At 36.6% G+C, this 140,553-nt stretch overlaps 1 protein-coding gene across 2 annotated transcripts; it reads left to right on the top strand.

Moving 5' to 3' along the window:
• The first annotated feature begins 69,519 nt into the window (after positions 1-69,519).
• On the top strand, positions 69,520-131,569 carry Tyr (tyrosinase). Of its 2 annotated transcripts, XM_038314239.1 has the most exons (5): positions 69,520-70,338; positions 80,480-80,696; positions 89,371-89,518; positions 126,903-127,084; positions 131,337-131,569. In XM_038314239.1, exons 1-5 carry the CDS (start codon positions 69,520-69,522, stop codon positions 131,567-131,569), a joined length of 1,599 nt encoding a protein of 532 aa, XP_038170167.1. The 2 variants fall into 2 exon arrangements, with proteins under 2 accessions (XP_038170167.1, XP_038170168.1); XM_038314240.1 differs by lacking the exons at positions 89,371-89,518; positions 131,337-131,569 and having other exon boundaries at positions 126,903-126,943.
• The last annotated feature ends 8,984 nt before the right edge of the window (positions 131,570-140,553 follow it).

The following is a 140,553-nucleotide window of genomic DNA, read 5'->3' as shown; positions in this document are numbered from 1 at the left end:
TTTTTAGCTACTAGGTGGGAGATATGTGAAAATTTTGTGCAATGATGCACATTAATAGTTTTCATTGTCTTTCTTGAAGCACTTATTACAACCCAATCTCTGACTTGTATGTATTATTGTTACACCTCTCTTGCAACTGAATGTTTGCAATATAATGGTATACATTCTTCTGATACTCACAGACTTACTTTACTAGTCAATACTCCGCAATGACACCCATGGACACTTAATGAGTACAATGAAAGTTAACAAGAGAAAAGAAAAGATGTTCATGTAGAAAGACAACTAGGACCTAAAGACCGGGAGAGATGGCATCGTGGCATTAGCTTGTCAGGCTAAAGAAGAGGCAGGCTATGTTGGATCGCCTAGTGTTTAATGTGAATTGCCACTAAATGCTACCCTGAAGTTGTGAGTAAATGACAGGCAAAATTCAAGTTTAGGAGCATGCGGCTAGAAGGATATTCTGGCTAACAGATCCAAGCAGTCTCATTAGAAGATTCATAGTAATCTAGGTGGCATAACAGAGGCTCAGTCATGACCGATAACAATAAAAATAGAAAGAAGTAGACACAGTTAGATATAACTTCCAAGAAAACTCCTCTGGGTATGCTGATGAATTAGATATGAGTAGAGATCGAAGAAGGTGGACCTGCTCCTGAAATCCTATCTATGAAATTACCTTATTTTGATACAGTTACTATAGATGAGATAGACAGTTAAGTGAGCAGGTGAGTAGCAGAAGAAAAATAACTATTTTCTTCTGAATAGTTTACATTTGAGACGCTTTTGATGTGTCCAGGAACAGGTGTCAAGTAGAAAATGGATGTGAGACTTTGAAGATAGTTTTAGTTTGAGACGTAAATGCAGAGCAACCAGTATCTAAAATCTGGAATGCATGAAACCATCTGAAGAGCAAATATAAACCTATCATCAAAAGTGGAGCTAAGAAGTGCTCCCCCTAAGATCAGATTTCAGAGGGAAAAAAGCAATGAAAAGAAACAACCTATAGAGTCAGAGACAAAGAGCAAGTGATATCAAGGAACACAGGATGGTCCCAGCACGATATATCCAGAGGCATATCCAAGGTCAGTACTATGTATCCAGAGAATTATCCAGGTCTTCTACATTGCACTAGGAAAAATATCTGGCTTTATTGAAAATGTTTATTATATACATTTTGATAATATTTGATTCAAATAGTTATATCTATGAATGTGTGTACATTGTTGATTGTATCAACAAACTTTATTTAAAATCTAAGACTTTCGTAAAAACTATTTCATTTTGTCTATTTCACAAATATATATTATATATGAGCTTGATAAGTTAAAGACTAGCCAATAACTTCTAAAATGGTAAAGAACAATTGTTTATTTCTGATAACTCTAAAAATATACTTTCTTATCATCTTCTGTTGCCTTATTACCCATTCTTGTAAAAGCTATACTAACAAAGGCCATGAGAATGAGAGGGATCATACAGATACATCTTAAATGTTCTAATGTTGCAAAAACTCTTAGAGTTGCTTTGTAATTTAAAGAGTGAAAAGCCCTCCAGCAAGTGGGGGGATGATGATTCAGTAAAGAGAAGTGATAGATGTGTATAAAGTATTGACTATTACAAGAAAATGCATACACATATGTGATGTGTGTATTGTCTGGATTAGACTTAACTATCACCATTATACAGTATCGAATCATCTGATGGACTTGTAACTGAGGGGTTACCTTGATTAGAATGCCCTATGTCCACGCTTTCAAGGGAATGTCTGATTAATGATTAGCGTGGGAAGGTTAGTTACACTGCGAATGATACTATCATTAGGCAGATGGTCCAGGTAAGTTTGAGAAAACTAGCTAAGTATAAGCCAAGACAATAGTCATAAGGCCTGCTAGCAAGCTGAATTCTTTCATGATTGCTCATTCTAGGTTACTTCCTTGAGTTCTTGCCTTGATTACGTTAATGATAGTGATCTGGAACTGTGAGCCAAATAGATGTTTTACCTCTAAATAGGTCTTGGTCTTGGTTTCCATTACAGCAACAGAAGTGTCGTATCCATTTTATGATGCCAGATGCCTAGAAATTATGGTTAGGATAAGTTACTGGAGCTAGGGGGTGTCTTTGTGGGTAAAAATCTCCTTTCTTTGCAAGCCTAAGGACTTGCAGTCAATCCCTAGTGCTCATAAAAATCTAGGCACAGACTCTCACATGCCTGAAACTTCAGGAGGACAGATACAGGAAGATGTCTGGGATACCAGCTGAGCTCCAGATCCAGTAAGAGATCTTTTCCAAGGGAATGGGAATAGGACACCTGATGACCTTCTCTGGCCTCCATTCTGGGCCCTGCATACATGGTTAGGACCGCTCCCCTGACATAAAGATTTATACTTTAGAAACTTAGAAGAAATGTATTTTAGCTCAAATTATTATAAGGCTGCACAAAAAGATTATCCTTTATGCTTATAAAGTACTAGAAACTAATAGTGGGTAAATTGCCAATAGCCAAGTAGAGAGCATATCACATATATCAATATCACTTATTTGGTCAATAACTAGTTACTGAGTGGCTTACTTTGGACCAAACATTCTGCTATACCCTGAGAGCTCCATTTTGGATAGAGTAAGTTCATTGTCTCGTGGAGCCTCCACTAAACTAACAGAAGGAGGAGTTGTTAGATGATAAACAAGATAAATTGATGAAAGTCTTTATGCTACAGAGTACTGAACCCAAAAGAAGCATAAAAACACAGGACAATAGAGGGAGACATGAAGTAACAAATGTGATAATGTTAAATAATGCTGACAATAATATAAATTTATAATATAATATTCAACTAATATGTAATTAAGCAAAGGATTAGTCAGAAAAAACATTTAGAAAAAGTACATCCCAGATAAGGGTTAAAGCAAATATCAAGTGTCAGAGACAATATTTGGTTTAGTGTCTTGGAGAATACTAAAGAACCAGTGTATGTGCTGTGAACTGAGAGAGATGCAGAGGCCAGTCTGTGAGGTTCTGTGATCATGTTAAGCCTGTTTAGACTTGAAAAATGCCATGATTTTAACACTGTATGGAAATGTTTTTCTAAAATGGTTCTCAACAAAGAAGGGTTACAGTCTGCCTTACATTTGATCAAGAGAAAGACCACAAAGGTGGGGGGAACAAGGAAGAATCTATGGAACACAATCAGATGGTAGTGGCTGGGTGGTAGATACAGCATCTACAGAGACGAGGCCACAGGAGAGATTCTGTGTGTATTTGGAAGGTAAAATGAAAGAGTTTGCTGTCAGATGACTTAAGATAAGAAGGCAAGGTTTCAGGGAGAATGAGGGAGCTGAGGATTTCAGCCTGGGCACCTGCAGCCTAGTTTCCTCATTGAGTTGGATGAGCACAGCCAGCACATTTGGTGGATACAAAAGAGGCTGTGTTTCATATACTTACTCAAATTCATGAACATAAAGAAGCAGATAAAGAAGCTGGATATACAAGGCTAAGTTTCTCCAGAGAGGTCTTATTTGTTGATAAAAATTTGGGAGGCATCAGCGTAAGGATGTCCTTTTTTTGTAAACCAAGAATCTGGATGAAATTACCTAGGAAGCAGAAAAGCAAAAATGTAGTTACACAAGCTGCATTCCAAGGGATTCCAAAGGTCCAAATATCTAGAGAAGAAGACAAACTAGAAAGGAGGCTGAACAGTATTAGGATCAGAAACCTTCTCACTTCAAGCTTGTGTTTTTGGTGTGGAGAGTTATATAGCACAATACATCGTACTGGAAAGAAAGAAAAAAACATGCATGATAGCAGAGACTAATTTCTAAATTTCCAATTATATTGGTATGGTTAGAATAGTTTAAGGTTGAAGATTACAAAGCCCTCCTAAATTACTGCTGGAGTCTCTTTGGTGACTTGAACTCCCACCCACCCAACCTCGGCCACCTGCTCCTCCTTAGGAGTTGACTAATCAAGTTAAATTTGTTCTTGTCTACTTTCTTCCAATGGCTTTGTTCATATGGGTTGTGTCCTTATATTTGATTTGTTACAATGACATTCTTCACAGAGTTGAGAGTATAGGCTTAGAATCCAGGAGAATCAGGTGTGAATCTTGGAATTATGCTTTGTTGGCTGTGACCTTTGGGCCAGCTGGTGTTGCTGAGACTTACACACTTATTAACAATGGCATAAGATATTTCCCCATATCCATGTGTTCTAAGAAAGATCAAATGAAATATTTCAAAATACTTCCTTTCCAAAATCTAAGATCTCTTGCTTCTTTGTGCTTCCAATGGCCTCTGAGCACAGGTGGAAGACTTTTTTCCCAAACTTTTTTTCTCCCCAGCCACTTTTCATGCTTTTCTTATATTATTTAATCCTAATATAATGTGGTAGCTTCTTATACAGCTTTGCAGTTACAACAGATTTAAAAACTATAAAGGGATGGATATGTGCTACCCTGAGCATAATTCGATACAATTCTTGCATAGAATTAAATGTTTGATAAATCCTAAATGTGTAAAATATATTTGACTACCTGGCCGAGATTCCATGATAACCTCTCCTCCTTACTGAGAAGTATATCACAGTCACCACTTCTGCCCTGTAGGCTTAGCCATCACAAGACCTCAAAACTGAGAATCAGCCTGGAGAAATGAGCAGAGAGCCTTGAATATTCCCCTCATGTTTTCAACAAATTAAGTAAGACGGTATCCTATAACTAGAGAGTGTCCTGCATATGATTCCACACTATTGAGACCCATGGATATTAAATAATAAATACTAGCCTGGGATCAGAGTGTAACAAAAATTTAACTTTGATCATTTTATACAGTTTATTCCTTATAATGTTCCAAGTAAACAACATTAATTATATATGTTAATATACTATTGGTATTAAGTCCTTTCCCTGATATATTTTGTTCTGTGTTATACAGTGTATTTAAAATGTCTTGCTATAATAGGTCTTTTGATGATGGTGACAAAGTTTATAATAATATAAATACACATATGGGGCAGGGTATGTTGTTCAGTGGTATAACTCTTGCCTGACATGAAAATCTCCTATCTAATGGGAAACACTGACAAAAAATATTTACATAGAGAGAGATCTTCCCAGGTGGAAGGCACCTTGCTTAGTTTTCTGACTTTTAAATATTATTCAGTTGTAGAATAACCGACATTGTAAATAACAGGCAGACATTTTTGTTATGGTAGATCTGATGCTCAGCGGTATATAGTTCTTTGTCCATGCCTTGAGAGCATGTTAGTAGCAGAGTCCTGGTTTACATTTAGAACATCTGTTTCTTTGAGTGTGTAGAGCTGGGAGTTGTATGTGTGAATGCGTGTATGGGAGCGGTATCCCCATAAATACCTTTGTGGAAGCCAGAGGCTGAAAACAGACTGTCTTCCTCAATCTCTCTTCTTCATGTACTTTTATTGGGGGAGGAAAAAGGGTCCCTCCCTGAACTTGGGGATGAATCATGATTTCTGAGAGACCGACTGGATAGTGAGTCCCTGGGATCTCCTTGTCCCTGATCACCAGTGCTGGAGTGACAGAATGACATGTAGGAATCACTACACTAGGCTTTTGCTGTTAGTTCTAGAGATCCAGTCTCAGCACATAATTCACTGTCTGTATGTTTTAAATAATCAAAGAGTTATCAACAAATAAATCATAAAATAGTAACTGATGATCCTCATTTCATACAAACTAAAACACATCATCTCAAACCAAGATGATGATGATGATGATGATGATGATGGTGGTGGTGGTGGTGGTGGTGGTGGTGTGTGTGTGTGTGTGTGTGTGTGTGTGTTTGTGTGTGTGTTTGTGTGTGTGTGTGTTGTAGCTTCTGGTCTGTAAGGGTAGTAACTTGATGATAAACAAAGGTCCTTGCTATGGATAATGGGAAGGTATTACCTCATCCAATGACCAAAATGATTTTAAAACAGTGTAGGCCTAAATTCTAATAAATTTGGAGATCTTTATCATTCAAAATGGATATGGATAGTTTCATTTATACGGTGTGTTTGTTCAACATGGCAATATCAGAAGCAATCAAGTGCTTTAATCCACCTTTACATTTGTGAATTCATTGTCCATCATAGAAAGCATAGACACATATTTAATATGTAAACATGCAATTTGTCTCAAGTAACTATGCAGTCTTATATCCTATATGAATATAGAAAAGGAGAAATTGGTGGGTAGAACTTGCTATAAATGGCAAATGGCAATGTAATCAGACTCGTAGCTCACATTGTCTTTTATTTCAACAATCTTCTCACTGCCCAACCATCTTTCTGGCACAGATGTCTCTTATATAACTTAATCCTCACAAAAGCAAATCACATAGCTCAGGATGTCAACGCTAACAAGATTCCTTCTGCACGAGCCATAGCCTCATCACAATCAGGGTGTCAATATTGCATGTGCTCTGTTTGCCTTCGATACATTTTTTTTAAAGAAACACTGCATACGTAGATAAGAAGTACTCGAAGTATAGATATTGAGACCCATGCAATGTGGAAAAGCTCTGCTGTCATCCATATCTGAAGCAATACATCTGTGACCTTGTAAACAAGAGAGAACAGCATCCTCTTGTTTACTGAAGACAAAGAATGGGCCAGTTTTATCTCCCACAGCCATAAATGGCACTACAAAAAGATGAAATCTGCATGTTTATGCATAAGCTAAAAAGTGTTAGCCATAGACGGGAACTCACTAAATCATTGCAAATCATTTAAACAAGTGGTTTAGGAGTCCACGAAGACCTGAAACAGCCTTTTGCAACAAAGCAATAAAAATATTAATAACACAGTCCACCATTTCTAACTGGTCTCAATTTTATTATCAAGCAGCAATTTTAAGCTTTAACCATTTCATTGTTCCCAGACGCTTTCTAAATATTTATGGCATATCTCTAAGGACTGTAAAGAAATATTGTTTCTGCTAAAACAAAACCCAATCAAAGGATGCTTAGAAAAATACTTTGCATTTTTATAATTTGATCTATATTTATTTACTAATTGCTAATATTTATTGCTTATATGGAAACATTCTATTTCATTTACGCCTTGCAAAATCTCTAGAAGGTATTATGATTACTAGCTACATTAATACATTTTGGTGTGGAAATTTATAGGCAAAATGTTCTTCAGGTTTCATACCTATGAAAAATAATAGTCAGAAAACAAACACAACTGACTCTGGGCCCATGCTTTTTACAATGAAGTAGCAGTGCCCTGTGAAGGACCTCTTTGTTTGATTGGTTTAGAGTTCACATGTTGACAGCACACCATTCTAGAGGTTGAGCTGTCCATTAAATGTTTGCCTTAATCCAGCCATTAAAAACTACCATTAACAAATCAAATTAGGTAATTTTGCTTACCTGAATCCTTTATATCACATGTCTTAACCACCATGCTACTGTCACTTGTGAATATTGTCGCAGCAGGATAATGTCTTAGCCATTGGAGGATATTTATACAGTATCACTGTTATCTCTGCTACTGAAGGCCAAAGGGACTGGTAACACAATATTTTATTTGTGAAGCCAGATATCTTCCTAGACATCTCTCGAATGCCCTTGGTGGGTGAGAATCGCTTCCAGTTGAAAAACAGAATCACGAGAAAGTCCTCAAAATAATGGTCCACATCAAGTAACAAAAAGTGAAGCTAAGGACAAGACATCAGGATTCTCTCTCTGAAACTGCAATGATATCAAAGGAGTTACCACAGTGTGCCTTTCTCACTTTGATGTGTACCTCTATATGATCTTGTTTGCCAAGGCTTGTATTTCCATTGTAGAAACACAATCTCATCTGAGATACTGTGAGGTCTTCTTTTACATTCCCTACGCAATGATTGTGAGATCCACAGATATACAATAAAGAATGTGAGAATAGCCTAGGATACATTTGCAATTTCAGGGTCTGCTGCATCCTATTTGTAGAATTCAAAATAACGTGAGCAGAATAGTAAATGCTGTTTATATAGTATTTTACAATATGTTCATTTGAAAATCATATTTAACTGATTTTTAAAAAAAGAATCTGTAATAATGTATTATATACTAACCCCTAAAGAATTAAGTTACATTAAGACATATTGGTCTATAACTTGTTTTGATTTTTATCAACTAAAATGATGGGTATTTTATAGTCATGTTGCCCACTAGTGCCATTGCAATTATAATATTTTTATACTTTTTTGAAAAAAAAACTTAGCCTCAAAAGTTTAATATCTGTTGACCTACACCCCAATGCTACTGCGACAAGTAACCATTAAAGAAATCTTCTAGAACTGACATTTTATAATGACAGCAAATCATGTCTACTTAAAATATGTCTTTTTGCTTCTGCATCTTCATTTTTCACTTTCTTGAACAGTTTGGCTAAAAAAAGAAGATATATTGAAACTGCAATTATGTACCATTTTGATTTCTGATTATCTCCTAAAATTTCCATGTCTAATTTTAAATATTCTTGAATGTTTGAGAAAAAATATTTGCACACTCCCTATGGAAGAGAGAATGTGGTGCTGACTCAGATTAGTAGAATGGAAAAAGAAACCTACATCTATATATCCCAGTTAAAAGATAACTTATGTCAAAAGCTAGAACTTGGGAGTCAAACATCTGTTGGGTTTTTATCCATCTGCTTTGTCATGGTCTGAGCAGTGAAATATCAACATTAACTAGGACCCTCTCTTTATCATATGTGGTTTTTCTCAAAGAAAATAAAATAATAAAATCCACCGTCAAGAAAATTAGTAACATGAGAATGCAAACCGAATTTTATATCCAAATCCTGAAGTCAATAGACAGGCATAATTTATACATTTGCATACTCTGGACACATATCAGGCAAGTTACTTGATTTTAACAACATATTTCTCATACTCAGTTAGCAATATAAATCACCATTTAAACTTCCCCCAAAATTACAATAAGGAAACTTGTGGTATCATTTATAAATATATAGAGAGACATTATATATGTGTGTATATGTTTGTGTGGATATATGTATATACATGTATATGTGTATATATTTATACATGTTTATACTCACACCTATATACGTGTATAAACAAATACCCAATTTTTCTCATATATATATATATATATATATATATATATATATATATATATATATATATGAAGCCTATATTAAACATATATGATTTAATTCTGTTTCAAAATTCAGTTAGGTACTCAAAAAAAGATAAGATCCACATTCAAGCAGTCTGTTGAAGAATCTTCATTACCAAATACACTGCAAACCTCAACACACTGGGAACCATCATGAAAGGTTCCTCCAAAATAGATGACCTGCAGACTCATTTTATGACAAAAGGGTTTATTTCATAATATCTCTCCCCCCTCACATGAAAGTCTGTATGTATTGTTGGGGTTGGTTTTGTCTTTGTACCCCTTTTCATATTCTGACATTGAAAGATAAACCAGTTTTCAAACAACACAATAAACAAAAACAGTATTTTGTATAACTTATTTGATGATGAACTAATATAACAATTTAATACTTGATATGATGCCTAATGTGCTCAACAATATTATTTAACCTGGCAAGCATTAGTCTACAACCATAACTTTTAATTGGAAGGTCTATAGACAAACACATAAATGTATTTACATATTGTGTTGTGTCTGTGGTCTATGGGTGTAAATTTAAAACAATATTATTAAGCATTAAAACGTATTCATTTCTCTTCTGCATTAGTTGAAAGCAATGAAAACAAGCCTATGATATGTCATTTTATTTAAAATACTTTTATTTGAATGAGACATGGGAATACTAAGAAGGTACTATTTGATTATAAAGAGTTGGAATTCAAAATTAAATGTCCCTTTTCTTGGGTCGTGTGAATATGAAAATAGAAACAACAATTTCATGTCTTATAATCTCAATTACTAACAGAAACACAGATGCCCTAGGATGGGGATTAATATTTCCAAACACATAATTCCAAATCAAGGAATCTTTTGCTTCTATGTAATGCAGTGTCAGGATCCCAAGATCCCAAGCAAATCTACTTTACCTTAGCAAGCCACATATACTGACCCTACATATATACATATATGTGTATGTGTGTGTATGTGTGTGTGTATCAAGAGTCCTCATTTTTTTTCATAAAGTTGGATTAAGTTGAATGTATTTAAGTAATATAAACAGAAATTACATAAAATAAAAGTCAAAGTCCATGTGGCTAATCCAATAGCAAAAATATATAAAGGAGTATGTCTCATTTTTCCATGAATTTAGCAAACCTTGGATAAAACATGCATACATATTTTACTCAAAATAATACAATTAAGTACATTTTTACAATTTATTTAATGTCATCATTTTAATTTGTAGTGCTGTCTTCTTTTTATTAAGCATTTGACTTTTCTTTTGCTTTTGTTACAAGTCTTCACGTAACTTGCTACTAAACTAAGGATGACTTTGAACTCTTATCCTGCCACTTCCACCTCTCAAATACTGGTCTTATATTTATGCATCACCACTCCCCAGCTTTAATTTAGTTTATAACTGCAGACCAGTTTCCACCATGCTCAAAAAGAGAAAATAGTAACATACCCATAAAAATGGTCCAATGCATTCTGAATAAAATAAGAATCACGAAAGACTTTTACTCACAAATGTAAAGATGTGTAGGAAATTCAACTAATCTAACAGGAAAACATGACAAAGTAACTCAGGAAGAAAAGAAAGCATGTCATTACTCAGTATCCCAAAATTGTCGATAATCTTTAGGTGTGAACATATATCTATGGCTAAATTTTTCAGGGTACCCTGTTTATCTTTCCAGATAGCCATATGTGTACTAAGAAATGATGGTAGAGGTCCATGAATTACTTTTGATAATAAGTGAAGATTTTAGCAAGTACATGGACTATTCAAATGCCATCCTTCTCCAAATAATCTCACAAGGGTCTATAATGAATAATCATTGAAAGTTTTTTTTCTCTCTTTTTAAAAAAAAATGTGTTTCCTCTCTTTTGAACATATAACACACAGAATAAACATTGCTATGCAATATTACAATGCCCTAGGGGGTTCAGTTAAATACATCGATTTCACATTTACTCATGAAATGTAAAGACCCAGGAAAAGCTATTTTCTAAGCAGTGGTTGCTCAGCATGTGTTCAGAGCAGCCTTTGGAGTGAGTCCGGACCTGTCCAAGGTGCTGAAAGCGTTTCTAGGAAAATGCTGCAGACTTGCTGGCATGCATGTCATTAACCTAGTGAGTTTGAGACCCAATGATTCTAGTTCTCAACCAGTGAACCTTCAAAATGGAAACTTGAATACACAAATGACAACAGTATCCACAATGACAATTAATATGTAATTACATGGAAGTAACAGAGAAATTAAAGGAGAAAATTACCTGCACTCTGTAAGGCAAGAGCACCAAACCATACACAAGAAAGATGACACACCTAAGCCCTCTGATAATCACAATAAAGAGTCAAATAACTGAGAGCAAATCCTCAACTGAGAAAGGAGATGAACTTGGAGCTAGGCATTCTCTTGAGGCTGTTCTAGACAGACAACCTGCTGCTAGCACTAGATGATTATTAGCCCACTCCTTAAGCAATTCAAACAATAAAATACAAGGTTGGGAATAGGAAAGGAAAGGAGAAAGGTGAATTCACCTTTCCACTGACCAATACCAATTTCTTATGAAGATATAAATTGGTGCCCAGCACTCCTGACTTGCCTAGATACTCAGCTGGTTCAGGTGAAGCAATGCCAGGGTTCTGACTAATAAACACAAACATCTGTGATCCCCTCCTTAAAGTCTGTTTTCCAACTTCATGTGCTCTAGAGAGAAATGAGAACAACCACAAACTGCAAAAACTAGGTGGAGAACCCTCCAGCCTGACAGTCACTTCCCACTGAGAAGTGTGGGTCAGATTAAGAACACCCGGCTAGCTTTTGCCTTGGTAGGACTGTCCTGGTTTGTTGTCACTAAGTCCCTGTAGTCTGCATTCCCTCCTCTGCACACTGATCTGCTGCCCTGGCATAGCTTTGTGTCTGGAAGGAAAGAGAAGCTCCATCCAATGAGTGACATTCAGAGAGGGGCAATGAAGCCCAAAATGTGATTTCAGCACCTCCCGCCGTTCCCCTCTTCCTGCCTCAAGCAAAGCGGCTTCTGGGAAAGACTTCGGTCTATTCATAAGTGTTTCTCCTTCCTTCCTTTTTCTACCTTTGCTTTCTCAGTTTTCAGTCCTCCAATGGCTTGGTTAAGTCAGTCTGCATTCTAAATCATTTTCCTGTTGTCTCATAGCTCAGTCATAGAGATCCAAAGGCATGCATAATCCCTACTTCAGCCCATGCATCTCTCCCCAGCATTACCCTCCTGCTCGCGCCTTTTCCACCAACAGGTTTAATTAATGATAGCCTCCCATAAAAGAAGCAGTTGTGAACCTCCTCAGCTCCGGTCACCCTCCCTCCACCTGCATCCCCTCCTCCAAAACACACTGAGCAGCTCAGCATCTTAAATCCTTCTCAGGTCTGGGGATACCTGGGCACACAGACATAGCAAGCTTACCCCCTGTTGGCCCCGGCCCCGCAGCAGGCAGTGAGATGCTGTCTAGCTAGCCCACCGGAGTAAAGTTGGGCAGCTGGGATCACCGGGGTTGAGCCAGGTTTCTCAGTCCCGGGCTTTCCCCCATCCCAAGATGATCTCAAGCTCATCCCCTGTGCTCAGAGTGCTCAGAACAGCCGAGCTGAGGGCGGTGTGTGCAGCAATCTTCCCCTCTACCAAGAAAGGGGGGAAGGGGAGCAGGGGAGAGAGCGGAGGAGGGAGGGGTGGTAGTTAGTATTTATAGAGAAAAGACTTCTCTGCGCAACTTTTTGGTGCCACCAAGTGGCACAGTGAGTTCCTTTAGGAACACAGACTACTGGGCAGATCAGGGTGGGTAGTCTAGTTCCAGGGCCAGATACTCACACTGGTGGGAGAGCAGGGGAGAGCAGATTGTGAATACTCACCATCGTAGGATTTACAATGCAAATCCATGAATTCTAAGATTTAATCTCTATTCAGGGAGAAGGGATGGACAGGTCTTTTTCAGTCAAGTGAAAGAGGCATCAAGACAGTGTAGGTGCCAGCTGGCCCCTGCGAGTATAGACATGCATGTCCCAGGACAAAGTTCTCTTCTCTCTTTCCTCTCTGCCTCCTCTGCTTATATTACAGAGCATTCCTATCACATCACCATGCCCTCTTTTGACACACCAAATAACCAACCTTGAAATCAGGGTGTCATTTTCTTGTCATAATCCATTCAAGGTAACTTCTCAAACGCTCCGTAAAAATTAAAACTTTGTAGCTTGCCATGAAAATATATTTTTCAAGTCCTACTTAACAGCACAACAAAATACACAAAAACTCCCCCCCAAAAAAGGTATGACAAAGTTCTGTGCATCCTAACCTACCCAAACAGCTCTCAGAACTCCAGAATGTTCACATGGTGACTGAATTTTTGGCTGGCCTCACCCTTTCCCACCGACCTTTCAGCATGCATCCTCCCAACAACCATCAGAATTTTTCAACCGGTTTATGATACTTTGGGATAAAACACCTTCACAATCCTTTTGTCTGTGTGTCCTGACTGTGCTTCCTTCCCCCTTTTCCTATGCAATTCTCCAATCCTATACAAACACACACTATTCCCTGAGACGTCAGTGTCCCACCTGCCGTGATACTCTCTACAGTTTCCGGATGGACAGAAGGAGTGTCCAGTGCTTGGTGGACTTGTTCAAGGTCACGTATTTCCCTAGACAATGGCCTCAAGGCTTCCGTGTGAACTAAATGAACATTGATACTAAATCTGACAGCCAGAACTAGTCTTGCTATACCACCCCACATAGCTCATTCAGTCTATTCAACTCCCTTCTCTTTTCTCTCGGTCTCCATGGTCTCTGTCATCATCCCTTTTGAAAGTTCTACCAGAAAATTAAGGATTAAAAAATATTTATGTCTTCCTTGCACTGCTAGAAATACATAAACTTGGTTTTTAGGGTCCAGATGTGCTGATGTACCTCCTAAATGGGTCGATGATTCTAGAAAACCTATCATTCTTGGTACTGTAGTCATGTAAGTGTCATTTTAGAATTGTAATAGTGGTATTCAAAACCACCCATAATCTCCTTTCTTCCCTCGTTTTGGGGTTGCAGCATCAGCAAGTGCTCTTATTAGTCTCCAAAACATCTAATATGCTTAGCGATCTAAAGTCCCCTTCCCTCGCTAAATGCATGCTTTATCATTGCACATGCACCAGCATGAGACGGGGGAGGGGGGGCTTCATTTGGCTCTTTTTTTTCCCCCTGCCTCTGATTATTTTAGTTATTTTTCTATGGAAACAAGCCCACTGAAATCCTTCAGTTACGCAAATGAAAACAAAAAGATGTTCTGAAACCTCCCATTCAGCTATACCACAGAAGCTCAGGCTTCTTACTCTAAATTCATGTCTAATTTTCAGGGCGCATGTCCTTGCAGGGTGACTTTCCTAAACTTACAGGACCTCCTAGCGTCCCTGGCTCCACCTGTCCTCCACCTGGCCACTACTTGCCCTCCTGGGTCCCTTTAGTCCAAGCTCCCGCCCCTTGCTTGCTCACTCTCCATCCCTGTGCTGGGGGAGGGGCTCCGGCGGCATCCTACATCCCCGGTAACTCTACAGCTGAGAGAAAGAAAAACAGCGCTGTTCTTACCAGGTGCGCGCCCTGAGCCTTGTTCCCCTGGCCAGCCGCTCCTTACAAGCTCCTTGCGCTTTCGTAGCGGCCTTGGCTGCTGCTAAAGCGCTAGTGGCTGCGATCGAAGCAGTAGTGGCAGCCAGCAGAACGGCCTGCGGGCCCTCGGCGGTGGGCGCTCGCTCTCTCGCGCCAGCGCCTGGAGCACGTGCTGCGCCCAGGCAGACGCAGCTGGAAGCGCAGCGCTGGACTGGCTCCTACTCCTGCAGAGTGCGGCTCGGGGCCGCTGGCTCGCTTGGGCTCAGTGAATGAGCACTGCTCCTACAGCCTCGTGGGCTCAGGGTTCAGGCCAGGGTAGCCCTGGACTTCCTCTCTAGCTCATTCCCACCCAGAGATGGAGAAGCAGAGCTGTACTGGGAGGCGTGGGTGGTGGCATGTCACTCAGAGAAAAGATGGGGGAGCAGGTAGATAATCAAAATCTCTCTGAAGATAGCACTGACGGAAACTCCTGACAGTGAATGGGAGAAGGGGTGTCATTATTGCTGGAAGGCAGAGGGAGGGAGGGAGGGAGGGAGGGAGGGAGGGAGGGAGGGAGGAGGGAGGGAGGGAGGGAGGGAGGGAGGGAACCAGAGACAGAGAGACAGAGAGATAAAGAGACAGAGGAAAAACAGAGATACAGAAAGAGAGAGGCACAGAGAGTAAGTCAGGGAACCCTAAGATGATTCAGAAAACCTGAGTGGTCAGAAAGACCATTGTATTTAATAGTTTTGCTCATTAGCAATGTCATTTTGCATTTGTCGGCACATCTTAAAAATGATTCTTTGTCCATCCATTAAAAACTCTTCCTCTTTGGCACTTACTTAAATGTCTTTCCTTCTCCTCAAATGGCTTGACTTCCCTTGCCCTGCTACCCTTAGTCTTTCTAGGACCATCAAAAATTCTGAGGGTATCTTTATATTTTAAAAAGAAATTGCTATAAACAAATGACTTAAACAAATGAATAATGCCATTATTAATAATACTATTATTGCCTGGATAAATCGGGGGAGCCAGGTACTTTTTGAATTTTTATTTAAAAAAAATCCTACCTTTTCTCATTTTACGTACCAATCCCAGTTCCCACTGCCGCCCCTCCTCCAGTGCCATCCACTCCTCAGAAAGGGTAAGGCTTTCCATGGGGAGCCAAAAAAGTCAGGCGCCTTGCCTTGAAGAAGGACCAAGGCCCTCTCTAGTATATCTAGGCTGAGCAAGGTATCCCCACCAAGAGAATGGGTTCCAAAAAGCCAATACAAGCAGTAGGGATAAATCCTGAGCCAGGGTACTTTCTGTAGCTGAGTTAACTATTAAAAGAGAATAACAATGAAGTCAAGGACAACATTGATTAGTAACTACTAGTACTTGGTGGACCCTAGCAAACAGGCAGATGATTTTTTGATCACTTCTATTATACAACACTAGGAATAGGAAGTGTCCATCTGCCACGCTGTGTTAAGCATTACAATGGACCATTTCTCTGCACTGCAGAGATATTAGCACACACATGTGTATCAGGACCAAGTAACAACAGAGAATTAGAAACAGACTAGATGTGCAGCGACGGCTCCATGGACAATAAAAATGTACATGCACATAATGAACTTTTGTTCTGCTGTAAATAAAACTAAATTTATGAAATGTACAGGAAAGAAATGATGGGCCTCAAGTGTACAATACTAAGTTAGGTAGTGTAAATCCAGGAATACAAAATCAGTATGTTCTCTTTGTGAAGATCCTACCCTGCAATGTGCACTTGTATAAGTGATTTTAAAAGTAGGTAAAGCCTTTTAAAAATCAACAACAATAACCTAAAAAGCTTGAAAGAAAACCTAAAGAAGGTAAAAGAGGTGTTAAGGGAAGGAGAGGGCAAAGGCACACAAGTGCCATCAAAATGGTAAGAGGAAGAAAAGTCAAAAGAGGAGATGAAGAGCATAATCTACTAAAAGATACTTTGAGAATGGCATAGCAATGTCTACTTGTGTGTTACTTTTAAAAGTTAAAATGTCGAGTTTGAAAGAATTATTCATTTGTCTGTGCCTAAAGACAATTTGAGGTTTTAGGTACGAGACATGGATTTGTTTTCTCTTGGTCTAGAATGTGAAATGACTCATGAGACTCTCGGGACAGGCCGAGTCCATTCAGTCTGTGCTTTAACGTAGACCCTGCTGTGGAGATGACTGTGGAACTTAAACAGACCAATGGCTCCTCAAGAAAGGATCACACAAAGATCATAACCATAGCCATGCTGTCTTTGTCTAGGACAACGTAAAACAGACCTTGTGAATTGCATGCAAATACCTCAAAATTCTTATTAGATATAGGAGGTTTGCAAATACCTACATGTACTTAATTCTCTACTACACCCATGGCTACTGGAGAAGACGGCGTCCCCAAGTCAGAAAAGAAGCCACCTATACGTGTCATATGTGGCTTTCTATGCTCTAAGAGCTAACATGCAAATAAATTCTAGTGTTCATCAACAGAAATATGTTCAGAGGAGAAGGGGGACACCATTAGTTAATCTTAAATTGTGTTTTGATATTTAAAACTATAGCTTCCTTTCAGCTTTTACACTGTCTCTTTTTTTCTCATGAATGCTGTTTACGTGATATTACTATATTGACCATTTGCTCTCTTCAATTCATTGTTAAAAAAAAACCTTACTTCCTTGGTTTTAATTCTGTTTATTATCTCTAAAAATCTCAGTGCCCTGGTGTACTTGAATCAAAATTATTTCCCCCTTTTGATTGTTAACTCAGTCTAAAATATTGACTATTTTAATTGTTATCATAATTGATTATTGTTCATTTTTCCTATGTACTAAAATGCAACCTTCTTAAGGAGGGAATTTTTGTTTAACGCATTCCAAAGTTCTAGGAAATAAAAGAGAGTCAATTATTATTTCAATTATTTACATGAATAATTAAAAACTATACTGTATATGTATCCAAATTGGCAAATCTGGTAATAAAATCTAAATATATTTCAGAAAACCTGGAAGATGACTGTTTATAGTCACTTTCCCAACGTAGACATACCAACATCTGTTGACAGAGATTTCTGTCCCACCCAGTCCTATAGCAGTTCAGCTCCCCCAAAACACACAGAGATCTACATTAATCATAAATTGACAGGCTTTTCTTATTGACCAATTTTACATCTTAAATTAGCCCATAATTCTTGTCTGTGTTAGCCACATGGCTTGGTACCTTTTATTGGCCAAGCGTCTCATCTTGCATCCTCTGCTTCCGGGTGAAGACTGTAGACTCAGCCTTTCCTTTTCCCAGAATTTTTCTGCTCTGGTCACCCTGCCTCTACTTCCTGCCTGGCTATTGGCCAATCAGCATTTTATTAAAATACCAGTGACAGGGTACAGACCATTGTCCCACAGCAAACATCTGGTATCATATCTCTCAGCTACCAAAGAAGCTGCAATCATGCTGAATATTTTGCAACTCTATTGCTGTTGACCCATTGAATAATAAATAAATGACTTTCCAAAACACCTTCTGACATGTTTTTCATCAAATTTATAATTGGCATCTTCATAGAGGATTTTTACAGCAGAACTAGAAAAATTTTCACATTAAGTCATCATCCTTAGGATTTCAACACAAAATCAAGCACAACGTGGAATTTTTTTCCTTTTTTTTTTTTTTTTTTTTTTTTTTTTTGGTTTTTCGAGACAGGGTTTCTCTGTAGCTTTTTTAGAGCCTGTCCTGGAACTAGCTCTTGTGACCAGGCTGGCCTCGAACTCACAGAGATCTGCCTGCCTCTGCCTCCCAAGTGCTGGGATTAAAGGCGTGCGCCACCACCGCCCGGCTCACAACGTGGAATTTTAACTCAAAGAAAATGCTATTTATAGGTCGAGGTCATTTATTGCTTTCTCTATAAAGGAAAAACAGAGCATGGTTTTCTAAATTTCTAATTTTATCCCAAATACTGAGTAAACAATGAGAAAATAATATTAGTATTTTAACACATGGAAATCACTGCTGCTTTAGTCTGTGTTTTCTGGAATAAAGCCCTGTTCTAACATCACTCTTGACACACATAACAAATACAGCAATGATTCTCCTCACTCTATGATCCTTGGTCACTATTAGCTCTATTAAGCTGAGAGAATGAACTCCCAGATGAATATCTCACGACAATTGTTTTCAGAGGCCCCTCCCTAATGGTGGGGGAGAGCATCCCTCTGCATATCTGAGTACTAGACCAGATTGCTTATCATATATCTATCTATCTGTCTGTCTGTCTGTCTGTCTGTCTGTCTGTCTGTCTGCCTGCCTGTCTGCCTGTCTGTCTGTCTGTCTTCTACAGTCCTACCTAGTTTTCCCTCTCTCTTCTCCTCTCATTCCCTCCCCCTGCCTACCCTTCATCGGACTAAATTCAATCAATGCCTGCTCTCTTTCTATTTAGAAAGAGGCAGACCTCCCATGGGTATCAGCAAAACATAGCATACCAAGTTGTAGTAAGACTAAGCATCTCTGTTTTTATTAAGGCTGGGCAAGGCATTCTATTTTGAGAAATAGTTTCCCAAGAGCCAGCCAAAGCACTGGAGACAGCCCCTGCTCCCACTGCTGGGAGTTCAACAATCAGACCAAGCTACACAACTGTCACAAGTATAGAGAGGTCCTAAATTGGTCACATGCAGGCTCCCTGGTTGCTGGTTCTTATGCTATTAGTTACTTGTTTCTGTTGGAATTCATGTGAAATCCTTGACCCATTTGGGTCCTATTTGCCTTCCTCACTCTCTTTAACAGAATTCCTCAAGCTCAGAATAATGTTTGGCTGTGGGTCAGTTTTTGCTTTCATGAGTTTCTGGATGAAAGTTCTTTGATGACAATTGGGGTGGTTACCAATCTGATCACACAAGAGGGCCAGGTCAGGCTATGTATCCATTATTGTTAGGAGTCTTAACTGTGTCATCCTTGTAGATTCATGGAAGTTTCCTAAGTATCAGGTTTCTACCTAACCCTGAAATGTGCCTTCTCCAGACCTCTCTTTGAATGGTCTTCACCTCCATCTACCCCCTAACCTGATTGCTCAAGTTTCAATTCCTACTCATCCCTAGTCTACCTAGGACATCTCTTCTATTTCTCATTCCTAGGGAGATCCATGCATTCATTTCCTTGGACCTCCTTGTTACCTTACGTCTCGGGGTCTCTGCATTGTAGCAGGTTAACCTTTACTTTACAGTTAATTCCCACAATTAAGTGCATATATACCATGCTTTTCTTTATGGCTCTGAGTTACCTCACTCAAGATGTGTTTTTTTTCCAGTTCCATCCATTTGCTTTCAAATTTTGTGCTGTCGTTTTTAATGCCTGAGTAATACTCTCTTGTGTAGATGTACCAAGTTTTCTTTATGCATTCTTCGGTTGAGGAGTATATAGGTTGTTTTCAGGTCCTGGCTATTAAGAATAAAGATGCTATAAATATAGTTGAGCAAGTGTCCTTGTGGTATGATTGAGCATCCTTTGGGTATATGCCCAAGATTGGTACAGCTGGGTCTTGAGGTGGATTGATTCCCAATTTTCTGAAAAATCACCATATTGATTTCCTAAGTGGCTGTATAAGTTTGAACTCCCATCAGCAATAGAAAAATGTTTTCTTTGTTCCACATCCCCTTCAACATAATCTGCCAATTGTGGTTTTGATTATAGCCATTATGATAAGAGTAAGATTTTTGTTTCTTTGTTTGTTACGTTGTTTTCTCTTTTTGCTTTTGATTTGTGATTTACTTACACCTAAAGATGTTCAACATTTCCTTAGGTATTTCCCTGCCATTTGAAATTCTTTTATTGAAAATTCTCTGTTTAGGTTTGTACTCTGTTTTTTTTTAATTGGATTATTTCTTTGGTTTTTCTTTGATGACGTGTGTGTGTGTGTGTGTGTGTGTGTGTGTGTGTGTGTGTGTGTGTTTGAGATCAGCCCTCTGTTTGAAGTGGGTTTAGTAAAGACCTTTCCCAATTCTGGAAGCTGCTGTTTTGTCCTTTTGACAGAGTGCTTGACCTAGGAAAGCTTTTTAGTTTCATGAAGTTCCTTTTTTTTTTTTTTTTTGTCAATCTTCATCTGTATTCCTGGTGTTCTACTCAGGAAGTGGTTTTCTGTGCCAATGTATTCAAGGCTAGTTACTACTTTCTTTTCTATCCTTTATAGTAGAACTGCCTTGGATCCACTTGGAAACAAGGATTATGCAGGATTATAGATATGTATCTATTTGCATTCTTCTACCTGTTGACATTCTGTTATGCCAGCTCCTGTAATAGAAGGGTCACTTGTTGGTTCCCGGCTGCCTGGCTAGCTTAGACCCAAAATAATCACACAGAAGCTGTATTACTTAAATCACTGCTTGGCCCATTAGCGCTAGATTCTCATTGTTAACTCTTATATTAATTTAACCCATTTCTATTAATATGTATATCGCCACCCATGTGGCAGTGGTTTACCAGCTAAATTTTTGGCATTTCTGACTCTGGCAGCTCCATGGTATCTCCCTCTCTCCCTTCCTACTCCCAGCATTACATTTAATTTTCCCCACCTATCTTTGTTCCCCTATAGATCTGTTATAGGCCCAAAGCAGTTCCTTTATTCATTAACTAATAAAAGCAACACATAGAACAAAAGGACCTCCCACACAAAGCATCATTTGTTGAAGATGCTTTCTTTTTTCCATTGTACAATTTTGCCTTCTTTGTCAAAAAAATGGGTATGTGGATTTATGTCTGGGTCTTTGATTCAATTCCATTGATACTTCTGTCAATTTTTATGCCAATACCATGCTGTTTTTATTACTATAGTTCTGTAGTATAACTTGAAATCAAGATAATGCTACCTCCTGAAATCCTTTTGTTGTGCAGGATTGTGTTAGTTTTTCTGTATTTTTTTTCTGTTTAAATATGAAGTTGAGTATGGCTCTTTTAAAATCTGTAAAAAATTATGTTGAAATTTTGGTGGGGAGTGCAATAAATCTGTATATTTTTGTTAAGACTGCCATATTTACTATATTGATCTTACTAGTTCATGAACATGAAAGATCTTTCCATTTTCTCATATCTTCTCCAATTTTTTTCTTCAAAGACTTAGTTTCTTATAATACAGTAGACAGCCTTTAGAAAAGTCATTCTTGAATTCTTGATGATAATACTTGGAAAAAGTCCTGAATACTTAATCTCAACTGCTTGTCTATAACCAGGAAAATAAAAAAATAAAAACCTAATTTGAGGATTATGCATGACCTTTCTTTGCAAACTAAAAGTGTTAAGTTCTCAGCAAATCATAGTTTTCCCTCATATTCCTTCATAATTTGATGCTATTGTTCCAATATAACACTGTGTAGGCACAAATTTGGACAGTGTTGTATTATTAAGATCATAAAATAACTAAAGCAAATTCCTTTTGAATTGTGTTTATATATTTCAAGAAATTTCTTGTTTTGTTTCTCTAAAGCACTCCTCTATTGAAGATGCTGCTAAAGAAAATAGTAAGGGGTAAAAGAAAATTATATAACTCCTCCGTGTTATTTGGTAATGGCAATGTAAGAGCAATGAGTCTGAACATTGAAGTGCCTAAGATGCCAAAAGGGAGGATCTCTTTTTTAACCATTTGGGAATCTGAAAGTCAAATGTACCAATAACTTCCTGATTTTTAGATATACAGTCTGGTTTTTATTTTCTATGTAACTTCCAGTTTGTATTTATAATCATGTAAATAGATCTTCAAACATAAATAAAAATTATATACATATACTCACTTAGCTAGTTAATGATTTCAAGCAATCTATTTTAATGTTATTGTCTTCATCTTAGATCTCAATGTATTGCGATATTCTCTTATTTTTAAGGAGCGTTTTAAGAATTAAAAGGCAAGAGTATTTTCTTCCATTTCTTTTTATTCCTCCAAAAGTACCATTATAATTTTATTTCTCTCCCAAAGAAAATAGTGATTAGCAGCAGCAAAAAGAGGGAGAATAAAATTCTTTAGAGGAGGGAGACGGGGAGAGAGAATGGGAGGAGAGGCAGGTAAAGAAATAATGACAGAAATGAGGAAGGAGAGAAACATGGGAAAATAGCATAGCATCAAATTTTGCCCAGCTCATCACTTTTAGAACTGTGCAATCTATACTACATTTAATAATTTAGTTTTAGAAATTCAAGGGTTAAAAATCTATGTCAACATTTAAATGTAAGCCTCATATTCTTAGCTCAAGACCTCTCTTCTGCTTTCTTCCCATTTCATGGCCTCATGTCTGGTTTCCATAGTGACTGTTTTCATGAGTCTTTTAAATAATATAAAAACTGACTTTTTTCTCATCTATTTCAAAACCCTGAAATTAGAAATTTACTTCCATTTCTTCAGCATCCCAAGGAATACTGCCTACAACTTAATTACATTTAAGTCAGACAACAAAATCATATTTCTCAATATAGGCATAGAAGGAGAACAATGAGAAGTTTTGAACATTAATAAACTGTTTTTATTTTGGTAGAAGTGCAGATAGGTAAATGATTAACCAGAAAAATATGATAGCTTTGTCTTGATTCCTCTGATGGAATGGGTAACAGTATGTTTTATCTTCCATGAGCTCTGAGACCTGTAAACCTAAGAACAGAAATATTATGGGCCCAGAAGCTGTGCTGCATGAGGGTTAACTTGATAAACCTTTAATAGATTCTAATTTTTATTCAAAATCATCTCAATATCACTCTCCACTAAATAATAGGATAAATGTGATCATTAATATTGCCCACAAAACTTGACAAGATTTAAAGATTTATGTTTTTAATTTTTGTATAAACTGGATCCCTTAATTTTGTCAGATCCACCACTATCCATTCAAATTTTTACCGACTTCTTTTGTTTGTAATTTTACCTCACATTTACAAAAACCCTATTTCAGTTGGAAGCACTCAGTATGTGCATAACATGAGACATTGAGAGTCTTTCTTATTTAACATGGTTACCTGTTTCTCATTCACATAGAGGTCCTTTCTTACCCTGAAACGCATCTTAGACATACTATTTTAAAGTTATGTAAGTTTCTGTAATCATAGGTTTTCATACTACATGGTTATTTGTTGGCATGAGGATTTGATACTGTTTCTATGAGAACATGGCAGACTTAATTTCTATGAATGCCTTTTTTTAACTTATATTGTCAGTTGTTAGAGAAGCCGTTGATGGCTGAGCCAGTCTAAATGCCTATTTTCTAATTAATTCATTGTCACATTGCCACCACTGCTTAGGACAGTTCTATCACAATAGCAGAATGATACATCTTTACTGAATAAGTATGGGGATTGATACCCTTTCCTTTTCTTTGATGTATCTTTTAAAAAAAATGTAAGACCTATTAAGAATTACATTTTAAAATACATAATTATATATATATATGTATGAGTATATATATGACAATAACACAAATACTTATGTAAATATGTACACATAAATATTGGTATAAAAGCATAAATCTTGCTAAATATATAGTAATTGATAATAGAATGAGCGAGTTTATTTTTTACTCATTGCTATTGACGAAAATATTTCCTCATTAAAAACATGATTTCAGTCAGTAAAGTTTCTGCTGAACAAGCATGAGGATCCCAAGCACCTACATTACAGACTGTGAAGCCCTGTAGTACACATTTGTAATTCTAGGACTGAGGAAGCAGAGACACGAGCCTGGGTGGGGTTTGCTTGATGGTCAAGACAGCTGAAGATTCCTGAATCAGTGAGCTCCATGTTCATTGAAAAACCCTGTTTCAAAGAGGAAATGTGGAAAGTGATTAAGAGAGCTATTTGTACATGCATGTACAGCCATAGTTGTGTGCGTGCACAAACACACACACACACACACGCACACACGCACTATGAAAAACAATTCGAAGATAGAATTATAAAGTTTTCTGGCTACAGTATATCCTTACAGCAAGATTTTCAGACAAAATCCAAGAATCCTTGCTAAATTTCAGTCACGTTTCTTTATACAAATATTCCTAATACTGCCAAAGATCTAACTGGGTACTGTGTGTTTTTATTTAAACCATCTTTTTAACAGGTGCTAGGTTCTAGAAAGCTTACAGTCTTTTGGAGACATGACGTAGAAAACAGCGACTGCTGATGGAAAGAGTGAGCCAAATTCCAGCAAGCATTGCCATGAGAGGACACGTGATGAGTACATCAGCAACTTCTTCAAGATCAGACTATCACACTGAGGTGAATTTGGAAATTATGGGAAAGGTCATACTTATGCACTAGGATTATAACTAGAAAACAGGAATGGGAGTCACTAAGGGAAACCATCACAAAATCCCTTCAGGTATTTGGAGAAATCACTTTAGAGAATATTATGGGTCCCACCAAAGCTAAACAATCAGCACTTCTCAGATTCAAAGGTCTCTGTTTAAATAAATATTAATAAATTATATTTAATGTTATGAATATTGTACCATATGTTTTTAAAATAAGGGCAACCTTAGCCCTTAGAAATATTTCAGAGCCTGGAGATATTGTTATTATTACAACTTGTAAAATTTACACACACATGGATATGGTTAAACATCCCAGAATGTCAATCCACAAAGAAAAAACAGTGTTTCTTCAAAGATCACTAATGTTGTATTGTTCTGGTTTTAGACACTTAATGGTATTCTAGATTTTATATGTTGGTGGATTAATCTGTTCACATCATGCAGTTAGTTACTCACAGCATCTATTATAGATTTTTAATACAATGAGTCCATCTCTTTTCTAGTTGCTTTGGGTCAAAGTGTTTTCTTTTAATATTTTCATTAATTCATTGATAAACATTATGATGGGCATGGTTGACCAGTAAGCTAGAATTAACCAGACAAGCTCAATACAACAGATCTAGTTTAATCATTGGAAAACAGGGAAAACTCACACGACCGGGGTCTGGCAAATACCACACGCAGCGAAGAGAGGCAAAACAAGAGGAGAGCACCTGGATTCCCAGGTCTTTCTTCCCTGGCCCCAGGTGGCCACATCCTAGCCAAATGTGATTGAGCTTCCCCATCAACATTACTATTGTTTTTCGTAGGGGTTCAATTTGTTACTTAGCTTCTCTAGGGTCATGGACGATAGGATCATTATCCTTTGAGTTACAGATAGTATCCACTTATGAGTGACTACATGCCATGTTTCTCTTTCTCAGTTACCTCACTCAGGATGTTTTTGCCTAATCCCATCCATTTACATGCAAATTTCAAGATTCACCTGGAAAAGGGAAGTAGATGAGATCTCCTGACAAAATAGGATGCATGAGGGTGGGGGAGGAAGGGAAGACAGAAGGGGAAGAGGAGGGGAGAAGAGGAGGAAGGAGGTGAACTCCAGGGAACAAGATAGTTGAGATGGAGGAAGGAAGGACAGAGATGATAGCAAGATAAAAAGAGATATTTTGATTGAGGGAGCCATTATGGGGTTAGGAAGAAATCTGACACTAGAAAAATTCCCAGGTATCCACAATGAGGACCCCAGCTAAGACTTTAAACAGAGGAGAGGGTTCCCGAACTGGCCTTGCCCTATAGTCAGATTGATGAATACCTTAAATGTGACCATAGAACCTTCTCCAGGAACTGATTGAAACAGAGATAGAGACCCGCAGTGGAGCAATGGACCAAGCTTCCAAAGTCCAGTTGAAGAGTGGGAGGAGTGAGACTATGAGCAAAAAGGGCAAGACCATGATTGCCACACCCACTGAAACAGTGTTCCTGAGCTAATGGAAGCTCACCAACTCCAAACAGACAGTGAAGAAATCAGCAGAGGACCAAACTAGACCCTCGGAATGTGGGGGACAGTTATGTTGCTGAGGCAGACTGCTGGGACACTGGCAGTGGCACCAGGATTTATCCCTACTGTGTATATTAGCTTTTTGGGAACCTGTTCTCTTTGGATGGATACCTAGCTCAGCCTAGATATAGTAGGGAGGGAGAGCCTTGAAGCTTCCCTAAAGCAATGTGCTCCCCTCTGAGGAGTGGATGGGTGTGGGATATGGGGAAAGGTGGAGGGAATGGGAGGGGAGAGGAAGTATTGGTATTGGTATGTAAAATGAAAAAAAGATTGTTTTCTTTTAAAAAAATAAATTAAATTAAAAAATTACAATGGATTTTGATCATAGTCACTCACGGTCAGCTCATCCTGGATGAATTCCCCATCCTTACCCACCCACGTTATGATCTCATCTCTTCCTGAAGCTTTTATAGTATTTCTGGAGATTATTTTGATCTGCTATGTTTGATAATATTTTGTATGGGCTATTGAATTATAGAGACTTCTTCCATTAATATTATAAATTGTATTTTGTAATGATTTATTATATTTTCAACATTTCCTTGATGTTGTTTTGAATATTTTACTTGTAATGTTTCCATTATATTAATAGACTACACTTAACTAAGCACTTTAATCTGTTATGAAAATCATATAATAACTTTTTATATACTGATAAAACAAGTGTTACATATGCTTTCTCATTTTAGACATTTTAAGAGTCTGTTCAATTATATTAATTACATTTAAATTTTCCTGCTATACAATTTTTTTTATTCTATTACATACATTTGAATGGAATCTTTGAAGTTACCCATAGTTGTCTTTATTTCATTGTCTTCTTTGGAGTTTCTTTCTCTTCAGTGTTCATTATTTCTTTTCTTCTTATTAAACTTGGCTGTTCACTAAAAAATTTTAATGAAAAATTTCTGGGTATAGTTGGTAATTTAAACAAGTAAGTCAAAAAGTATCACTAATGAAAAATATTATGTCATTTAAACAGTGATGTCTTATTTTCATGTCTGTTTTACATTAGTCTTATTATTAATTTTTTAAAATGTTCCCACAGAGCTTCTAGGATCACTATGTTACACATCAGTCAAGATTGCTAGATGTTATGTATATGGCTCCAAAACACCCAATCATATTTGGAAGGTGGTAATCAAAGGAATCTATCATTTGTTTATGAAAATGGCTATCAGTTTATATAGTTAACTATCTGAGAATTAACTTAGCTCAATTTTGGTGAATTCTAATAAGAACATAAACCCATTTTCAGGGTTTATGTTTTCAAGGTTTCTATATATTTAATAGAAAACAAAGCAAGTATACACTATTAAATAGCTTACTTTAAAAGTTCTTTGTAGATTCTAAGAAACTTCTATTTCTTACATTGTGTTCCTTTCAAGTTCCTACGTCTGAAGAGCAATATAAATTTTAAAGGCATCTAATGCTCTAAGCACTTGGCGATCAGTACTGTAATTAGGAAGTAGTCACCCCAAGCCATTGCACACGTGAACTCCCAGTGACTGTGCCTGCATGTACCAGACCTACACAGTCGAAATCCCACAACAAATCATACTGATTGATTTCCATTTGAGAAGGTTTTGGCAACTGATGGCTTCTGGGAGAGAGAAACTATGCTATCTTCAAGGAATGGTAAGTGCCACAGGCAGTGGATGGGTGCAATAAACTGTTTTCCAGACACAGCAGGGCAGTAGCACATGTGGAATTTAAAAAGGTTGTTATGACATGCATGAGAATTTTGCAAGTTCAGGTTAAACACAACACCCAGCATGGGGAGGGGAGATGCATGAATTTCCACCTATAACTGAGAAGGTGTGGGGAGCTGATAGCTTCTGGGAGAAAAAGTCAGTTTTCTTCAGTAGTGTTTTTTTTTTTTCTTAGTAACTCAACCAATTAAAGGCCACCCATTCAACAATACGTGGACAGCACAAATTATACTCAACTGAATTAAAGATAAAAGAAAAGAACATAAACTTAAGTGTGTGGGAGTCTGGGAGAATTTGGAGAAAGAAGGTGAATATGATCAAAAATCAAATAATCGTCCAAAGAACTAGTAAAAAAATGAAGGACAAAGAGAAAGAGTAAAACGACATACTGGAACTTAAATTGATCTTAGGCAGTCATAAATTGGCATTCTGACATCCTAACTGTACCTTACTTCAAGCAATAACATAAGGCACAATAATTGAAAAGCGGCATTTCAGTGATGACAAATATATAGGCCAAGAAAATTTAATAGAACACCCAGAACTAAAGAGCACAATTATTGTCAACTGTTCTTTGAAACAAGAGTACTTGGTTACACAATCAAAAACTGATGATTCCTATGGAGGTGGTTCAAGAAAACCTGCAATACAGATTAGGAAAACTGAAGGTGGTCTCTTCTCTCACACAGTTTATAAAAGTTCCTACAAAATATATTAGAGATATAAACATAATGATTGAAAGCCTAAAACTCAGAAGAAAAGCTTTATTCTTTGAGTTGGAAGGACTTGGTTGGAAACTTAAGGAATACGCAAAAAGAGAAGACATTGATTACATAAAACTTTAGAACTCTCACAGAGAAAAAATTAGGTCCCATAAACTACATTGTGTACAGGGAAATATGTGCAAAGCAATGGTTTACTATTCATATCATGTGAAGAGATTCTACCCCTCAGCATCAGGAAAAAAATAACAAACACTTGATAGAACATGAAAACAGTCCTTCAATAGAACCTATGTAAATAATTTATATACTGACCCTCAAATAAAAAACAGTTATCACAATCACTAGCCATAGAATAGGACTTGATAGATAAATGGGTAAGTTTATGAAAGTTTCAGTGTTTATATTTATAAATAAGTACACAATTCAGTGGCAAAGAATTCAGTATTTAAGAAGACACATTTGTGGTTTTTAAGTGTGAGTATAAACATTTTGAAAATTAAAATATAAACATTGCGTCAAAATACTACAAATCCTTAGATATAAATCAACAAAATATGTAGAAGGTTTATAAACTGACAAACACTAAAAGGATGCTATAAGAAATGAATGACCGCTTAAGTTGATTAATACATATAGTTTATTCATCAATTAGATGTATGCTGAACATTAGCATAGCTTCCACAAATACAGTATGAATTGCCTATGCTGGAAGACTGTATTGTTGAGTCTGATAATAGGGAATACTACCGTCCTGTCACAGCAGCTTACTCATATTCACCTGTTTAATAATCATGCTACTATCATTTAAGTACTTAAGACTCATTTTCCATCAAACACCCCACTTATTTATACACTGAAAACACCTCATTTGAAGATGTGCTATAGATTAATCATAACGTTTGCTAATTACAGGTTTATCATCATGGAAAAACCTAAGGGGGTAGGAAGACCATAAATAGTGAAATTAGAACTCCTTCAGTCTGAATCATAGTTTCCCCCTTCTATCAGGGTAGCTTCAGAGTAAGAAGGTATGTGATCATACTTCCCTATCTGCTGAATAACAACATTAATAATTATTTCTGGGGAGGGCTTTTGGAATAGTATCTTGCATATAGTTATAATAAATAATATTTTAGAAACCTTTTTTAGCTCTTAACACCAGTATTTCTTTTTAACACATTTTTAAATATTATGTTGATTTTGTACTCAATTTATTTGTATTGTAAGTTAATTACATTATAAAATTGTGCTGTCATGAGTAAAAAATGAAATTTAAACTTACAAGAAGATAAAAGATAAGGATTAATTAATAAGAATCCAAATCTTTTACCCTCACTATTAATTATAGCAATGTACATCCAAAATATTTGTAAATGTCTAGAAACATTTAATGTAAAAGATATGTAGCCTTGCCAGGTTGCATATGACCCCTTGTTGCTTCCATAACCAGAGAGTGAGGGTCCAACAGAGATTGTGTCTCCATCAGGCTATACGCAGTGGGTCTTTATAAAACCAACTAACCTCCACCACAGCAATAAACCATGAGATTGCTGCCCATTAAAGATTCTTAGGTTGTAATAGAAAAAGCATAAAGAGAAAACATACTATTAATTTTACAATGTCTATACATTACCTTACACATATACTGTAATTCTTATATTGTAAAATAAATTCTGATAGTCAACATCTTTATGAGCCATGATATCAATTACACTAGTTTTTGTGATGATTTAGAAAAAAATTAAACATCTAGCAATGCAGAAATTACTCAGAATACTTCAAGATGTTGTTTCGTAGAGAGCTATTGTTTCTTTACCAAAGAAAGTTTATGTATACCAGTATTTCTAAAACACAACACTTTGTCTTCTACTATCAGAATCACCTGCTGTGCACTACAACCTGATCTTTGGAAATGAGATTCAGGAAAGTAACATTCAGACAAGCACTGAAATTGTGTGTGTGCAGGTACTCAGACATTTGCAAGCTCTGCCTCCCGAGTAAGCTTCCGTAAACCATTAAAAAGATAATCACACCCAGTATGAAAGATGATGAAAATAACTTTTTTAAAAAATAGAATAAGTGTAAAGATTCCCAGCTCAAGTCATTTAAAATGGACTACTGAAAGATAAGTACTTTCCCATTGCATTTTGTGACTTCTCTGGTCGAGAACATGCCCATCATGCAAGGGACCACCAAGCTGGTCTTGACTGTGTGACTAGACCACTGTCCATTAACTTTTGCCTTAGCTTTCAATGTCACATTCTCTACCAGAACATGGTTTCTGAATCAGCAGCTATACCTTGCTGTATGATCTATCCTCCTGTCACTATTACTCATGCCGTCACACCTAGAGAGGATAGACCAGTCTGCTGCTGGAAGGGTTAAGTGCAGTGATAGCCTACAACCAGAAGAGGGTAGCAGAGGGTTGTTGAGTAAGAGCTGGTGTTGTCATAGATCTTACCCTAAAGAGACTGTATTCAAAGTACCACTATGGTCAGTCAAGAGAATAAGGACACTTATATAATAAATCACCAGACGAAGAAGGACAAAGCTTAAAAGTAACAGAACAATTTAGGGTAGCGGATGCTATGGAAGAAATGAGGAGCTGGCAGCATGATAGACAGGTCAAGAGCCTTAACCTGAGAAGCAGTCTTAGCTACATTCAGAACTTTGATTTCCTGTCAAATGAACTAAATCCCTACATATATATTACTACCTCAATTGCTATTTCCTTACTGATCTTGCCTGCTAGATTCTACCCAGGGAGTAATAGAATGATCCCCAAGTATACCGTGGGATCTCAGCATTCAAAGCTTCCTTCATAGTGCATACTTAATCATCATGAGCCCCTGCGTAAGCTTGTGTCTAGGAAGTATGAAAGCTGCATTCTCATGGTAATCCTTTATTTGAGACACCATGAAGGTGAAGCCAAAACTACCTATGCAGTTAATCTCTGAAGATCCTGCTACAGCACAGTACCCATAAACAAAACCCATAACTTTTGTTGTTTGATTTCTTCAAATCGTTAAATCATAATTTTTATGTTATTTGTATTTAACCAAGGCAGCAGTAGGACACATTTTATTTCCACCTTCTTTGCTACAGACCCCAGACAGCACACATCCTTTGTCACGGCTTAGCAGGAAGCCATCCTACTGAACCCTTTGGGCAGTCTCCTGACAGTGATATTAAAGAGATGAACTTGAAAATGCATGCAGTAAAGGCAACCAGCATGATCTTTAAATCATCACCCTCCGTGACCCTCAGTCCAACACAAGCCAAAGGTCAGAGCTGTCCCCCCCCCCCGCGCCTTGGCCAATATTCAGCCACCTGTCAACGGCAGTAGACTTGCCAGCAGCTTTCCCTAGACAGGAACTAACAGAAGTTCTGGGCAAAAAGCCAGACATTCATCCAGAGTCTTAGAGCCAAGGGTATGAAAATGGAAAAAGAAAAAGCACTTGAGATTTTTCCTCCCAACAATAATGTAAAATCCAACAAAAAATATTTTTCAAGTTTTTGCTCTGCTCTATTCTTCATCACAGATGTGATAAGCAATAATTATTGTTCTTTTATTATATTATTATTACTTTAGAGATCTTGTCATGAAATGAATGCTCCTCATTACTGCTCAAGTTATTTCTGTGTAACTCATGTTAAGTGGTTTATATTTTACAGTGCATATTACTTTAGATTTTCTGATTGTACAGGTTAATAGGAATTATCTCTTGGAATAGAGGAGGACATGAAGTCAGGATAGGAGCATATACATTTTTTCTATAAATTCAGTTTTATTGAACAAACGTCTTGCCCCTATAGTATCATTCGGTTTTCCTGAATTATAATGAGGACTAGACTAAAATACAGGATTTCATAGTATAGCCTCTGTCTTACTTCAGTTCTTGACAGTTCTCGACAGTAACTTGACCACAGGAAGATGAAACAAGTCTAGCTATTCATCAGCAAATAAATAGATAATGGAAGTTCAGTCTACATACACAGCGGAATTCACCTAGCTGTTAGAAAAATGAAAATAGAAGTTTACTGAAAATGAATAGAACTAGAAAATATGATTAACAGAGGTGACCTAAACACAAAAAGACAAAGGTTTGCATGTTTTCTCAAGGATCATATATATATATATATATATATGAGATATATGATCATATATATATATATATATGATTGAGTCGGGTAGCTATTAAAATAAAATTATGCTAGAACAATCATTTATTAAAATTGAAAAGTTAATATGAGGAAATCAACTTTTCCCACAAATTCAGTCCTATTGGAGCGAGCAACAAGCAAGCAAATTTAACAGTCGCTGACATATGAAAATGAACAATGAGACTTGGATATATTGGATATCTTTTTCTCATAACCATTGGAAAATAGAATCAGATTAGAAGGGTGTATCTTACACAGGAGCTTGTGACATTTAAATTATTCTGATTCATGCATTAGATAACCTGAAAAAAATAGGATTTGTAGCAAAAAAAAGAACTACTCTTGGCTCTGAGCTATTCATTAATTTAATTAAGGTCAGTTTCAGCACATGGTTAACTCAACTTGCAAGGAGTATGATAATATAGATGCAAATTAAGATGCCTCTTCATTTTTACCATTTAAAAATACTCAAAGAAAGATGTTCCTATGAATTCATCTTGCACTTTTCAGGCTTTCTTCATCACACCCAAGAAATTAATGTGTTGTCAAGAAAATACAAAGGAGATGTTCGTTTCAGACTTGTAGAGACTTCAACTTCCCAGGATAAATTTCTGTAATACGTTTTTTTGAGTATTTCAATTTCTCATTTTTATCTTGAAAGTTGGATAAAAATCCACATGTGAAAGAGCAGAGAAGTTTGGGTAGTAAAGATATTCAGAAATGTTTGTTTCAAAAAGCGTGTTCCAGTGTTGTAGTCTGATTAAGGGGGAAGAAGTATCGGGATTAAAGAAGAACATCAAAAAGACACAAACGATGTGAATCCCATCTAGGAGAAATTTACTCTTCAAAGGAAAAGCTGAGAAACAGAAAACTCCCAGTGATAACACTAGGAGGTAATAGTTATTGGTGAATGAGTTCTTTCCACTTAGAGGCTCTGTGGAATGAAGCTGCTATCCACTGTTGCATTTAATACTCAAAACATTTTTACAAAGTACATATTTGCTTCCATTATGGATGAGAAAAGACAGTTAAGCACAGGCTTAGAGACACGGGAATTGAAAGATATGGCCTTGCCCGTAGAGTCCACTAAAATTGTTGATTTGTTTTCATCTCCCCTATAAAATCTGAAAAAAAAAATCACATCTCTGCGTTATTATTTTTTAAAACAAACATTCAGTGTCATCCTGTGGTCAAAGTCTTTGGGCTTTCAGGTGCCTAAATATCTTCATCATTCTAAAAAAGACTGCTGGGTGGTTAAGATGAAGTTACAAGTCATTCTGAACACACGTACTGAAAATCTATTACACAAGGTCTTAAAGTACCTGAACTACAGCGTTCGCATGACAAGCAGCGCAGCGATGCTGCTGTGGGGACCAGTTCTCTGTTTCCACAATCATGTGGGTATTGATCTCAGGTTCAGATAGGTATCTGCAATTATCAATATAGTAAGAAAGCATTGGAAGAGGCGTATCAACCAGTTTCTCACAGTTCTGTAGCTACAATAATAATACAATCTATAACTGTGTCCATAACACTTAAGAAGAATTTGAGTGTGTTTCATGTTCTCTCTTTGCTAGTTTGTATTATTTTTCATAGTGACTTATTCTGGATCCTCCTGCCTCCTCTTTCTTCAGCAAATTCAATCGGCATGTGCCACCACAATCAACCATAATGACTTACTCTTAAGTCACACATAATGTTATGTGGAAAATTTCAGTATCTTAATTTTATAGATAGTAAATATTGAAACAAAAAAAGCTAATATTTTTTGCTCTTATTCAAGACCCTAAATTATTTTTTAAGTTATATTCCAATTCTATACTTGGTTCTGAAGATGGCGCCTATCATTTATGCTATGCTGATTCCTTTTTTGTGACTATTTATTTATTTATTAAAAATTTCCACCTCCTCCCATCCTCCCATTTCCCTCCCACTCCCCCCACTGCCCTTCCCCCTCCCTCTCCAGTCCTAAGAGAAGTCAGGGTACCATGCCCTGTGGGAAGTCCAAGACCCTCCCCCCTCCATCCAGGTCTAAGAAGGTGAGCATCCAAACAGACTAGGATCCCAGTAAGCCAGTACATGCAGTAGAATCAAAATCTAGTGTCATTATTATTAGCTTCTCAGTCAGCCCCCATTGTTGCTATGCTGATTCTACCAGTGAATGAATGAATGGACAGGTACGTGTGGATGCTACCTTTAAAACATGTTTCAGTTGTATCATCAAAATTGCCGCAATTCATCACCATTCTGAATTCCCCTTTCCCTATAAGGGAAACATAATTGCTGTATTAAAAAATCATGCAGCATATCTTCTAATGAGTTACAATGCCTCAGCCCTTTAGCAAAGACTGTACAATGGAAACCATGTCCAGGATGCTAGTGTTTTCTAGTTTTCCATAAGAACTGCCATCTCCCCCTTTAACTGTTCTCAGCTGAGACATGACGGCAGTGAGAAGCTCAACCAGCACGCCACACATCATTTTACTGGATGTGTGGAATACTAGTTGTTAATTTGGGCTACAAAACAACCTCAAAGTTTATTAGCTTAAGTCAGTTTGTGAGTGAATTAACTCGAAACGAGACAGAAAGCGAAGAATGAATACAAATTGTTCAAAGGACAATAGTAACAAGAGATGCTCAACACAAACCCTATCAGGTATAGTGAGTATAAACAATGTGAACATCGAATAAAATAAAAAAATATAAGGACTCATGTATTCAATTCCTTCTGGATTCTAGAATCAGGGGGTTGGAGAGAGAGCTCTGCAGTTAACAGCACTTGTTATTCTTCCATGGGGCTGGAATTCTCTTCCTGGCCCATAAGTCATGTAGCTCATAATCACTGGAAATGACTGTTACAGGGGATCTCTTCTGACATCCTCAGGCATACACACACACACACACACACACACACACACACATAAGCTATATCCTCATAAAGACACATATGGCTACCCACAATTAAAAATAAATACTTTTTTTCATTTATAATCAGGAAAAGAGAATTCATTATTCCTATGCCAAGTCATATTGCATGTAAATTGATAATCATCTATCTAAGTCATAACAAGTACTCTGATGAGGGATAAACATAGCAATCAAAAGAGAAAAGAACATTAATTACTTGTGTTTACAGGATGGGCACATTTCTTTGACACACACCCTATCAGGCATCACACAGCAGGGTGGCAGAGAAGTCATCTACGAGACCGTGGAAGTTAAAATCAAACCCATATATTAGCAAACATAAGCCAAGCATACCTAATGTTCAACATTCCTATAACATCTGTATTTTTTTCTGCTAGTTTTTAAGTCACTAAAATAATAAAACAATTTTAAAGGTCTACTACTTGAATCCTCTTGTCTCGATTTCCACCACGCTCTGACACCCAGTTGTGAAACCGTTGAGTGCAGTATCAAGATAAATGACAGCACTTGAGGTGGAACGACTGACAACACAGACATGCTATTTTAGAACTGGACATGCTCCTGGATAATTAAAGTGTCACTAAAGTCAGGAAGATTTATAAGCGTGTGTAATGAAATTATTGATCGGATAACTTTTGGGTTTCTATGTAAATAGTATCTTCAAATGACATGTGTTTGCCATAGAGGAGCAATTTTATGCTAACATGTACACCTTGCCAATCTTTCAGACTTTAGTTGATTGATAAATCTTCAGAACAAAAAGGAAAAACACTGTAAGAGATGCTGTTAGTAAAGCAAGGAATTGTAATCCTGACATCCTTGTTTTATTCTCAAAACTTTTTCTATTATTTCCTTTCGAGTAAAGCTTATATATTTAATGTTTTCTTCATTCTACCTTCTAAATAGGCATATTTAGCCTTCAGTCAAATGAACTGTCAACATAATATAATTGTAGTCTGATAAATACATTCATCACATAGCCAAAACACCTCTCGCAATTCAGTAATAAAGAGATGCATTATCTCCCACTTGAAGAAGCCTTTCTCCTTTTCTTAACTCCATCGTTGCCATTTTCATCTGCGTAGTACACAGCCTTTAAAACTTTACATTTAATCACTTTAATTTTGATTTTTAAGCACAATAATTCCTGAACATTTTTTCGTGAAAGAACGTCACACCTTTTACTTGTTCCAATCTATTCCCATTCTTTAAATCCCATTATGCTCCATTGTATTACCAACTTTCATAAGCTACAGTTCTAATGGAGACCTCGTTTTCTTTCTTAAGCAATATTTACCAATATTTATACTTCATGTATTGTTGTTAAGTAATTTTTGCTAAATTATAGGGAAGGTATGTGGGAAGAGCTCACAGAAGGAAAGGGAGGAGTAAGTGATATTATTCTATTTCCATTAAAATATATTTAGTTTTAAAAAAAACTGTGCATTGGAATTCATGTGAGGTTAGAGTGGAAATATATATATATATATATATATATATATATATATATATATATATATTTCCTTAAGGCCTTATTAAAAACCTTGTTGTTGTCTCCCTTCCATCCCAGCTCTTCTTCCTCCATTCACTTATGGCCCTTTTTATACTTTCCTGATTTCTTTAGTTACTCTGTGTTTTATACTAATATGAGAATTTGGAAATAGAAGTTGCGGATGAGCAAAAACATGAGCAACATCTCGGGGTCTATATTTCATCACTTCGCATGTAATATTTTCTAGTTTCATCCATTTGACTGCAAGGTGCATGTTTTCCTTTTCTAGACGCCTGTGTAGTATTGAATTCTCCATACTGGTTTCCAGAGTAACTACTCCGGTTTGCATTCTGATAAACAGTGAATGAGGGTCCCTCTTTCTCCATATCCTCTCCAGTATTTGTTGTTGGCTGTTTTGTGAGCTTTGTCATTCTGACTGGGGTGTTTTATTTTGCCTTATCCTAATTGTTAAGGATGATAAACACTTTTCAGGTATTACTTAATCATTTTTAACTCTCTATGCTTTGACTTTTAGCCCATTTATTTAATTGGGTCATTGTTTTCTTGTCTATTTGTTTCATGAGTTCTTTATATATTCTATGTATTGGTCCTCCGTCAAATGTAGAGCTGGCCAACAGTCGCTCCCCACCTATAGGTTTCTTCTTCACCTCATTGCTTGCTTAGAAGTACAATAGCTTTTTACACACACTCTACTCAGCAATAGATAGAAGCATCTCTAAAACAGATTACAGCCTGGCATATAAAGCAAACTCAACAAATACAAAACATTTGAAATTATTCCATGTATCCTATCTTCAAATTCAATAAAAGCTAAAGTTGACAGCAAACTGAAATATAGTAACTGTCCTACACGATGGATAGTCAACAACTCACCACTGAAATCAAGAATAAAATGAATATGATCCCCAAACTTAATAAAATGAAAATACAATAAAGTAAAAAAAAATATTGGGACACATTTAAAGCAGTTTAAAAAGATGTCTAAAAATTAGAATGGTCCCAAAATCATAACAAACGAAAACAAGCCCAAAAGATGCCAAGTCATCAAAAAGCATAAATTAGTGAATTAGAAACAAAGAAATCAGTTCACAGAATCAATGAATCAGCTGTTTTGCTGAGATAATAAAAATATCAATATATCATTGACCTAACTAGGTGAAGTATGAATGATATGATCCAAGTTAACAGAATCATGAATGAACAGGGGACATTATAACAGACAATAAAGAAACACAGAATAAGGAAATGTAAAAATCTGTAATTTGCTAGGCTGGGTAATCTAAAAGAAGTGGACAAAATTCTTGATTCACCTAAACCATCAAAGGTAAATCAAAAAGAGATCAACAAGCTAAACAGATATATAACAAAGGAAGAAATCAAAACATTAACAAACAGATTTCAAATTTTAAAATTTTAGGATCAGGCAGGTTCATAACAATTTTGCAATATGTTTAAAGCACTACAAACAATCCTTAAATTCTTTTTTAAAAAAACCCAGAATGATCATTCCCAAATTTATTCTATAAAGCCAGTATTACCCTAACATGCAAACCAATAAACACACACACACACATGTGCATGTGTATGCACAAACCCTTACACACAAATATTTCTGATGAACATAGGTGAAAAAATCCTCAATAAAATGCTAACAAACCAAATACAAGCAGATATCAAGATCATCCACCACAATCAACTTGGCTTTATCCCAGAAGTCCAGGGTTGGTTCAACACATATAAGTGATAATATAACAAACCATATAAATAGTCTTAGTGACAAAAATCACATTATCACAACAGCAGATGTATAAAAAGCCTTTGACAAAATCCAACATGCTTTCATAATAAAAACCCTACAGAGAATATAACTGTAGGTAACATACCTTAACATAAAAGAGACTACATAGGGCAAAACCGCAGCCAACATTATCCTAAATAGATTAAATACTTGAAGCAATTCCATTAAAATCAAGGATGAGATAAAGCTGCTCTCTATCCCTACTCCTTTTTAGGATAGATTTAGAAGCACTAACTGGAGCAAAAACACAAAAGAAGGAAGTGAAAGGTATACAAGTGGAAAAACACAAAGCCAATTTATCCCTTTTTGCAGATGGTGTGATATTGAACTTAAGAGAGAGCAAAAGTTTTAGTAGAAAAATTCTGGAAACAATCAACAATTTCAGCAATGAGGTAAGATAAAAATCAACTTCAAAAAATATCAGTAGTCTTTCTATATTCTAACAACAAACACATTGGGAAAGAGATCATGGGCATACTTTCATTTACAATAGCAACAAAGCCAATAAAATATTTTGAAATGAACAGAATAAAGGAGGTGAACGAGCTCTACAATGAAAGCCTCAAATACCTGAAGAAAGAGATTGACAGATACACTAGAAATGGAAAGGCATTAGTGTCCATGGATCAGTTAAATTAATACAGTGAAAATTACCACCCTGTCAAATCCAATTTACAGATCCAATGAAGTTCCAACCAAAATATCCACAACATTCTTCACAAAACTAAAGGGGGGGAATTCTAAAATCCATGTTGAACCAGACATAGCTCCAAATAGCCAAAGAAATCCTGAGCAAAAAGAATACTAGGAGCCGGGCGGTGGTGGCGCACGCCTTTAATCCCAGCACTCGGGAGGCAGAGGCAGGCGGATCTCTGAGTTCAAGGCCAGCCTGGTCTACAAGAGCTAGTTCCAGGACAGGCTCTAGAAACTACAGGGAAACCCTGTCTCAAAAAACCCAAAAAAAGAAAAGAAAAAAAAAAAAAAAGAATACTAGGATAGCTTTTTCAGACTTCAAGACATATTATAAAATTATAGTAATAAAAACAGTGTGGTAATGGTATCACAAAAGCCATGCAGACCAATGGAATAAAATAGAAGACCCAAACATGAGTACTCATAACAGCTTTTTGATAAGGGAGGAACAGCATCTTCAACAAATGGTTTGGAAAAACTAAATTTCCACATGCAGAATAATAAAATCAAACCCTGCACAAAAATTAAATCCAAGTGGATTAAAGACCTCAGTTTTAATACTAAAACCCTAAAACTACCACAAACACAGACAGAACCCTACAAGGGGAGGAAAGGATCTTCTGAATATGACTTTCTTTGCACAGAAGTTAAGATAAAAAATGACCTGAACATCGTAAGACAATTTATGAAAAAGAGGCCATATATTTGAAGTGAGGAGTGGTATATGGAAGAATTTGGAGAGAAGAAAATGAAGGGAGAAATGTAGTTATATTGTAATCACATAAATATAAGCAAATAAATAGAATTATTTCAAGATAAAAATATTTATTGGTAGACACACTTATATAAAATTAGGGCATGAACATGACTTGATAAATTAAGTAGACTTAATTTCAGTGCTATAATAAGATGGACCAATGTAAATAAATTCTCAACATCTCACACCCACAAAAACTGCTCTATGAGCATTAATGATCTCTCAAAACCAATCAGTTTTGTACAGTAAACCATGTTGTTGTTTTTTTTTGTTATATCCAAATAATATTTTTATTTCTAAAAAACAAGTTTGGATTCAGCCAGGAGTTTAATAATTAATATTTTAATTAATACATTGAAATGTTTATTTAAAAATCCATTTCCTCTCATTTCTTTTTTTTCTCATTTTTTTTATTAAAGATTTCCATCTCCTCCCCTCCTCCTCCCCCTTCCCTCCCCTCCCTTCCACCCATACCCCCACTCCCTCCCTCTCCAGGCCAAAGAGCCATCAGGGTTCCCTTCACTATGTTAAGTCCAAGGTCCTCCCAACTCCCCCTAAGTCCAGGAAGGTGAGCAACCAAACTGACAAGGCTCACAGTGAGCCCGTCCATGCTGAAGAGTCCAAGCCCATCGCCGTTGTCCTTGGTTTCTCAGTCCTCCTCCACCGTCAGCCACATTCAGAGAGTCCGGTTTGGTCGCCTGTTCCATCAGTCCCATTCCAACTGGACTTGGTGGTCTCCCGTTAGTTCTGTCCCACCGTCTCAGTGGGTGAACGCACCCCTCACGGTCCTGACTTCCTTGCTCATGATCTCCCTCCTTTTTTTTTTTTTTTTTTTTTTTTTTTTAAATCTGTGCACTTACCCAGGCAAAAGGATATTAAAATCTATCACATAAAGCCAATTAGTAGAGGTAGAAATACAGGCAACATGCTATTATGGTAACAACCATTAATTACACTCAAGAATATTTCTGTAACAACCAAATGGAAAATCAGATATTTCAGCAATTCAAGTATTACTGAGCAAAGAGCATCTCTACAGTATTCACTGTTGATATTCAGTTTTCTAACTTAAAACAGCCATACGTAGACATTTTGTTTTGTTTTTCAAGAAAGGGTTTCTCTGTGTAGCTTTAGAGCCTGTCCTAAGCTTGCTCTGTAGACCAGCTGGCCTTGAATTCTCAGATGTCTGCCTGCTTCTGCCTCCCGAGTGCTGGGATTAAAGCTGTGTACCATCCCTGCCTGGCAACATATAGACATTAAAAATGATTTATTTATATATATATTTTTGTTTTTTCCATATGCATATATGTATACCACAACATTTTCCGGTGCCCGTAGAGCTCAGAAGATGCATCAGATCCCCCAGGAAACAGAGTTATGGATGGTGGAGAGGGACCGGATTTCACATACTCTACAAGAGAAACAGACACTCCTAACCACTGAGCGTTCTCTCTAGCACTGAAATACACTTTTTTTTAAAATGACTGAACCAGGGTGACTAAATTCATTTTCAGAAGTCATGTCAGAGGAAATAAGTGTTCTTTATGACACCTTCTGCTGTGTCTGACAATAAAACTAGATCATATCCCTTGATTGTTTCCTCTACTCCACACCATTTCCAACTTTTTCTGTTGTCTGTTTTCTTTTGTTCTCTTATTTTCATAAATTGACCATTCTTCTAGACAACAAGTCTGTGTGAAAGAGAAATGCCCTGGTCTCTCTTTTACCAAACATGCCTCTGTTCTTTCCTGTCGGCTTGTTCTGTTCCCATTTCAGGTTGCTACAGTGAAACAGGTCCATCAGTCATTACATTTATCTCTGCTTTTCTCAGTATACAACATGATGATATTCCTCAGGTGCGCTCTAAGTTCCATCTTTAATTATTTACAGAAAGACCTACTTTACATGTCAATCCCACCTACGTTCTACTCTGCATAATTTCTTATGTGAAAGGAATTATGCTACTGGAAAATGACATATTAGAGTTAAAATATAAGGACTGCAGCAGCTTATATATCTCAGGTATGATAGGAAAACCATCGTGAAAGCTAGCGATAATATAGTGCGTAAGATTCAGATCCAAGGGGCTTTAGAAAAAAAACACACAAAAAATTAACTTAACCTATAATCAATACTGTATAACAATAGAATAATAATACAATTGCTTATATAATACCATTTTCTAAACATTGTGAGGTTTTATACATCTAATCTAACTAAACTATTGAACATAACCCAAGTATGAAAATTCAGGTTCAGAGGTGTTAAGCACAATTCTGCTCTGCAAAGGAGAGTTGTTGACAGTATTTTAAATGATTCTGCTGTGCGAGCACTGTTGGTCCTCTACCCCTGCCTCTGTAATGAGTGCAGATATTAAACTCAAATGACCTTAAGGATTATCTAGTTCAGTGTCTTTGACTTAACATAATCAGGAGCTGGAGTAGAGAGAGCCACACTGAACTGCCCAGGCCATGCAGAATTGGAGAGCAGCTTGATTAAGACTTTAGACTTATTCTGTACCATTGCTCCATACTTCATTGACAGACACTCTCTTCCTGGTTTTTCCCCTTCAGATTATCGAATAAAACGTATTTTTATTACAATCACTCTTCTCTTCTTTTCCCACATTTTAGACAGAATTGTTTTCTGCTATAGAGATTAAGATAGTTTGCATTCCTTAATGCTTATTTGGTCATTGCAAGCAATTATCTTCATCCTATCAGATTTTGAGATTAAGCTGCCAGTAGTGACCTTACTAAAGTTCACAATTCTAATAAGCTTCGCAACGAATTGTTGAGAAGGCCTTCCTGAAGTGGTAGAGGGAAAAGATTGTGGACTCAGAGGCCAACATCACAAATCTCATGTTTTCCAGTCCTTGGTTTATTGGTCAAACGATTCAGTTTTCAAAATGCATTGGTTAATGGAGGCACTAACATCAACTGTGCCAAGTGTTATGCTTATTAAACTCTATCATGAGGCTTAGTTATAAGATGTTGTGGTAAGTGCAAAAATATTTTTTATTGTTTTTTATTTTCATTTAACATTTCAACCACAGTTCTTCCTCTCACCCCTCCTCTCGCCCCTCTTGCCTCCCCCTAGCCCACTCCCACTTCCACTCCTGACAAAATCAAGGTCTCCTATGGAGAGTCAGCAAAGCCTGGCACATTAAGCTGAGCAGGACCAGACCCCTTACCCTTAAATTAAGGCTGAGCATGGCATCCCACCACAAGGAATGAGAAAAAAACACAATTTTTCCTTTTTTCTTTAATGCCACTAATCTACAGAAAGACGAAGTAGTTATTTAAGTGGATAATAACATTTAAAACCTTGGTTGCTCATAATAATTAGCACAGATGTTGTTAAAAGTTTGATTGATTTTACTTGAAAGGTTGCTGCCTTAAAGACATTTATCTTCTGGTGGTATAATATATTCACTATATACCATTAGAATAATCAATGAAAAATACCCAAAATATGAAAATAACACAAAGACCCTATTTCCATGCCAAGCTCAGAAACTAATACTCAGATCCCATAATTCGTATAGTGTTTATAAAATAAAGACACATATAGTCAGAAACAAATGTATGGTGAATAAGTGTGACAAATTAGAAAATCAAAGTTCAAAATTAACTTGTTTTCTACATGAATATGCCTGTATTTGACTACTGATTATAACTTTGTTCAAAAACTACATAAGGTTGAACCTTTTATTAAAGAATATGTTATGTTTGTATATATATGAAATATTGGGCACATACTTATTTCAAAAATAAATACATATTTGCAGATATGCTTACTATTTGCACCTAAAAAACTTTAGTAAACAAGGTTATAGAATATGGTTTCTGCAGTCATTAATGGGGTTTCAGGCTAATAAAGTTTCATTAAATAAGTTAAAGAGGATCTAAGGAATTCTTATTTTACATAAGTCATTATGAAGAAAAGATATGTATTTACTGTAAACATGATTAATGATGTAATTTGCATATTTTCTCTGAAAGGGGATTAAATTCCTTCACACAGAATTTTCTCCTGGCTAAAAAGATACTTGTACATACCCAGGGAGAACGGGTCTTCTTTCTCTCTCCATAATCCCATAAATGTCCCCGTCTTTTCATTCTGCTTCAGTTTTCGCCAAATGAGGCTTTCATCCTTCAGTATTAGCTATTGTTGAAGTTCCATGTTCTAACGGGCGTTCATGCATTACATGTTAAAGTTCTCTAAACTGAAGATATTTTGGGATAGCGTTCAGCAACACATCTTCAATGGTGTAAGTGGCATCACATACTTTGGAGGTAATTAACGCTTGTGTAAACAGACCTAAGGTCTGCTCAACACTGGGGGACTCACACTTGACACACTTGACAATATAAACCTAGCCAGCTGCCCATGGCTAGGGAGGTCATGGACTCTAAAGGAGAAACTACTTCTATAGTTCTCTTAAATCAAGGCAATTTTTAACTGTTCTAAACACTTATCATTTTATACCCTCAGATAAATGGAGATTTCACCTCCTTCCTCAAAGAAGCATCTGCTTTTAGCAGATGGTGGTAACTACAGAGATCCACAATTGACCCGAACGCAGAGAATAAGTGATCAGTTGGTGTCTGCTTAGCTACTCAGAACATCTCCTTGCAACCACTATACTTGACTACTTGGAACAGGATACAGGAAGCGGTATCAGGAAGACTGGAAACGTCAGAGGACATAAGCATGTATATTTATGCAAAAGTAATAAAGAAGAGATTCTGAATCTGAATTGGAATATATTCATATATGAAAAAAACGAAAATCTCAAAAAAATGTATTTGCCTTTGGAAAGAAAGAAAATGACTATTTTTCAAGAGAAAGAGAATTCCTGGACATTAGCCAAATTTGCTTCTTAGCTTAGAAACATATTTTTTTATTTTTCTTTTCACTGACTGGATAAACGTATATAAATGGTCTTTGAATACTTACAGTCATTTTGAATCCCTAACATAGGTATAGTTTTAAATATGTTTTCTATGTAGCTCTGGGAAAGCCACTTTTTGAAATCACAAAATTACAGTTCAGCCAACATTTATAGTGTTAACTGTTTTTCTTGGTAGAAACCCTTGAATTCTTCTCCATCTTGGGTCATATAAGGAAAGATGAATCTGATATTCTAGAGAAAACTGTAAAGGTAACCATTTTTGATGATTTTAGTTGTTAATTAATACTGCTTGCATACTGCATACCTTGGTAAGGTAAGCCCAGTATTTTTATATGATAGATGCCAAGAAGCTGCATAAAGAAATATAGCAGTTCTGGAGAGCAAATTCTTTCAGCCTGATCTGAATTTTAATAAAGCTTTTCTGATTCCGTGGTGTGAATTCAGCCAGGATGAGGAATGCTGGCAAGCAGGAAGAAGGTCAAGGTCATCCAAGGTCTTGCAAGAGATACTAACTTGGAAGCATCTGGGCAGGTGATCAAGCACTTCCAGGGCTGAGTCATAATTATAAGGAAGAACACTGAGGGAAAACAATGTGGAAAAGACCTAAAACTTTCTATTCCTTCATTTACCTTGGGCTTGATGGGGTGTTCTGGAGAAGTTTCTCAGCACATTTGGGCAAATAAAGACAGTAATCCTGGAAACCAAAGAAATGGAGATATCTGGACACCTTCCAATTAATCACATACGAGAAAAAAAACTGCAGATTGTTAGCTCAGATTGCCCTTACCACCGAACTTAGGCCATTTACTTTGTGTTGCTGTTGTTGTTTTCAATCCCATAGCCCAAGAAGTTCCTGCCCGACTAGAAGATCTGTAAGTAGGGGATAATAAGAAGAGTCAACAGACTTACCCAATTCATTGCAAAACGAACTTCTGGCTCAGGTGGGAAACAAAGCTATTTCTTTCAATGAGAAAGGAAGACCAGAGATAGATTAAATTTTCTAGATCTCTTACCTGAAGGCAGACTGGACCCTCTGGACTGAATAATAGAATGTAGCTGTATCCTTGAAGAAAAGAATTTACAGGATGGTCCATTTCTCTCAAGCTAGCCATGTGAGGGAAGGATGACGTAGTGAGAAGGATTCCACGGAGAAATGCCTGTGTGGATTCAGTCTGGTTGTTTCAAGTGGAACTGTGTCTACTCAAAATTAACACGCCAAACTTCTAAAGGCTCCGTTCTTCACAATGTGATGATGGTCTTAGGTTTGACAACACAGGATGTGAGTTTTTCAGGACTTAACATTATCACAGAGGGAATTAGTTAAAATGAGATCATTTGAGCGAACTTTAATAGAAAATACTTGTGATTTTTGCAGAAAGGAGAAGGTTTACTAACAAGCACATGGATGAGAAAATTGCATGCGATTACAAAGACAGTGTTTGTAAACCTTAAACAAATCTGTCTTTATGGCATTCAGATAGAATCAAGCTGCCCGCCTCTTGATTTTAGACTTTTCATATTTAGTGCTATGTAGGAAAAATTTCTATAGTTGTTATTTGGTGTTTTACCACGAGATTCTTAGAAAAACAATACTATGACTTGAATGAGTTGCCTATCTATACATAAAAGAAGATATGAATTGATAAATATTATACATAATAAAATGTATAAATAATATATAAAATTACATTACAAATAATTAGTGTATTTATAGATGTTAAGCTAAATTCCTAGTTTAATGGGAGGGAATGTGAATTCATAAGGCAATCATTAATCAAAGACATTTCAAACATGGTTTTAGTGTTATTGTTAACATCTGTCCAATAATCCTTCTTTCTGTTTTTATGGGTAGAAACCAATTCTTCAACACTTAGCTGTGAACAGTGGGATAAGCATTTGCTGAAGTCTGGCCTATCTATTATTCCATGCACCTAACACCTCTGATTCATGGCCATGAAATAGGTTCAAAGAATAGGCTTCCAGCACCTTCCAAGAACTTCTCTCTCTTTAATTTGATTTTATTTATTTGAGCCATGGTCTCACTATGCTTCAAAGGGCAGTCATAAACTCTTAGGACAAATTGGGCTTCTGCCTCATCCACCCACACAGCTGGGACTGCAGGCTTATTTGACACAAGGCTTGATAAATTTATTTTAAATTATGTTTCTGCAACTTATAACCACTTTCAAATAAACTTAACAAATGCACTCAAAGTTTTTATTAAAATGAATAATCCCAATAATTGAAAGTGAAAATATAAATTCTATATATATATGAATTATAGATCTATATAATCTATAGATTTAAGTAAATATGTAGACTATAATACTAGATATTTATATTGAAATATCTGGTTTTACTAAATTAAAAAACTGAATGGCTCATTCATGGTTGTACAAATACAAAAGGAAATATTAAAACCCAAATCTTTTCAATGACAAAATATCAAGTTAACAGATTGCTGCAGCTGAGAAAAGCAACAAATCATCTATCAGGTGTCCTAAGCTAATGCTTAGCTTCTCCTGGTAACATCTCTGATAAAATAGTATATTAATGAATTATATTTACTACAGCATAAGGTTTACCATTATAATATGTCAAAAATGGTATTTAATTATAAAATTAGAAAATTTCATTCCAAGGTGTAATGTGTCAATAAAGTAACTGATCTGGTTCTTATCTGGATTATAAATATGTATAGAGATGGACATTAAAGGTACCTCATATTCTTAATTGGAAGCTGGCAAAAATAATAAATATCAACAGTAGTAATGGTAGTAATGCACACATTAAAATTTTTATTTATTAGAATCATTTAGAAATCCTGAATTACGATACTCCAGGTTGCTGCATTTAGATATAAGAAGATATACTTTGGCCGGGAGGTGGTAGTGCACGCCTTTAATCCCAGCACTTGGAAGGCAGAGGCAGGCAGATCTCTGAGTTCGAGGCCAGCCTGGTCTACAAGAGCTAGTTCCAGGACAGGCTCTAGAAACTACAGGGAAACGCTGTCTCGAAAAACCAAAAAAAAAAAAAAAAAAAAAAAAAAAGATATACTTTGTTGCCTAATATTTTTAAAAAATAGTCAGAATCCTGATTCTTATTTTTTTTTCGCATTTTTCTGAAATTTTTTAATTCCATTTTTTTCTGCTGAGTAATACTCTAGTGTACATATATATGTACTAAATTTTCATTATTCATTTGTTCAATGAGCAACCAGACTTATGTCAATTCTTTACTATAATTAATAAATAGCCATAAACACGGGGTATAAATATCTATGGTAGGGTGTGGAGCTCTCTGGACATATGCACAGAGTGAAATACATAGGTCATATAGCAGTTCTACTTCTTTTTAAAGGACGATCAGAATGATTTCTTTTTGTTCCTTCTCATTTTTTTTATTAAAAATTTCCATCTTCTCCCCTCCTCCCCCTTCCCTCCCCTCCCTTCCATCCATACCCCCACTCCTCCCCTCTCCAAGACAAAGAGCCATCAGGGTTCCCTTCACTATGTTAAGTCCAAGATCCTCCCAGCTCCCCCTAAGTCCAGGAAGGTGAGCAACCAATCCTGATTCTTATCTTACAAAGAAGAGTGTGAGAGGTACATGTGGACTATCGTCCTCCACTCTCCATCCAGAATGTGACTACCCATGTGGGGAGATAATGTCTAAAGCACCACTGTCTCAATAGGTTAACTGCTTTTTCAAGAATTGTGTGAACTTCTTAGGCTGTCTTTTTCTAATTTTTATATCATATAACTCTAAAGTAATTCTCAACTGTCGGTCGTGACCCCTTTGGGGGTCACATATCAGATATCAAATATCTTGTATATCAGAAGATATTTACATTACAATTCATAACAGTAGCAAAATTGCAACTTTGAAGTAGCAATGAAGTAACTTTGTGGTTTTGGAGTCAGCAGAACGTGAGGAATTGTACTAAATGATTGCAGCATTAGGAAGGTTGAGAACCACTGTTTTAAAAGGAGTTATGTTATGACTCCTAAAAGTGTGAGTTTTGCTCATGTAAACATTTCCATATCTCTTGTGTAGTATTATAAGCCTTCTGTTTTTATAAAGTTAAGTAAAATCTGTGTGGTTTTCTTAAATCAAATTTAGGCCCATTTGCTCTTTGCCTGGTGATGGTTTATTGCACCATTACCAAAAGCAAGTTGAGGAGGAAAGAGTTTCCTTTGCTTACACTTTCACATCACCATTTTTACCAAACAGAATTAGAGCAGAAACTCAAGCAGGGAAGGATCCCAGAGGCAGAGGTTGATGAAAAGTCCATTAAGGGGTACTGTTTACTGGTTTGCTCCTTATGGCTTGCTCAGCCTGCCTTTCTACAGAACCTAGGATGGCACCACCTAGAGTGAACTGAAACCTCCCACATTATTATGGAGGCATTTTCTCAATTGAGGTTTCCTCCTTGCAAAGATTTTGTGGCATGTTGAAATAAAACAACATACACTTTGTAACCAAGGTAAAGAACCATTGATATGGTGAAGTCATACATTCCGTTGTATGATGTGAATATTTTTAAAAACATAATACTAGTTCCTAAATGAATTATCTTGCCATTTTTTGTTACCAAGTTCCTTCAACAGTGGATTATAGTTATCATTTCATATATCTCTTACCTTGTCAGTTAATTACCAATACATCTTAATTATTTCATGCTTTTGTTAATGTAAATGTGAATGTGTCTTTTCTTTTCTCTTCATTTTCTTTCTTTTAAGCGGTGGTACTAAACTCAAGACGTCACCAATAGCAACAAACAACCTAGATGCCCCTCGACTGAAGAACGGATAAGGAAAATGTGGTACATTTGCACAATTGAGTATTATTCAATATAAAAAATAATGACCTCATCAAACTTGCAGGCAAGATGATGGAGATTGAAAAAAAATCATTCTTAGGCAAACCAGACACAGACTGACGAACATGGTATGTACTCACTCTTAAATGGAATTTAGGAATAAAATTTAGGATAACCAACCTACAATCCATAGCCCCAGAGAGGCTAACAAGGAGGGCCCAAAGAGTGATGTTGGATTTCCCTGGGAAGGGGAAATAGGAGAGATCTCCTGGATAACTTGGGGGCAGGGATGGGGAACTGAGGGATAGGAACCTGAGCTAGCAGGTTGGGCAAGCTGGGTGTTGTAAGAGAGTTGGGAATGGGATGGAGGAGGAGAAATGAAAGAGATATATGGTGGGGGGGCATTTTGAGGATAAAGAGAAACTGGTACCAAAGAAACCACCATGAATCTACAAAGATGACCCCAGCTAAGATTCTTAGCAATAGTGGAGAGGGTACCTAAACTGGACATTTACTGCAATCAAATTGATGACTACAGTAATTGTCATAAGAGTTACTCTATTCAGTTTATCAGAAACAGATGCAGAGATGCACAGCCAAGCACAGAGTTCCAGGAGTTTTAAGGGAGAAAGGGAGGAGGACCCAGGGGGGGGGGGGTCATGACAGGGAGCCCACAGAGACAGCTGACCTGAGCTCTTGAGAGCTTATGGACTCTGAACCAACATCAGGGAGCCTTCATAGTACCTACCTTGGCTGTCTGCATGTGATGTGTGGTTTTGTCTGTTTGTATGGCTCTTAGCAGTGAGATGGGGACATGTCCCTGAAGCATAACCAGCTTTTGGGAACCTGTTCTCTGTGCTTGACTATCTCACTCAGCCCTGATGCTCAGGAGAAACGGGGTTCTGCCTGGACTTCATGAGCTTTGTTTTGTCGAAGCCCATGTGAGGCCCCATCTGAATGGAGATGGAGGAAGAGTGGATGCAGATGGAGTCGATGGGAGGCAGGGTGGGAAGACAGGGATGAAAGGAGGGAAGGAGACAGGAGGAGAGGGGGCAGGGAGAGGACACTGCGGTTGGTATGTAGAATGAATGAAAAATATTATGTAAATAAAATTTAAAAAAGAAAAGCAATTCATTTTATAATACTAAAACTAAATAAATTCAGTATTTGTTTTTTGTTTTATTTTTTATTATTAAAAATTTCTGCCTCTTCCCCACCTCCCATTTCCCTCTCCCTCCCTCCACTCCCCTCCCCCTCCCTCTCCAGTCCAAGGAGCAGTCAGGGTTCTCTATAGTAAGAATCATAAAAGCTAATCAACTACACAAAGTAACCCAATCTCCAAAAACAAAAACAAAAAAAAATCTAATCATGTTTCAGAATTTTTAAAGACTACAGGAAGTTTTTTGAAGATAAATAATCAAATAATCTGTTGCAGAAAAGATGGATAAAATCTGATGGAAGCTCAATTGATTTATGTTAGACTTTTCTGCAATGCTTTCCTCTCCTGTGAAAACATGCTAAGGGCAGAGAGAAAAGAATCCCCGTCACTCTCTTCAAGAATAACTTTGACACCTCTGAAGTCTTTAAAGCTTCTCATAACTGATGATAAAAATGTGGGAAGGTGAGTTACATACATCAGGAAAACAGGCTGGGACTCCTTGTGTGCTCATAGCTTACTGTATCTCAATTATCTTGTTACAACACTCTTGCTCATATTCCCCTGAGGGTGGCAAATAAATTGTTTTTAAATTATTTTACCTGTTGAGAAAAATCTGCATCGAAAGTCTAAGTGCTAACACAGAATGTGATTAAGTTAGAATTTCAGAGGAACAAGAATATGACACTAGGTTCTTAGTAATGGGCAGTAAAATCTTAATGAATTCTTTTAACTGAATAAGCAGTTTTCCTTCAGATTGGCTAAAAGGTTGATCAGCACTAAGGTGGGTGAATATGTGATAGCTAGATGATAAAAATGGATGATAAAACTAGATAGATACATAAGATAAATGATAAAAAAATCAAATTTGACACATGAGATTATTTTACAAAATAATGGTAAAAATATCAACTCCTCATAATAGTGACTCTATTGAAAGTGCAAACTACTGTAGTTTTTTTTTTTTTAACTTTTGGGGGCCTGCCACCCAGCTCCCAAATAAATACAAGGAGACTTATTCTTACTTATGAATGCCTGGCCTTAGCTTGGCTTGTTTCTGGCCAGCAGAAAGCACTCTTATCTGCTGAGATACATTTCTAAGTGGCCTACCCACTTTAAAGTATTTTTTATGCTTTAATTTTTTTATTTTAAAAATGAGTAGAGGTGTTTGTCAAATTTAAATAAAGAGACATATTTTCTTCTACTAACTGTTAGGATGACCTCTGGAGTTACATTATTTTGAGCATTATTGTCATTAGTTGTACCTGTCTTCAATCCGTTAATGTCCTATGTGAGAAGCTAATAATCTGAGATACTCAGAACGTATTGTAAAGAGAATGAGGAAGAGTTACCTGTCTTCAATCTGTTAATGTCCTATGTGAGAAGCTAATAATCTGAGATACTCAGAACGTATTGTAAAGAGAATGAGGAAGAGTTACCTGTCTTCAATCCGTTAATGTCCTATGTGAGAAGCTAATAATCTGAGATACTCAGAATGTATTGTAAAGAGAATGAGGAAGAGTTACCTGTCTTCAATCCGTTAATGTCCTATGTGAGAAGCTAATAATCTGAGATACTCAGAATGTATTGTAAAGAGAATGAGGAAGAGTATATCTGTCAATGTCACAAGTTCATATTTATGGAAGTTAATGCTCATTGTAATTTTAATCTGTTTTAACTCCTTGATACACAGTCCTGGATCTCAGATAAACAAATATCTACCCTGTATTAGTATAGCATTCGTGTTAATAGTTAAATAATGCTCCTCTGCATGCATATAGCATATTTTATCTGCTCATAATCTTGTTGATTGAGCTTGTGGTTAAGTTCACCCTTAAGTTTCATGAATAATGATGTTATAACCATTATACAAATATTTCCACATGAACATGTTTTACTTTCAGTTAAATATATATACATATTTAAATATATATATATATGTAGAAGTGGAGTATCTGATAGCTATAGTAAACATGTTTAATGAAAATATTTTAGCAAAACTTGACACAGTATGTTCTATTCTTCATGATTCTAGTCATGCATGGTAAATAGTATGGAAATGTATAACAATCAAAGTATGACTATACATGAGGAAGATGCCTGCTTTTGAAGGTGGTAGAAATATTAGCTGTGTAAACAAATTCACGCACATGGAAAACTAATGAATAGAGATTGTATGAGAATTTGCATATGTGAATCAGATCTCTATGAAACTATTAAAAGAAATGAGAAAACACATTATCATCTCTTGTAGTCTAAAATATATAAAATAAGCAAACCTCAAGGGATCATTTGTCATTTTTACAATCAATCACCTTTGCTTAGTCCTTTTATTTGCTCTAACAGTTTCCTTGATTCTCCGGGCTGGGATTAATAGGGCAGCTCCATGATTGGGACTTTCTCTGCTCCTTTTCTTTGCACTGAAATTATAGATTACATGGCTGTCTTCACATTATATTGTTATCCCTTTGGGAGCAAATGTAATATAGCATTCATAATTATATTCATAGGGCCAAGCTGAGTCTGGAACATAGTAAATAAATAAAATCAATATGTCAAATGGAAAACAATTGCACCAAGACAGTTAAATAATTTAAATAAGGGGACAAGAAGGATATTTAATTTAAAAATATCAGTCCTATGAAATGACACCTTAAGATTGCTTTTGCTTGAAGTAGCACTAGCCTAACTTCAAAACACACACAGTCTCTTAAATTTATCATAAATATAATTGTAAAGACATGGATCACACAAATTGTGCACCATTTTCTAAAGCAGACACCAACATTTTTAAAAAGTCAAAGATACCCACTATAGATATCATACGAGTCACAGAAATGGTTAAAAATAAGTAGGAGTGAAGAAGCACCTGAGCAGATTTATGATCATAAATTACATTTTGACCTGAATGTCAGTGCATATTAAAGTAGTTACGGTGATGACTTCTCTCTTTCCATTACTCCGAATTGTCCTTAGAGGTACACCATTTTTGCAAAATAGGAAAATGGACTCTGTGAGTAGCCATATCTTTGTGGCTGTTAGAGATGAAAGATTCTCCTTCCGTGATTAAACCCAAATACGAAAGTTTACAAAATGATATTGCAAATCTAAGGAAACATGAAAAGAATTGTCAGTGCTTATTTATGGGCGTCTTCCAAGTGTAGCTGGGTCAGTGTTTGGACAATCCTTCAGATACACTAGCATATCAGAACTTAAGAATTGGACGGGCTCACTGTGAGCCTTGTCAGTTTGGTTGCTCACCTTCCTGGACTTAGGGGGAGCTGGGAGGACCTTGGACTTAACATAGTAAAGGGAACCCTGATGGCTCTTTGTCTTGGAGAGGGGTGGAGTGGAGGTATGGGTGGAAGGGAGGGGAGGGGAGGGGGAGGAGATGGAAATCTTTAATAAAAAAAGAAAAAAAAACAATATAAAAAATTAATAAATAAAAAAAGAATTATATTCAATTTAAAAAGTAGATCATGTCTACTAAATTTAATACAGAAGATAAACCAAGAGAACATTAAATGAAGGCTTCACAATAGTCCTACTGTGTTAATAATGCTATCATTCCTTATTTTTGTTTTTTTTTTAATTAAGCTTAATTATATAACCTCCCCTGTACTTGTCTTCCTCCAACTCCTCTCATTTACTCTCCTCCCCTGCTGTTCCATAAAGGAAAAAATAATTAACGAAACAGAAAATAGGGACTGAAGAAAGGGGTTAGCTGTGGGGGCACTTGTTACTCCTGCAGAGGCTTCAGCATGCACTCTATCACCCATATGGCAGTTCCTAACTGTCTGCAGCTCCAGTTCTGGGGTACCTATTGCCTTCTTCTTGCTTCTTCAATTGTTGCACACATATGGTATACACAGAGACAGTCGGACCAGTGCCCACGTAAATACAATTTAAAAAGAGACAAAATGTCACTTACTTTATTCATATCTGGAAAACCGAATCACAATGGCAACAGACATTTTCTTTCAGACTTTGTTGGCAGAACAAGCCATAACTACTTCTGCCTGGGCCACTGGATGTCATTGAACCCGAGTTCACACTCACCATCCTTTCTTTGCTTTTTCTCTTTCCTATTACAAACTATACCCAACATTCAGTGGTTTTATTCATACTTGAATTTGAATATCTGGAACACTTACTGGGAAATGTGGAAAGCAGGAAGGATATCTAGGAAACTCTAGCTTCAATCATGGGAGATCTGAAGGGGTTGTTTCATTTTTAACTCCAATGTTTACTAGGGATGCTTAGATTTCTTGAAGAGGATATTTTGCTCCCTAAAGGAAAAAGAAAGAAAGCAGGGGAGGACAAAGGACGAAGGGAAGAGGGGAGGAAGGAAGGGAGGGAGGAAAGGAAGGGAGAGAGGAAAGGAGGGACGAAAGAAAAAAAAGGAAGGAAAGAAGGAAGGAAGGAAGGAAGGAAGGAAGGAAGGAAGGAAGGAAGGAAGGAAGGAAGGAAGAAAGAAAGGAAGGAAAGAAGGAAGGAAGGAAGAAAATCTGCTAGAAAGCCAGAAACTAAGTTTGAGCTGAAGCTTGGGATTTGGGGCTCATCTTGTTATATGAAGAACTTTCTATAACCTCTCTGATGAGTTATAATATTCACACCCTCAACTTTACTTTGTGTCACTCAATGCATGAACTCAAAGAATGGGTTCCTGTGCTTCTGGAGTCAGAATCTAAAATCAAATCCTGTCTTGATGAGACATTCAAGTTTTTTCAGTTTTTTTTCCAAACTGACTTTTAGAGCTCTTTCCTTTCAATTCCTTTCCTCATTTCTGAGCTATTAAAATATATGTGGTTCTGAGTGATGTATTCCTGCCTTAGATTCAGTGTGGTCTCCACTGTTGCTGGGACTACCCATCTCTGTGCCCTCTGCCAGATCCATAGAGTCTCAGCCTGTGGGATTAGGTCAACTGTATTTAGGATGCATCTTTCTTTGTGTAGGCAGATGCATCTCCAGAGGTCTGTTTCCATGGCGATTCTCACAACCATTAAAGTGAAATAGATGATTAACTATCACAATTCTATAATTGCTGATAATATTTAAAGGCATCACATTAAATCATAACATTCTACCTTTGATCCCTAACATCTAGTTTTTCTCTAATTATGAAAAATTCAATCAGCCCATCTCTAAAGGGTCTTAAATTTTTAACCGTCTCAGCACTGTTCAAAGCCAAAGTTCAAAGTCTCTCCAGAACCCCAAGTCTCATGACTGTAAGCACTTATAAAATCAAAACATGTTTTAAAATCCCATTACCTGGTGACAAAAATAAATATTCCTACCCTAAATTGAGAAATGGGAAATATGAAGAAATAATGCAACCAATGCAAGACTAAAACCCAGCAGAGCCAAGTCCTGCAACTCCATATCTTGCACACTGGATGCATGTTCCATCATATGTGATACTAAGGACTTGGGTCCCCTGGTTGTCTCATCTCTGATATTTGTAGGACCTGCAATCTCTCTTGTGGTCTAGCTCCACTCTATGCATGCAACACTCCTTTGTGAAATTTCTATGACTCCAGCATCCCCAATATCTGATGGGGTTCTTTACAACTAAGATTCACTTTCACACATTTAGAAATTCTGATATTGCTACACATTCCTTGGTTCCTTCAGCTCTCTAGAAGCTTGATGTCAGACTCAACTTCAATCTTGAATCATTAACTTATGAAAACCAATTCCAAATGAATGATGCTGCCAAGTTCTGCTGTCATTTGGTCCTGTGGGACCAAAGCTGACGTAGTCTCTATTTTTCTAGGCATTATTGAAAACACTATTTTGAAGAGAAATCTGTCCTTTCACGTTTTCAGCGATAACCAAGGATTGAAAACAGACCAAATATCCTTTGGCAGATGACTCAATAAACACAATGTTACACATATGTTTAGGGAATATTAAAAAAAAACCTTTGAAAGAAATTTTTCCATTTGTTACAGAAGAGGTCCCAGAAAACTGTATCATTTTTGTTTTCTTTTATTTCTTTACAATAAGCTAGACAGTTTAGCTTTTTTATTGAAAATCTTGAACAGTAAACATTCTCGCTTTCTTCACAAAATGTTTTTGTTTAATTTTATTCTTCAAGTGTGAAGCTCTAAGTTATGACAGGATGCTCTGATTGTAGTTTGGACATACCCTTGTGTTGTCTATAAATGTGTTTTCTGAGGAGCACCCCCCTCTTTTCTATATAGTTCTATTTTAAGGTTAATATTTTCCCTTGAATACCTTGTTTTATCATAATAGTTTTAAATTTTCATTTCTATTTATTTTATTTTGAGTTCATGTGTTTCTTAAATTGAGAACATAGGCTGTTTCAAATTCTGAAAACTTTAGTCATTTATCCAGTAACTTTATGTGCTTGTGAATTTGTTCCTTCTGTCTTAAATCTTTCCCTGTAGGGTATCCTTAACACATTTAGATTCAGAAGAGGGGTTCCTGTTAGACTAATTTTTTTTTTACTAAATATAGGACAAATACTCACTGTCCATGTAAGATGAACTCTCAGTTATTATTGGTGTGTTTATTAATGTCAATCAAATCGAAAAACTACTAAAATAGCTTTACACTTTCTATTATTTCCTAGAATCCAGAAAAAGATGTCTACCTTTTTCTTTCCTTCCTACTTTCTTTACTTGACATAAATCAACTAAATGTTTTAAGCTGTAGTTTTAGGATCTAAATATATTTTCAACAATGTATTTATCATGTGTTCCTAATTTTAGTCTTTTTCATGGTTAGTAATGCTAATATTTATTTTATAAAACTTCAAGTAGAATACATTTCATGTCTTCTTTTTAGAAATATCTGTCCTAATCCTTTCATTACTTTTTCAAGTTATATACCCTCTTTTGTTCACATGAACTATTCAAGTGTTTCGTTTTTATTATCTCTTCAAACATAGTTTATCAACACTTCCTCCCTTTTTGTAGGAAGTCTCATTATTTCTTTTGTTGTAAAGAAATTAGTTTGACATTTCATTACCTCACTGCTGATATGTATCAAAATAAGTTTATTCAGTATGTTGATGAGACATCTGTACTTCGGTGTTATTATTCACAATACCCAAGATGTAAATGAATCCATTATTCATAAATAAGTAAGTGGTTAAAGGAAAGTTTGATTTATATACACACAAGGAAATTCTATTCAGCCATTAAAATAAGGAAATAAATGTTGCTCACTGGAGTTGAATGGTGATATGTTGAGGATATTTTAGTCAAAAAATATTTTAGTTATACTGGAAAAATAAATTCAAAAAGTGCTGTTGCACAACATTCTGATTACTTTCTGTATATTATATTTTTAGAAAGAGTGCTGAAAGAGTGGACATAAAGTTTGATTGACTTTTGATTTGTGTCTATTTTTAGAAATTGTGTATATGTGTACCATGGAATATGATCATTTCTACCCATCATTTGCTGACTTCAACTCCCTTGATGTTTCTCCAACACATCAACTTCCCAAACCCATGTCTGTTTGGAGAAAATATCCTAGCTTGTCCAGTTAGTGCTATCCATTGTGCATGGATAAAGGGTTATTCATTCAAGCATGGGAATTCTATTAATAACAATATTCTCAATAGATAATAATCTTCCCCCTACCCTATACCCATAAACTATCTACTACCATTAGAGTCTCAGTGAAGGATATAGCCTGGAAATCCTTTCCATAATTTATGCTAGTAATTTGGCTGACCTGATCTTATATAGATCTTCTGCACATAATCATAGCCAGTGTGAATTTATGATTACCGTAACCACCTTGTGTCCAGGAGACAACATCTCATAGCATTTCATTCCATCCTTCAGGTGTTAGTTATTTGATTCTTGCTGTAACGAAAATAGCACGAACGGAAGTAATTTAGAATTTTTTTTTCTTTTAGCTTATAGTGACAGAAAGATAGAGTCTATACTAGTATGGAAACCATGACGAGAAGTGACAGACACAGGAAGCTGGCTGATTACATTGCCATCCATGAACACAGGTTGTAGTAAAAGAACAAGAAGCAGAAATATTTTGTTTTGTGCTGTGACAAAGTTTGCCTGAAGATCAAAGTACAGAGCCAGCCACACTAGTTAGCCATAGAGGCCAAGTAGGAAATAAAATAAAATAAAATAAATAAAGGGAATGAACTATGTCTCCATGAAGCACCAGTATTTCCGTTAGCATAAATCTCAACATGTAGATCTGATGATAAAACAGAGGTGTTTTGGTCCACTAGTGAATGTTCACTTGGGCCCTTCAATTACTATTACATACAACTTTACACTTTATGAACTTCATTTATTTTTAAAATTCAAGATTAGAAAAAATACTTAGTTGAGGTTATTTTTTTAAAAAAAATTAATCACATTATATAACAAGCAACATTTGTGTCCAGGGTCATTTCTTAGATCCCCCAAAGTCTCTCCATCCTTTCCAGAACTGTTTTAGATCCCTTGATCTTGGCTGTCAATAAAGGCATTAATAGACTCCTTCATCCTCTGACTTGAGTTTGACTTTATTAACAACAAGAAGATTAGGGGCACAAGGAGAGTGATGTCAAAGGTCCCCAGCTTCCTCTTGGACACATGGGCTGAAAGTTGCTCACATCCTTCTCTAAGGTCATGGCTCCCGGCAGCTGACTCGGTGAAGACAGTGCTGCCTGTGTTCCAGCAGTTGTTCTCTGACTATTCCTTCCATGCACCACATTATCCTCTGTCTTTTTCCTTAAACTCCACCCCCAGCATTGTAAATAGCGTCTTTCTTAAACTCCGTTCAAAGAATCAGCTTGAGTGTGTCAGCTGTTTCCTCCTAGGGTCCTAGCTGATACCACAATATTAACAATATCTATCTAATAAACTGTCCTGAAATTGAGCCCCCACCATTTTTAGTCTCTAGACTGTGAACAAAGCCGGGATGTACTGGGTTTTTTTCCCCTGTCATCCTCTGCTGTCGTACTCACTGCTCAGTAAAATAAAAATACAAGTCAAGCATTTCTTTAATCTACTGAATGAAGGAAGAATGCGTATTATTCTGACTCCTTAAAAGTAGATGGTGATTCATATTTTTTCTTAGGCCTTGAGCACAATAATTCAGGATGGGTAGTATGAATGACTGTTTGCAGTAAGGATGTGAATTTGTTCAAAGAAAAAATATAATATGAATAAATAGATTGTTTCAGGGAAAATTGAACTTGTGAGCAAGACTTCAAGGTAAGTATCATTTGAAATCAGCTTAGAATAAACATGGTGAGCTAAGATTCTCAGGAAGTTAGGCAGTTATTGCTTGGAGAATGTGTTCAAAAACCCATGTTTGGGCATCTGTATACAGTGAGTACTTAGAAAAAAAGTGAATCAAGTAAGAAGCATTGTATAGATGTATTCCGGCAAACATTTTATTCTAAAACCTACCAACGTATAGCATTTTTGGATTATCTCTTTGAAGAAGAATTGTTTTATCATCACTGAGAGTCATATCTTCTTGTTCATATAAGAGGTTTTTATTATTGAAGTTTGTAATATTATCTGACGTTGGATATTATAATCTCTCCTCCAACTTAGACATCATTGAGTACCATGAAGCAAGAGGAACCATTAGGGAACGATGTTGTATTTTCAATGGCCAATCAGAAATCACAGATCACGATGAATGTTTACGTTGGTAAAGAGATAAGAATAGCGAGGCCTGTGAGATGGCTCTACAGCTAGAAGTTCTAGCTATCAAACTTGATGGCTTAAGTTCAGGCCCTGGTATTCTTATAGGAAAAGAAAAGAGTTCTGCAAGTTGTCCTCTGACCTCTGTATACACGTGCAGTGATTTGTACATGTACATGTGTGCATACACACATTTTCATGCAAAATAAATTAAAAAATGCAATGTAATAAAAAAAAATCTTTTCGAAAGCAACGATGAAGAGAATGTGTGGGAACTATGGGATTGACTTGGCCTAGTTACCTGGAGAGGCATGCATCTCAAGTTGTTCAGATTAGACCCCCATGGCTCCTGGGGCATGGTGTGCCTTCCAGTTCCTGAGAGACTAATGCACTCTCTCAGGCAGTGAAGCATTCAGGCTGTTTTGCCTCTCTCTGTATAATCCCTTAGGAGTCAAGGAAGCATGAAGGCTTGACAGGACAATTGGTCTTAAATATTCATCTTATGTACCTACCCTACAGGACTTGCAAACTTCACTGAATCCTGGCAACTGCAACTCTATTGATCCTGGCAATTATCATTATAGGTTATAATCTGTTTCTGATAAAGGCATAAAAATGACGGATTGTTCTCAATAAAAATGGCACAGCCTCAATTATTCTGTGGCCCTTCCAACCTGCTCTAACTTTTTTTTTCCTCCAGGACATATCAAGGGACTCTGTCGGGTAAATCAGCATAGGCACCTACAAGAATGAAGTTTATGAAGGTATTTTATTTTCTTAAGCTATGAAAATATAACATCGTTTTAAAAAATAATCCGCAGAAGTGGACAAGGCAAGAATAATCACTGCCTATTTACAGATGTGGAAAGTTACAATATCACTAGTTATTTCCTGAAAGTCACACACAGCAGAATAGTGCCAAACCAATCCGAACTAATAATCTAAGAGCTATCAAGGCAACTTTTCTGAACGGTTGTGGCATATGCCATCAGCACTCAGGAGGCAGAGTCAGGCTGATCTCTGTGAGTTTCAGGCCAGCATATCTACAAAGTGAGCTCCAGGAGAGCCAGGGCTACAAGGAGAAGCCCTGTCTGGAGAACAAAGAAATAAACAAAATCTCAATCAGAACAGTCATGTTTTATTATAGGTCCATTTTTTGAAGGCAGCCTGCCTGTTCCCCCATTCTCTCTTCTTCTCGCTCTCTTTCTTACCTTTTTCTCCTACTCCCTCCCTTCTTTTTTCCATCCTCCCTGCCTGCCTTTCTTTCTTTCTCCCTTCTTTTCTTTGCCTAGAATTTATTGAGGACAAAAATCTAGCAAAATCCAACTCTAGAAGAGATCCTGGTCAGGTAGGAAAGGAGAACATTGGTTTTCACTTTGACTGCATGAGCCCACTGACAGCATGTTTTGGGCCCCTGTAGAAGGTTTTCCAGGAGAAGATAATGACTTCAAAACAGAAAAAAAAAAAAATCCAGGCCTCTCTTACTTTAGAAAATCATCCAATAATTTTACAATATAATGAATGAAACTCAATTATACTGCTTTTAACATTCTGTTATGCCCTTGTTGGAAATAAAATTTTGATGAACATTCCAATTAAAGTTTTAGATAAAAGGTAGATAAAAAGGTTTTCACAGTCCCCTTTTTTTAAGTAGAAAAAAGAAATGGAGAGACCTGAAAGAGTTAAAGAGGCCCTCCCAAATGTCTTTTCTTCAAATAATAATAATCATCATCTGCAAACAATTAGTATGGGATATCATGCTTTCAGCTCAAACAAGAGGATTGTTATATTGCTAACCAATAATAACGCTGAAAATTACATACCATCTCTCTTAGGATCTACACAATTTACTGATATTGAGTGAAATCTTTCTTTCTGCTAGCTTTTATGGACTAGAAAATTCAATATAGGATGCTATTAGAAAAGGCATTGGTGGTGTTACACAGATAACAACCTGCCAGGCAAAATATGGTCCTGGTACAACAGTGGCACAACTGATACAGGGAAAATCAAGTTCTTTCTGCTTGGCTTGAGACCCGTCCGCAAGTGATAGAAGGAATTTGTGCTTTTTACTGTGAACGCAGTTAAAAACTTGTGACTGAGGAGGAGCTGGACCTTACGGGGAATCTACTACTCTTGGTCTGTTAAATGCAGCATAAATCTGTCTTTTAAATACTTAGGTTTATGCCCAAAAACGCATGCTACTCTCATTCTCAGAGAACCCTGAAATTGTCAAAATAATCAATAAAATATTTTACAATTTTTTTATACTCCAAATATTTTGTGGTATAAATATTAATGTGTATTTATTATCTAAGTTTCTCATAAGATGTTTTGGTGACTTGTTGCAGCCATCCTCCAGTTCTATACCTCTGTACTTTGTCCTAGATAGTTCCTCTATGGTATCTTAGATTACAACTTTTGTTCTTGTATGTGATTTTATTTTTTGGTACTGCTATTGGAATTTATAATATCGATGTAACTAGAATGTTTGCCTTAAGCAGGTAAGACAATCTGTGTGCATGTGGTAGTATCAACTATGCTATCAAGAATTGGATTCACAGAAAATTAATGATCTGTGCTTTCTGGATAATGTATAGATAGTTCAACTAAGACATACATAATATAATTCATTTGGCATTGTGGTGACCACATTGTTCTAATCCTCCAATAGCCTATGAAAGTAAAATTTTATTACTTAAAATTTATAACATAACTGAGATATTTCATAATAGACTACCTTCAAACTGAAGCAAGAGGTGGTGAATATTCATTTTTTTCTAGATATTAATTCAGAACATAATAAACTACTAAAAGATGGTCTTCAAAACCATTATGAAAACATTTTGTACAAGGCCAAGTATGAAACAGAAGGATGACTGCCATGAAGTACAATTGGAAAATAAAACTATCATCACTGAGAAAGATAACATAATAAAAATGAAATATCTAGCTATTTGTAGTTACACGGGAAGATACGACCTTCCCAACTTACTATTAAGTTGTTCTTAAACTTTACCATCCAGTGTCTTGAAAAGAGTGAGATATAATATGTACCATACAGGATTACTTTGAGCATTGAAATTTTAAAATTTTTTAAAATTTTGTACAGCCTTGCCCAAAGAAGTTATCAATCTTCTCAACAGCATTGTATAAAATGATTGCTGATTAAAATCCAGGCAAATACTAGTCCATTTCCTCTCCTGTGTAGGCTTCTGTGAGGGAACATCTATGACCTGCTCTCACTGCCTGTCTGTTTCTGCCTTTCTTTCTCTGATGTGGGATTCCCGTATATATGCTGTGAATACCATTGGTTAATATAAAGGAATGGCTTTGGACATATAGCAGAGCTATGGAGGAACAGAGCTAGGTGGGGAAAACTAAACTGAATGCTGGGAGAATCATTGGTTGTTAAAGAAACTGTCTTGGGTCTGGGAAGGGAATAGCGGTAGCCAGAGAAAAGTAAACTGAATGCTGGGGTAAAGCAGGATGAGTAGGAGAAGCCATGGAGCCACTGCCAGAGACAGACACGCTGAAACTTTGCTGGGAGGCCACAACCTCGTGGTGATGCACAGATTAATGGAGATGGGTTACATTAAGATGTAAAAGTTAGCCAATAAGAAGATAGAGCTTATGGGCCATGCAGTGATTTAAATAATATAGTTTCTATGAGATTATTTTGGGACTGAGAAGCCAGAAACCAATAAGCGGCCTCCTTCAACATGTCTCTGTGTCTCTTGTCCCTGCCTCGGGAGTGGTTTTCACTCTGTCCTCAATGCCTGTAATAAGTCTTTTTTCTTTTTTCTTTTTTTTTTTTTTTTTTTGGTTTTTCGAGACAAGGTTTCTCTGCAGCTTTTTTAGAGCCTGTCCTGGAACTAGCTCTTGTAGACCAGGCTGACCTCGAACTCACAGAGATCCGCCTGCCTCTGCCTCCCGAGTGCTGGGATTAAAGGCGTGCGCCACCACCGCCCGGCCAATAAGTCTTTTTTTATAAGATCTGTTGTGTGTTGTGATTTTTGTGCGGTCCTTGGCTCCAGTCGGCCAAGGTACTCTTTCTGTGTCAAAACCATAACAAACATCCCACAGCCTGGAGATCAGCACAGGTCTTCCTGCAGCATGTCATTGAATATTATTGGGTGAATAGAAATCACGCAAGTGAATAAGGAAGAATTCATTTTGAGAAGGAGAAAGAAAGTGAGCTTATCCTTGAGTTCTGAGAAAGCATGACATGTCAGTGCAATTGCAAAATCTTCTCTCCCAGGAAGCAATGTTTTAATTGGAGACAGAGCTAGAAAGATTGCTGGGCAGAGAAGGGACCAATTATAGTATTTAAGTATATATAATAAAATACTTATCATATAGCATTGTGCACAGAAAAGGGCTTTTCAGTAATGAGAATTCAGTAATGATAAACATCAGAAGCACCCAGTTTCAATCACTAATAAAACACTGAAGTAATTAGATGTATGTCAGAACTTATATAGAGTTTCTGGCATGTATTGGGTCATTTAAAGAGATGAAGAACCTCATGTCAGAATGAGCATACTCGGTTTGTGATAAGTAGAACTGTTTTTTTTTAAAAAATCCTAATTATATTTTTACTCTCTTCCCCATTTTTTATACCTAAAAATTAATAACTAGGAAATCTTAACCAAAAATTTAGAATGTTTGACCAGAACATCAAATTCAGGGCTAGTTACTTCATATTTTGCCACCTGAAATCTATGTTTTCAGAATTGTAGGAGTTCAATACTTCGGGACTATTTTGTGTGACTAAACCACAACTATCACTGAGAATCACAGAGAATAAATCATTATTAACTTTCCCCTTTTTCTGTAACTATGCATACAAGTACTCACAACTGTAGCAAACATCAATACACGTTCCAGTAACTGCTAGATGGCTCAGCAGGCACAGGTCCTCGCTGCCAGTCCTGAAGACTTTAATCCCCAAATCCCCAGGAGCCAAACCATGACTCTCACAAGTTTTCTTCTGATTACCACTGAGCATTTGGAACTCATTGGTTCATGAACACACACACACACACACACACACACACACACACACAGAGAGAGAGAGAGAGAGAGAGAGAGAGAGAGAGAGAGAGAGAGAGAGAGAGAGAAACTATTTGTAATGAAAAAATACATATCATACCCAATAAAAATTCACTTCAATGTAAAAAACACATGGAATAATCAATAAATCTGAGACAGTGATAAAATAAGACATTCATTTTTGAAATCCTTAGCAATATAATGTCTATAAAAAGTAATTCTTGAAACTTATAAAACATAAAATTTTGCTAGAAAATTATATGTTAGAATAGTCTGACATCACTTCAAGTCAAGGATCTATTTTAAAAACAAAAAGGAAAACCAAAACCTACAGTACTTGCATTCTGTGAATGAGTACTGTCTTACTTTTGTTTCCTGTTGTGACTATAAGAAAATACTGTACAAAAGCGACTTATAGAGGAACAGTTTATTCCGGCTCATAGTTCAAGACTACAGCCCATTGTGGTGGCAAGTCAAGGCAGTAAGAGATTGAAGCAACTACCCCACCTCTACAATTGGAACATATAGAGAAAGGAAAGAAGGAAAGAAGGAAGGAAGGAAGGAAGGAAGGAAGGAAGGAAGGAAGGAAGGAAGGAAGGAAGGAAGGAATGCATACTCATGCTCAGGTTGCTGTCTCTAGTTTCTCTAGAATCCCATGTCTAGGGAATGGTCCCATCCACAATTAAGATGGGATTACATTCAAACTGCGTCAACCCTTTTGCATGTTTATGTGTATGCCTTACATTTGATCTCTATTGTTTTGTGAGTGCAAGGTACCTTAACAGTCCATAGAATTTCTGAGAGTGTTATGCCACTTTTACTTGAAGCTTCATTTCAAGAACCCCTTCTATAAAAGTTTATTCTCCTGTTAGTCTACTCTTACTTCTATGAATCATCAGGTGCCTCTTGAAATAGATTTTCTCCCAGAAAAGTTTTATCAACTCTATAGTAGTAGATCCACCTACATTTTTCCTTATAGAAATTCTTTTGTAGAAACGTCAAAAGGTTATTTAATTCAGAAAAATGTTTAAATATACATAGCTATAAATATTAAAATTAAATCACAATTTTTAAAAACAGACAGTCTTGACTGTTATAAAAACTATCCTATTATACTTGCTGTAACATTTCTATTCCCTACTCACCTAATGCCCAAGAGATGATCAGTGAAATTCTTGCAGTGTATTTAATATGTTATCAGTTATAGCTAATGTAATATCATATTAAGTCTATTATACTAAATATCTTAGGATATTCAATAGTCAACCAGAATTGATAGGGCATTATCAAATTCTGTAACTTGAAGATACCTACAGAATGTACATCTAGAGACAAGGCAAAACTTGCATAAATGGATTCTGATACAGAGAAACCAGTACTAGTGGTAGGATTATCACATGAATTAGAGGAGACAGTAGGCTACATTGAATAAGAGCAAAAAAGAACTGTTAATTTAAGGGACTCAAACCCTCCGAAGGAAATAAAGACTGCAAACTACATTTTACTCAGTCTTCTAAGCATGGTTTACAAACTTTGCAATAGACTTGGGAAAGCACTGTCGAATCCTTAGAAGGAATGGTAGGGACTTTCTAAGCAATTTTGTTGAGATGCCTGATAGGGGAACAAGTGAAAGAAAGAGTTGTTAATTAAATTAAACAGAAAAGGCTGATTTCTACCTGCAACTAGATGGAAAAAAAAATAGCCACATGTGGCTACAAGTAATACATAACAAAAGCTCCCCAAGGTAAAAGAGTCCTGTGCTAATCTCTTTTCAGCTCTATGAGAAGAAGCACAAAAAAGAACTAAGGACCCTGAATGAAATCATGTGGAGCTTACAGATTCCAGCAAGAGACAGAGTCTCCATGGAAACTTCCCTTCCCTGCACCCACACATGCTCCCCGGACCTGCAAAGGCTGCCTTGAATCTGAAGAGAATACTGTGAAGTAGTCAACACTTTTTAAATACTGAGGCAAAGATGTAGAGCAGACTGACATTCTAGCATCGTCAGGAAAGTGATGGTTTTCTCTAGAGCTCCTTCGTTCCAAGGTTTAGACAAAAGAGTTTCCTCAAACCTTGAATTCTTTCCCCTGCTCATAAATTCAGAGAACCACCCAGATTTTAGTGTGAGGCACATCCGGAAGGGATTCTTAAAGGGACATGTATTACTTGGCCATTCTCATTCTTCTTCCGCTCCTGTAACAGTGCCCACCGTTTAGTTCAAAACATGCAGCAACTCAACTATTAACTTCCAGAGTTTCTGGGTGAGATGATAGAATGGAGAGAGAGAGACAGAGAGAGACACACAGAGAGAGACAGACAGAGAGACACAGAGAGAGAGACAGAGAGAGACAGAGACAGAGACAGAGAGACAGAGACAGAGAGACAGAGACAGAGAGAGAGAGAGAGAGAGAGAGAGAGAGAGAGAGAGAGAGAGAGAGAGAGTTTGTGTGGCCTTTTTGAGCTAGAAAACTTCCCACACTGAAGCAATTTATCAAAGTCGCAAAGTAAGCTACCTTTGTAATAGTCAAAAAATGAATCAAAAATCAATAAGGAAAAGTGAGAGGCAACTGTTTTAGTCTGATAATTTTTATCAAATAATGAACTCAGCAGGAATCAGATATAAGCATTAATTTATGAGTTCTGAAGAAACTCTCTTGACAAAGTAAGTTCTATGAATGTTACACACTTACAGTCCCTGAAAACAACAGCCTTCTGTTCGGATGTTTCTTGATTTTTTTTCACAGGAGATAATCTCGTCTTGATATAATTGCCATTTGTAAATTTGAATCATTGTTAGTTTTGTTTCAATTAACAAAATATCTTCCTTAGACATCAGTCTACCTCATAGTAGGCTGTGTGCAAACTCCAAGGGAAAGCTAGTCATGTGCTTTCCAGAAGATAAAAGCTTAGGGTAAAGGCTGAGAGTATTTGATGTAGGAAGGGGGAGTGGTTATATAGGTCTTAGCCAAGACATGTGATAGGCACTGTAGGGGGTTGTTGCTGTAAAAAGAAGTCTGTGACTCTCGTTAACCCATTTAAGCAGATCCCGTACCATCTTAAGGGAAACATGTTCCTGGCTGTTTTGTTTTGGCTTTTCTGGAGTTTCCAGATCTCTTCCGGCCACTTCCCTCGAGCTTGTGCCTCCTCAAGGAACTTGATGGCAAAAGAATGCTGTCCACCATGGACTGGTGATGGGAGTCCCTGTGGTCAGCTTTCAGGCAGAGGTTCCTGCCAGGACGTCATTCTGTCCAATGCACCATCTGGACCTCAATTCCCCTTCAAAGGGGTGGATGACCGTGAGTCCTGGCCCTCTGTCTTTTTTAATAGAACCTGTCAGTGCTCTGACAACTTCATGGGATTCAACTGCGGAAACTGTAAGTTTGGGTTGGGGGGCCCAAATTGCACAGAGAAGCGACTCTTAATCAGAAGAAACATCTATGATTTGAGTGTCCCAGAGAAGAATAAGTTCCTTGCTTACTTAACTTTAGCAAAGCATACTATCAGCCCAGTCTATGTCATCCCCACAGGCACCTATGAACAAATGAACAATGGCTCAACACCCATGTTTAGTGATATCAACATCTATGACCTCTTTGTATGGATGCATTACTATGTGTCAAGAGACACCCTGCTAGGAGGATCTGAAGTCTGGAGGGACATTGATTTTGCCCACGAAGCACCAGGTTTTCTGCCTTGGCACAGACTTTTCTTGCTACGGTGGGAACGAGAAATACAGGAGCTAACAGGGGATGAAAACTTCACCATTCCATACTGGGATTGGCGAGATGCAGAAAACTGTGACATTTGCACTGATGAGTTCTTGGGAGGTCGCCACCCTGAAAATCCTAATCTACTCAGCCCAGCATCGTTCTTCTCCTCCTGGCAGGTAAGATGCACTTTACATGCAGAGGCAGAGAGGAGTAGTACTTCAGCAGCCACATCTTCATGCAAGTCTCTGTGCACATCCCTGCAGATATCTCAGTGTAGAAAAGCCTAACTAGGAGATTCTCATGCTTCTTGACTTTTTCTTGAGAACACTTCAAAATCACAACTAATGTTTATTCACCTAATATCTAATAGCTTAATTAGGTTTCTAATCTTTCATAAACAAAGACTTTTTGGTTCACCACTGTGTTGCTTATACCTAGGGTGGTATCTGGCATAAACAGTAGCTCAGAGTTATTTAGGAATGTATTATCTTAGTCCATGCTTCTGAATAATAAAAATTACATTACCAATAAAATCATAGGCTATATTACTTAAAAATAAAAATTCCTGTCTCTAACCCAGACCAATTAATTAGCATCTTCAAAGGAGAGTGCTGGAATACTTCACCAAGTATCAACGATGACCTTAATTACATGAATGCTTCATAAACACTAATTGAACACAAAATCTTCATTTGTTTTAGCTTAAAAATAAACTAAAATCTGTTGAATGAGTATTTAGAATATGTGAATCACTGTTCAAAGTATTTATATAAAATAACTGATTCATGTGCATTTAATGTCAACATATCCCCATTTTAAAGCCATAAGAAATGCATAATTTGTTAAAATTACATGACAGCCCTGTTGGTAAACAGCAAAGATGGTATTTGTTAATGGCTAAAATGATTGTCTGACTAAGCCCTTTATTTGTAGGGACAAGACTGGCCTTTTGAAAGGAATTGGCTCTGCTAAACTTTTTCATTAGGATGAAGAAAAAAAATGGCTTTTTCCCTAATTTACAAGTGATAGAAACAGAATTAAGGAATTGCTATTTTAAGATTAGAGTCCCATTTCTCTTATTATTTTTCTTTATTCTGCATGAGAGGCAAAAAATAAAAAAAAAATAAAGAAATGTTCAAATGTTTTTCCTTTAAATAAACACACGTGTGAGAGATTCTTTTCTGTCTTACCTTCTAAAATTTCCTAATGCGACTATTCTAAGGACCAATTCAAACACGATGAAAAGAACAACACACAGGGCTGCCCCACACTTGAGAAATTCTGAAATTCAAATTCACTTGATTCCTCGTGCTCATACACTTCCAATATGGAGCCTCTTAAAATGCCACTGAAAACTACAGCTGCCAATTCCTGGTGTAGGTGCTGTCAACTGTTTACTAAACCTAGTAAGTATTTTATGTAGAGGAGTTTTGCTGGAAAATTACATTGCTGTTCATTTTCAGCTATTCTACCTTACTCGACAACTTCAATCCCCTTACCTATCTCTCTACTCCTCTGGCTATTGCCCTAAATTATATCAGTCTTGGATGTGGGGTTCACCTTGCTATACAATACTTTGATTTGTTTCATAGCTTTACTTGATGCCGTAAGGCTGAAGGATCATCTAAACTATCAAAAGTTATAATATATATATACTTTGTCCAGTAAGAAGGTATACATTAATATTTAATTACATGGAGTCTACTTCCAGATGATACCCAGATTTAATGTTCCTAGTCATGTTTTGAGTATTGAATTCATCTTATGATTATGGTCAACTGTATAACTTAAAAAAAAACAAATGAAATAAAATAAAATTTAAAACCACAGTAGATTTATCTGGCTTAGTAAGCCATGAACTATAATTGCTATAACTGTAGGCTAAAATTGCCTACAAATTTGAACTGCAATTATACTGCTGTGGAGGAGAAGGGTTTGTTTACATAGCATTAGCAAAGTAAAAGGAAAAAGCACGGAGGAAAAACAAGCGAAGTTTGAAAAAAGTAGAATTAGTGAAACAAAACAACAAAATCCTTTGCAAGCTAACAACATTTTCAAAAATGAGACTGCGTGGTGGTGTCCACTTTTAATCCCAGCAATCCAGAGTCAGACGCAGGTGAAGCTCTGAGTTCGAGGACAGCCTGGTCTACAAAGTGAGTGTCAGGACACCTAATCTGTGCCCTGTCCAGGGATAAATGGTTGCAGACAAGACAGATAAAATAATTCATGTTGTCTACTTTCTTTATTCATACAATCATCTATTTTGTTAAAGCACTTCAAATATGAATATTTTTCTCTCATTGCCCCTTTCCATTAGGAGAGGGTTAGAAGGTTTGGGAGGAGGGATATGGTCAAAACATATTTGCCTTAGTGGAAATGTCCTTTTGAAACCCTCTTCAGTTAATATGCTCCGAAGAAGAATGAAAATTACTTCAAAACTAAACTGAAGGTTTAAACAGAAGGTAAAAAAAATAGGATAAATAGGATTTTTTTAAAAATCAAAGCAAATCAGGATTGTTTGAGTCTGGAAAAATGGAAAAAGTAATGGTTATTCTCTTAGACAACTGAGTTCAATTCCCAGCACCAGTATGGCAGGTTACAACCATCTGTAACTCCATTTACAGGGCTCTGACATCCTTTTCTGGTTTCCCTAAGCACCATGACCAAACATGATACACAGACATACATGCAGATAAGACACCTTTTGACATAAATTGTAAAAAAATTAAGTATTTATATTATTTTAATCCTATAACTGTCAGTATTATAACCATCTCAATTTTTGTGATTGCTCTGTAGTTACTTAAGTATCAGTGATCTATCTACTTGCTGGAAACATAGAATCAAGTGGTCTATTATAAAGCTCCAGTGTGCATTTTTTGTGTATATGGGGAAGAGGTCCTACACTGTAGCCTTAGGCTTCCCTGGTACTCACTTTACAGCTAGGATGGCCTCTAAAGCATAGCAATCCTCCTGCCTCAGCCTCCCAAGGGTACTTGTACTTTGAAACCTCTTTGTGTGGCTCCAATTTGCAGCTAGCACCAAGATTCACGGATTTAATTAATATGGAGATTGTTTAGTTATCTCTTTGCTTTCCTTTATGAAAACACAGTTTCTGTAATGAGCACACCATTAATTTGAATGCTTTTGTCTAAATTAAACATTTAAATTAAAAACTAGGCTGTTTTGTGGTAGATGAGATCAAATAGCTTCCATGTTAAAGTGAGCTCATTAATAGCTTCCAAATTAACTAGGCCGATAGCCCATCTCGTATGGGTTTCTACACATTGCTTGACTTAAGATATGCTTTTACTTTACAAAAGGAAATGTTAGAGATTTGATAGCATTTATCCATTCCAAACTGAGAGGTCTTTTGTGGTATTTCATGGGGTGCTCACATTTCTAATGATAGGCCTGAAACAGTAGAAGGATTTGCATACAGAAAACACCCTAGAACAGAACCCCAAAGGCTATGTCTCCCATTTCTTTGAAAATAAACTGTTTTGACTTATGCTTAAAGCAGGTCTATAAACATACTAATTTATGGATGTATAATTTGAGAGGTGGTGACTTTTTCTATCTTAAGTTCTCTTCCAATTGAAGCAGGCTTGATTCCTAGCACCCATAAGATTGTAGCTCCAATCTCAGCCCCAAGGGATCTGACATCTATTTCTGCCTGCTATGAGCACCAAGAACACACATGATCCATGGACATGCATTAAGGAAAACACTCATACACATATAATGTAAAAAAATTAATTCATGTAATGCAAACACTGAGGAAGATAGACACTTTGATTTATGTCTGATAGAACTGATTTCCTTCCCTTTGTTCCACAATTTGTGCAGATTTATCTTACAACTTCTGTAATATTTCAGAACTTGTGAATGTTTTTCAAACCTATCTTTGTCTATCACTGTCAGATTCCCCAAGGCAGCAGCGATTCATAAATAAATTTATAACCATATATAGGGGCCATGACATACAGACAGAATGTGCTCCATAAATACATACTGAATTGAACAAAAATGAAAATCAGAGAAATTTAAATCTTGTCCTAGATGAATTTCTGAGATGTCAGCCCATATTTTGCAGCCCAGAATTCTCAATGTGAAAGACACAAAGAAGCCAACAGACAGCACTTAGTTAATAACTAGGTTAGATGCATTTTGTGCAGTGTTTACTGGTCTATATGAGTGTGAATGTATGTGTGCATGTGTGTGTGTAAATGAGTACATGAAAATATATGGTATAGATCATAATACATCTAAGCATTATTTGAGATGAAACGATTCCCTGACAAGCTTTCTTTGACAGGAGACAGTACAAAAAAAAAAAAAATTAAGGTTAATTTTCTTAGAAATAAGGTTTAATGTGCAATTAGTCTTTTCCTAGCTTGTTACTTATTTTTGTTTTATTATTCTCAAAAATATTTTCAAGTAGAAACATGAATGTTTTCCTTAAAATAGTCCGTATATTTTTTTAGTAAAAGGAAGGTACTCAGTGACATTTATGTACAAAATACCCGTGCTAAACACAATTAGATATAATGTTATGTAAACAAGAGAAGTTAAGCTTAACAGAAAAGGTGTGTCAAAGAGAGCTATCTCTGAGGATCACAATGGAGAGGGACACAGTTCCTAGGATGGATAGGAGCAAACAGCAGCCAGAGAATTCACTCCTCAGGTGGAAAGTATATCACATGGAAGCCACAGGGGGATGAAAAACAAAGTCACTTTTCAGCAGAAAGTCATGGGTTTAGGTAACCATGACAACAGCTCCGGGAAATCACAGCTTCTCTTTTTTTCTTTCTGAAAGATTTCGTGGAATGTCATATGGTTTAGTGTTTTATTTTCTTTCTTTTTTTTTTTTCAGGAAAAAACTTAAATAACGTAATAAAATCTTTGTTCCTGAAGGCTTTTAAGAACTGGTAGTTTATTGCTACTTCTTAAAGAGAACACGATCACTTTTCACCTTCCATACGATTACACCAGTTCCTTTTGTTTCCCTTTCTTTACTTCTTTAGACTTGGATATTTGAATATGCTCCCCCTAGCCTATGTAGACCTCATATGTGCTTGGAGGGAGAAAGAACCAAACCAGAATTCCAAGGCTCAGTCCAAATTCTGCCATTCGCCAAACTCTACTATACAAGCCATTTAGAATGCACTACTTCGATGTTTCCCAACAAGAAAAAGAAGTGTTATCATCGTACATGCGTGTTTTCTATGTCAACGAGACAACTGAACGGATGAGAAAGCAATGGACCACACTATGAAAGCCATTGTCCTTGGACACACAGAAACATAAAGTTGTAGACTTCTCTAGCTTACCCACCAGACCCCCAGGAAGTTACTTAGAGATTTTAGTGACAATTTCGTTCCTGAAAGATAGGCTAGCTGAATAGGTTACTATAAAACAATTTAGAGTCACGAGTCCATGTAAAATGACTTGTTAAGTCTTTGCCATTTTGTTTTTCATTTTAATGTGTGGGAAATCCTGTGTTTTAAGTGATGCAACAGGATCAGTTATCATCATAATGAATGTTCATATACCTAGTGATAAGCACAACTTAGTTATCGAAGTAATGGCTTTATATTAAAAGTAATTGTAATTTTGGGTACTATTAGGGGTGAAACATTTTGGGGGTAGATCCTAGGGACTTATATATGCTAGGCAAGTTCCCTAGAACTGAGCTACAAGCCAGCCATAATTATTGGATCCCATACACAGGTGCCAGAGAATGTGGCATCATGAGCTTTAAGTATTTTGGACTACTTGATCCTGAATAAAGAGTCATTGCACTCTCCATTTAAAAATGAAAAGTCCTGACAGAGAGTTTGGGTCACCTGCCTGAGGCCCTGGGGTCAATAGAATCAATATTAGACCCTATATTTCTGAATACAGTTTCCAGGACAGGCAATGACAATATTAACAAATTCTCACCATTGCCCTGCCTCTGAAACAAACATAAACAATTTGGAGCTAAGTTTTCTGCGTTATTTCTGTAGCCAGGGTTTCTTTCCTCGGCATTATTAATGCCTCCATCACCTAAGCACTTAGTCACAGGGCAGTTGGCATTTCAGCAAAAATAGTTCCATTTAACCAAGTCTGCTGTAGGAGTCTTTTCTGCAATAAGACCTTTTGGAAGTATCTTGAGGATTTATTAGTCAAAGAGAACTGAAAATGATTTCCTCTGTGTCTCTGCAATGGTGTCTAGTCAATCCACACTGTAAAGACTTCCAAACTGTTACATTCAGGTCAGAACTTAAACTACTTTTATGAAACTATTCATGACTCATTTATGTGAAAAATAAATGAAATAGATAAAGCTTTAGAATCAGCAATGCTGTATTTACAGATTTTCAAATATTTTGTTAGTAAAGAAATAGATATTTTAAGGATGAGGCTTAAGTCTAAACAGAAAATTCATTTATGTTTCTTACATTCCTTACCCTTACAGCTTCAAGATAATTTTATGCAGTTTTAGCACACTTAACACTATCTGTGGCTTCTGTCATATAGAGTTTCAAAATTCCGGATTTTGAATTTTTTTGGATTGGGATTTCTAGGCTGCATAAGCAATCTGATTTGAATGGATATCTACAACTATTTCCCTTCTTTGTCAGATCCTATTTAGCCAGTAATTAGTAATCATTTTTACTAAGTTTTTTTTTTCTTGGTCCTGAAGAACACGTAGGCTCTTGGACCCATGTGAACATGTCTCTATTTAGTCATAGGTAAAAATGTGGAGTGCAAAGAAACACGAGCAGAGCGCAGAGCAGAGGAGGCAGTGTGGTCTCAGCAGCAGGATCACAGGGGATGAAAAGACCTGTTTTGGAGGGAGAATGGAAAATAATGTTTGACAGAGTCAATGTAAAAGAAAATGGAGGGCAACATACAAAATGAAATCCAATGCTTCCTGGCTTGAGCTGCAGGCTGCTTGGTGTGAAAGTACAGAGAAATGAATTTGATATAAATAAAATACTTGCGACTTATGAACACTATGATTAAATTTGAAGTCATAAACAGTGGCATACACTCGGAATATGAGAATTTTCATTAATGTAATTGGGAGGTAGGTCATGAAACTCACCCATACATACGGCCAAAAAAATGTAACTGCAGTGATGTTGCCTGGCTTTAATCCCAGCACATGGGAGGCTGTTGGAGGCAGATCTCTGTGAGTTCGAGGCCAGCCTGGTCTACAGAGTGAGTTCCAGGACAGCCTCGAATGTTACACAGAGAAACCCTGTTGCAAAAGTCCCAAAAATAAATAAATAAAAATAACAAATATAAATAGAAAGAATATATGGAACTGAGTTCTACATCAAGAACAGGTTTATAGCGTTATAGAGGGGGCTCATTTAAGTTCTTACTTCCAATAGATTAGCATGTTGGCTTCCTAATAGGAAACTCTCTTAACTTCTGATTGATGTGGGAAGAGTCAGACTATGCTGGATACTGCCATCTTTGGGTGAATGGGCCGGGACTGTAGAGGAAGCATAAGTGAGCGAGTCACACCAGTCAAGGGAAGCAAGCCAGGAATCAGCACTCCTCCATTGTCTCTGCTACATTTCCTGCCTTCAGGTTTCAACTACAGCCTTTTCCTACGACAGACTTCATCCTGTGATTCAAGTAAACCCTTTTCTATCTAAGATGGTTCTGGTCAGTTTTGATCACAGCAAAAAATGCAAACTAGAACAATGAGCTGTGTACAATGCTCAAAAATCCATTGCAGTGCACAATGCTCAGAAATAGACCTAAGTTTTGAGGATTAATCAACTTGCAATTTTTGTCTTGAAATCTGAATAACTTCTGCTGTTTTGTGTTTCACAGTAAAGCCATAGTGTCAGAAAGCATACCATAGGAGCTCAATATGATTTTACTCTTGCACTATCCCATTTTTTTTTTTTTTGGAAAATATCCTTACCTATCTGGGATGTTGGAAGTCTCTCACTATGCTGTAGCACTAGCCCCATTTAGTCCCCAGTCTTTGGGAACTACTGACAGGAATGGCAAGAACCAACTACCACTGTCTTTCAGGATGAGTAGAGTTTCAGCAGCTGAAGCTCCCAGGACATGTGGGTAAAAGTTGGAGCAGCTGTGTTTCAGGGCTGGTGGAATGAAAGCTAAATGGGTAGATTAGTCAACACTTGTTAATTCTCACCAACAATACTCCATGAACTCAGTGTGTCCTCCACATTGATTTGCTGAAACTAGAAACCCCAATGTAACTGACAGTATTTTCAGATAGGACTTTCAAGAAAGCATTAGAGTGACGTGAAGGAAGAGCTTAGACCATCATTTTAAGCATTGATCTTTATTGTGTCTGGCATTTGATAGTCTAATTTGTGTCCAGAAAGTTCCCAACTATACCTTGATCTATCAACAGTTTAATTCATAAAAAGAAGCCAAATTTCTTTCTTTGACCTTGGGTGGCTTGTCAGTACTGTCTCTGCCTCCCTGAAGTATTCCAAAGTAACCTGCTAGTGCAGTCTTCCTTCTTTTTTCTTCATTTCTTCCCACTAAGTACAATAATTAATCTTTTAAAAATAATTTGTGTGTATCGGTGTGAAGGTGTCAGATCCCCTGGAACTGGAGTTACAGACAATAATGAGCTGCGATGTGGGTGCTGGGAATTGAACCTGGCTCTTCTGGAAAAGCAGACAGTGCTCTTAACCACTGAACTTTCTCTCCAGTCAAAAATAATTAATCTAATAAGGGTTCCTGTGCTCAAATAAACAAGTTTCATCTCACAGAGCTGCATCTTGATTGCCAAAATCATATGCAAACTAGATGAAGACCAGGAGCTCTGTTGTTTATTTTGACACAGATGTGCTATAAAAATCATTGGCTGTTGAACTTCTCTGCATGAGTTACAAATGTATAAAGAAGCCAGGCGGTGGTGGCGCACGCCTTTAATCCCAGCACTCAGGAGGCAGAGACAGGCGGATCTCTGAGTTCGAGGCCAGCCTGGTCTACAAGAGCTAGTTCCAGGACAGGCTCTAGAAACTACAGGAAAACCCTGTCTCGAAAAAACAAAAATAAACAAACAAACAAACAAAACAAAACAAAACAAAAAAACCAAATGTATAAAGAAGGAACGGTGAACTGGCTTGGTGAGTTAAGGACCCATTTGATATCATATAACCAGGACCTCTTAAATCCTAAGTAGGAGTATCAGCTTCCTGTTAGCATTGATTGCTTGAAAAATGGAAATGGGAAATTACCAGAGAAATCTTCCTAGCCAAACTAGACAAATGAATGAGCACTGTTCCAGGGAGACCATGCCTTAATGTACGTCATAGTGAATGACTGAGGAAGACACTCAACATCAACCTCTGGCCTCTACAGGCATGCACAAACATGTTTGTACATGTGTACCTGCACACACACACACACATACCTACACATGTGCAAGCACACGCATGTGTGCGTGCCACATATGCATATGCACACACAAATGCACGTAAATGAGCAAGTAGCAGCTCTGAGTACACTAAAGATGGAGCTGAAGCGCTTGGTTTGTGATGGAAACACTCTCTTTTTATCTTGAAATTGTCCACACTCCTCTGTCTTCAGTTTCTTTATTAATATGGGAAGCATTGCCACATGACCTAAATGAAATAGTTCATGCAGCATGGAACCTTAACACTTCTCCTCTAAAACTGTGAAGAATTATGATTCTTTTAAAAATAATTAGCTGCTAGAGAGGAAAATAGGAACTTGGAAAACAGCTAAGCATTGAAAGTTCCCATGAGTAAGACTATGTTTTATATATATATATGTATATATCAAGCCAGACATTAAAAATGGATGTTATGACTAAAACAAAAACTGGGAATAGAATGATCACCAGTACTTGGTATTACGATTTTTGATAAATATTTCTGTTGGGTATTTGTTATTGGTCATGTGATGGGATTTTGACTCTACATGGAGCAATAGCTGCCTTTCCTGTCATAATGAGACTTAGAACCTCACATGCTGATTAATATATGGTAGAGGGTTTTCCAAGTCAATTGCATCTCAAATATTCATATAAAGTACTCTATTGGATCACAATTTAGTGCAGAAGACTTAGGAAACCAAAGCCACTGTGTTATATGCTTCAAGTAGTTACTACTAGACATAGGGCTACAACTTCCCTGTCTTTGGCCTTCCTTTGGTTGTCCTGCCAGCTCTACTGCATCCTTTGACAGTATCACTTAATTGTCAGGAAGCGGACTGAAAATAGTGATGAGTAATAGCAACATTTCTTCCTGCTCTACTTGACTCCGAGATAAGTCATTTAACATGAAGTGTCTTTCACAGATCATCTGTAGCCGACCAGAAGAGTATAACAGCCAACAGGTTCTATGTGACGGGACACCTGAGGGACCACTGATGCGCAATCCTGGAAACCATGACCAAGCCAAAACCCCGAGGCTTCCATCTTCAGCAGATGTGGAATTTTGTCTGAGTTTGACCCAGTATGAAACTGGCACCATGGATAGAAATGCCAATTTCAGCTTTAGAAATACACTGGAAGGTAATATCCTTGTTTTCACTAATTGTGTGTTTTCTCCTTGCTTACCATCTATTTCCAGAGAATCTCGGGTCAAATATATTTAGAATTTATAATTCTATCAGTTGTATAGTGCTATGCTTTGCATATACTCACAATGACAGTGAACCTAGCCAGATCAGAACATCATAACATATTCCAGCAGTTTAGTGATACAAAAGCAAGGTGTGTATTCTCCTCACCACGTGAAAAAGTGGGGATAACAAGCAGTTTTCCATAAAATAAACAGCTCTTATTTCAAATTAACAAAAAGCAAAAGAGGTAGATTCTCTGAAGCCAGAAGTTAGTGACCGTGACCTGAGAACATGGAATCAGGTTCCACCAATACTCTTTCCTAACATGGTAAGAGTTCTATGAAGCTTTATAGTAATAGAACAAGGAAAATCACTGGACAAGACACTTTGCAAATACATCAGGAAAAACATCAATTAAGCAATATACAGAAGAGCAGAGATATCCAATCTATAGACACCAGAAGGTATCGGATTCTATTCTTAGACGTTTTTTGGTCAAAAGTGGGAGTCTGCATTTCACAAACCTTTTACCCAATGATCATAAAGATGTTAGGTTACATACAGAAGAAAACAAAGATGGTTGTTAGTTATTAAAAACATCCCAAGATAGTTTGATTCTGAATTTGCAATATTCCAACTTGTTTTGTCAACCAGACTTTGCAATCCCATAGTCTTTCCAGAAATTCTCATTCATAGAGACAGTAGTGGATAGAGGGACAGTGTTTCAATTAAGGTATGTTAATACAAAGCAAAATCATTCCATTATTAAAGCTGTTTGTACTGTGGAATTAGAGACACGGCCCTACGGAAAGCCAGTGTTTTCTCAAGATCTAAATGTGCTTCTTCCTCTCTGATTTAGCCATACCTAGAGACTAGGTTATTTGAAGCAATTTTGTTTGTTAATTGTAATAAAGACACGATTCATGTCAATTCGAGTCTGTCTCCTTACATCCCAACACCTGCACTTCACCAGAAGTAGTTCCTCATATCCTTTAACACTCTCTAATTCAGCATGTCTCTCCACCTGTTCAGATCTCCCTTTCAGTACCGGTTCATTCTTGTGCAATCAGAACAGATCCTTTGATATGTCCATACATTCACTACAGTTAATATTGAGGAGACAATCCTAGCAACAAACTAATTTTAAAGGGCAACAAAAATGAATGAACTCAAGTCACAGATTCTAAACATGAGCAAATACAGGGGCTACCTTCTAACAAAGCTCTCAGAAATTACCCCCAGATACCGCACAAAAGTCCTTTGCAATTTACCGAGTGGGCAATCTTCATCTCCTCCATAAAGAGAATCTTATCAACCTTTCTCCTTGCCTTTAGTGTGCTGTGTTCACCTTAACTTCTTGTGATCTACTTTATGGATTGAGTTTACCGTCTGTTTTGAAAGGTCAGCAAAATAGCAAGACTGACGAAGACAAGAGAACGAGGGACCATTTGGCACTGTAGACCTTTACTTGGGGGAAAAGCTACAGAGAGGGCTCCCTTTTCTTCTTTCATTCCAAACTATAATCCTAAAGCCTTACACCCATAAGTAATGCAAGAAAGGAAGTCACATCTTAAAGGTGACTGCTGTTAAAGATTACGATCCTTCTCTTACAGCAATAAAATTATGCTCTAAAAAGAACAATTATTATGTGAAAGAACATCCTGTCACCACTTTGTGTGATGTTGCTTCAAATTTTATGAATGTCTCCTGTAGATTACATCATTATTCTCAGGTTTGGCAATGTTAAATAATGAGGCTACCCTTGTTCACCTGGTGAGTTGGCAGCCCCAAACCTGCATCTAGTTTGTTTAAGGACAATGTACAGAAAGCAAGAACATTGCACTCCGATGACCCATAGGGTTCAAAGTTGTGGCAAAGGGTGGGCAATATTGTTGTGCATACAATATCAGCAGAGACAGTGGTTTGGAAGGAACCTCTCGAGGGTTCCAGGTTCTTGAATCCCTTTTAGAGAATCAGGGAATGAACAGGAGCAGAGTGGTTAGGAGCAGAAACACAGCAGTTGTGTTTTTCTTGATTTGTTTGTTTGTTTTTAGAGAAAAGCTTCCTCTAAAGGAAGAGAGCCTAAGCAAAGCAAAGTCTTGGAAGCTCAGCATCATTGCTACACAATGACTCACATGGGCTCTCTGGGCTACTTGAATAGCATTCACTTTGTTGCAAAATGCTTTATTTGTTATACATTGGCCTTGGGCAAAGGTGCCCAGCCTTGTTCTTGACCAACAGCCTTTTCTCCCATGCTAATTCTGCAACCTTTGGAAAGGGACTTCCAGATCTCACTGGCTACCCTAATCTTTTGTCTTGAATACAGTCAATGGAAATATATGCAGTCATAAGAAAAGCAAAGTCATGACATTTACAAGGAAATGGATGAAATTGGAAATCATTAACTAAAATAAGTCAGATTCATAAAGACATCAAAAATGATGTCATTTTTTCCTCACACACAGAGCATAAGTTTAAAATTATATATTTATGTATATTTGCAAATGCATATATATGTATATAAATATAGTTGTAGATATGCATGTGTGGGTCATGAATCTGGAAAATGAATTATGATGGAAAGACAGAGATATTAAGAGAACTATAAATAAGATAAATGGAGCACATGCAATAGACAAATACTGCTGTTAACAGAGGAAACAAAGGAAGCATCTAGAAGTGTGTAGTGTCGGATCAGAAGAAAGGAGAGGAAAGTACTTATGATACATATGTCTAAAGAGTCCATAATGAGACCATTATTGTGTATGTTCACTTAAAAATTTTATTTAAAAAGGTGAATGGTATAAATGTAGTTTTTTTTTTAAATGTTAGAAGGCAATTCCTCATGCCATGGCACCTCATAGCCTGTGGGCAGAAATGAAGGTATACAGTTTGGCACTTACTGTCTAATAGGACAGCATGTTTCCCCTGACTTTGCCGGGATTAACAAAAGTTCTACAAATGCTAACATTCGTGACCTTGCAAAACAAACAGACTCTGCCCTTAATGAAACTTGAGAACTTCGCGTTCTTTGGCAAAACTCTTAACCATCAGTAATAATATTTTTAAATGTTATATTATATTATTTATTGGACATAGTGTAGGCACAGAAGTGGAGCAAAGGCATTTCATTTTGTTAAAGCCTGAGCGAAAGAAAAGTGCTGCAGGTTGGGTCGGGTGTCACAGATATTCACAACTGGTCAAAATACAGAGACTATGTGACTATAAGATGTCCAGTCCTATTGGTTCATCTACAGTGCTACTCCTCCTCAGACTCAAGGAATATCACGAAAGAGACAGCAGGTTATATCTAGTGGATCCGAACACTTGCAGCTAGAGAGTGTCTTCTAGACATGGCGGGGATGTTATACCCAAGATATCTCAACAGTATGTTCACCTTAACAACAACCTCCTCCATAATGAAGAACTCACTTGTCCCAGCTAGGCAAATAAGCAAAATTTCTCAAGTCTTTACTCATAGTAGAGAATCCATAGAAAATCAATTGGTCCTGAGGGGAGATTCATTTTTCTCTAGGGATGAGATTACTAATTTGTTGTCCAATCCTATGTAGTGATACCTTAACACAGACACACGCGCGCACACACACACACACACACACACACATTTGGGAAACACTGATTGGATTCAGGAGATGGTGTATGTGTGTATAAAAATATGTATAAAAGAGGTCATGTATTCAAGAGTAAAGCGTGGGCAGAGGATGGAAAATTTATAAATAATAGTAGTCACATATGAAATTCTCAAAAAACTAAATTTAAATTAGAAAGGTTTCTTATTCATGACTTTACTGTAGAGACGCAATTCAGAGTTCTCAGGATTTAAAGCAGTGAATAGCAGCAAAGGGTTGGCTCCAGGCGTTGCTCTACCTCATGATCTCAAACACAGGGCTACCAAGCTCCAGTGCTATTATCTTAGTGAATGAAATTAGCTTCTAGCCACTCAGGCTGGGGTTATTCAGTTCACTGCCTGATCCGAGCTTCCTGCAGACTGAAGATTCGGCATCTCATTAACATCTAAGGTTTCTTTACCCTGCAACTGCCTTCCAAGGTGCTACCTCACTCTGGTATTGTTGTAGGTCAAATCCAGGTCTTTGATTTGTGTTTTCTCCCTGTTCTAAGGTCTCTAGATAACTTGGTTTAAAACATTATATTCCCTCTTAGGATAATAGCTGGTCACTGTTATTTAAGCCATATAGAGAGATAAAATGAGATTCCCCTCTGTAATTGACTTGTCCACCAGATGAATCACCATTTCACACACCAACTTGTCCTCTGACCTCTACGAGGGCACCAATACTCACACAACATACATACATATACACACATATAATAATTTATAAAAGGATATTCTAATAAAAATTATGATAACTAATTCCTTTTATGGTGTTATGATCATATCTTCTTTGAGAAAAAATGGAAGTTGGATTACCTTAAAAATATCTAAAGACTTACTTAAAATTTTTCTATCTGTATTTTATTTTATATATCTGCTATGAATTATATTCATTATGACTCCTTTAGAAGTATCTAGCCAGGCTGGTAGTGACACACCCCTTTAATCCTAGTACTCAGGAGGCAGAGGAAGGTAGATCTCAGTGAGTTCACGGACAGCCTGGTCTACAAAGCAAGTTCCAGGACAGGGTCCAAAGCTACTCTAATAAACCCTGTCTCAAAAAACAAAACAATGGACCTATTCATTAAATACAATCTTCCAAAATCATTGTGTCATTTTGAAATTACAGTGTTCATAATTTTCTGCTAAGTCTCTTATGTTTAAGAATAATTTATCTCCTCACATGAACTAAGATGAATTTGCTGTCTTGTTTTCTTTCTGATTTCTATTTTCAAATTACATTTAAAATATTAATATAATTCAAATATTAATTTCAGGTTAAATTAAACCAGTTAAGTTAAATATGCTTTGCTCTAGTGAAAATCTTGTCACCTGTGTTTTCGCACATCAAAACTTAAGAGGGATAAGAAAGTATATCCAATGTCACCTATGTCCCCACATCTTTGAAAGAAAGGTGTCTGGTTAAACAAGAAAATATACATGAAAATGCCTTTACATTACCTGCCATATAGTAGCTAACTCATTTTCAAGAAAATATGGAGAGGCTACTTCTATGAAAATACTTTACAGCATTCGTTGGCACATCGAAATTTTAAAGGTAAAATTATTGTTGGGTCTTTTTTTAAATGTCAAAATAGAGAAGATAAAAAGTTTATGTGAAGAAAATAATGTGATTAGAGGTAAATATTTTGAAGCATAGTTTAGGTTTGGAGAACAAAGAACAGTTTAGTCAAAATCAGTAAATTTCAACCCCGGTTGCACATTAGAATCACTTAGGGGCTTTTAAGACTCTAAGTGACTGAATTCAATTCTAAAACAATTACATCCAAATCTCCAGGTACCAGAGATAAACATCGATATCTAAAACAAACAAATAAGCCAAACCTCTCCAGAGGAGAATTGGGGGAGAAATAAAAGAGAAAAGGAGTTGGATTGGCAAATTGAAGCTGCCTGATGTCATTCATCTAAAGCAGTCCCTAAATTTCCCATAGGAACGACAAATGAACTTAAAGATGTAACTCTCAATATGTTGAGCTATTGTTGCTGTCCTTTGTAAAGAATTTGGAACCATTTTGGCATATAGGGTTGCTACCATGTTCCCTACCGGGTTGTGGGATGTTCCCTGTCCGTGGGGAATCTGACAATGAGCAAATGAAAAGCCATTCTAACATTCTGTGCATTCCTTAATGCAGCTGACTTTGAAAGTGACAAGGGCACAAACTCATTTGAAGAACACAGCACAAAGAGATTTCTGAGTTGATCCAGCAAGTTCACACGTAGCCTCACAGGTTTTAGGAGATTAGCTTTATATTCTCAGTCTCTGTTGTACATTTATCTTTTCAATACAGAAGCATTTGAGACTCTGATTTTTATTATGAGAAGTCACAATAAATTATTTGATCTCACTTTCGGGGCTTTCGCTTCTGATGTATTTGGAGAAACCCAACCTGCTATGTGGAAAAGATCACAGGTCTGGAAGTCAATCACGGTCATGTTTCATTTGTTCGTTATTCAAATTCTAGCTCGACTTTGCTTGTGTTATATGAATTTACAAACTGCTGTTTTCTCATTAGTAAAATGGAGACACCAATAATATTGTCCACTTTGCAAGGAATCCCTTTGCTCACATGAGAATATGTACAAGAATGATATTTGAATTTGGCTTTATGGAAGTAATGTAATTTTTTTCTTTTAGAAAAGAGCAAAACCCAAGAAGTAAAATTGACAGAGGAATAATTTCTCTTTTGTAAAGATAATTTCAGTAGTTCTAATCTATATAGCCTACATCTCCAAATGAACTGTGAAGTAAAAGAGAAAATAATATATTTTTCATATTAGTATCATTTCGATCTCTAATTGTCCCACATTAGAAATCTTTAAAGTCCCCTTGTAGGTAACTATCTTACTGCCAACCTCTGTCGGCCACACACAGAAAAGGCATGTTTTTGTTAGCAGATTCAGCAACGAGCACACATTTATCAACTAAACCAGACGGCAGAGCAGGAAGTTATTACTCAGGATGCTTCTGCTGCTACCAGATCGATGCTAGGTGCTTTCACACCAGCCATCAGAATTAGTTTTTACATCCTAAGAAATATGTTTAGCTTTCCCCTATTATATCAATGGCAAAAGTGAGGCAGAAAATTTACCTAAATTGATGAACGCTGTATTTCTTTCTAGTAAATAACCTACTGCATCAGTGTTTTTATTTTTTTTTTATTTTTTATTTTTTGGTTTTTTGAGACAGGGTTTCCCTGTAGTTTCTAGAGCCTGTCCTGGAACTAGCTCTTGTAGACCAGGCTGGTCTCGAACTCACAGAGATCCGCCTGCCTCTGCCTCCCGAGTACTGGGATTAAAGGCGAGCACCACCACTGCCCTGCTTGCATCGGTGTTCTTAAACAAGGCTATGCAGTACACCAGGTTCTCAGAAGAATACAAAGCATAGGCAGTTTGGAGAGAAACTATTTTTCCATCCTTATCTACTATAATTTTCTAAAACACGCATAACTGAGAGGTTAGAAGAACTCCTGACCCTACTGCACCCTCAAAATCATCTTGTATAATTATTTTTAGAAAAAAATCATCTTGTTTCTACTTTTCATACAGCATTTTTCAGAGGTCGTAACATTATCTATGATGTCAAAAATGAAAAATATTACAATAATTAGTGCCAATGTTGCCGAAGTATGAAATGTTAATGATTAAGCCATAGAAAAGTGTATTGATGTGGGAGGGTTTTCTGTTTTAATAAAGGAACGGCCTTGGCCAGCCCTTAGGTGGGTGGAGTAGACAGAACAGGAAGAAGGAAGTGAGGTAGATGGCTCAGTCAGATGCCATGCCTCTCCTAAGTTAGTCAGACCTCCGTGCCTCTCCTCAGAGAGATGCCAGATGCCATGAAGCCAGCCACCAGGTCAGGCATGCTGAATCTTTCCTGGTAAGACACCACTTTGTGGTGTTACACAGATTATTCGATATGGGTTAGTCAAGATGTGAGTAAGAGGCTGGAACTAATGAGCCAGGCAGTGTTTAAATGAATACAGTTTGTGTGTTGTTATTTCGGGTTTTAAGCTAGCCGTGCAGAAGCCAGACGGCCAGGAGCAGGGCGGCAGGAATGCAGCCCATCTGCTCCTCACTACAGTGTATTAGGTTAATTTACTTTTATCTTACTTTTAATTGAGAAATAAAATTGTTTTTATTTATGGTACATGATATTATGATGCTGGTATACACCTTACAGAATGACTAAATCAAGCTAAGCATCACATATGCTACCTTATATACTTACTTTTCTTCAGTGTAAATGGTTGCTTTATATTTTCTTACCAGTTTCCAAGTGTACCATGACTGTGATGAACTGTTACATACATTTTATTTGATTAGTATATCCCTAAACGTCACCAACCTAAAAAATGGAGTGTAGGGTTTTGTATGTTCTAACAGTGACCTTACAGAAAGATGAGGACTTGATTTTGTTTTTGAGAATGAGTTCTAATTAGCTGTGAAATGAATATTCTACAAAAATAAAAACATTATGACCTGATGTCCCTAGGACAGTTACAGATTAATGGAAATAAGGTTGATGACAAATTTCATGCTTCTTCTGGAACCAGGATCCAAAATTAAAGTATTTATTAGAACCAGAGGGCAAGAAGTTACAAAGACACTGTAAGGACTCCTCTCGGGCTTGTTTCACATTTAAATGAGAGTGAATGGGGATGATTACAAAGGGTTCCTAGCACACTGTAGTAGTAGTCAAAGGGCTTAACAGAGAGGCATCAGGAGAGATTCTGCAATGACTCGGCCTAACTCACCAATTAATTCACCACACCGTGTACCCTTCCTGATACTTTTCAGCTCTACAAAGATCTCAATGGATATTCAGAATGAAACATCAAATGAGTTTACTTACTGTTTTTTGTTTTTGTTTAATTAGGCTTTCCTCTATAGTTACAGATGAGGTGAGATAATCACTTAGATTTTTCAGTCATTTAGGTAAACTAATTTTAATAATTATCTTTTTCATCAACAGGATTTGCCAATCCACTCACGGGGATAGCAGACTCCTCTCAAAGCAGCATGCACAATGCTTTGCATATCTATATGAACGGAACAATGTCCCAAGTCCAGGGATCAGCCAATGATCCCATTTTTCTTCTTCATCATGCTTTTGTGGACAGGTTGGTTGACATTTCTTCACAAATTATGTGCTCACTGGATTTAAATGGACTATCAGTGTGACTATCATATAAATTTTAGTTATCTTACCAAACATTTATAAATTATGTTGGTAAAGTCTGTTACCTTGAGAGACCCTAAGCAAAGGCTAAAGTGCAAATCTTTATGGAAGCAATATGTAGTGAAGAGAAATCAGTAAGTGGGAAGGCATGATAAGGAAGGAGAAAAATTCAAGTTAGGCTACAGTATCAGTTCAGGTGTCAATTCAGACGTATCTGGAACAGTGTAGGCTGCTTTTTATTTAATATGAGATTAGGACTAGGGAATAGATTCAGAATCTAATATTAAAGAGTCAATAACTACAGGTTGACTTGAGAAAGGGAATGTCAAACTCCCAACTGCTATCATGATTCCTTAGGCTATGTAGCTCCAGTGCTGAGGATTTGAAAGCTTGCAAATGTTTGAGGTCAAGAATAAAATCGTGAATGTAGGCAATCAACCGAGTACAGAGGGAAAAATAATGACAGTTTTCTGATTAAAGGGAAAGGCCCTTTCGGGCTCCCTCTCCACGATTGCTAGGAGTCTTAGCTGGGGTCAGTCTTGTGGATTCCTGGGAATTTTTCTAACACCAGGTTTCTCCTCATAGAGTGGGGAACCCTGATGGCTCCTTGGCCTTGAGAGGGAGGGAGGGGAGGTATGGGTGGAGGGGAGGGGAGGGAAGGGGGAGGAGGAGGGGAGGGAGGGGGGAGGAGGAGGGAAGGAGATGGAAATTTTTAAATATATATAAAAAAAAAAAGGGTACCAAGTATGCCTGGTGGTGCCCAGACAGACATGCAACAAAACATTCATACATAAAATAAATGAATCTTTGCATCAAAAAAAAAAAAATGGGGAACTGGAGTTGGTATGTAAAATAAAAAGTGATTTTTTAAATAAAAAAAATGAAAAGAAGAGAATGACAGTTTTCATGGGCGAGATAAAGACATGTAATTGTTTCACAGGAAATTGCATGGTTTGGAACTCATTTGGCTCATTACTATTTTTAAAACAAACAGGTACGTGGGTGTGAGAAGACTTGGGTAAAGTGTTAGTCATTGGGACCTTAGAGAAGCAGCTGTCATCTCTCCTGATATCTAACATTTCAGGATTTTAACAGAAACAGCAATGTGTTGGGAATGGTTGCTACCAGCATGGATCACTGGGTGTAAAACATTTTTTCCTTTTTTATTATATTTTATTGAGCTCTACATTTTTTAATAGTTAGAATTCCTCAATGAATATCATTGGGTGCTTAGAGAAATCATGGAGGTATTCTGTTTTCCTTTTCTTATCTCTAAATGTGGTCTTTAGGAGAAGTCATGAAGAAGTTGAGGTTATAATAGGCACATAAGCCATTAAACAAACTAAGCAGATATGTGTGAATAGTAGGCAGTAAGACAAGACCCAGCTGACTTGCTGATATAGAGCCTTTGGGGTATGTACATAATAGAAATAATATAATAATATCATTTTAGTTATATTGCTATGTGGTAGAAATAAACTTAACAATACTCTAAAATAGTGAGTTATAATATTCTTATTCCCCAGCAATTTGAATAATCATTCTTCAACAAGTGCATTACTTTAAAAAGTTTTAATATTTTAAATGATAACAAGAATAGTACTATAAAGGAACAGCGTATGTTATTTAGGTGTAGAATCTTGCAAACTTATCTACTATTACTAGCTGACAATTCTTGGGTAACAATATTTTAGAAGATCTCATTATTTTTATGTTTTCATTCAATGTTATTCAAGAAATAATTAGGACGAGTTGGGCACCCACTATATGTTATTCATAACTGAGGTTGTTAGTAAGCATAGAGTGATGGACTGTACCAATATCTAGAAGTCAAGGGATACTACTCTTAATTTCTCTGGGTAACTTATCAAATTATTTTAAGTCCAGTGATTCTTTTCTTCATTTTTCTTTTCTTTTCTCTTGTTTAAATATTTTTCATTTTACCGATTAACCATTTTTTTATTTGTAGGGCAGTTTTTTTTTGTGTGTCTTGACCTTTTATATTGAAAACAATTTTTTAATGTGGTTTTATCTTGACCTTTTTTAAGGGCAGAAACAATTACCCTACCCATCACTTGAGTGTTATAAATGTCCTTGTATAACCAGATAAAGACATTTAAATTTTTATTTTTATGGGGGTGTAAAACTTTTTGACAAAAATAATAAGACAAGGATCATATGTAATTTGTGCTGTTAAATCAGCATATTGTCCTTTATTAGTTAATTTGTTAAGGTTATGTTGGGGGAAACCCGTCTCGGCATTTTTTTGTGTTGTCTTTTTGTAATTTTTTTGTATTTTACCTTTTTATAACAAATAATCTTTTTTTGAAAGACAAGCCCTGTAAAGCTGTATCTAGTCATTGGGTATAAGGTTGAGTTTTGTAAAGGATTTTAAAAAAGCTATAGTGAAAGGAGCATGAGGTCCATAGTTTATAACTGTTTTTTTTAACTGTTTAATATCCTTAAAGGCCAGGGGGTTATGTTGTTTGACCCTCTGTTTTTGTGGATCAATAATTTTTATAACAGGATAAATCTGTCTCTCTCTATTTAGATTATTTAATCTGTTTTGGATCTCTTGGATTTTTGTCTCTAAGTCTATAGGGGTGGAAGCATTGGTATAAGGATTTGAAGTGTCAAGAAATGTATTTTGTGGCGGAGGTCTTATGGAGACATCTCTATTTGTTTTTTTTTTTAACCTTTTTATCAGTGTAATCTCCTTTTTTAAAATTTTTTTTGTTTTATATCTCTTTTAATACTCTTAACTTTTTGTTTTTCAAAACTCTTAATAGAACTCATAGATTTTTTTTTTGAATCTCCTCAAGGGTTTTGTTTAAATTTTTTAATTGTTCTTTTACTTTAACATCATCATTGAGAAGAGCATCTCTGACTAAGCGCCATAGCGAAAATATTGTTATGGGGAATTTTTTTGGCCCTCGATCTTTTAGAGCATTTTGAAGGTCAGCCTTTACCTGCTCCCAATCAGTAATATTAAAACCCCCTGCATGTAGAAACCAGGGACTAAACTCTAAAACCATCTTAACGATCTCTTGTGTTGTCTCAACTTTAATACCGGTGCCTTGTTTCTCCAAAACAGAATTATTTGCACCCATAACCAATACACCTTCATCATTCAATTTTTTACCTGTTGGCCAGACTTCCGAGGGCGACCTCTCAGGAATCCCTACTTCCCGATCTCGCAGATGGGTCTCCGACTGTAGTTGATGATCCCGGCGGGGCCTCCAATTGTAACACCCGATTTTGTGTTACCCCCTCGGTACAGTTTGTGTGCCATTGTACCTTACGCGAGTCGGACAAGGGCCTGGAGATTGAAAGAACACACAAAGAGACCTGGGTCATTCGAAAGGAGATCAGCCGAATGCCGTTTATTTAGCCTTGGGGAAAATCTTATATACCCCACTCCTGCCCAAGGAATTCCACCCAGGCAGGTGGGAAATTACCATATCTAACTGCTGCACAAGGACTCCCACCTAGGCAGGTGGGAAATTACCATACCAACAATAGAGTCAACAATGCCCTACAACAAATCACCAGGCGGGGCAGAGGGAGCACAGGAACAAAGAGGATGCTTAGTCGTCTGACCAAAAACCGTCCTCAAGGTGAGCCCCAGAAACAAGGGCAGACCCGGGCCCTACAATCAAATTATTTTAAGTCCAGTGATTCTTTTCTTCATTTTTCTTTTCTTTTCTCTTGTTTAAATATTTTTCATTTTACATACCAACCACAGTTCCTCCTCCTTCCCCTTCTCTCGCCACCTCCTCTGCCATCCCTGGTCCCTATCCACTCCTCAGAGCTGGTAAGGCCTCCCTTGGGGAGTCATCTGTAGACCTTAATTTATTGTATTTTAATCATCTATACTAGTTTATTTAAACAGATCGTCAATTTTTACTTTAAGTCTCATTTGATCAATCTCGACCTGGTTGTTTTTTCTATACTCAGCATACACCAAGTATTTGTGGCTGAGGGAATAAAGAAGGATTATAGTGCACAACTAAAATATGCTAATTAAGAACATGGGTAGGAGAACTGGCTTAATATATTTCCTATTGTCCTTCTAAAAAGTAAACTGTAGCGAGCTCTTGCATGCTACTGGGAAATTTAGTGAACACTAAAATAATGTTAATGTATTTATAATTGATGCACTTTACAGTGTTATTTACATTATAAAAAGAAGAAGGCTACTTGGTATTCAAGTACTTCAACTGCATATGTGTCTTATATATATTATTCTACTTATTAATAAATAAAAAGAAAACATGAATAAATGTTAATGGGCTATCCCTGGCATTTAGATTAGATACAAACGTGTTAGTTTTTCAATTTGTTAATATTTAGAAATGGATAAATATACTTCTTTAATAATACCAATGATAGAGTCAGTTCTGAAAACTCGAATGGAAGGAAATGGGCATTATTTTTCCTACAACTCTCAAAATATAATAGAAATATTTGTTTTCTTCTTACCAGTGTTTGTAGCATGATTTCTGGGGATACATATTGATTTTGAAGCCTACACTCCATAGATTGGTTTAATGAAGACTTCTGTTTGACAGTTAATCTCAAGGTGCTGAATGCATATTCCTGGCATATATCACATGATGTCTGTCCAGCCTCAGCTTCTGAAATACCCTCCCAACTTAGCAAAATGTGTCATAGTGACAGCTTTATATGCAAATGTTCCCATTAAATTCCTCTACAGGCTACTCTTCAAATTTCCCTTTGGAAATTTTTGACTGTGTTAAGGCTTAGAATCCATGTCTCATTTTGATGTAATTTAGTTTGTTATCAATGTTTCCATTTTCAACCTTTGAGAAAATGATGCCTTTCTCAGGAAACAATGGATTGTTGGTGAGTAGCACAGACTGTAGATAAACGACTGGAAGCAGAATGGAGCTTCACGAAGACATTGTTTGCTTATCACGTAACAACTCAAGACTTTAGATGTTCAAAAGCAAGTACACTTCTTCACACATATAGTACTAAAGTCTGTACATTTAGTACTATAATAATCCAATCTGTACTTTCAGCAAACATAAGTAACATTTATAATCCATAAATGACATAATGAACTTTAACAAGCAGGAATCACCATGCATTTCACATCTCCACCTGGTTCTGCCCAGTCTATAGAATGTAAATTGAGTAAATTTATAGTAACATTTGGCTTCTGTGGTAATTGTGACTTAACATGCAAGGACAATTGGCAATGAAATTGAAAATATTATGAAAGTGTCCCTTCATTGATAGTACTAACACTGTGTTGATCACAAAGCAAATTTTTACTATTATTCAATATATTTATGACTGGAGACTCCTTGAGACATTCCTTTGACTTTGGTTGGTAGCATTTGGGAGTAAAAATGCTCAGCCCACAGCTACCTCAACACGTAAAAGAAAGTTCATATTATCTCCAGTTATTATAAAGTCCACTAAAATATAAAGAGCATAAGTAACAATTATAAGAAATTAACTATATACCCAGTTCTTTGTTTGTCTTGTAAATTGACTCATTTAATACTTACAGATCCTGCCATCACACCAGTTAATTGCCATGTCAGTACATTTTATATAAATAGTACGATTATGGAGAGTTTAATCCCCTGCTACTAATATCCTTCATAAAATACTTAATAAAAGGTGTTTGTCTTTATAGACAAAGAAAAGATACTCTTCTCCCAATGGGAAAGCTAGAACTATATCACAACGGTTGTTTTTAACAGAAGTCAAGGAATGTGGTTGCTACAGAGTGACACCTTCCAAGTAGCATGAATTACAACACTGGCAGTCTAAAGCCAGATTGACCAAGATGGGGGTCTGTTGCCAGTTAGAGTTACAAGTTCACAAGACATTTTAACTGCTTATTACACCCTAGACTGATGTTATTAGACACAACAGTGAGACTGTGTGAATAGACACCTTCTTCCAAATAATGTGTCTCAACTTTATAAATTGCAACACAGTATACGAAGACTATCTCTCATATGGAATAAGAAGGCTCTTTATAAATTGCTACGTATTCTCTATTTACTATTTTCTTAGTGCTCTCTAGTATTGATAACATTATTGCCTTTTGAGTGTAGGACAATCCTACAGGAACTAATACATTTTAGGAATAACGAACCTGCCTCCATCATCAACTACAGATTAATTTTCTCTTCCACAGAAGTTTTTTGGCTCTGTTTGCCAGCCAGGCTCTCCTTCTACTGTACTCATCAAGTGTCCCTGGGCTAGTTTGCTAAGAAGGCTACACCAAACCATATGCCCTCAAATCAGATGCTGTACCAAATCAGCAGCATAGTAATCCAAGCAGACTGGTGGCAGCAAGGCAGGTCCCTGGGACTTCAGGAATGAACAACACATTGCTTCCCAACTGGTGACTGGAGGCTGAAGCTTACTCAGAAAGGCAAAAAGACAGGGTTATGGAAGGAGGTAATCTCAGAAATCAGAAATATCTTCAACTCTGCTCTTGCCATCAGATGGATGTCAGAGGAGAACCTGTCTCTGACAGGTTTGTTTCTCTTCTTATTATTGGACCATAACCAGGTTTAAAATGCTTCCTTGTTTTCTCCTCTGTATTAGAATTAATTTCCTATAATAAATTGCCATTGTGCCACTATAATCAAATTTGACCATATTCCCACAGCTCCTTATTCTGTTAGATTTAGCTCCTAAAACTGTTTGTCTTTGTTAGATTGATTCATGCCTGTCTTTCCCACTATATCTTGAGCTCTCTGCTGACAAAGTCTATATATTGATCACCTCTGGAATCTAACAACATCCATTACACACAGAAACCACCCACTAGGACTTCCTAAAGTGCCGTGTAATTGATAATCTTGAGGCAGGCAGCCACTATGGGTTATCAATAACATTTGTTGTGGGATAAAATATATCATCCAGGGACATTGACTTGTACTCTATCTTGTGATACATAAATCAGTTGCTCTGACTAGTAACCTGAAACATGTCCTATAATGAAGAAAATCTCTCAACGATTTGTAGGATCGATATGCTTTGAAGGAGGGGTATTATAATATTATTAACCTAAATATTTAATTGAGAGCAGTGGATAGAAAATTAGGTCTTCGTCATTATCATTGAACTGTTAAATCTGAAGAGATTCTTAAGATCATGATCCAAAATTTTCAGGGCACAGTCAGAATAATCCCCTCACAGACAGGTTGGTGCTAAGTGGGGAGGAATGCAAACTATTAGTTCTCAGAGACAGTAAAGAGTATTTAACATGACAACAGGATATTTAACCAAGGCAAGCTGTGGGAAAATCTTATCTTCCTTACTTAGAGACTTAAGATCAGAAGTAAATTTGAAAGCAAATGCTTGGTAATATTTGGCACATATACAATGCTTAAAATCTTCTAAACAATTTAAAATACCCAGATACTTAGTATGAGCAGACATTTATATTAACATAGCTCAAAGAATAAATGCTTACAACCAATGTCAAGAATTCTCCTGAGGATTTCTGTCCTTGGCTTATACACAGCCATCTTTCCTGTATCCTCATGTCCTCCCTGTGTGCATCTGTGTCCGGTATCTGTTTCTTCTATAGATACTGGTCATATCTGATTGCAGATCCACTAACAATTTATTTAACTTAATAGACAATTTCTGAGTCTGTCTTTATATCAAGTCACACCATGAGGTTCTGCGGAGTCATGTTTCAATATATTGATTTGGGGTTGGGAGCCCATTTAACCTTTTAAGATGTTGTAAGGACAAAAATTGAACTCTAGCTGAAGGTAGATCAAATAGAAATAGCAAATGCAATTGGAGAGAATATTTTAATAATGTGGTAGGAAGACAAAGGAGAAAAATAATTTTTAGAGTAGATTTTTAGTTTAATAATAAATGTCAAGTCAATGAGGTAATGATTTATAGGAATTTTGCCAAAGGAATGGTAGAAAAATATTAGAAGTGAAGAACAATGATCTGCTTTAAAAATTGAGTTATGAAAGGTTAAATGGTTTCTATTTGAAAGCTATATTTAAAGTGAAAATTTTCCATTTTGCTCTTAAATGATAAATTAAGCAAATAACAACTAGTAAAGTACAAAATATGCATAGGAAATGTTAATTTCCACTTTATTTCTGATTTTTTTAACTTCAAGAATTTATATTACTAATATAATTGTGATTCCTTGAGTGTTTCTGTTAGTAGGATGCATAATACAAATGTTATTCCCATCCCTAGCATCAAGACAAGACACATTTGTAGAGTACAAACTGTCACATAATCTAGAATAATAAGGAGAGTACAGGTCTGTTGGATGTAGGAAAAGACAGAGTGGAATGCCAGTCAAATAGCTTTCTTTAACATCTTTATCCATCAGAGAAAGATGTACATATTGATCAAAAGAACAAGGTTTGTTTAAATGTCATTCTTCTCACAAGAACAAGAAGCAGTAAAACTCTCTTCATCTTTGAGAGAAGAGAGGCAAGAAATAGATCAAAATTCAAATATCATATTTACCTTAACAAACCAGGAGTAAAATGTTTCGCGGAAGGGGAATCACACAGAAGCTTTTATTCACAGCGATCCCTCTTCTGTGAAATCTCCAGAAAGAAGGGTATCAAAGCCCTTGCTCACACCACTGAACTGTACCTATCCTTGACTGACTGTTGGGATATAAGTCTCTGTAACTTACTAGCTAGGATTTTGACATAAATGAAGGACTTGGGCTCACAGTTAGGACTGAAATTCCTTCATAAGTCTGAGGTTCCTGGAAATCTGCAATAAGTGAATGAAAGTACTGTTATAACAAAATCCAATAAATTAATGAAGCGGTATGTTTCCCAGACATGGTAGATGACTCATACCATGAAGAGCCTGAAACCTTGGACTTGCACCTCATGTAATTTTGTGGCTAGTAATTAAACATTGAACTCAAAAACTAAGTAAAAACAAACCTCTGATACTGAAACAAAGGAAGTTCAAGAAACAGATATGTTTGCATTAGTGGGAGTTGGGGCACTGAGGAACTGCTAAAAGAAAAGTAGAAGAGTATCAGGTACAAGAACCACGCAAGGAATTCAAAACACATTAAGAAGGGCAGCACTTTAGACCTCTCCCTTTGTTTCTCATTTATTATTGTGCCAACATTGCAATATTAATTTTAGATAATAAAATAGTGAGACTTGAATGAGTGAATACTTAGCTTCAAAACCCATACATGATTAAGTGATTAAGAGGATGATTTAATCAGAGTCCTCTGACCACCAATTCAGGGTTCTTTCTTCAGTCTAGCATGGCTATTTTGTTCCTCATGTGGCAAAGGAATCAATAATGCTAACTCCAATGTAAGCATGGTTTCATTTCGGTGGTCTCTTTTAGAATTTCAATGAAATACAATTGAAATGATAAAAGATTATTTGTTGGCAATAGAGCTAAGCTAGAAATTGATAGCATCATTACTACCAAGAATATAGTCTAAGAGACACATATATGGATCTAATCTACATTGGAAATGAAAAAGACAAGATCTCCTGAGCAAACTGGGAGCATGGGGACCATGGGAGAGGGTTGGAGGGGAGGGACGAAGAAGGGAGGAGAGCAGAGAAAAATGGATAGCTCAATAAAATAAAATAAGATAAAATTCCCTAAACATTTCTATTTCTATTTACTTTCTAGTGACAGACCTTTTCTTCTATTCTTCACTCTTTTTCCTTTCTCCCTCCATTCTTCCCTCCATTCCTCTCTCCTACCATCCCTCCCTTCCTTTACAGCTGCATTTCTATTTATTCCAATGTAGTATTTGTAAACTTGTATGTAAGCATTATATGCAGATAGCAAAGTCTGTCGAATTGAAATATGTTTCTTTTCTGTTTTATAAATATAAACTTTATTGATTTTATTGAGCTCTACATTTTTCTCCCCTCCCCTCTCTTCCTGTCCCCGCCCCTTCAACCCTCTCCTATGGTCCCCATGCTCCCAAATTACTCAGGAGATCTTATCTTTTTCTACTTCCCATGTAAATTAGATCCATGTATGTCTCTCTAAAGGTCCTGATTGTTGTCTAGGTTCTCTGGAATTGTGATTTGTAGGATGGTTTTCTTTGCTTTATATCTAAAAACCACTTATGAGTGAGTACATATAATATTTGTCTTTCTGGGTCTGGGTTACATCACTGAACATAAAGCCAGTTACACTGAACCTCATAGAACAGAAAGTGGAAAGTACACTGCAATACATTCAACCAGGAGACCACTTTCTAAGTATAACCCCAGTAGCACAGACACTGAGAGAAACAATTAATAAATGGGACTTCCTGAAACTGAAAAGCTTCTATAAAACAAAGGACACAGTCGACAAGAGAAAACAGCAGCCTACAGAATGGGGAAAGGCTTTCACCAACCCCACATCAAAGAGAAGTCAGATCTTTGAAATATAGTTTCTTAAGGACCATGTTCATTCTCTGTTTTATAGTATTTATTTGATTGTTAGGTTTTTTTTGCATAATTTATTTCCTCTTTATGCTGAGTCCTACCACACATTTGGTATTAACGTATATAGTCTACACAAAATGGATGTGCTTGTTCCTATTCCATTTGCAGGAAGCATTCATATTCAACTGCTGATATCCCTCTTAAATATATGAACGAATTTATCAGTAAGACAAAATAAGAATTTTCCTTGTAGGATGTCTTTCAAAGATAAATTCAGTTCTTTGAATAAATATAATGTTATTCAACTCCTTCCTCTTGAGTAAATTTAGTAGTTTGCTATTTTGGTGGAATTCCCCACTTTCCTCAGGTAATCAAACCGTGGCCAAAGATAATTCAAAATTTGTTTTTTAAATGTTTGGTGTATATGTGTTCTGTAGTGCTGAAAGACCCCTGGAGTGGGAGGCTCTCACTCAAGTCTCAGGATAACACGACCCCCCAGGAACTCACGAGAGACAGTCCTTGCTGCAATCATACAAGGTTTACTGACAGGATAGGATCAAGTGCATTGGGGCCGAAACTCATTTTCCACGTAGGGGTAGAGAGTTCGACCCCCAGTAGCTGGGAGAAGGGGTATTTAAGGGAAGAAACCATAACCCAATAACCCAAAGAAGGTAGGGAGGGCATCATTTGAAAATTGCGAAAATACTAGTGATAATCACAAGGGGGTAACTCCTTGTTTCTCAAGATTATAATCTAATTTTATAGTAAGCTAGTTCCTGGAACAGAGTCACTGAACCAGTTAACCTAGATTTTTGGTTCTTTTCTCCTTGCTAGATTTTTTTGGCTCCATACTTTCTGCTACAGGGGTCTAGATTTATCTGGGTCTTTCAGTGACACCACACCACAGCCATTTTTTTTTTTTTTCTCATGGTTTATTTTTTTTTATATTTAAAAATTTCCATCTCCTTCCCTCCTCCTCCCCCCTCCCTCCCCTCCTTCTCCCCTTTCTCTCCCCTCCTTCTCCCCCTTCCCTCCCCTCCCCTCCACCCATACCTCCCCTCCCTCCCTCTCAAGGCCAAGGAGCCATCAGGGTTCCCCACTCTATGCTAAGACCAAGGTCCTCCCAACTCCCCCCAGGTCCAGGACACTTCCTGCTCTTCCTGCAGGGGTTATTCTCCCCGGATACTGCCTCTCTCTTCCTGTCCCTTCCCAGCTTGCACCCAGAATCCTCCCCCCCTCCCCCTGCCTCATCCTCCCGTCTTTGGGGCCACAAAATCCCACAGCTCAGCCTGTTTGGGCTCTGGGGACCTGGAATTGAGTGCAGCCAGGCCGGTGGGAGGTCCCCTCCTTCATTTGACTGCCCACAGCCATTTTTGATAGTATAATTTCTGCTCTGTTACGTCTTTATAGCCCAGCTAAGCAGTGTTTATCAGTACATTGCTTTTTATTATAAGATACAGCTTTAGGGTTGATTGATTTTATCTGTTTTATTTTATTTTTATTTTTTTTGTCTTCAATTTCAGTACTTTTATATTTTGTTTCTTTGTCTTCACATTTAATTTTTATTTTCCTATGTTTGTCCTATAATAAAGATTAAACCTACTGACTTCAGTCCTTTGTCCTAATAAAATTGTTCCAATAGTATAAATTTATTTCTAAGCACTGTTTGAGCTTCAAACCATAAATTTTATTTTTCTGTATTCTGCATTCAAAATATTTGTGAGTGTCTTTTTATTTCTTCTTCACTAATGGATTATCTTTAAGTGTCTTGTCTCATTTATAAATGCTTAATATTTCTTGGAGTTTTATGTTGCTACTTTCCAGTATGATTCTATTGCTGATAAGTAACATACTGTCTTTATTTTAATTCTTATTTATTTTGAAATCCATATAATGACTTCTTGTATTTAATATTTCCTTTGAATATAAAAGTCCAATTGTTCTACTGTCATTTGTTGCAATTAACTCAATACTGATTTTCTAGTCATGTGTGACTGTGTCAACTTTCCCAGTTTTTATAGAAAAGGGTATTGACATGGACCTTTGGATAGTTATTGTCAATGCATTTACTTTTCTTATGGCTGAGTTATGTTATGTGTTGTCAAGTCCTGCTAGATTTAGACATCTTTCCACAATTAGATCTTCTAGACAAGTGATTTTTTGTTTGTTTGTTCTGTGTGTGTGCGTGTGTGTGTGTGTGTGTGTTTCTTATTATTTCTGGTACAAAGCAGCATTAGTATTATTTTATTCAAACTTGTTCTCTTTAGAGTCTTGCCTATTTGGGTCAATCTTATTTTCTTACTTTCAAGTGGATCTATCTATTCAGGTTCCCTGAGCGCCAAAAGAGGTAGAATTTGATGCAGATATCTATTTAGAGTAGAGTTCACCAAGGGCTGTTTCTCTGTGTAGTAACTGATCATGGTTAATAAAATATTTTCTAACAGTTTTCTCTCTCCTACATTCAGCCTAGTCCTTTTATTGATCCTTTATTTTTTCTTTTTATCCATCTTCTTCTCTACTGTGGTCATAATGTACCTTTCTTTATTTCCTGCCTTCCTTTTTCGCCTCCCTTCTTCTTTCTTTTCTCTTCCTCCTTTTATACTTCCTCCTTTCCTCTTCTTAATTCTTCTTTCTCCCATTCCCCTTCTTTATTTTTCCACATATCTTTTAATTCCAACAATAAAATAATAAATGAGGTTTAAATTTTAACCATATGAAATCTTCTATTTCTGTGATTCCTTCCTTTGGTGTAGTGTATTTTCTAGTATCCTTATTAAGCATATTATTCATCTCTGATATTTCTTCCACTAGTTTTTCAGATAATTCATTTTATAATTTCTATATGTAAAAATTTCCCTCTGATCATATAATTTTTCTATGCCTTTCATCCTTATATTTGTTTATTGAAAATAATTTAATAGAACCTATCCCAGAAGATCAAAATTTCAGCTTTCTCTGTCTTTGATTTTCAGGAGTCTTTTTTGTTCGTTTGTTTGTTTTTAATATCTTAACAAGGTAGTATGTGTGTGTGTGTGTGTGTGTGTGTGTGTGTGTGTGTGTGTGACTGTGTGCATATGTGTGTGTGGAGTTTTTTACAAGTAATGTATGACGAATAGACATATTATATATATATGTACATATAATAAGAATCAATATTTACATAAATAACATTTATTGACAGAAACAAGAACACAGGTCTTCCTATGATAAGACTATATTAAGACATTACTGTACAACATTTAATTAATCTTCTTACTCAGTTTTGTATTCTATAGAATCTATGGTTACCTCTGATGAATCACAGATTTTAAACCCATCCAATTATGAACTATCATTAGATTTATTGAACTTAAGATATGGATTTCTTGAGTATTATAATATCTTTGCTATAGTCTAGACTTTAAGCAGGTCATACATAATAAAGAACCTCCTAACTCTGCCCTTCCCATGTTTGTACTGCTATTTCAGAAGCCAAGGTGGTTTCCTATTTAGTGTTGTTATTTTAACTTTCGTATTGCTCTTGTGCATCTCAGCTTCAGAAGTTAGGAGCACTTCTGCATCTTTTCCAGTGGTACCAATCTGTGACTTTGTACAATGATTAGAAAGCTAATGGTCTTCCAATTCTTCTCATACAGGACACAGAAAGTGTTTTTGCTGCCAAGCTTGAGAGCATGTTCTGCATATTCTCTATCAAAGGAAAGGTTTAGCTTTTCGTGAATGTAGGATTCTAGAATTGAACAAGGGTGTTGCTGGGGCCAGCGTAAGGTGCTTTAACCTCATCTCACTTTAACATGGAGCCAGTGAATAAAGTTCTAAGCTTCTTTCAAAGACTCAGCTGTCCCTTGCTGGGTACAAGGCAGGGAGCCTTCTCACATTTCCTAGTAACTTATTTCTTTGCTTTATATCACAGAAAGACCCATAATAAAAGGCAGTTTTATACCTACCCATCAGAAGTTGCTGATTAACATCTGTGTCTACACTGTCAAGAGCATATCAGCTTCTGCAGAAACTCCTGATGCTTCTTGAGATAAGGACAGGCCAGCACACCTACCTAATGCTTCTCAGTCTTTCTCATGGGCAACCAAAAATTGTTTGCAGGAAAGTACCAGTAAATGGTTACATGCTTTCCTGGGATTGCTTTCTTAGGAATCTAACTACTCCATAGCTCCTCACTTTATATGTTTGTTGAGATTTAACCCATTCACTTGTAAAATATGTTCTCTCCTTATTCAGCTCACTGTTTTGTAGTCACATTTGTGAGAGTTATGTGTGTAGCTTTAACATAATCATACAGCACAATCAGATAGCAAACACCCTGAATCTTTGATCCTTTGGCCCTTACAATTTTCCTACCTTTTCTTCTGTAATCAACCCTGAGGACAGAAACAATTGGCTTTCTCAACTGTATCGACAGGGTGGGGGCAGACCAGGAGGCATCAACTCTACACAAAGAACTACAGGCAAGTAATGAATGATGAGGGCAGGAGAAATTGCCCTAGGAACGAGCACACAAATCGTTTATCCAATACCAAAAGCTCAGTCCTGAAAAGATACATACAAATAACATTATATAGATTGAACAGGTTATATTTACTTATTTAGAAATGTGTGTGGGTGCCAGTGTGTGAATGTGCATATATGTGGATATTTAATAACAGTTAATAAAAAAAGAAGCTATGAATTTAAAAGCGGGCAAGGAGTCATATATAGAAGGGTTTGGAGGTGAGAAAGGGAAGGAAAAATAATGTAATTATAATCTCAAAGATAAAAGAGATAATTTTGAAAAGTGATGTTGATTTAATAAGGCCATTTCCAGAGACTCTGTGTACCACAACACAATTTCACATTACTAAGTTATATGAAGACTATAAAAGTTTTTTCTTCCTGCTTAGTTATTCAGTGTATTTTCCCAGACACACTTTAGCTTGAGATAGCTAATGCATTCTACTCAATATTTGTCTCATTTTCATGATTTTTTCATTTTATTTGTTTATTTTTCCTTCAGTGTCCATTTCAAAGCAGTTTTCCATCCCACCCCTCCTGTTGTCCCCTCTTCATTCTCCCTCCGCAGTCCTCTCCCCATTCACAACTTATTCCAACCAGTAAGCGCTCTCATGGGGAGTCACAAAGTCTGACTCATTAAGTCGGAGCAGGACCAAGCCCCTCTCCCCTGCATCCTCCTGAATGTTTTATTTTTATAGTAAGATACAAAAGAATAGGCGATCTAATGCTAGAGCGTCACATATTCCTTGCTATATAGATAAGCTTGAAAAGCAACATGTGGTAGCCGGGCGGTGGTGGCGCACGCCTTTAATCCCAGCACTCGGGAGGCAGAGGCAGGCGGATCTCTGTGAGTTCGAGGCCAGCCTGGTCTACAAGAGCTAGTTCCAGGACAGGCTCTAAAAAAGCTGCAGAGAAACCCTGTCTCGAAAAACCAAAACACAAAAAAGAAAAAAAAAAAGAAAAGCAACATGCACAATATTCATACAGAGTGATGCTGAAGTAGCATGTATGGAAGTCAGGGTATCAGTATTTCAGTATTTTAATGAATTTGACAATAAATTCATGTCCACACTGGGTGAGCCTAGAACGAGGAACATATACACAGCCATAAATCAAAACATGAATTAATTCTGGGAATGCAAATAGTCATTGATTTATAGCATGCTTTGAATTCATTCTCCACACAACTTGCATTTTTCCCTTGGAAATTTACTAATATTTTGATGATACAAATCAGTGATGCCCTATCGTAAAGAACGTTTAAATGGAACTACTAGCATCTTGCCTAGTTAGTCTCCGTATCTTTATTGATATTGGCACTTTGTGAAGTTTTTCTCTGAGGGGTAAAAAAGTGTCATGCAGACAGATTTCCTAAAACTATAATCTTAGCCACCCATTTGACCCTGAATACCGGATATCATACCAATTCAACTGCTCTTGGGTGTCATTTAGAGATAGAATTAGGAGTCTGTGTATCTCCTGACTCAGCCTGAAAGGCAGCTGGGATAACAGTTAGGAATAATTTTTACTCAAAAGAGCAATATTTATATATTGAAAACTGTAGAAATATTGTTGAAGTAAATTTAGTGAATCTCTAGAATGAACAAATATTGCTTGCTCATGAATTGTTAAGACACTTGCTGTTAAGGTGACAAAATTCTCCCAAATCATTTGTTTCTCTTCCTTCCTATCTCTCTTAAATGAGAGGGAGTGAGCGAGTCTTTAGTCACATCACTGACTATTGGTGTTCTTAATGTTTAAAAGACTTTCTTGAATAATGGTTTCTTAATTTTTAAGTATGCCATTAGACAATGGCCAAAGTTAAGTGATAGTTCTATTCAATAATTTTTTTCAGTTATATATACTTTTCCCTGCAGACCAACATATCCATAATCTTACTTTTACTATGTCCAGAAACAGAAGTCAAGGACAGTTGATTTCAATTATTAAACTATCAAGAACATAATAATGTATACATAAATACAACTGCTCTCTTTATGATTGGTTGCTCATTTGTATGGCAAGTTCTTGGAAACTGTGATGAACCTAGGGTACATATTTATCATCTCCTACGTAAATGACAACATTATTTCAAATCCCAATGTTCTGTGATATATGTAAAATATATTATAAATGTAAGAATTCTACTTCTGAAGAAAATTGCCTTTTGATAGTGTCATTTTTTCATTGATTTCAGAAAAATGGATGTGTTTCTCCCCGATTAAATGATACTAATGTGTAGACAGAAGTATACCAATGTGTTAAATGCATGTTTGCTTGTTTTCAAGTTTCATTCATCCAATATCAGTTTTGAGCTCAGACCCATTATATACCTAATCCACTGAGATATTCTTATATCATCACTGAAAGTGATGAGTTGGACTTTTATTAACATAACACCTCGTAAAAAGAAGCCAAGAAGCTATAAAACTAGAGGAAAATGATAATAAAGGAAAAATACTATTTCTGAATGACAGGCTACATAAGCATCTAGAACAAAGATTTCAGCCAGGAAGATCATGCCTGTTGGGAGCAGTGAGACCCCAGATCCTGAATTTCTTGTAATCCCCTGATCTGAGTGCCTACAGCTGTTCTGAGCACGAGACCTTCAGGAGTTCCTGATGGCAGGAGAGTGGTTTCTGGTGGGTTTGGCAGGGGCGTGGCTATCTCTATATAATCTGCCCCTGAACACAATAAAGGGGACATTCTTGGGGAGTTCAAGGATGACCCGTGTCTCTGTCTCTCTATCTGTATGTATCTGTGTATTTTAACTTCCTGCCCCTTGCTCGGATCTCGCGAACTGGGTGCCAGCGCACCGAACGCAGACTCGGGCGCGCGGTGCGCGGCAATGCCTATAACCACTGAAGACAATTTGTCTGGTGTATTCAAGGAGGGATCTGCAAATAACTATCATGTTTTTATTATTAAACATTTTCCTCGCCTAGCTCCTAGATTGTAGGCTGAATATTTCTTCATATTCCTTTTTCCTTATCACTACTTATTTGTGCACTTTAAGCTTCATAAATTTCACTACAAACCACTTAAGCAACTTGGGACATTTGTAGAGATTTCACAGTTCCCTTTGGCCTATGGCTCTGCCTCTTGTCCAGATGATCCAGGTTGAGCTTCTGGGCGCTTTACCCTCGGTGATTCATTATTGTTTTCACCAGCGTCCACTTCTGTAAAGATCATTCTTTGGGACGGAAATCCTTCCTTGTTGTGATTCCCTTCCCATACTGGACATTCAAACAGAGTCACAGGTTTTCCCTTTGCTCAATATGTCAGTTTGCCTTTTTCAGACTCCTGATGAGGTGACACACAGATCAACAGCCTTTCTAAGGAATGACTTTATTTTTAAATAACCCCAATTAGAAGAGAAGATTAACCGAGTAGGAAGAGGAAGACACTTGGATATATATAGATGCAGATCCCAACTACAGGAAAATAATAGTGACAGGCAAAGAGATACAGAGAGCAAAACAAAAAGAAGAATCCGTTTCCCAGCCTTTTGTCTGTGCCTTCTTAAGTTCTGTTTTCCAGTAGTAAGGACTGTTTGTTGTGATCTAAATGTTAGGCTGTCGGCCCCAGATGAATTCACTTTTTGAAGGATGCTTTCCATTATCCTCACTCATTAAGCTAGACTAAACACGCTCTTCTTGTCATTTAAACTCCAATGATATCAGTAATATTACTGTATTTATTATGTGTGGATTTGTGCTCCATATGCTTCTGTAATTATAAACTATAAATATGCTGAAGTGTGCATAGAACATTTGCTGTTAGTTGGAAAGAAACATTTCAGTTCACAGTCAATTTTCTCTTTACAAATGTCATTACTGGTGTTGAAACATCTGTGACCTTCTTTGCTTTCTCTGTCATGTCGTCTAAGATTACGTCTTCTAGCTTCTATTATATTTCGTGTAGGCCCTTGGTTCTTATCTACACCATATGTATTGGTCCCCTACCTCAAATCTTAAAAGTAAAATAGAATTAAAACGTCTTCCTGCATAACACTTTCAAATAAACCTTTCATGCAGTGTTCTGTTTCACACCATCCTCTTGATCAAATGGTAACTACGTCTTCCACTGGATGCAAAATTAATTCAAAGTCTCTGGCAATGATACAAAGATTTTTGCTATTTAACTTACGCCATGTATTTTCAAGTCTTAATATATCTTAATATATCACATACTAATCCCAATTCTCCCCTCTATCCTGTTCCTCCTCTCCTAACCTTTCCCTCGCCCCACTACCCATCTGTTGCTCAGAGAGGGTAAGGCCTCCCAAGGGGAGTCAGTGAGTTCTATACCATCACTATGTTGAGGCAGGTCCAAGCCCTGCCATTCCCTGACACGTCTAGGCTGAACATAGGAAATAGGCTCCAAAAAGCCAGATCATTTATTAGATATAGCTCCTGGTACCATTGCCAATGACCCCACTAACTGCCCAAGCCACCCGCTGTTACCTGCATTCAGGTGGCCTAGACCAGTCTTATGGAGGTTCCTCAGGTGTTATTCTGGATTCAGTGAGCTCCCACTATTTGGGGCCAGTTTTTTTTTTTTTCCTGTGGGTTTCCCCATCATGGTCTTGACCCCTTTGTTCATATTATCTCTCCTTTCTCTCTTTGACTGGACTCCTGGAGCTCTGTCCAGTGGTTAGTTGTCTACAACACCAGAGAGGCCAATAACAAAGCCAACCCTAAGAGAGACATACATGGATTTGCCTAGGGAGGGGAAGTAGACATGATCTCCTGAGAACTTCATCTAGAAACTGATGGAAATAGATGCAGAGATCCACCCTTAATTTTTAATCCAAATAAACCAATCAAAGTGTTCATTTTATTTTATTCTTCAAAAATTATGTAGAATTGAGGGATTCACAGACCAGGTAAGAGTGTGGGTACAGTGGCAATCTAAGATGATAAGTGAGACTCTGGGAGATTTCATTGACAGAAAATCTAGAACTACAAGGAAATAAAGAACACATGCTGATAGTGGATGCATAAGGAGGACCAAAGACTATGAAACTGCATTGTTTGTGCATCTGTGACTACAAGAATCTTCTGTCTCTGAGTAGGTTATTAGGTGGAGGGAGGATTGCATAATTTATTTGGGTTTCCTCAAGGTCATGCTGTTTAGTTATGAAACTATAAAGGTTAAAATTTACATATGAAATGTCATATGTGCACTTGTCAGTAGTTAATAGTTTCAAGCACATATAAGGATCTCATCATCATGATGAACTTCTCCATTGAAGTCCTGAGTTGGAGAGGGGGCTGAATACAATCTACCATAACTGAGAAAGAAGTACGGAAGCTAATGATGTATAGAATATTTGTATAGTACTGTGAACCTCCATGTGAGGATAAAGAGGGTATTGTCTAGCACTTTTGGTTGAAATATTGTGTTGGAAGTGTGCCAATACCAAATCCATTATGAAGTTATTTAACTGTTTTTACCATTAACGATGAAGTTCAGTCAATAGAACTTAAAGATGTCGTTCCACCTCAGAATCAAGACCGCTTGCTAAGATATAAAGATAATATAATATAAATAAATGAAAATATCAAGCTATAAGTGGCTTTCTCTTAAAACTTCCTTTGGGTGGGGAATCTGCCTTTTGAAGCTGTTTTTTTTTTTCCAACTTTGCAATATATTGCCTTTGCCTGCCTAAGCTAGTACTGAATATTGTTTAAAGAATAAATATTTTAAGAAAATGCATTATATACACTTTCCAATCTAGGCAGAATTAGCTGGACTGTTGCATAGACAAACTCTAGTCTAGGCTCTATGGACACAGAATATGTAAGAACTGTTCATTTCTTTGTAAAATGTCAGATTTTTTTCACTCAGTAAATCTTTCTCAAAGTCCTCTCTCTCTCTCTCTCTCTCTCTCTCTCTCTCTCTCTCTCCTTTCTTAATTACAAGCTATTCTAGTTAATCAATTTACTCTGTGTGCATCTGTGCTTGCAAAAAACATGGTTGGAAGTACTGGGTGGAATAGGAAACTGAATTCTGCAGAAATGGTTTTAATCCCAATGACTTCACCTGTGAACTGAATAAATTAATGAAGTTATCCAAGCTCTAAGTTTTTGTTTGCTTGCTTACTTGCATGTAGGGATTTAATAAAAACACATTTTGAAGATAGTACCTCATTAAGACCAAGGACATCTACAACTTCTAGACTACTTGGTTTCGAATCCTTATTCAATTACTTATATTTTATTAGTCATTTAAACAATAGGTAAGCTTATCCTCTTTGCCACTCAGTTTTCTGGTCTGTAAAATTGGATGTTACTAAAACATAACATAAAAGTAATATTAAGGATTGAGATAACTTAGAATAGCCCTTGGCAAGTAGTGTACCTAACCTAACTCTCACTACTAAGAATTTTACTAATAACCCTTCCTGTATTGTTATTGGATAAATAAATTACGCAATGTTACATTTCCAAACACAGCATTCTACTGGATGAAAGAGAACCAGCCAACAAGTCAGGAGTATTACTGAACAGAGTAGTTATTTCTCATTATAGTAAGGCACTTGAAGCTATAACTCAAATTATTTTAAAAAAGAACATGCGTTTAAGGAAGTATAATTTTGGTTTTAAGGACGTGGATCTAGGAAATAAATACTGTTCATATTCAAGGTTAAAACTAGGTTGAGTATTTCGTCATCATAAAACACAACAAACAAATGAAACAAAAATTCTCATAGTAGCAGCATTTAAAATATGGATATATTCTATAAAGAAAAAAATTAGATAAATTTTCCTGCCAGGTACAAAAAAAAAGCCCTGCACTGTAGCATGAAGTGAGGCAAGCCTGGGAAAGGTGTTTTGTTTATTATCACCCACAAGTGGAATCTAAAACATTGATCTAGAAGATGAAGGTAGAATGCTAATTATTAACATCTGTTAAGAAGTGGGGATGAGTGGAGAAGCTTGATTGATAGATACTGTTATAGTTAGAGAGGAGTAAGAAGGACCAATGTTTTATAGCACAGTGAGTGACTACAGAAATTAGTGGAGACCTTAATGAGGGGGATAAGCTAAACTTCATCATTATGATTTCACACATTAGAGTGCTGCGGTGCTAAAAACAAATTAATATTTTCTATCAAAAGATAAATATAGAGTCAGTCCCCTATATTCCAAACAGTCTGGAGAGGCCAGCTTTTTACGACCCGTCTCGTTGAGTCCCACTGTCTAACTGTGCTGCATGAGTACAAGCTGATTTGAAATTCGTTTCTGCCAACTACAAAATCTTTCAGTTTAGTTGCACATCACAATCCCCTTCCCTTCCTAATACTCCATGATGCAGGGTTTAAAGATAAGCTTAATTGTCTATGGGGAAGGAAAATTAGAACTTCACTGCCTTTATTTTTTTCTTTTTAAAATTGATTCTATTGAGCTATATATTTTTCTCTCCTCCCCTCCCTTCCACTACCTTCCCCTTCTGTCCTCTCCCATGGTCCCTGTGCCTCAAATTTACTCAGGAGAGCTTGTCTTTTTTTTTTTTACTTCCCATGTAGATTAGATCCATGTATGTCTCTCTTAGGGTCCTCATTGTTGTCTAGGTTCTCTGGGGTTTGAATTGTAGGCTGGTTTTTCTTTACTTTATGTCTAAAGGCCACTTTAGAGTCAGTACATATGATACTTGATTTTCTGGGTCTGGGTTACGTCACCCAATTTGACATTTTCTAGCTCCATCCATTTCCTTGCAAATTTCAAGATGTCATTACTTTTTTTCTGCTGTGTAGTACTCCATTGTGTAAATGAACCACATTTTCTTTATCAGTTTGGTCAAGGGGCATTTAGGTTGTTTCCAGGATCTGGCTATGACAAACAATGCTGCTATGAACATAATTGAGCAAATGTCCTTGTGGTACAATTAAGCAGCCTTTGGGTACACACCCCAAAGTGATATTGCTGGGTCTTGATGTTGGTTGTTTCCAAATTTTCTGAGAAATCGCCATACTGATATCCAAAGTGGCTGTAGCAGGTTGCACTCCCACCAGCAATGGAGGAGTGTTCCCTTTACCCCACATCCTCTCCAGCATAAGTTGTCATGGAAGCCAGGGACATATGTGGGAATAGGCATGAGCTAGAGACTTCCACCTGTGCAGGCCCAAGGCAGTGACCTTCACAGGAGCAGATACAAGAGAGGGACTTCTGAGGGTGCAGGCTCAAGCCAGAGACCTCTTCTGGGCCAGGCAAAAATCAGGGACCTCTGAGGGAGCAGGCCTGAGCCAGCAACCTCCACCAGAGCAGGCCTGAGCCAGCGACCTGGCTTGCAGAGCCACACCCTGTAGAGCAACACCCAGTAGCACCAAGCGGCCCCTGGGAACACTGAGGGACCTCCAGGGTGACTGGAACTGTGATCCTGACTGCCTTTATTACTTGAACCTCTTTTTTACTTCTTCTTTCGATTCTTATGTTCAGTTCCTCCAAACTTCTTCATTAGTTTAAGTGATTTTAATCTCATCTTAATTCTTTCCCATTCCTTAAGGATTGTTTTTCACTTTCATTACCTAAGTTAAACAGTTTTAAAATATGAGCTTAAAATGGTTGTCAGTTGATGTTGGGATCATTTGGATTTCATGTTTCCTTTACTCATGTTCCATTTAAAGTTAGTCACTCCTGGCATGCTATCCTTTTCAAATGTGACTTCCTTTCCAAACAGTTGTTTTCAGCGATACTTTCTGAACACTCCCCCAATGGATTCTGTCATTAGCAAGGGGCATTAGAAAATAGAACCAATGAGATGCTGTTATTTCCCACACAGACAGAGGCTCCACTTTCTCCCAGTAGTCTCCATTCAAATAGATGGCATATTCAGTACATGTTCACTCCCTTTAGACCCCCAAACTTGACTCTTCATTCACTTCTGTATCAGTTAAATATGACTGTCACTCCTAAACTCCTAAACCTCTCCATTAACAACTCCTAGCTTCGCAGTACTATTTAGACTCAGTTGCTTACTTGCAAGACCCACCATTATCTGTTATAGTACATGTACTGGAATATACACTCCCTTTTAGTTCGAAGCTACTACAAAGCCCTGGGCTCAATTATGACTGAGTGACAGTCTCATTCGATATCTTTTCTTTTGTCTATTCTGTTGCAAGATTTCTAAAAGTCATTTCTCAAATCCACAGCCAAGAACTGGACCCTACTCTGGGAGTCCAGTTGAAGAGTGGGAAGAGAGATCAAGGAGCAGGGGCATCAAGGTCATGATGGGTAAACCCACAGAGATAGATAGCTAACCTGAGCTTCTGGTAGCTCACAGACTCCCGATTGACAGCCAGGGAGCCTGCAAGGAACCTAGGCTCTCTGAATGTGGCTGGCAGTTGTGAAGCTTGGTCTGTTTGTGGGGACCCTAACAGTGGGACCGGGACCTGTCTCTGATACATGAGATGGCTTTTTGCAACCCAATGCCTATGGTGGGATGCCTTATTCAGCCTTAATGCGGTGGGGAGGAGCTTGTTCCTGCCTCAACTTGATATGCCAGGCCAAGGCTTTGTTAACTCCTCATTGGAGGGGGAGGTCTTTCCCTTCCTGAGGAGTGGATGCATGGGTGGGTGGTGAGGTGTGTTAGAAAGGAGGTGGGGGAAGGGAATGGGAGGAAAGGGGGAATGGGAAAACTGTAGCTGGTATGTAAAATAAGTAAAAATAATTTTAAAAAGTCATTTCTAAAAACTATCTTTAATAGGTCCCCTTACCTGATACATCCCTACCTAAGCAGAATCTATCTATCCTTACACTGCTCTCCTAAGGTAAAAAAGTTTTGAATATGGTATGGCATCATAATACACTGTGTGAATTATGTACCACACTTCAGTTTTTGGGAAGACAAGGGCAGGTCTTTTCTTGGCTTTTATCTCCAGAATCTTCTTGATGATATAGAAAGCTGTGTGCTTACTGGTAAGGACCAGTGAGTGGATGAGTCAGGCCAGCTTCAAATCACCAGTATCTCTTGCAAACTTCCTTTTTCCAATTCCTATCAATTCCTAAAATGGTCAATTTGTACTCAACTTTAAGAATTTGGTAAAATTGGGGTTTTCCAATTGAATGAATAGTTCCTATAAATTGCCTGGAAAATGTATGGGTCAGTATGAATGCTTCTACTCACAGTGTCTGGCTTGTGAGTAAGCACTATGGTAAGTATATGGTACATAATAATGAATGAGGTGACGAGATTGCCTTTAGTGAATTCTGCACACTTGATAATAGACAAAGAACTGAGAAAGAAATGTGAAGGAATTCTTGGTTCCAAACACACACTCAAAAATTGCAACAGTATGATAATCAAAAGAGAAAAAAAAATAATTCTTGTTGAAGTTCTCATAGAAGTGGTATTTGGCCTAAGCCTTGAAGGAATAAAAGATATAGTAGAAAAGCACATAAATTAGAAAGCCCTGGGGAAGAATAGTTCAAAATCAAATTATAATGCTAATGCCAATATCAATATCAGTAATCTTTTATATTATGAATTATTCTCCTTCCTTCTTAGAATCCTGGAGGCTATAAGTCTGAGATCATAGAGATAACAGAGCTGTTTCTTCTAAGTCATTTGTGTGTGTGTGCGTGTGTGTGTGTGTGTGTGTGTGTGTGTGTGTGTGTGTGTGGCCAAAAGATCTGTCTTCATAGAGTATCCCCTGACCCTATCTCCATCTGAGTCTACCATTCTCCTGGGGTCTTCCATAGGACTGTGCTAGTTTCATAACTTCATTTTAAGTCAGTCATCTCCTTAAAGATCTCATTTCCAAATGTACTCACCAAGGTAATAGGATTTGCTTCATCATATGAGTTTTCTGAGTAAAATGATTTATCTCATACTGTTATAATATTTCTATTTTACTGAAAATAAAACTGACATTGGCACAGGTTAAGTAGCTTTCCCAAGTTCCTACAGTTATTAATTATTAAAGATTCTGAACCTAATCTTGCAGCTGCAGGATCCTTCATAATTCCTTCACAACCCTCTAAATATTGAGCACCCTACTAATTTTTACTTTCTCTCTCTCTCTTCCACTCTTTCTATCCCCCTCCCCTGTGTGTAGTATGCGTATGTGTGTGTGTGTGTGTGTGTGTATTTATGCTGTGCTTGTGTATATGGAGACCAAAGGTTAACACTGAACATGTTCCCCTATCTCATTTCTGAGAGAAGGTTTCAAATTAAACATGGATGGATATTGTCAATTGGCAAGACTAGGTGGACAGCAAGTCTTAAGAAAGGGTCTTAGAAGACATGAAATAAATATAATTGATTCTATGATAAGGAGCTCATCTTATTCCCAGATTCTTTTTAATATGCACAGATGACTCTCCTTTTGTGTGGATGCTGGGAATCTCTACTCAGGGCATCATATTTGCATAGCAAGTACAATACTGACTGAATCGTTCCCCAGGCCTCTCTACAGTTTTTTAAATGCACTTAAAAGTATTTCTTAGCTTGCTTAATAGTTAATTTTCTGGGGGCCTAAAAGTTTACCGACATTCCAGTAGGTGACTCCACACCCATGCACATATAAGCAGTAGTAAATGAATTCAGTAGGTATTAAGACAGGAGTGAGACAGAGGGAAGGATAGTGAGAGAGAAAACAGGAAATTGGGAGAGAAGTGACGGAGGGATTAGGAAGAACTGGAAGACTGAGAATGGAAGGTAGATTTGATATAAATGCATTATTAGTAATATGAGTATTAAAGGGTTTTTAAAGTTTCTTAACATTAGTGAATGCAAAAATAAAATATTTGCAAAGCAATTTCCTAGAATATTCATCTTGTCAATGATATTTAAAATATAGAACCATATCAAAAATATAGAATATCTATTTCAAAAATTTTAATATTGACTCTTTTGTTAAATGAAGCAGGGGTGGTTTCTGCTATATAAAAGAAAATACCCATTACTAATAAGTTTGGGTGCCAGGTAGACTCTTTAGGACTCTAGGATGCATTGCATATCTAGTTAATTCATGTCTCACAAACCTTTGAATTTCTTATTAGTCACATATTACAGCTACGGAAACTGAAGGTAGGAAAATAATTTCTTGTTTTTCACAATAAAAATAATGTGGAGAATCCAAAACCAGATTTCCATATTTCCTGCTCTTTCTTTGCTCACAAGCCATAGTACAAATATTTTCTTCTTGTCTCTTCATCTTGTAGGGTATTTCTTCTTCCAACAGAATGTATGTTGCCTGAGGTTTATATTCTGCCTGGTTCCCGCAATCGTTAAATCCCCAAGAAATCACACAAAGGCCTACATTAGTTATAAACTGATTGGCCCATTAGCTCAGGCTTCTTATTAACTCATAACTTATATTTGCCCATTATTCTAGTATATGTTAGCCACATGTCTCGGTACCTTTTTCAGCGAGGCAGTCACATCTTGCTTCCTCTACAGCTGGGTAAAGGACTGCAGACCATGCTTTCCTCTACCTAGAATTTTCTTGTTCTCACCCACCCACCTCTACTTCCTGTCTGGCTGTCCCACCTATACTTCCTGTCTGGTTACTGGCCAATCAGCATTTATTTAAAATATAATTGACAGAATACAGACAATTGTGCTACACCAAACATAATGTAATTTTTTTTCTTAACTCCTTCCACCTATACCTACCTGTTGTGGAAGTGAATTTTCTAGAACATGCTCAGCATTTTGGGAGTCACTCACAGATACACACAAGTCATTCTTCAAAAGGAATATTAAGATACTCATCACAAATTCCCATATCAGTGTTCATCTCACTTCTTTGTACTGGACTCAGGGTCCACATGGTACAGGAGGAAAGTTGAGTTCCAATTATGAAAACACACACACACATACACACAACTTTAGACTTCTAATGTCAGTTTTTTCACAGCCATGAATTCATCTCTTCTGAGCAATCTGGAAGACATTATTTAATTCAAGGTTGCTTCTCATGTATGATTAAAAGTTATTTCTTGCATACTAATTGAAAAGAATTAAACATGGAATAGAAAACTTAGGTATAGCTATATATCACAAAAATCTGATATGAAACTTCAGATTGGTTTGGCATATTATAGCTGAGTACATAATCCCCACAATAAACACCCATCTACAGAGAGGTTTCTTTAAGTTTAAATAGAGATGCTGTATATTAACAACTGCAATCCATCCACCACTCTTCCAGCTCTATTTCTTCTGAGTAGAAAATCTCTTGCCAATAAGTATGAACTGTCACAATACCTACAGTCCTATGTAGCATCTCCCTACTCAGTGCTGAGCTTTTGCTTCCAAACCTCTTCATTTTTCCTCTCTGATATTATTTTATTCCTTTGCCATATAAGTCTATCAGTTTTTTTTAACTATGTTTCAGTCCACTGTTCCTATCAGAATACTTGAAAGAGGGTGATTAAATAACAGATTTGTTTCTTAGAGTTGTTCAGGATGTGGGTTTAGGGAATCATTTTGCTTTGACATCCAATGTGAAAAGCTAGAGCAGTCAGTTATCACAAGGGAACATGAAAGCAAGGGAGGGACAAAATTGTTTTCATAATAAGCCCTGTCATAGAGAAATTATTCAGCTACAAAGAAGATTAATCTGTTCATGAAGGCAGAACTCCCTTGCCTGGTCTCCATTTATTGGGCTCTGTCATCCAGTATTTCCAGATTTAGGATCAATTTTTTTTCCCTTCAATTCATCACCCACAAGGTAATCTGTAATCTTTCCGAATACTTGTCTCTTAAGGCCCTCGTTTACCACTTTAAATTCAAACAGCAACTTCTTACTGCTCCTAGGGGGAAAGCATGCAAAATCTGTAAAAACGACTTCCTCTACTCTTCTTGACTGAAGCCCAGGTTACTCCTTCAATTTCATATGGAATTTTTCTCTCCTTGTCACTTATGAACAAGTAGGTCACATAAGTAGTATCTGGGGCTTGCTGGATACCTGTTACTCTACAAATTTTATTCTATATCCCAAACAGTCTTCAAATATGCCTCTGAACACTCATTATTAACTCTTAAACATACCACCAAATTTTTTTCATACAATTACAGGCTAGCTGGATATTCCTGACACATTCCGTTATCACGAGTCAGGATTTCCTTCTATAGAATTCTTTCATAGAATTTTCCAGTCTGCAATGACATATAAATACTTCTAAAATCACTGCTTAGTTTTTTTAATCAATCATCCAGTGCATAGAATATCATTAATTATTTGCACAGAGAAAATTTATTACAAATATTCAAAATATGGGAGGTACTCATCTGTTTTAAGTAAATAAATTATAAGAATAAAATGACTTATCATATTTGTATATGCAACATTTTTGTTGAGTGGTTACCGGTAGATGTCCTGAAGCAGATTGGGTCTTAAATAGTAGACTGTTTTACGGCACCTCTTTCAATTTCATTTAATAAATTTTTTGTTTTAAAGTAGTTCTGCTAATAAGGTAAAATACTGGGTCTTGAAATTCACCATTCTATGTTTATTGTATCAACAACATCTTACAAGAGTATGGAACTAAATGTTCATTTTCCCTTAAAGGGGGGATATTATATAGCTATGAATAATTTGCATTGGTATGGATCTTGGTTTATTGATACAAATTTAAGGTCACTTTTGTTATATTTGTATATTTCTGCTCTTGATCAAGGTATTGTGACTGTGTAGTTCATTTAAAAATGTAGTATATAATTAATAAATATAAGTTAATAAATAATCATCTATAGTAGTCATGTTTGTAGTGATGTTATTTAAATTGTCTAGATGTACAGAGAAGTATTTCAGGTGGATAGGGATTCTTAAAATCTTTCAGAGACATTCAGAATATGGCATTTAAAATGTTTAAGAACTTAAGACTTTTCATGACAGTGAGACACATCTGTTCCTGGTAGTACCAAGCTACTTCAAGAGGATGATAGGCTTTGAAGAAACTCCTTATATAGTTGGTTAGCCATTTAGGCAAGAAACTGCTCTTGCCTGGACTGCTTCATGGTATGCTGTAAAAAAATGGACATGCATAAACCACAGATATATGACTGCTAAACTTGCCTAAAGGTGTGATGATCCTTCGGGGTTCCTGCTTCATGCAAGAGTCTGCTAAACATTCTGCAGGATACAAAAGAAAATGACTAGCAAACTGCCAATATAGGCAGCACTGTCTTTAAAATTTCCTGCTTCATGGAAAAGTCTGCTGGATACTATGTGCCTGTAGGCTAAAGATGAATGCCCCAATGGTACAAATGAACTTTGGGTGACTGTCTAGGCAGTGAGGTGTCTCTGTCAATTCTAGAGTTTTGGAAGTTGCTTACAATGCACTTCCTGTTTACTTAGGTAATATATCTTTCTAGAATCTTTGTTGGAGTTGAAGAATTTATAGTTATAGTTTTCCTTAGTTATGATAAAAGATAAAGTAGATATAAATATTGTAACTGTAATTCTTTCTAGATACCTGCTATATGTAATTTTACTATGTTAAAGCCTTCCTTTTTGTTTAAACAGAAAAGTGAAAATGCTATGGAAGGTCAATCTGTTTGTGTGTTGCTTTTCTTGGTTAATGAATAAAGAAACTGCCATGGCCTAGTTGATAGGGCAGAACTTAGGTAGGCGGGGAGACAGAATTGAATGCCCGGAGAAAAAAGGATGGAATCAGAGGATCACCATGGAGCCTCCAGAGACAGACGCTAAGAATTTTACCTGGTAAGCCACTGCCATGTGGCAATACACAGATCATAAAAATGGGTTAAATTAATATAAGAGTGAGCTAATAAGAAACAAGAGATAATGGGCCAAGCAATAATTTAATTAATATGGTCTATGTGATTATTTTGGGTGTCAGCTAGCTGGGCAACTGGGAAGAACAAGCAGCCCTTCCCCCAACATGGAACAGTGAGGGCACTGAGTAAATCAAATTACATTTAGTTAAAGTACATGTTTTATTCTTATTAGAAGTTACCTAATGTCATTATTGGTCTTGGTACCCTGACTAGGACCCCATATTACTTTTTGTCAACAAACCTTCCAGGCTGTGAATGTTTTTCACATTTTCATTTACTATTTTTGACATCCTTGAGTACGATTCACGTGTTTTGTATAACATCCCTTGATAGGATGCGTCTGATCCTATTCCATTGGTTTCAAGCTTTGTGTTGTAAGATTATTACAAAAGTAAAGCACCATTCACTTCATATCATATCAAGGAAGTGTAATAAATTTAATCACTGTTAATATTCACATGTGTTGTCTGGATGAGGAGGTTTATGACAGATTCCTCAAAATGGTAAATCCCTCCACTATCTGATATTATACCATTCAGAAGGAAGTCCTCATATATTGCCCACAAGCAGAGAACAAGGTGATGGTTATCTATTTGCTAGCACCTCTATAACTATTTGAGAGTATTTCATATGGCAAATATATATATATATATATATATATTGCCCCTATTTATTCATTTATATTAGTATGAACACAATTTATTTTGTATTTTGGATTATAAGACAGTGCTACTTAATATTTTAATTTAGCAGTTGAGAAAAATTTCAGTTCACTACTCTGTCATTCTGAGATATTCTCTCTCTCGCCCCTGCCTTATTAGTGCATATGTGTGTGTATAAGTGTTATAATAGTTATTTATTTCATAATGTTCTTACTCCATGTCACTACAAGGTATTCATATTCACTGGATTATGAATCTCTTATCCCTCCAAAAAGTCCAAGATATTTTATTGGAGCATATCATCTGTTTTGTTTATCTTTGTATTCTGATATTACAATTATGATTATGCTACATCTTTAAAATTATTTAATAATTCTCATTTGGGGAAATTTGTTTTAATTTTTTCCTCTTTCTTCCCTCCTCCTTTCTTTTTTTTTTTTTGATTCTTCTCATTTTTTTTACATTTTGGTTTATGAAGTTTCTATTAATCATTTTTAAGTTTTCTAATCTATTCCTCAACTATGTTAACTTGATTAATCATTTTATTTAGACATCCTTTATTTCTGTTGAAGGAAATTATTTTTAATTCTGATGCTTCCTTTGATTCTTTATTAGAGTTTGAATGTTTGTTTACATGTTTCATCCTTTCTTGTGAACTATCTACATTTCCATCTTAACTCAGCATATTAATATAGTTTTGAATCCAATATTTGATAATCCCAGAAGTATACATGATATTTGCAATTCTGATGATTACTTGATCTCTTCAGACACTTTTTCTAAATTTTGACGTGCTTTAATATTTGCTTTTATTTAACTGTACAATCTGAGGTAAACACACAGTGTGAATATTCATGTTAATTTTTTTGAGATATCTAAATGGCCTAAATTGCTTTACTGTACTTGTAGTTAGCAAAGCTTCAAATTTCCCTAGTACCTTTGCCTTTGTCTCTTCTCTCAATTGTGGACATCCTGTATATCTTCCTTAAGGACCTTTATGTTGTTCCTCAGGACAATGTAGTTCCACTAGGTGAAACATACGGTTTTGACATTGTACTTTGTTAGTGTGATCGTACAGCATGAGAGTTAAAAAAATCATATAAATTTTCTGAAAAATTTATAACTTTTAGTGCGCTAATGTGTGGGTGCTATGACCTACAAACGCATTTCTACAAACGTTTTCACCCTATCCATTCCCTTTTACCTTGCTGTATCACTATAAATACATTTCCTAGATGCCTTAGGTCCTTGTTCCTTCTTTTCTCATTCAATGAGAAAAGAACAGAGGATAGATTGGGAGAAATATCTTTCTTCAGACAAAACACATTTTGGAAGTTACACATAATTGGAAAATTTTGTCAATATATTTCACAGTGATTGCTGTCAGACAAGAATCTTGGAACTTCTTCCTCAAAACCTTGCAGAATTCCTGGAAGAAATTTTATAAAGTATGTTATAATTCCCCTGGGACTGCTGCCTCAGAAGTTTATCACTATATCACCCCAGCCTAGAATAAGTCACAAGAGGGTCCTGAAAATGTTTAGATGCTGCTACCATTTCATGGATATAGCTGCATTGCCTTTCTAGTGGGCATATTTTAGCCATTTTCTTGAGGATTCAAGTATATTGACAGCTTTAGGGTCATCAATTTGCACTGAAACCTGGATTTTCATATAGGGGTCAAAAGAAGCAGCTCATCTTAAACTTTGTCTTATTATTATTGTATAGACAAGACTGACCAATAACTTCATATCAGACTTGCAACAAAATATTTCATGTTAGGTATAGTGGCATTTTATTTATGATCTAACAAATAAAGCTTGCCTGAAGATCAGAGTGCAAAGCTATTCACACTAGTCAGCCAGTAAGGTCAGGCAGTGGTGACAGAAAACTTTAATCCCGGCAGCCATACTAGTTAGCCATAGAGGATAGACAGTGGTGGTGCATATGCCTTTAATACCAGCACTAGAGAGAATAGGAGGTGGGATGAGACAGAAACTAGCTCTCTTTTCAGTCTGAATATTTCATAGAGGTAAGAGCTCTCTAGTGGTATGACTGCTTTGCTTCTCTTATATTTCAGCTTGAACCCTAGTATCTGCCTCTAGATTTTTATTATTTGTACTACAGTTCTGAGGTTTATCTATAAAGCAGATCATTGCATATTGCTATGATAAGTTTTTTTTTCTGAATTTGGCAATACCTATCTGACAGTCCCCCAGACTTTCAGAAATCTATCCAGATTCACTTAAAATGAATTTTCAACAAGATTTTTCCCCAAACTGTCAGTGTGGTTATCCAATTTACTATTAGTATTTCAATGGGAGACATTCTAGACACAGTCTGATGAAATTAACTGTAGATGAGAACTACCACTAGAGATTTTAATCAAGACGAATATCTCCATTTCCAAAGGTTGATAAGGTAATAAGGAAATTAATGGTCTCATTCATTAAATCTGGTGCTAAGGATTGATGCTCTTGTCCTATTTAGGAAAAGCTTTGTTTTCATTTCTTGGTATAAATAACATTATTTATAAATTAAACTATAATAGTAATTTTTCTCAATTGACATCAGGTACAGATTTTACCTCCAGCCTCAGCCTAGTGACTCACTGCATATTGTCCTGTTCCTATATCAAAGTGTAAAAGGAGCTGGAAAATCATTAATTGTCAAAGATTCTCCCTGTGACTGAAAATATATTTAGTAGTTGAAAACATATGGATTTAAGCAAATAACTTACTTATATATCAAAATTAATAGTACAATATTCATTTGGGGTCAAGTATATATGGAACATTATATGTAAAAACCTCAATAACCAGATATAAAGCAATTACGTGTGAAACATTTTTTGGTTTGTTTGTATTTTCTAAATTGCATGTCATTAACAAATAAGACTCTTTGGAAGGTAATAGTAAAAGTTAATATTAAAAGTGTTTATAACCTTAGAATTTTGTGCTTCATTTTAAGCCAGTTAATATTTTCAGTTGAGAAATCTGAGAGCCAAAGAAAATCAATCTTTTAGAAGCCTCCACTTTCCGAATTCTGCCTACCAGAAGAATAATAATCTTTAGAGAATTTGCTTTAGGCACGTGGTCTTCATATTTCTGTATTCGAATATTTCATTTCTCTCATCAGTTGTAAAGTTTTCCTAGTATATTGGTAATAATAAAGAAGAAGGTGAGCAGGAGGGGTCACAGGGAAGATGCTGCCACTTAACAAACACCTTGGTGACTGGTGCTGTTTTGATCTGCACAGCATATTAATGCATAGAAATGGTCATTTTGTAGAAGAAAATGAAGATAAAATAAAATATGCTCAATATATATTTAATAATAAACCAAAATTAAAAAAATCTTGGATTCATGGACCATATTTTCGTGTTTACCAATGACCTTCATATTCTTAATTAATGCACAGGTAAAATCCAATACTGAACGGACCAGTGATTGAAGTCCAGATTCGAAGTGAACAAGAAAAATGCTATTGTGCTTATTCTATTAAGTTTTCATGTTATTTTTGTGTATTTTAGACTGTAAAAGTTTATTTGTTCAATTATTATTATTCTCCTTTTATGTAATTTACTCTTTACCATGAACTAACTTCTGATTTCCTAACTAAAAATTTTAAATTATAGGTAATTTATTTATATGACCCTTTCATAAAAACATCATCACATTGGATTTTGGATATCTTGGATCATGAGGATGAGGCGAGCATGTCTCCAATATATCCAGTACTCTTTGTATATATAAATTCATGAGTGGTTAAACCCCAAATGTTGATGGAGTGGTGGGGCTGTGTCCCACCACCCGACTAGCTTTACCCAAAATAATTACACGGAAACTGTATTCTTTTAAACACTGCCTAGCCCATTAGTTTCAGCCTCTTATTATCTAATTCTCACATCTTGCTTTAACCCATATTTAGTAATCTGTGTAGCACCAGGTGGTCGCTTACCAGGAGAGATCTTAACCTGCGTCCATCTTGGAGAGGAGAGGCATGGCGACTGCTTATGGCGACTGCCTGAAGCGTCTCCCCACTCCTCCTTCCCACAATTCTGTTCTGTCTACTCCGCCTACCTAATTTTTTATCCTATTAAAGGGCCAAGGCAGTTTCTTTATTAGTCAATGAAATTAACACATAGACACTCCTCCATCACCCAAAACTATTTTGTAGCACGAATAAAAAAAAAAAACCCAGAGACAGATATTGGGGTTCAAGCTGAAGATCAGAAAAGCAAAACAATCAAGCTACTAGCGATGCCTTACTTCTGCCAAGGCTGGGAGACTGTGGACTGAGCTATGAACCTCGGCCTTCTCCTGTCTTCTATTCCCCTTTAGTGCTGGGATTAAAGGCATGGGACTCCCTAGTACTGAGGTTAAAGATGTGAGCCTCCACCACCTGGATCTATTTCTGCATTGATCTTGTGTAGCCCAGGGCGGCCTTACACTCGCAGAGATTCAGCTGCCTCTGTCTCCTAAATCCTAGTATTAAAGGTGTGTGCCACCACTGTCTTGCATCTATTGATTTAATTTTGCCCTTTGATTTTAGGCAAGTTTTCTTTATTAAAACATAAACCAAATATCACTATACTGTTACTCAAGGAAAGTTCGTGAACTTCAGATCTCTCGTTTGTCCCATCTTACACAGTCTAATAACATAAATATTTTTTCCATTCCTTAAAAGACTTTCTATAAATTCTCTTAAATGGTGAATTTTAATTCATTTTTATTCAATCTTTTGATTCAATTATGTTTTTAGCATTAATGCCAGTTTTAATTGTGCTGAACAGAAACTAACATTGCCTTGTTTTAATAGCAAAGTTTGCCAAAATGATTTTGTGGCTAGCTCACAGAACTATTGTGAAACAAACACAGAGACAAATGAAAGCAAAAATGGCAACATCCACGAACACAGGAGCAACCATTCCAGAGAACAGAATAGCGCAGAACAGATTTCTTTCATGGTACGGCTAGTGTTGCTGCCCATGAAAACTTGATGATGTTTCAGAGATTGCCATTGCTCACTACACAGATGGATTCCCATTGTCCCTGTTTCTTGGCGTCACTGTTTCCCATTTCCAGGATAATTTTATTTGAATGCCTGCATAGTAATCATACGAATATGTAAGAGCTTTAGGGAAAGCTGGAAATGGGCTGATTCACCTTATGTCATTGAAGGAAGGCTCTGCCTCAGGAAAAAAATGACTCTTTTTCCAAACATACGATAAAGGTTGTAACAACCATTACAAACAAAATGTGAATAAATTCTAGGTTTTTGTCAACTTGGTTCTATATGTTTTTTTTTCCTTTGACTCTCCTTGCATTTGTAAAAACTTATATTTAAATTATGACTATGACTAAATTTCATGCAGCCCAAAGTTGCATTCTGAAGGCTCTAAATGGGCTACAAAAGTTTAATTCTTCTTCTTCTTCTTCTTCTTCTTCTTCTTCTTCTTCTTCTTCTTCTTCTTCTTCTTCTTCTTCTTCTTCTTCTTCTTCTTCTTCTTCTTCTTCTTCTCTTCCTCCTCCTCCTCCTCCTCCTCCTCCTCCTCCTCCTCCTCCTCCTCCTCCTCCTCCTCCTCCTCCTCCTCCTTCTCTTCTTCTTCATTTTGGTTTATCGAGACATGGTTTCTCTGTAGCTTTGGAGCCTGTTCTGGAACTAGCTCTTGTAGACCAGGCTGTCTGGCCTCGAACTCACAGAGAACCATCTGCCTGCCTCTGCCTCCTGAGTGCTGGGACTAAAGACATATGCCGCAACCACACGGCAAAAGTTTATTTCTTTTCCAAAAAAAAAAAAAAACTTGAAGTTATCCTCACAATTATTTCTGATGAGTGACGTTCTTCAGGATATGAAATAGTAATTTGCTAGAGTTTGAAGATAGTAAGCATTTGTTCAAGTCTTTGGGATAGTAATAACTGCCTTTTAAGAACGTAAATAAAATTTTACTGAGAATGAATAACACTTCCTTCTACAGTATTTTTGAACAATGGCTCCGAAGACACAGTCCTCTGCTAGAAGTTTACCCAGAAGCCAATGCACCCATTGGCCATAACAGAGAATCCTACATGGTTCCTTTCATACCACTGTACAGAAATGGTGATTTCTTCGTTTCATCCAAGGATCTGGGATATGACTACAGCTACCTTCAGGAGCCAGGTAAGACTCAGTTCTCCTCAGATGAACTGTGGACTCTTATATGACCAACCTCCTTTGATAGTGAAAAACATCCAATGTGTATGCAGTGGTTTTTCAAAATTCCTTAAGAATCGATATTATACCAATTTATTGTCATTTATAAATGAAATTCTGAGGATTCCTAACTTTATAACTTTTCCATCTACTATAAGGCACTTTGTACAAGTAAGTTATTGAAGAGTGTAGGATTAGGATGCCTTTTAGCCATAATTCTATCAGCTAGCTCTTTTATAACCTAGAGATATTGTTTCAATTTCCTGAATTACAGTTTATTCTAGTTATATATTTAGATCAGAATAACTCAATGACTTTTCTGAACTTTGTTACAAAATTCTGTGCAAGAAGTATAATACAAGTAAGCACTTTATTATCTATCACTGGGATATCTATACTAAGCACTGGGAGACTCTTGGTAGAATTACCAATACGCTAATGAAAACTTTCAATACCAACTAATCATGAGAGTCATACACTTTTAATTGCCAATTACTATGCCTTTGGTTAAAATCCTTAGGATGGGAATTAGTTCTGAGCTTTGATATTTCTATGTAGAAATATGATGTCTTTTTGACAAAGAAGGAAAAGGTAGTAATGACAGCCTATTCCATGCAGAAACTACATACTATTCTAACCTACCTGATTGTTGCAATGACAAATGATTGAGAAAGACAGCCTAAAAAATTATTTTTCTCATATGTCCATAGGTTTCAGATCATAATTGACAGGTTCCATTGGATTTGCCTTAGGCAAGATAGAAGTATCAGGTTAGATGTACATTGTAGAGAGAAAGAGGGACTCATGTCTAAGATGTATCCTTCCTTCAAAGGCAAACTTCCAATAACAACTCCTTCAATCAAGCCTCCCTCTCTACTTTCAAGCACCACTAATTATGTCCCATTATATTGGAAATCAATTATTGATTAATTGACTGATGTAGCCAGAATCCTCATGATACAATTTCCAAACTTATTAGCAGGCAGCTAAGTCCTTTGGACATCAGTCTTTTGGTGGTGGAGCAAACACTTTATGTTTAAACAGTAACTCAATGTATTACTTGTGTATTTAATTTATCAATTATTTGTTAAGTATTATTTTCCATAAAAGGAGGTGAGAATATCAGTCTTATAGAGTTTAAGTGAGTTCTTAAATGTTAAATAACAATATATGGAGGAAGCTGATTTGGCACAACATTTATTCTCAGCTTTCCTGTAGTATATGAAGACTAGAAGAAAACATCGTAAAGCTACAAAGGCTTTAAGGGTAAAAGATATTCAAGAAGCACTATTATTTTGGCACATTGATGATCAGTTAATAAAACATGAATAGATGAATAAATAAGGAAGCGATGGACAGATGTGTGAGCTTTACTGACTCCTAGTTCTTATGACCAACTGTAGTTCCACTGTGACTAATGTAGTCTGGACCAGTAAGCATCAGATCCAGTGCGAAAGTTCAGCTGATTATGGAAGGAAGTATGAGGACTCAATCCAGAGCAAATTCTTAGAAGTACAGATAAAGCAGCAGTGATTTGGGCATAGCTCACCTTTGACACTGAGGATTGCTAGGCAATTTGAAGACAGAAAAGGACAGAAAAACATTCTAACTTGAAAAAATAAAAAAGCAAAGAAAATTATTGTGTTTTTGGAATATTAAATTCTTCTATTGAGTGATGGGAACAAAGAAAATGACATTGAGAATTTTGAGACATTTCATAGACGTTAACACAAATTGTGTGCTTTTTATGAATGGGGGCCTGTCTCAGTGTTTTGCATGGAATTACTCTTCATTATGTTTTGAGGACAACATTCATAGAGATTAGCAAATTAGTTATAAACTGTGTGAATAAAAAGGAGATTATAGGACTCTTAAAACTTTTGACCTGTAAAACAAATAAATTAGGGCTGGAGAGATGGCTCAGAGGTTAAGAGCATTGCGTGCTTTTCCAAAGGTCTTAAGTTCAATTCCCAGCAACCACATGGTGGCTCACAAATCATCTGTAATGGGATCTGGTGCCCTCTTCTGGCCTGGAGCCATACACACAGACAGAATATTATATACATAATAAATAAATAATAAATATTTTTAAAAATAAATTATAGTACAATTCACTGTTATATTTGAGAATAAAAGAAGAAGGCCCAGGTATGTATGTATGTATGTGTGTGTGTGTGTGTGTATATACATATATATATATATATATATATATATATATATATATATATATATATATATGTATATGCTTGAAACTCCATGCAGATACCTGGCCCGTAAATAAATATGAATGAGCCATCAACATGTCCACTGTTATCCTGAGTAATCTTTAGAATTACAGTTTCTACTGATGTATATTGTGTTTTATAAGATGGCAAATTGAGAAACATAAAGACAAATCACTATCTCTAAATTACAAAGCTAGTAATCAGCAAATATTAAATAACCATACTGAATATATCTGGAGTTACCTTTCCATCACTCCATGGTAGTTTCTTTCATTGTTAGTCCACACGTATACCCTGCCTCATCCTCCATGATGGAATTCCCCCATCAAGTCCACGTGGTTAAGGCAAAGGTGACATGCGTTCTTGAGTGAGAAAGAGGAGGAGCGCAAAAACTTTCATTAGAAGGTGAAATATATTTATCCTAACTACATTAAAATGAATAAAATTAATTTGAAATGCTTTACTTATTCACTGTCTTTTCATGCAGCAGTGAATTAAATAACTTTAGAGAAACTTGATTTTAAATAAATAAGAGCGCATACAATTACCTGCCATTTATCTTATGAATCATTCTTTATTATTTTTTTGTGCACTCAAAGTATTTAAAATTTATCCCTATTCATTGCTAAACTTCAAGATTTCTAAAAAACATCTTTAAAATAATTTAGTTCAAAAGAGTCATTATTCATAACTCAGGTATTCATGTGGATAATTAAAGTATTTTGTTGTTGAGAGCAGCTAATAGATGAACTTGTCAAGCATTTTCTCTTGAATTCATTTTAGTGGTATTTTAGAACTTGAGTAGCAAATGATTTTTTTTCAGGATTAACTGATTAAAAGGTAGGGTCAGAAATATCAAAGAAAGGATGTTTTTTCCTTTTTCTCTTTTTTTGATTCAGAAGTCTTAATGCCCACAAAGGTTGGGAATGTATAGCAGCAGATGGCTCTTAAGCAGTAAGCTGATAGAGCAAATCTCAACTTTTCAACTGCACACAGAAATCAACAAGCAAGAACTGAAAATATGGTGAGGCTATAAACAATTAAAGTGAAATATTTATTCCAGCAAAACACATGTCCTAAAAGCTCCTTAACCTCCCACAAATTGAGTACCAACTCTAACCAAATAACCTAAATACTTGAGCCTAGGGGGCCAGTTTTTACTTAAACCACTACAACACTATAAATAAATAAATTGTGTATTATACATATATGTATAATATGTATACATGTATACACAAATGCATATATTTCTTATTTCCAGTTTTTCAGATGATTTCAAGTGATCTCAGTGTTCATTATCACCAAAGCATCAACTTCATACATTCTTTCAAAGGTACACACACACACACACACACACACACACACACACACAATCTTTCTAAACTATAAAGCCTTAATTCCTTAAATTAAAGTGTGTTTAAAGATGATGCCTTGGTGATTATGAACAGTGAGATCACTTGAAATAATCGGAAGAAAAAATGCTGAATAAACTAAAGAACAGGATAAACAATATGAATAAAAACTGAAAGCACTTGAGCATAAAGCATCTTAACTTGCTTTTCTGTTGCTGACATAAACACCAGGGCCAAAGGTGACTTGGGCAGGAAAAGATTAATTTTATCTTACACTTCCAGAAAGCAGTCCACCACAAAGAGAAATCACAGAGGGAACTCAGGCACTAACCTAGAGGCATTGAAGCGGAAGCCATGGAGGGATAGTGCTTACTGGCTTGTCCTTCACAGCTTGCTTAGCCTTCTCCTTCCCTCCCTCCCTCCCTCCCTCCCTCCCTCCCTCCCTCCCTCCCTCCCTCCCTCCCTCCCTCCCTCCCTCCCTCCCTCCCTCCCTCCCTTTCTTTCCAATGAGGAAACTGAAGTCTTTCATTTCGTAAGCTAAGGAGCTTACATTCAAACCCAAGCATCTGACTTCAAAGGACCAAACCGCTACTGATGGTGATGGTCATATTGTGAAAATAGCACGATCTCTCTCTATTTCAGATCCAGGATTTTACAGAAGTTATATTGAGCCCTACTTGGAGCAAGCTACTAGGATCTGGCCATGGCTCCTCGGGGCAGCACTGGTAGGAGCTGTTGTTGCCGCAGCTCTGACAGGTCTCAGCAGCCGGCTGTGCTGTCGCCCTCACAAGAGGAAGCAGCTCCAGGAAGAAAGGCAACCACTCCTCATGGAAAAAGATGACTACCACAGCTTGCTGTATCAGAGCCATCTATGAACAGCCTAGGAAACAGTGGGGCCAAAAGGTCTTGTCTCTCTGTGCCTATATGTTGGTGAAGATTGTTCCCACACTTTTAATCTAATACAAAACATAGACCATAGCTATTTGTCTTATTACTTTTGCTCAGCCTCTTGATTTACCCCAACGTCTAGTTTCCAAGGAAAGACTGGTATTTGTTTAAAAGTCACTCTTACTTGTAGCTGAATAAAATTTCTCTTATGATTAACTGTATGGATTTTGATAAATGATTCTTGATTATTTAAAATATAACTACAATGAAACCTAACAATTGATGTCTATGAACTTGAGACACGTTTTTGGTTTTTTTCCACTTTTAATTTCAAAGAAAATAAAAATCTTTTCTTTCTCCTCTCTCCCTCCTTCACCCCCCGTCTCTCTCTCTCTCTCTCTGTGTGTGTGTGTGTGTGTGTGTGTGTGTGTGTGTGTGTTTGTGTATTTTGGTTTCAGGTGATTCAGAGAATTCTAAAGTCTGGGAGAGATAAGATCTTTATTTATTTCTGAATTTATTTCATTAATGATTAAGAATTATAATTATGAAATCAATGGTAGAGGAAAATCATTTGTTAGCCTTATTATTTGTTATATTTAAACTATTTTTTTCCAAATTATGTGTCTGCTAGAAAATCAGAAAAGAGATGGGAATGTCCTCCCTAATACAATGGTGACCAGTGGGAGGAGTAGAGATTGTTACCTGTACTTAATCTAGGTTAAAAAAAAATAAAAGAACGAGGAAGAATCAAAACATCAAAATGGACAATTATAGTGGCATTTGAAACTCGAAGTCGGTGTGACTGGAATCTGAAATAATTAAGACCAAAGACAAAAGTAATGAGAACAGAAATGAGGAAAATAGTCTGCATTGGTTTCTGGACTGACAGCCTAGGGGCACACCCAGTTTCAGGGCACATCGGTGTGGGTCAATCTCAGGGCACACTGGTGTGGGTCATTCTTGGGGCACATTGGTGTAGGTCAGTCTCAGCATGGATTGGTGTGGGTCATCTTTGAGACAGTTGGACTTGACATGACTCATCGAAGACTGCTGTGGAAGTAAATTCTTAGTCCTGAATGACTGTCTAATCACATTTAATTTTTTTTTTTTTTTGGTTTTTTCGAAACAGGGTTTCCCTGTAGTTTCTAGATCCTGTCCTGGAACTAGCTCTTATAGACCAGGCTGGCCTCGAACTCAGAGATCTGCCTGCCTCTGCCTCCTGAGTGCTGGGATTAAAGGCATGTGCCACCACCGCCTGGCTCACATTTAAATTTTTATGTGTATTTATTTGTAGTACTGGAAATCAATCCACGGCGTTGCACAGGCTGTGCTAACATTCACTTACACTCTTCTACAAAGCATTTACGTAAAAATTCACCCAAGTAATTTTTTTATTTTTATTACAACTGACGGAAATCTTTATAAACTCAGTTTTCCCCTTTATTACAATGCAATTCCCTCTTATGCCATGGCATGTCATCATAGAATACAGTTTTTTTTTTCTTTAGAAGTTCAAGGTCTCTATTTGTGTATCAGCCACGCCTCTGATAAAAGATACCACCTCTTTGATTCCATATTGATCCTAATCATAACAACAAAATTATATTTCAAACTCTCTAACAATTTCATTAAATTCCCTTCAGCCTTGTACCCTTTAACCTTGCTAATTACATAGCTTTTATAGACTGCTTCATTTTCTATCATGAAATTGGTCTGTTGTTATACCTTAATCCATATTTTGTTATGAAGAAATAAATGGCATTATTTTTATTTTTATTCACTTTCCCCACCCCTGTGGGCTTTATGTTTTACAAAGTGTAATTTTAGTATTTATATTTTTCAACAAATCAAACGTGCAATTCTCTGTCTATAGAAATGAATCTGTGATGGATATACATCACTTCAGCCTGTGTCTATAGATGGCAATGAGCATAGGTCATTGTTGCTGAATCACCATTCCATGGTAGCAAAAGCTTTGATTTATAAGGACAATTTCTTTGACAATGAGAGGGAGAGACAGACAGACAGAGAGAGAGAGAGAGAGAGAGAGAGAGAGAGAGAGAGAGGGAGGGAGGGAGGGAGGGAGGGAGGAGGGAGGGAGGGAGGGAGGGAGGAGAGAGAGAGAGAGAGAGAGAGAGAGAGAGAGAGAGAGAGAGAGAGAGGTCTCTCTGGGCCATCTACTTATCTACGGTGAATCTGTGTTATTTTGAAGGCTTGTCTATAGAATGAAGTTCTACTCCCCTTTGGTTAGACTCCTAGAAGGTCTGAGATATAATTATGCAAAATGCAGTTTTTAATATTGCTTATTTTAAAAGCATTTGACACTTTATATAATATAAAGTAAATTAAAAATAGGCTATGAGAACCACCAAGGTTTTCAAATTGTTTAGTTGTTGAAAACTATATACCGACAACTTATATAGCTTTAATGTGCCTTTTAAATTCTATATGTGTCAGATTTATTACTTTAGGCCTTTTTGTAATAGCAACTATAATGGAGTAGGCAGGAAGTGCTTAGCCCAAGCTCCTAACTAGTGAGTTTTGGGCAGTTTATAGCTTCTGATGGAGGGAGAGTCATTATTCTTCACAAGCATATCTCCTGGTAAATCCATTATACTCCAGTGGAAGCCTCTAAACTCAGTACTATAAGCACAACATAAGCTAGAGTCAATAAGTTATTAAATAAAAAGAAAAGAGGAAATGAAGAAGAGGAGGCAATAAGATAGGGGTGGAGTTATAGAGAGTAAAAGGAAGTTGAGGATGGATATAACCAAAATATATTACTTAAAATTCTTTAAATTTTACTTAAAGATACTTATAAATGTACTCAGAAACTGTGACAGCATGCACAGTCCAGAGAGGGTACCAGACCAGAGAGGGGGTAATGAACACAGGCTCCCACTGTTGACCAAGAGGCTATCTATAATTGATACCTGCAGGCAAAGAAAAAAGTTAGTTTCTCCCATGGAGTCTTCCTGGGTATATTAACCAAACTGTGGGGCAGATGTTATCCAGGAGTACTTGAGCAAACACAATACAAACTCATTGATATTTTTGTAGACATTTTGTCTCATTGTGCTTAGTTGGGCATTTTTGTCTTATAAATCTTTTTTTTAACTTCAATTTTTGTTTTTATGTTTCTGTGTGCATTTTTGGTTGGTATTATTTTTTCCTATTTGTTTTTAGATAGATAGATAGATAGATAGATAGATAGATAGATAGATAGATAGATAGATGATAGATAGATAGATAGATAGATAGATAGATAGATAGATAGATAGAACTTAAAGTTGGGTGAGGATAGAGGTAGGGGGCATCTGAAAGGAATTAGAATTAGAAGAAAAAAATGATCAAAATATATTGTAAGAAAAAACAGTAAAATGGTTTAGAAAAGTAAAATTTAAAATAGATAGAAACAGAGTTGTGGATTCAAGTTTTATGGGTACATCAAGAAAACAAGTCCAGCATCTAAGACTCTGGGATCATTGTAGAATTTGGGGAAGAAAGAAATAAAGATTGTAAGAAGCAGAGGATCAGGAGAGTGCTGTGAGACCCTTGTGATGATAGAAGCTACACGCACAGTCTCTCCAACATGACTGCCCAGATGAGCTCATCAAGGGCAATAGCAGTCACATGCCAAAGTGGACAGGGAAACCCAGGAGGCTTCAACCATATAGAAAGAACTACAGGCAACTTAGATACCTGTAGTAGGAGAAATGTCTTTCCTAGGAAAGAGCAGAGCAAATGATTATCCAAGACACAATGGTTGGAGCAGAAAGCATACATACAAGTAACATTATACAGACTGGACAAGTTGTAGTCAGGAATATATGTGTATGTTCATAAACATATATGCATGAAATAATAATTAATAAAAAGGGACCATGAATTTGAAAGAGAACAAGAAGGATTATAATGAAGTGTTTGGAGAGAGTAAAGGGAAAACAATGCAATTATATTAATAATATCAAAAAACAATTAAATATAAAGGAACTCCATTACCGAGAGAATTATAAATGCTTGATACCGTGCACTTCTCTGAGCTCACCTACATTTTCCTGGCTCATTTGTTTGACAATTACCCTATAGGTATTTTACAACTCTTAGGACATTGCAGACACAGTCTTTACCTCTGCCTAAAACACATTTTCTCTCTCTCTCTCTATATATATATATATATCCATAACTAATCTCTTACATCTTTCAGAGTTTTCTTCAATGATTCCTCCTTAATGAATCTTTTTGTCAGAACTGAGTACTCCAAAGCCTCCCATTCTCTGTCCATTGTCTAGTTGTGGGTCTCTGTCATACCTCTGTATCTTTGACTGGTTATGGTTTTCTGTAATATTCTCCATCTGTTGCAATGGAAAGTTTCCTTGATGATGAATGAGGGATAAACTTATCTATGGATATAAGAACAAACGTTTAGATAGTAGTTAGGGATTATTCTAGTTGAGTAAATTGGCAGTTAAAGATTTTCCTCCAAAATTCCTGACTTCATTAGTCCTGGGTAGTTCTCTAGGTTTCCGATGACAGGCATGGTTTCCCTGTTGTTGAGCAAGTCTAGCTCAGGGTGAAATGACAGTCTGATCTTTACCAAGTTGGTAGTTACAGTTTGCTTACTCACTATTAGGTTTCAAGCATTACTTACACATTTTGCAGTCAAGTACTTTGTTGAGCTTCTAGCTGTAAATATTTTCTCTGTACTGTACATAGCCCCTTCATTCTGAAAAGAACTTTATTATGTGAAAAATTAATGTGTTTTTTAAATTTTAGTAAAGCCAAATTTATAAGCCTATTTATTATTTATGGCTCTGTGTTCCACCCAAGAACTATTTTGTTTAAATCAAGGTTATAAAGATTTTTTTGAAAATGAATAATTTTGTAATCTTCAATTAACTTTTGAGTTTTTACATCAGACAAGACTAAGAGTGAGGTTCATGTTTTGGAAATTGAAATGCAATTGTTTCAATACTACTAACCACATTTTCTCCACAGAATTGCTTATGAACATTTATAATACTCAAAGGCAGAAAATAAGTAAATCATCAATAAGAATAAATAATCTAATACCCTGTGACCTCAGTGCTCTCTAACACACAGACTGATACTTCACAGCGCAGACAAAGAGGTGAGTGGTCAGCCCCTCAGCTGGTCAACCCAGTCTCTAGGCCTGAAGACCCTGCTCTCCCTACCTCAGCTACAATAGCCAGTCAGAAGCAAGTCTCCTGCATGAAGGCTGCACCAACACACATCCCCCCGTTGGCTCCTCTAATACCAGAGACACAGACAACAACTGCACAGCAAAAACCAACAGCAGCTCCCTGAGACACAGACAGCAACTGCCATGATTGGTCCAAGAGAGAATTCCTGAGACATAGACACTGACTACAAGGATTGGACCAAGAGGTAAAGACACTGACTGCACCAATTAGAGGAAGAGATGGGTAATTGCCAGTGCAAGAAAACATTCAACAATCTAAAGAGGAGTATGACAACACCAGAACCTAGCAATTCTACATCAGGAAGACCTGAACATTCTAACTCAGAAGAAGGTGAAGAAAACAGTCTAAATATAACTTTGTGAAAATGATAGAGATCCTTAAAGAGGAAATAAAAATTCCCTTAAAGAAATGGAAAAAACAAAAATTAAAAAGATTTTGAAGGAATCAATAAATCTCTTAAAGAAAGCCAACAAAACCAAGAAAAAATTACCAAACAGGTGAAACAATCAGCTTAAATAATTCAAGACTTGAAAATTGAAATACAGGCAATAAAGAAAACACAAACCAAGGGAATTTTGTAAATGGAAAATCTGTGTAATAAAACAGGAGCTACAGATAAGAGCAGAACCAACAGAATACAAGAGATGGGAGAATCTCAGGAATTGAAGATACAATAGAGGAAATAGATTAATCAGTCAAAGAAAGTGTTAAAATGAACACATTCTTAATACAAAACATTCAGGATATCTGGGACACTATAAAAAGACCAAACCTAAGAAAACTAGGGATAGAAGAAGGAGACGAACTCCAGATCTAAGGCACAGGAAATATGTTCAACAAAATCATAGAAGAAAACTTTCCCAACCTAACAAAGGATACACTTATGAAGGTACAAGAAGCTTATACAACACCAAATAGACTGGAGGAAAAAAGTACCCTTGTCATATAATAATCAAAATACAAACATACTGAATAAAGACAGTGTAATAAGAGCTGCAAAGAAAAAGGACCAAGTAACACATAAAAGCAGACCTATCAGAATTACACCCAGTTTCTCAGTGGAAACTCTGAAAGCAGAAGGTCATGGACAGATGTGCTGCAGACACTAAGAGACCACAGATGCCAGCCCAGACAGATAACCTCATAAGAGCAAACCCCAAAGAAATGAAACACACAAACGCTACCACCAAAAAATAACAGTAATTACAACACTGGTTATTAATATCTCTTAATATCAATGAACTCTATTCACCTATAAAAAGACACATGCTAACAGAACAGATACAAAAACAGGATCCATCCTTCTGCTCCATACAAGACATACACCTCAACCTCAACAGATATTTCCTCAGAGTAAAGGATTTTCCAGTCAAATGGATCTAAGCAACAAGCAGGTGTAGCTTACCTAATATCTTAGAAAATATACTTCATACTAAAATCAGTCAAAAGAGATGGAGAAGGACACTCACACTCATCACAGGAAAAATCCATCAAGGTCAAGTCTCAATTAGGAGCATCTGTGTCCTAAATACAAAAGCACCCACATGTGTAAAACATTACTGAGCTTAAATCACACTTCAAACCCCACACACTAATAGTACAAAACTCCAACATCCTACTTTCACTAATGGACAGGTCTGCCAGACAGAAACTTAACAGAGAACTCAAGTGAACTTAACTGACATCTATAGAACATTTCACCCAAACACAGAAGAATATAACTTCTTCCCATCACCGCATGGAATCTTCTCTAAAACCGATCACATATTCAGTAACAAAGTAAACTTCAACCAATACAAAAGAATTGAAATAACCTGGTGTATTTTATCAGGTCACCATGGCTTAAAGTTATAATTCAACAACAACACTTATTGCAGAAACTCAAGGAAATTGAACAATACTCAATTGAATCACCCTTGGATCAAGAAAAAAAATAGAAAAATTAAAGATTTTCTGGAATTCAATGAAAATAAATGCATAATTGTTTTTTTGTTTGTTTTTGGTTTTTCGAGACAGGGTTTCCCTGTATAAATACATAATTGTTGTCGGAGGCTACTTGCTCCTTTTCCTGCAGACCCGACTCCTGAAATAATCACACAGAAATCTGTATTAATTGCAATACTGTTTGGCCGATAGCTTAAAGGTATTGCTAGCTAGCTCTTATTTCTTAAACTAAACCATTTCCATTAATATGTGCATCACTACAAGGTTGTGGCCTACCGGCAAAGTTTCTGCAGGCTCCAGTGGAGGCGTGTGTCTCCAGCGGTGGCTACAGGGCTCCTTTTTGCCTTGGGCTACTCTCTCTTTAGATCTCTTTCAGCCTGGCTTTAATCTCTGTTTAGCCATTGGCCCAAAGCAGCTTCTTTATTAACCAATGGCAATAAAACATATTCACAACGTACATTGCCTCCCAAATCACATAACATACCCAAACTTATGGGAATCTATGAAATCGGCGCTCATAGGAAAATTCATAGCACTAAGTGCCCATATAAAGGAAGTGGAGATATCTCACACTTAGTGACTTAACAGCACACATGAAAGCACTAGAACAAAAAGAAGCAGGCTCACCAAAGAGGAGTAGAAGACAGGAAATAATCAAATTGAGGGCTGAAATCAGTAAAACAGAAACAAAGAAAACAATACAAAGAATCAATGAAACAAAGAGTTGGTACTTTACGAAAATCAACAAAATAGACAATGCCTTTTCCAAACTAACTGAAAGACAGAGATATAATATGCATATTAATCAAATAGAAATAAATAGGGAGATATACTAACACACTGAGAAAATCCAGAGAATCATTAGGTTATTTTTCAAAAACTTTCATTCAACAAAATTGGAATATCTGAAAGAAATGGACAATATTCTGGATAGGTACCACATACCAAAATTAAATCAAGGCCAGATGAACAATTTAAATAGACCTATAACCCCTAAGGAAATAGAAACAGTCATAAAAAGTATCACAACCAAAAAAAAGCTCTGGGCAGTATGGTTTCAGTGCAGAATTCTCACAGAACTTAAAAGAACAGCTAATACTTATATTCCTCAAATTAATCCACAAAATAGAAAGAGAAGGAATATTACCAAAAAGTCTTTGTGAGACTAGAGTCACCCTCATATCTGAACCACAGAAAAATTTAAATAAGAAAGAATTACATACCAGTCTCCCTCATGAACATTGATGCAAAAATTAACTAACTGATGCTGAGGTTATATCTAAAACTAACAGGGTGGTCATGGAGCATGACAACAGAAAAAAAGTTAAAAATCACATTGCCTTTTAAAACCTAATACTTTCCTCCAACTAGAGAGCTAATGTTGAAGCATTTAAATAGAAATATTTGGCAATATATGTAATTATTTATTCCTTTTAGTTTAATTTAAAAATAATGTACTCTTTCTGAATGACAACTGCTTTATGGTCTGCTTCAAAAGTACTGCCCCTTGTAGAGTATATACCCAAAATAATATAAATTGCTTATAGTTACCTGAACATTTGTTATAATAGCTCTACTCACAATAACTAGGTTGTGGAGACAGTACAGATGTTCTTTAACAGAGGAATGGATAAAGAAACCACAGACCCGGGCGATGGTGGCGCACACCTTTAATCCCAGCACTCAGGAGGCAGAGGCAGGCGGATCTCTGTGAGTTCGAGACCAGCCTGGTCTACAAGAGCTAGTTCCAGGACAGGCTCCAAAGCCACAGAGAAACCCTGTCTCGAAAAACCAAAAAAAAA

The sequence above is a fragment of the Arvicola amphibius genome, chromosome 12 (assembly GCF_903992535.2).
Source record: "Arvicola amphibius chromosome 12, mArvAmp1.2, whole genome shotgun sequence".
NCBI lineage: Eukaryota > Metazoa > Chordata > Mammalia > Rodentia > Cricetidae > Arvicola > Arvicola amphibius.
The sequence above is the reverse complement of the archived record's forward strand: the minus strand, read 5'-3'. Positions and strand labels throughout refer to the sequence as shown.

Excerpts from the sequence above, each read along its gene's own strand:
- Tyr (XM_038314239.1), top strand. The coding sequence starts at position 69,520 with ATGTTCCTGGCTGTTTTGTTTTGGCTTTTCTGGAGTTTCCAGATCTCT. Across the intron at positions 80,697-89,370 it reads CTTTAGAAATACACTGGAAG|GATTTGCCAATCCACTCACG; the intron begins GTAATATCCTTG and ends TTTCATCAACAG. Across the intron at positions 89,519-126,902 it reads CATCATGCTTTTGTGGACAG|TATTTTTGAACAATGGCTCC; the intron begins GTTGGTTGACAT and ends TTCCTTCTACAG.